Source organism: Protopterus annectens, chromosome 10.part0, assembly GCF_019279795.1.
Source record: "Protopterus annectens isolate FY-2018-M chromosome 10.part0, PAN1.0, whole genome shotgun sequence".
In the NCBI taxonomy this organism is placed as follows: domain Eukaryota; kingdom Metazoa; phylum Chordata; order Ceratodontiformes; family Protopteridae; genus Protopterus; species Protopterus annectens.
The window spans coordinates 1612595547-1612739725 of record NC_056744.1 but is presented as its reverse complement, the minus strand read 5'-3'; the positions used below and the strand labels follow the sequence as shown (position 1 = coordinate 1612739725).

At 39.8% G+C, this 144179-nt stretch overlaps 1 protein-coding gene across 2 annotated transcripts; it reads right to left on the bottom strand.

Moving 5' to 3' along the window:
* Positions 1-54215: 54215 nt before the first annotated feature.
* Positions 54216-135092, bottom strand: LOC122812866. 2 transcript variants are annotated; one of them, XM_044084909.1, is made up of 2 exons: positions 133922-135092; positions 54216-54745 (listed from the first exon to the last, which is right to left on the bottom strand). In XM_044084909.1, the coding sequence occupies exons 1-2, from the start codon at positions 134844-134846 to the stop codon at positions 54654-54656; spliced, it is 1017 nt and encodes a 338-aa protein (XP_043940844.1). In that variant the 5' UTR covers positions 134847-135092; the 3' UTR covers positions 54216-54653. The 2 variants fall into 2 exon arrangements, with proteins under 2 accessions (XP_043940844.1, XP_043940845.1); XM_044084910.1 differs by lacking the exon at positions 54216-54745 and adding an exon at positions 127954-128233.
* Positions 135093-144179: the final 9087 nt, after the last annotated feature.

Sequence of the window (144179 nt, the reverse complement as noted above, 5' to 3'; positions counted from 1 at the left end):
CGTTGTTTGCTAGTAGCAACCTCTTTTCTTAGTTACCAATCTCTTTAAGGTAGAATTATCTGGATGACTTTTACTTCTGAAAAGATTGTGCTTTTTGAGTACTATTGGTGGATTATAATGATAGAAGTTTGAGTGGCATTTTATGGTCAAAATTTTCTGAAATGGGTAGTTTTATCATTTCATACATTTTGTTTCATTGCTTTCTAGAAGAATGTTCATAACTACAAATTTAAAGCACCATTCTAACAAATTGTGATGTATTATATAAGGAATATAATTTATCATGAGGGTGAATCAAAGAACACATACATGTGTGCATGGCCCTATAAATGTGTGCAAGGAGCCTATGATTTGAAAACAGCTCATAGGTAAACTTAATCCTCCACTGTCAGATGAATTTTCTTTTAATGTGGGTTTTCATGCCATTTCAATAAATGTGAGTTTCAAGGGCAAAGAAGTTTACTGCTTATGCTCAGTCTGTTTTCATTGTGAGAATGTATTTAGCAAATGGCTGTCAGTGCTTGTGCTATTTTATTTTGATATCTGTAATAATTGTAGAAGTAAATAAGAAAATGGTTTCCCTGCATCTTTATTTAAAATATCTGTGATAATTCTTTCCATGCATTTACATACAAGACCAGTCAGACTTATGGTCTGTGGTTATCCAAGTCAGTAGATGGCCAAACCTTGTGCTAAGGTTTAACTACTGCAGTCCTTCATTCACAAAGCATTAAGCTAGTTAGTAGGCTAATGTTGAACAGTGATTTTAGAGTGTTTGATACCTCATGTTGCATCCTAGGATGTTATCAGGGCCTATTGAGGTAGTATTCTTTGACTTGGAGAGTGCATTGAAGACTTGTTTGCTAGTGATAGCCAGAGGATTTATGGTCGAGGGTGTCTTCTGAGAGGTATTGAAGGGAAGAAGGGATGAAACTGGAATTAGATTTATCAGCCAGCAGGTTTGCTATATCCTCTGATTCCTTTTAAGTGGTTCCATTTACAATTTTTTCAGCACACTGTCATGTTACCTTTGAGGTTGTGAACAAAGCTGATGAAGGCCTTGTCATTATCTTTTGTCTTTGAGGATATTTCTGCCTCATATCTGGCTTTTGTGGGCTTGATAAGATTTCTGAGTTGCTTATTTAGTTTGAGGGGTTTCATACCCTTCTGGGTATTGTAGTGCCTAGTATTGGCCATGGTTTTCCTCCTTTTGTTATACAAGTTGTTGATACTGGGATTTCACCAGGGTGGCTTGTTATCTGTGTTGGTTCTCTGCTTATTCCTTGTGGGTACAGCTACCTCAGTGCAGCTGTTTACATGATGGTATAGGGTTTCTGTAAACAATTTGCATAGTGGTAGCAAAGTTCACATTGTTTTGGGGGATGGAAATTTTAGCATGGTATAAGTCATTAATACAAGGTTTGCTTTGGAATAATTCCTAAATGTGTGAGGGTTAGATGGCATCCATTTCTGAGAAGTGTTTGGCCAGGTACATACCAAAAGGTGCATTATACTCACTCAGTGATTGGCCTAATGAGTGCCAAGTAGAGGGGAACAATTGTATGCCTGGATCTGGATGATATACCTTTAGATATAAGATGTACAATGAAAAAGGATTTCCTTACAATAGTTAGTATGTTGGGCCCATTGAAGTCCCGCCTTCATGAAAGTCTGTTGCATTCTTTCATTCATCCAGCACAAAACCTGTTTTGAGATTAGAACTGAATAGCCTATTTAGGGGGTTCAACATATCAGGTTTCAGACTAACCAGTAGGCAGTCTACTATGTTAGCCAGTCACAATAGACATTATGTTCTTGGCCTTGGGTACTAACTTCAGAAATTGTTGAGAGATTTGAGGGGGGTTTAGATGCAGGTATTTTATGTGAGAATACTGGAAGATTGGTGGGATGAAGTTCAATCTGAATTAGTTGGCCAGTGAATTGGATATATTGTCTTGTCCAAGTATGTGATATAATTTATCAGCTCAGTGTAGTGCCAGTAATTATTTGAGATTTCTAGCACAGTTAAAAAAATACTTTGTGTTTATCTTTCACCTGGGTTTATACTTTTACCTCATATCAGGCTTTGGTTGATTTAATCACATTCCCAACTTCATTGTTTTAGTTTACCGAGAGCGTTTTTAGCTTTCTGAGAGTTACATTTATTTTTGCATGCAATGAGTATTTTTTCTTTTATTATACTGCCCATAGGGCTTTATTTTTGAATTTGATATGTTTATTTCTGAGGGTGGAAGATGTGTCTATGGAACTATTTAAATATGCATAGAGCTTGGCAGTAAATTATTCTGTACAGTGGAAGTTTGAGACAGGCTTAGTAGAGGGACCCCATTCCCAACTAATGCGCGGTACCCAGCACAGTCAGAAACCAGCACTACTCAGATATGTGCACACAAGATCACTTACACTAGCTTACAAGGGGGTTGAAAATGGTGTGGTAATTTTCTTTGACATTTTCCACAATCAAACCTGAGTGTCTTCATTTGTTCTTTCAGCATGTAACAGCATAGGGCTATACATAAAGTGACTGCTTTCATTTTGTGTTCTTTCAGCATGTAACAGCATAGGGCTATACATAAAGTGACTGCTTTCATGTTGTGTTCTTTCAGCATGTAACAGCATAGGGCTATACATAAAGTGACTGCTTTCATTTTGTGGGAGGGTTGAGAGGCAGCCTGCATTTGCAGATAAGCTTTTTATCTTTTCAAGCTGTTGCCTTCTCAGCATATTGGGTGGTATCGTGTCAGCTTTGAACATTAAACTTTGAGCAAAACTTATTTCTTCCTTGAATTTCTTTTCTTTTCTTTCCAATAATTTTGTTCAGACTATCACTGGATCATAAGACTAGAAAAAACTCCAAACAAGCGCCTAGAGCATGTGACAGTAAACAGTCCCACCAGTTCTGGTGCCTAGGGTAATTTTCTTGCTTTAACCAATTTCCTTTCAGCAAAGGCTTGAGATTCACAATATGTAAGCAGGGCTGTAGGGGATGTAACTTTCAACTGCTTTACTTTTTGCTTGATTTACTCCCATGGGTACACATCTTCATTAATTGTCAATGGCAGTATGACTTAACCCAGCTAAAATGTATTTGCTGTTGGGAATGTAAGGTTTACCATTCCAAAAGGCTTAGTGTGACTGTAGGCCATAGGAGTGATTATGCATTGTCAGGTGACCCATGCTTGTGAAATGGAGGTAGTTGTGGCTCATAGCTTGGGTGTAACCTAGGGAGAGCACTATATGCTGTACTTACAGATCACAACACTGTGGAGCATGTGATGCCTAGACCCTGACAGTCCTTTAGTCAGCAACATCACTGGAGGTGTAAAGAGCCACTACAGGGGTTAGGGGCTGCAAGGGGAAGAAGAGTAATCTTGGGGGGGGTAAACTGATCTGTCCTAGTGTAAATGGAAAGGTATTTTGTTTTTTGACTTACGGAAGATGTACCTTTGGAATGAAAATGTTCATGCATCGTGTAATTACTACCCTGGCATATACTTCCAAGTGATCTGTTCAGAGATCAGCAATATAAAGGGGGTGTGGCTTGGTCAGCAGTGTTAATGTGGGTGTGGCTTGTTGAGGGGGCAGCAGTCTGGGAGTTGTGAGTACAAATTTGAAAATCCTGGCTACACCCCTGGAAGAGAGTCCTTAAAAGCCTGCAACCCTAACAGAACCATACTCACTTCCAAGATGTTTATGTGAAAATTGGTCTTTGTCTGAGTCCACATATCTTGGACCATCTTCCCTAAGAAATGCCATACCAACCTAGGTGAGAAGCTTCCATGGTCATTGTGGCTCAGGGCAACGGGAGTATGAACAGGCACCCTGACAAGTATGCATTGACCCCAGCCACCACTGCATGTGCGACCTGCAAATTTTTGTTAAAGACATCTGAAAGAACCTGGGATGCTGTCTGATGGACCACTGAATAGCTAAAGTCCATTGCAGTACTCACATGTGGTGTCTGGCTTGAGGAACTAGAGTAATGGAGGCTACCATGGAACACAAGCGGTGAAGGCCTGAAAATGAACAGATGGAATTCTGGTCTGAGGAAACTTTGCAATTTGAAGCTTTATGATCAAAATGTCTCTGATGAAGTCTAAGGATTGTACTGGTTGCAGCTTGGACTTTGTCAAGTTTAACATAACCCCCAGGTCTGAGCAGAGACAGGACAAGGATTCCCTGGCTTAAAACATTTGATACTTGGTGTGGGTGGTTATGATCCCATCATTCAAATAAGACAACACACAGAACACCTGCAGTCAGAGGAGGGCTGCTACCACTGCCATGCACTTAGTGAGCACCTGGAAGGACTGTGGTGAGACCAACGAGCAGGGCTCTGAAATGAACATGACTGGCTCACAGCCTGAAGCAAAGGTACCTCTTGGAACATGTGTCAATTTTATGTGGCAGTAACCATCCTGGAGGTCGATCAAGCCCATTCAGTCATCTTCTCTTAGCAGAGGAAGGATAGACTTTACCATGAGCATCCAGAATGTATTTTGTTTCAAAAAGTTGTTTATTTGCCTCAGATCCAGAAATGGCTTTAGGTCCTTGTTCTTCTCGGGCATAAAAAATCATCTTGAGTAAATTCTGAATCCTTTCTGGTCTGATGGAACCTCTTGGATGACTTGATTGTTTAGAAGCTTTCAGATTTTGAAGACATTGCTTCCCTTTGAAAGGGCGGCATGTTGGAAATTCTTCTGGGAAGTATACAGGTAGAAAGAAAGGGAATGAGATGACCTCTGGTAATGATTCCCTGCACCCATTTGTTTTGAGTGATGGAAGTCCAGGTTGCTAGGTGGAGAGATAAGCACCCCCTGACTGCCTCCAGAGAGCAGCAGTTGGGCAAATGTTCAGAAGCACTGAAAATACCTCTGAGAGAAAGGACCCCAGTATCCTTGGTTCTGCGGACCACTTCTGCACCAAGGGTGATGTCCATTATTGGAGTTTCCCCTCCTTCTGTGGGGGACTCTATAACTGAAAGTGTCAGGTGTGAACACTTGTGGCATAGAAAAGCAAAGTCTCTTACCTTCTTTTTGATTCCTTGAGAAGGTTCTTTGAGAATTTAATTCCTACAACAGAAATGGTCTTGCCATCTTGTTCATTCATAGAGATTGTTTGTTTGACTTTAGACCTGAAGAGAGTCAACCCCTCAAAAGGGTTGTTAACTAAAGTCATGTTAAAGTGTTCCACAAAAATCCCACAGCCACTTCCAGGCATGAATTATAATGGTTATGCCACTGCTGGCTGTTCTAGAAGTGCCTTCCATGGCATTGTAAATAAGGTGCATAGAGGCATTATATAAGGACCAGAGGGTAGCCAACCGTTAATCAATAGGCTTCTTTTGATCTATAGACAAGGTCTTGGGGAGAGATTTGGAGATTTCCATGATCAAATCTCTCAATCTCTCTCTCTCTGAAAATGGGTAATTTGTGCTAGATAATTCAGAGTTCTCACTGAGAATGTAGATGAGACATAGACTCACTTCCAGAACCTGTCCAATGCATGAGGCTCCCTGTTCAGTAGATGGATGGTGGAATTCTCTTCTGCTAGTTCCTTCATGGTTGCTGCTACCACCAACATGGAATCTATGGCAGGACCATTGCTCCAATGGGTATGAGCCTGAGGGGCAACACGGAACTTATAAGGCCTCTTAGAAATAGGCTTGGAGGTGTCCAGTTCCTTCCATACCCACTTAGAGATAAGCTCTACCATTTTATTAGTGGGAGAAACCACCCAAGACGTACATAGGCTAAAACCAAAAGCCTTGATGGAAACCAACTCTTCCTAAAAAGGTGCTTGAGAGGACTACCTCCTTTCTGTTTAAGCAGTTCAAGGATTTCTCTGAACATAACATCTTCAAGGGGGATCTGTGGGGGACTACTCCTTCATCAAAATCAATATCTGTTGGTCGGAGATTCCTGAGAAGAATCAATGTGTCCACTTTTCTTATGTAAGTCCTTGGTTGTATGCTCCATGGAGGACTCAGAAGCTGAGGTGGGCTTTTCAACTACAGTTGACTCAAGACTTCTTGCAGCTGGCTGTCCCAAAGGGACAAGAAGAGTAGGATCCAGACCCTGAGAAATCTTGAAAGGGAAGTCTTTTCAGTTGGTTGGGAGAGTACTCTTGAAAATATCGAAAGCCGAACTCAAAACAGATCTGGGGAGCCTAGCCACAGGAGTCAGAACCCCAAGAGGAGACTCAACATGAGGAACCACTTGAGTTGGATCTGAAGCTGACATCAGAGTTGAACTATTTAATGCCTAGGCCCTGAGAGGTAGGGAAAAATCCAAAGATCTCAGGTCCATACTTATCCTGTTAGAGTCAGCACCTATTATTCAGCTTCAAAATTCTGACAGCTCCAAAATAGATGGAGTCAATTGCATCAAACAAATCTTCTGAGTTAAGGATGACCAAGTCCTCAGTTCTGAAGTAGATATGCCCTGGATAGAACTTCAGTCCACAAATTCCAATCCTGGAGGACAGCTCAGAGAAGGAACAATAATAGATGAGGGGAATAATTGATTTCTCTGTATCTGGTGGTGGTTGGATCTGGCAGGAAACCCAGCTGGATTAGGTCCAGAGGAATTTTCTCATTATTTTGGCCACATCTGCTTTGGTGAGACTCCTAGATGATATGGCTGAACTTATGGATGAGGCATTAGGAGGAAATCTGGAATGATGGAAGACCTCTCTTGTAGATCTCAATCCATGCAACACCAGCTCTGGGGAAAATCTTGGTTCCAAGGGTAACAGAGAGCCAGATGAGGTGAAAATCAGTTCTAAAGACAATGTTGGATCCGAAGTTTCAAAAGTTTTGGAGCCGGCGATGAAAAGGAAGAATGCTTTGGGGATATATTTTTGGTAGGGCTACTTTTTTCTTTTCTTTTGTCTTTCTCCTTAGTCTTGTCAACCTTCCCACGATGTGCTGGTTTCTTAGGGTAAGGAGAAGAAACCAAAGAGCCCAAGGAAGCAGAAAAAGTAACTCCCTCTGCAGGAAGGGAGTAGCCCTTTTTGCATTAATTTATTGTGGCATTCAGCTACCACCCTGTGGCAGAATGCCTCACAAATACTGCAAGAAACTCGAAGTGAGCAGCATCAAGGCAATAGATGCACTCGGTGTGTGCTTAGGAATTCAGAAGTTTGTGGCCTCATTCCAGTGTTAGCGTTTTGGGGGCCCCCAGCAGATATCAAGTTGGGGACCCCTGGGCATTTCAAGTCTACATATCTTCTTGTCACTGCCACCCTTCCTAAGCAATATTTTAGTTCATACTGCAAACTTTTAGGAGTACTGCACACAGACTGACTTGTAGCTACAATGCTCTTGCATTACAAGAGTACTAAGTACCATCTCACAAAGGGACAGTTACAGTTACTGACATTTAGTTGCAACAATGATACATTGCAGCAACTTTATGTACAGGTCTGGCCTTATGTGAAATGGCACCCTAGGCCTACTGTTTCGGCACCCCCCCCCACCCACCCCAGGCACATACACTTACCTTCCAGTCTTCCCTTGTTTTTCCCCCATCTTGGGCTCCCAAGACTATACACATTACCTTTCTCTTCCTTTTCTCTCATTTTACCTTACTCTTCAGCTATAACTCCCTATTTGCTCTGCAGTGCATTTTACATTTTTTTTTCTTTTAACCCAACATTTTCAGCCAATGGTGACTTGAAATTATGATTGAGGAAAGAAATCATGTTGCTGTTCAGCTTTAGTTTTCCTTGCATCATTTCAACACATCTTTCCTGACCAAGACAGCCCAGTAATAACCACTTAGAAAATAACTCAATTAAGCCAGGGCCAAGAAGCCATAATGTTATAGATGTTCTGGGATGTATTTTAGAGCATTTTCCCAGCCTTTTAATCCAGTGGTGACATAAAAAAACACGAGTAAGAAAATAATTTCAGCCTTATTTTTCTTCTTTCAATTAAGGCATAAGTTGTACCCAAGACTTAATGTTCAAAGATGACAAAATTGTAGCTCACAATGAACTAACAGGCTATTTGATGTCTGGATATACAAGTCCTATCTGGGAATTGCCTGCCTCCCTAACAAGCACCCCCCCCCCCAAAAAAAAAAAAAAAAAAAAAAAGATTAAGTCCCTCTGGTGTTAGACTGGGATGAAAGCAGAGGGTCAAACTGCCACAGTCATGTATTTCAAGTGACTGCAGACGTACATATACATAACATGGCGCCTCACTCATCAACCCACACTGTCAAAGGCAGCTACTTGTATGCATTCCTGAAGTGTGATTGTGAGGAAAGTGAAACAAATAATAACTGCAGTAATGTATTCTACTTTGTTGTTGCTAGACAGTATCCTGCCCCAACACAAGCCATAGTAACCTTTTTTGTACATCTCTGAAGTCTGTAAGAAAAGTAAAAGAAAATAATAACCTGAGCCAAAACACAAGCTATAATGACCTCATGTGCACACCTCTAAGGTTTGACTGTGATGAAAATTAGAGGCAATTACCACACAACTCCCCATTCCTGCACATAACCTACGGCACCTTCCTGTAACACATATCCAAGCAGGGCTGGTATTAGCATGGAGTTGAGGGCAGAGGCCATTATCAGCTTTATCCTAACAGGGTCATATCACAGCCTGTTCAGGTTAAAGAGCGTAATCAGAAACTGAATACATTTTTCTCCTCATTTTTCCCAAACCAGCAACAGCTTTTGTGGGGCCCCTACAAAGTCAGGGATGATTAAGGGAGCCCCCTGTATCAATTTATATAATTTGGGGAGTGGGGACCCCCAGATTCTTAGAAGATGTAAGTGTCTAAATGTTCTGTGACATATTTTATGCTTTATGTTCGAAACATAATTACTTGTTAACTATATTTTTGTACTGACACCCAAAAGAATAAAGTATGTGTCCTGGCATTATTGGGTGTGTGCGCAGATAAAAATGTTAAAAGTGGGATAAAGGAGCAGTGCATAAAGTTAAATGTGTTCCCCAAAGAAGAAGTGGATACAGCACCAAGTGTTTTACAGACACACACACACACACACACACACACACACACACACACACACACACACACACACACACACACACACACACACACACACACACGTGCACATCGCACACAGGCGCACACACACACACACACACACACACACACACACACACACACACACACACACACACACACACACACACACACACACACACACACACACTCACTTTTGTACCACTGGTATGGCACAGCAGATCAGTGACTGTTGTTTAGCAGTTATCAAACAGTAGCAGGTCTAAGTCACTTTTATTTACCTCAATGAGGAGTAATGCACGCCTGTCACTGTCGTTGATTTCACAGACCTGCCCTGATTTTACTCATAATTTTGCTCTGTCCTTCATAAAAATTTTGATTTCCTTGTGAATCTTTCAGGACTACAGACATTCATTAAATCCAGACATCAGAGTATTATACTTATTGAGCAAAAAAAATGCATGTCGGTGCAAAATGTCTTACTCTAATTCAATTAAAAAGTTAATAGAATAATATTTAAAATATTTCCTGATTTTGAGCCTTTATTCTGCTATTATTGGTATTGCGCTGAACTCTTCAGCAAAGAAGTTGGGAGTTACAGTATCTGCTTTTCTGCCAGTATTTATAAACCCCTTGTAAGAGAAAACCATCCCTAAAGATCGGAAGCATCAGCTGTTCTTAAACTCCAAGGTATGCATTGAGATCAGTCACGCTGGGCTGATGATCTCTCTGGTACTTACCTTGTCTATGTTCATTCTAACAGAGTCATATCTTCAGGCTAAATAGCTTAATCAGGAAATTAATAAATTTGTCTCCCTCATTTTTCCATAATCAGCCACAGCTTTTGTGGGTTCCCCATGCAGTTATGTATGATTAGGGGGGCCTCTTGCATCCATGAGTATTGCAGGTACCTAAAGCTGGATATGCTGTTAGTTTTAGTGGAGAGAATGTCCACCAGTGGGGTTTAACTGAGCCAAGGGCACTACGTCAGTGGTAAAATATTTAATGGAATTGTGAAAGCTGTTGTTTGATAAAACACTGTTACTATAACGAGTTATATCTTTGAATTTTACAGGTGATATAAATAATAATTATTACCCACCTGATTTATTAAATATGCAAGATTCCTGTATTAGCTTTTGTTGTTTGACAGACATGTTACAAAATATCACTATAAGATAACCTGCCATGGTTGGGGGCCCCCCAGGAACAGGAGGGCCCCAGCGACCGCAGAGTTTGCTGGTGCCCTAAAGCCAGCTATATTGGTAAGGTATAAATGTTTCTTGAGCTCCCCTGTTCTATCCTTCAGGAAATGTTTACATTATTTTAGTAAATTCATTACTGCTATCATCAAGTAACAGAGATACAAAGTCTTTATGGTCGGATCTCTCTTTCTGTTTTTCTGTCTCTAAAAATCTTTCGACTTTTCCCAGCTAGGGGTCACCACAGCAGAACTCCGGTCCACTAATGATTGGCAGTGAATTTTTATGGTGTCAAGTTGCCAGCCCGGCACCCAACCTTCAAAGAAGGCACACCCACACATGCACTTACCTACCTGCATGTCTTTAAATTTTGAGTCAACAACGGGGAGGACATGCAGACTCCGCACAGAAGGCGCTCCAGCCGAGAATCAAACCAGAGAACCTCTTCCCCACACAAACACACACACAGACACACACACACACACACACACACACACACACACACACACACACACACACACACACACACACACACACACACACAAGTACAGCTGAAACTGTAGTCTTTCTTGTAAACAAGACCACAGACAAATAGAGGTACTTATTTCTGTCAGCTATACTCCAATACATACATATATATATATATATATATATATATATATATATATATATATATATATATATATATATATATATTACTATTACAAGAATGAAAGTTCACTACTTCGAACTTGTAATAGGAAGCCTCAGTTCTGCGAAAGTTCACTTTCATTAAAGTGAACTTTTGCATAAGTGCACTTCACCGAAAACACCGCAGCACAGTGGAGGACATAAAAAACAAGCTATGTCCTCCACTATGCTGTGATAGTCACGGACCTTAGGGTTAGGGCATGGGTTAGGGTAAGGGGATAGTTAGTAAAGCTATCCCCTTACCCTAACCCATGCCCTAACCCTAAGGTTCGTGACTATCGCACTATAGTGATGAACATTGCTATGTCTTTCACTGTGCTGCAGTTGTCATGGACCTTAGGGTTAGGGCATGGGTCATGGTAAGGGGATAGCCCTATGCCCTAATCCTAAGGTCCGTGAGTACTGCACGGAAGTTCAGTACAACACCCGTTCATTATACTGAACTTCACGTAAGTGCACGTTCGATTAAGTGCACTTTCGCTGCAGTGAGCATTCCATGCACTATTTCGAATTAGTGAAAATTCGATCTAGTGTATGGACCGCATAAATTTAGGTCTTTGTCTGGGACTTGATCCCAGGAGGAAAACAGCTTTGTTAGGGGGGTCCTTGACAGTCTAGAGGCATTGACATCATCACAGACTGATGAAAGTCTAGATTTTGAGTCTGCCATCCAGAACAAATATGGCATACCAGAGAAGAGTAATATGTAGAAGTTACAAGACAATATTACATCTGAAAATAAAGTGTAAAGATGAACTCAGCATGGAGAAAATGTTAAATAAAGATATTACAAGTGATCAGTGAAAGGAAAATATGTCTTAATCCTAGATATGCAACTAAACCATAAAAATGTAACATTTTTGTATAGAAATGTTTGTATAAATGTTTCTGTTCTCCTATGAGACTTTAAAAATATGTTCTAACAGACAAGAAGCTTTTGTGGTAGTTCAGAAAGAGGGTCTTGGGAGCATATATTTTGGGAATGTATAGGGTTGCTTCAGTACAAAAATTACTTGAATTATATGTAAAGTCTTATACTGGGATTATAATTTACCCTCAGAATAGAAATGTTTTGTTTGAGGTAGTGTAAAATAACATGTACTAAAGACATGAATGCATCGTATTTTTAGCTATAACTTGAAAATAGAAAACAAAAGACAAACCTTCAATAAGAGATGTGAAAATGATGTTTTTCAGAGATTAAAAATATGGAACTGGAACTATTAGAAACCAAAAATGGAACTCTTTAGTAAAAAAATAGGTCACGTGGAATGATGCGATAAAAGGAGAGTTTGAAGAGGACATTGACATGGAATTAAATACCTATGATGTATATCTGTTTAATAAATCAGACTCAAATGCAAGGCATGAAGTCACTGGTCCAAGTTTTAAGATTTGTAATGTAGTGAAAATAAAGCAGTATTTAACTCCTGATCTCAAACTATGTTATAAATAGTTAATTTGTGTGTTCAATTAGCAAATCTAAATGAAACATGGGATTAATACTGGATAAAACAGTCAGTTATGATTTTGGATTTACATGTTTAAAAATGTCAAGCGATTGATAATTAACTATAGGCACTGACTGCTTGATATGATGTTGGTTTATAAGTATGTATAAATATATAATTATAAAATGGTTGTATTAGCAAATAGTGGCAGTTGTCGTGGTCACCACACACGGGGACTGCACAATATATCGATGTGAAAAATTTTTAATAAAATATTTACATTTTTACATGTCTTAAAAAAAGTGAAATAGCTGTTTGCTGCATTTGTGAGCCTGATGTGGAACACATTGCAGGAATAGGTGGACTCATAAGTGACCTATGTGGTTTTCTGTTTGTACAAGTTGGATGTACACAATGCTATACACAACACTGATTTTGTCAACATGATTTGTTTGCACGATTGTGGCCCTGTAGGTTTTCATGCCACATAGAACTGGTGGGATGAAGACTATAGGTTTCTTCATCTTTGTGGGATGGCTTAGTCCTAGGATGACCAAGATACATTTCCTCTTAAAGAGCCAAATTCCTGACAAATGCAAGCTGCTTGCTATCACAGTCAGTCAGTCATAAAATAGTGAATGACATATACTTTTAAGTTAGACTGATGTTCATTCTATTCCAGTGGCACAACAGTATTGTTGCCCTGCTGAGTTTACTACCATCTAGCTTGTGTGCTGTGGGGTTTGCATGACTGGGCCTTTACTAAGCTGCTGTATGTCACCTTCTATTGTTTTTTTTTTGTTTTGTTTTACAGTTACTGTGGCAAAGTATAGGCATCCACTCATTTTATTCGATTTTCTTGTGTGGGTTTCATTGATGGTCATTCATAACTCACCAGTCAGCTTAGCCTTATTTGGTAAGGAGTGTTGCACTGGCCAGTAGCCTAGTTCAGTTACTGGGAGACGAAAAAACTGAAGTAGATTTAGCTTTGGGAAGTGCACGTTACAGAAATCCATCATGTAGTGGCAAGTACATGGCACCACTCAGCAGCACATTTTATTTATTACTTTGGCACATTCTTTTAATTTTACCAGAAGATGACATAGGACAGTATGTTAGACAGAGAACTATATAACTTTACAAAACTGATTAAACACCAAATGATTTTTCGGTGTAAAATGATAAGTATGGTAACAATTAAAAGTATGAGGATATTGAGAAAGAGCTATAATGTCATAACAATGCATTAAATAATGCAAATCTATTACCATAATATGGCTCAGAGCTGATAATGTATGAGCAATGGCTGGCTTAGTGCTGACATGTTAGCGCACAGGCTACATTATAAATGACTGGGTTGGCCCTGCTATTTGGCAGAAGGGGGAATTCGAACCAAGCATGTTCTACATGCTATACCATGGCAGTACCAGTGAAAGGACAACTGGTCATGGGGAGAAATTGCACACAGACAGGGTGTAGGAAGTGACACATAAGAAAAGGGTACACCATGATGGGGAACTGGATGGGATGTACAGGGTTTGCCTGACTGGTTCAGACAGTAACTCACCTAGTTGTTCATCACCATCATCAGTAGTGAGTGGTGTTACTGGTGGCCTGATTGAAGGGGAATGGCTGGCTGTGCAACTATCAGCCACAAAAGGAAATGCTGCATGGTGAAATGAAGTTGTGCAGTGGCCAGCCCATCTTGGTCAGGGACAGCCACTTCATTTATTATTGGATGACCCAAGGAGGACCCCTGTGGACCACTCTAAGAGGATCAGCCTCCATTCTCACCTGAGACATCACCACAGGAACAACCAGCAGACTCTTCAGGATATCTTTCACAGGGTGACCTTTGTCTTCCTGTAGAGGGATAAGCAGAGGACTGTTGGTGACCCAGCAGTGGGCACATTAGCCACTGCAGTCCCAAGTGACTACTGCTGAATTTCAACCTGCACCACAGCTGATTATTCACAAAAAGGAAATAAAAAGAGAAAACATATATCATAGATTATTGCAGATGTGTAAAACAGACTTATTTCAATGTTACATTATAGCAATGTACAGACTACATCTGCCTCAGCACCTGGAAAGCCTTTCTTAATTCCCTAAGCATGCCTCTAGATTTAATGTAATATCCTCAGCCAATGTAAAATATAAATCAGACATTAGTCAGTGTAAAATTTCCGCTGATAATAGAAGACAATGATAGCAGCTGGTGATAGGCATAACACATGATGACAAAGTTTATACAGAATATATCCAGTAAAGAAGTGTCTCCCTCTCCCTCTTCCTACCTCTTACTGATGGAGCAGGTTGGGGTGGTCCTCCATAGCTCACAGTACCTGCATCAGCACTGGTCACAAGAGTGATATCACTGACTGCCATGGTAAGCTGTTGCCAGGAATCAATTATATACTGTAGGCCATTATAGTGCCACAGCAGGTGCTCCTTATAGTCCTTGTATGCAATGTATACCAAGTGACATGCATAACCACCATTATAATGCCACAGCAGGCGCTCCTTATAGTCCTTGTATGCAATGTATACCAAGTGACATGCGTAACCAAGCATCATGGCTGTGCAATGGGAAGTATCACTAAGGTGGATGGGTGGTGCTACACGATTTGTAGAGTCTGTGCATGAGTGTCTTGTGCACATGACTTCCCAGCCTGGGCATGGATATGAATGAACATATTAGTACTGACTGTGGCTAGTAATGGACTGAGTTATGGCACTTATTTAGAGATGATTTCACAAAAGATTTTCATTAGCATAATTACTCTGCTGTGTGGCTCATTTCTGTTTGATAAAAAGAGTGTTCACTATATGGTGAGTAATGATTTAGAAACTGGAACATAGCGGATAATAGGCATACTGCCATGTAGGCAAATTAATAGCAGACAACTGGTAATGGATGTCAGGACTGTAGGTTACCTGCAAGTTAAATGGAAGCCACTGGAAAATATGCTAGGCAGTGGAGTGTGTGGGTCAACATGGTATAGGGACAACAGGCGAGTGACTGGGGGAGTCTCAACCTGACAAGAATTAAAACAGAAGGGCATGACAGATTATGCTCCTGCTGTGGAAAGAAGTCACCCTAACAGGAAATGAACCATAAGGGCATGACAGGGTGCCATCATGCTGTGCAGGGAGCAACATTTTACAATATGCAGAGTCCACAAGACATGCTATGGTGGATATTAAGCCTCATGTAGATAGGTCATAGAATGTGCCATCAACACAGTGCTATCACACAGCAAACAGAGGTAACATGCCCATTGTAGTTGACAGTACGGCATATAGTTGGAATGGCAGAAGCATAGCTGGTTCAGCCAGCACCCTGGGTCAGTACTATGAACCAGTGTCCCACAGTTACCTCTACGCCCCTCGCCCCAGCTCTTCAATTAATGAGACAAAAAAAAAATGTGCATTCCTTCTACTGGTATACCAAGCAGGTGACCAGATGAATGATATGCCCCCCCCCTGCCCCAGCCATTCAGGTCCCATTTCTGTGCCTTGCCCCCAACCCTCCTTCAATTTATTTTATTAGAAAAGAATAATGTTTTATTTTAAAATGCACCGTTTGCTTCAAATGTTGCAAAATTCCCACAGTTTATACCCTACCTGCATAGAGCGCTACTGTGTTCATATTTTAGTTCAATAGCAATCCATGTACATTCTGTGAGAGTAGAACCCACGGCCTTCTGCATCAAAAGCACATAGGCTACCTGTTATGCTACTAACAATACTTGCTTGACTTCATAATTTGCATATATGGTAGCTGTCATTAATGAGTTGACAGCTGCATGGCATTATGCCAACATTTGCGTATGATGTATACAGTGCTATTCCTGTCAACGATTGCACTATGCATGGCTCTGAATCTCCCCCTTACTCTGTGTCACCCTTAACCATGCAGTGTCATATAATGCTGTGCGCTATGTATTTCAGAATATCCCCCTTTATGTTTTCATTATCTCTGAGTTCAATTCAGGGCAGATTTTTGAAGAAGATTTTGCTTGTATAAAAAAATGTTTGATGTAATCTACGTTGCCAGTGTTATGGACTGGCAAGTTATGATTCATCTTTACAGCTGCTGGAGTACCTTTTACAACAGGGCATCTGGCCTTAAAGGAGTGCAATAAAACCTCCTTGCTAAATGATATCAGAATATAAAACAAATAGGTTTGGGCCACATTGTTGACGAAATCTGATATATGTTGATCACACAGTAACAGACTCCAAGCTGCACTCTGTGGAACATCTGGACATAGAGGTTTAGAGTCAGTTAGATTTGACTGAGCTCTGTACATGGGACACTGTGCAAACCTGGTGAGCACTGATGGACCTTAAGGGATTTTATGGTTGAGAAGGTGGAATGCTTTGGGATGATTCAAGCACAGTCCATCTATGTGTTCTTCTCCATTAGTACTTTTAGATATATAGTGTGTAGGTTTAATTGGGATGTATGAAAAACAAATTATGTTTTACAGAGGAGTCCACAATTCCATGCTTTCCAAGAGAGGCAGTTATTTGAAAATTAACATATTTATCCTACATTTTGGCTACAGCTGGCAGTGACTTGAATCACCACCACTGCTTCTGATAGTCCAACATGCATGAGAGTACAATGCGGAAGGAAGAGTGTCTTTTAGGAAGATGTTCCTGGATGTATGTGTTGTGGACTTGAGTCATATGTTTAGCTAGACAGACAAAGAAAGAAATGACTGTATTAGCTATGATCCTATGATCTTAAATGTCTGTTTGGTGAAGCACTCTTGAGCTATATCTATTGCCAAGAAAAGATATACCAGCCCAGAAGTAGTTTAGACTACTGACATCTGATTTTGTAACTCAAGAAAGCATTGAATTTATGTTCCTTACTTCGCCTTTGTATTTACTTCTAGCAATATAGTACTAAAAGCAGTCTTATGGAGATTTGGACAACTTATACTTTGCCCAGACTTTGTCCCTTTTGTTGAGATGTTACATTGCATGAAAGCTTAGCCACTTCCAGTCACCCTGAGGGGTGTCTGATACCAGTTAGCCAGAATTTGACACTTACAAATACTAATTAGCAAAGTAAAACTTTGTAATCACTAAATAATATAATTGAAAGGAATTGCTGGAAGGTCATATAGTCAGAATGTTTTTTCCTTGCAGCTCTGTTTTTGAACATCTCTTGTGATTCTAACAAGAAATTATCCTTGAGTTACCAAACTTCCGTGAAACAAGTAAAGGCTTTCATTTTTTTGTCTATTTTATTATCATAACATCAGATGTGGGCACAGAACTCCTTTATGTTTATTGTTTTTTTTTAAATGTATGTGCTTTTTTGTTTAGCATTTGCATTGCAAAACATCAAACAGACAGCACTTTATACTGCAGACAGAGGTGCAAAACATGCATGTGTTACATGTTGCTGAAATTGATACAGTTATACTCCCTTCAGCGTTAGCCAGGCATACGTGGATTTGTGTCATGAAAATGAATCGCAAGTAAATGAAGTCAGTCGTACTGAAAAATCAAAAAATAAACATAGTACACATACAAAAATAAAACCACAAAGTGAAGCAAAATCATGCCATCACAAGAAAAAGTGATCCAGCATTATTTGAAGATGAGTTCCTCCTTGTACCCCATCATATCATGGATTTATCCCCTTCCATTTTTCCTATAGAAAGTAATTTGACAATTGCACAGCAGTGGGATATCCTGCAATATCATGGACTGTATTACACAAATAAATTCTGTAACTTTAGAATAGCACTTTGCTTTTGATATAAAGAAACCCCCACACTTTGATACTAAAACACTTTGATACATGTTTTTGTTAGTGTAACATTGGTCAGAAGGAATTCACTAAAACTGCCTTTAATATAGCTGTGTCTTCCCAACATACAACATTTAAGGCATAATATACAAATTAATTTTTAAGGTGACAGCATTTTGCTCAATACAAGGCTACTAAATGTCTTACCTTCAAACATAGTAAAATTAAAATGGTTCGGGTGACTCGGAAAAGATAACTATCCCCAAAGTAACATATGCTTGTAATCTTACTGGATATTTGCCTAAGCCTTCTAATGTAGCAATTTTAGTAGATGTGCTGCATCTTTAATTCTGTATTTAGGATATATGCAATTAAAACAGGCAAGTATTTTGGGAGAAGTAACTGCACAGGACTTTGGTGTACAAATCAGATATTTCTAGCTAATCCCAGGGGTGGATGGTAGGTGAGAGAGAACAGTCTGGAAGGTAATGTACAATTCTGAAAATGCACACTACGTGTCTGATGCTCTCAGTCTGGATGCATGTGGATATATATGCATGTGAAAGCAATGTGCTTATGCTACACTTTTGTGTTAATGTGACACCAATATGCATACATTACACTTTTCTGTTAACTTTGTTTTGCTGATTGTTGTATGCTGTCTTGCTTTCGAGAAACATTGTCTTTGAGGGTTGGAAGTGGTAAATTCTTTAGAAAAGTGTCCATATAGGTTGCACAGGTTTAGGTTTATATTACTTTAGACACAGATATGTACAAAAACAATATTTTATTTTATTTATTTTGACATTTGTTAACTGGGTATTTCCAATTGAGTATGAGTCTTATTTCAGTGGAGGCCCAGGGAGAAAAGCTTCACCGAGAAAATTTTACATGGTGAACAGAACAATTTACAAGGCAGACATATTACAAAGTCCTTAGAAGAATAGAAAAGTCCTTAGACGTCTTTAGAAGAATAAGAATGAGTCTGAACATTGCCTGGTTTAAGCTCATTATGATCATATAACTATTTATTTATAAACACAAATATGGGCACATGGAACTGAAATTTCTTGATTTTGATTTGCAGGTTTATACGATTTTTACACAAAACTTACCTCCAGTATGTGGGATGTTTGGCTACCAGGTCAACTCCTATTTTTTTTTTTAATTTGTACAATCTTGTCAGCAGATGGCCATCTCTGGGAGGGTCTTGGCTACTGAATGAGCCACCTAGGAAATGGCTTTTTAATGAATTTTACCAAATCCACATCAGTCTCTTCCATGCCATACTTGAAAGTGAATGTGACAGCGGGGGTGTCTTGATATCGACGGTGAACATCAACTGAACCTGTAAAAGATTCGATTGTGATTACTACTTTACACAAACCAAATGAAAGTGACTTACTTGTGAATGAGGTCTTCAGAATTTTAATTCAAATCTTTGTATGTAGTAATTTATGTTCATAAAAGTCCACTGGTGCGCCAGCAGCCACATTTCTAAAGTGCTTGATATTTACTACAGATTGTCAGCATTTAAGCTGAAATCACCTGACCTTTTGAATACACTTTTCTAATTATCTTAGAAGTCTTAATATTTTGCTCATTCCTCCAGCCCATGGATAAGCTCATCTGGCATTGTGGCTGTGATAATACTGTATATGACATTACTATTTATGAAATGGCTGTTGTATGTGCCTGATTCCCTTATGTTTATTAAGTATGATTTCTAATAAATACAATGCTGAATAATACAAGATCCCATATGCATGGTTGCTTGCTTTGAGTAACTTAAAACAGAAAAAAAGACCAAGTCTCAGTATGAAGACATTATCTGTCCTATTACTCACTTATGAAAAGCAATGGTTTGCTGATCTATTTTTTCAGTTTTTGTTAATATGCATGTGTATGCATGTATGTATGCATGCATGCACATATTTACTTATTTGCAGGTTAGGTAGCTACACTGATTTAAAGGAATCCTTTTCAGGCAAGACTTCAACCTTAAGCAGTAACAGTGTAGATATGAAATGCAATATATTCTACGGATAGGAGTATCACATAAAATATGAATGTGTAACAACACTGGCTATACATGGTAATGCCATATAGAGTATGTGTCGGTGACCCAGCATAGTCCATTCATATTCAGACATGTACAGACTAGGTACAGTATCAATTAGAAGTTAACCATCAAACTGGTCATATATACTATAATTAATAAAAAGATACAAGCGTATTTTAAATTCAGTGGAATGTACCAGTACAGACCAGTGCTGACTGGAAGGTTCTAGGCAGTGTGACAGCAGGCATCATAGCAGTATTTTGAAAGGGTGAGGAAGCATGGTTCGTTGCTTGCAATGAAGATACTAATGTCAGGTAATGTCCTTGTATGAGTTGCGCAAACCATTTAAAATGACTGTGGGCCTGCAGAAGAAGGACTAACCTGCTGTGTGGATGGTGGGGTTATTGGTGGAGAAGGGTTATTGGCCAAATTCATTGATCAGAATTTTATATTGTGAACATTCAGTGCAGTGATTTGACTTCTACAACTAGCCAGCCCAGGGAATTATGGAATAGGCATTAGTGTGTATGCTTATGAACAATAAGGTTAAATCAGGTTATTATGTTTTATAGTAATTGAGGGGGGGTCACCATTGTCCTTTGAAGCTCCAACCACAACAGGGACAGATGAAATGAGTCATGACTGCATCTTTCCTCATGGCATTCCTACTAGCCTCATCAGTAAGGATCTTCCTGACCTTAGTGGTAAGAAATCTTTGCAAACACACACACACACACACACACACACACACACACACACACACACACACACACACACACACACACACACACACACACACACATTTCAGGAGTACAGGGAAGTCTCTTGAAAAGATGAGTATACTTTTACAGGATACACAGGAACTCTGCTTTCCTGATGACTATACTCTTGCAGGAAGCAATGAGTTAACAAGTCAGTGAGCTTGTGGTTGACCATCTTTTCAAACAGTTTAGCTGTTACTGGAAGCAAGGAGATGGTCTGCACTTCTATAGCCAGCAAGGTTCACCGATTTTACAAACAAGGATAATCTATGTGGTTTTCATCAAGTAAAGAACAACCCCAAGAGATGGTGTCAGAGACAGAGAGAAGGTAAAGACAATTGGGGTAGCAATAGCATCCACATTTAGTTTAAGAAATTGTAGGTGAGCTACTGAAAGGTAAAGTGGGATTCCTGAGTCACAATATCATGGTCAATCAGTATAGGACAGGATAGCTTGTTCTGTTCCTGAACTAACAAGTTCTGTGCTTTTTGACATTCTCTCTGACATTCTCATAAAACTGCTGTTACATTACACAGACCAGTCTTAGCTATAAATTGGGGTCTCAAATTTAAATGACCTTGAGGGCTGTATAAGTACTACCTCACTCAGCCAAGTGTAGCAATCTCCAAAACAAAAAGAAATACAGTGCAGCTAGGAATGCAGCATAACAGCTTCTCTCACCCAAAATTATGCTGGTCTGAGGGATGCAAGCTGCAAATTTGACATCCCATTCTAATCCCATTCTAATCAAATATATATAATTTTTGCTACTTTAAGGAATTGCTAAAGAAAGCAGTCTTATGACTTTTGTTTTTTTTGTTGTTGTTTTTAGTTTTTGCATTTGTTAATTATTAGTTTTCATGTACATTGTTCTTACAGTTCAGTTTTTACACACAACTGTGTATTTTGTGGGTCTATATTACCACACTGAAAATCCAAGTCAGTGAACGCCTGTTCACCAACCAATAAACAGCAAACTGTCATTTCTGTGGATGTCCTCATCAGCAAATGTTTTCCTAGGGGTTTTGTTTTTTAATTAAAGAAATGAAATCCAGAGATTTGAAATGAATGGGAGAGATGGGAGAGAGAAAATATAAGGATAATCAGGTAGGTAGCATATATTAATGGAAAAAAGTCTGGGTGACTGGACTTTTTTCTATTGGTATATACTCAGTTTATGACAGGCATGCTGGTTGGGCTGACCAATCTGTGTGCTCGTTTTTCGAATGTTAATGGCCAGTCATTGTATAATATATCCTAAGTCATAAAGCTACTTTCAATAAATGTCAGTCCTTTTATACGTAGGAAAAGTACATTTTGTGTTCTTACTGAGTAATTACTATGCACTTTTATTTTGTGATTATTAGGAATCTAGTTAAAAATTGCTATGGTTAGTACACCTACAAGAGCAAGCAAAGAACTTAGTCATTTCTAGGCCCCTGATTACTGTAGAACCCTGAAATGTGTGTTATTTTGCTCTTGGCCAGAGTGTGCTTAACTTTGTGCTCAATATATACCACCTAACTACTCTAAATCACTATTGGTTAGTGTTATTATTAACAATATCTGTTGTACAGCTAGCTGTCTGCAGTTGCACAACAAGCCACAGTATGCACAACAGTCCTGCATTCTAGTGTCTAACAGCCCACAGCTGTTCTATTTTTGCAACATTAGGTTTGGGTTGCTCCAAGTTGCTCTTAGCTGTTAGCAGTTGTTCTACATACTTGCTATATTCAATAGTTACTTAGCACACCTATGTGCTCCATAGTAAATCTCATTTAACTGAATACAGTATTTAGTACATTCAAAGAAGTTCTCCTAATCCCTGGACTAAAATGGAGGATCAACCTCCTTGTATTTGCTCTGTTGCTAAACTCACAGCACTTGATATCCTTAGGCAGTGTAGCAACTGCCTGATGCTCACAGATAATGAAACTGTAGTTGGTATAGCACATTTTATTTGTCTGAAATGCAAATATTTAACTAACATGGAGGCCTCACTCTCACAGTAGGACACAAACTGTGAGCAGCGTAGACTTCCACAACACTCTACACCCACCTACACTAAACTGTTTTATGTTAAGCCTATAAAAAGCCTTGCCAAAGCCTCCTAGACCCACAAAGGCAGCCTCTCAGCAAAAATTTAACACCACTTCGCCTTCTGGCACACTTCCAACAAAGAGTCACCAGAATTTAAATAATCCCAGATCCGGTACATAGAAAATAAAACCATTTTAGTTACTGTTGACTGACTAATTCTGCTCTCACTTGACTGAACAAAGACAAGGTGACAATTTGTTGTTTTTCAGCAGTGATGGGATGTCTGCTATCTCAAGGGCCTATAAGAATCTGTCACCTGGGAAATATGATTACGACATGGTGGTGGTCCATGCGGATGTGAATAACTTGACACATAAAATATTGAGAGATATGCAGACAGGAGATATTTCAGAACTCTCCATACATGTCACACATGCAGGAAGGATTTTGGTGCTGAGTGGAAGCCTTCCTTCTCTAAGAATGATGCCTAGGTAGAAAGAGAAAATAATTGTTTTCAACAATTGGGTATACAGTTGGTGTCATTTCAAGAGGATCCAGTATATATCAGCATGGGACAAGATGCTTGATAGTCTTATTGATTTGCCAAGGATGGTCTGTACCTCTTGTTCCAAGGCTTCTTCATACTGGCTATCTCAAAGTGCCTTTTTTGGGGCAGAATCCAGATTACTGATAACTCATGTATCTAAAATCTTAAATATAAAACAGGATCAAATTAAAGAAGTTCTGCTCAATGCCAGAAGTCTCAGCAACAAGATGTCCCAACTTTGAAGCTCTCCTGTACTTGGCATGCATCCATGTCTGTACAACTACTGAAATTGATTTATATGTCCAGAAAGTACTATCTCCGTAACTGGGTTTTGAGCCTATCATGCTTTCAGACCTGATGGCAACTAAGTTGTCATCTCCATATCTGTTAAGGACCATATCACCCTTAGGCATTTCCCGAGGGACCCACAAACAGAGCTCATTGAGCTTCAAATCACCCTAAACAAAACAAACTATCAGTTTACAGCCTGTTTCTGGACAACCCATGTCTCCCTTGATAATCATATGACATTCCTAGATGTAATCGATAAACTCCCTATAAACAAAAAAAAGGCTTTTAACTACCCATCATATTAACTGGAACACCGATACCTCAAATGTAGGATACAACCAAAAGTTCTTAGATTTCATAAACAAAAGTTCCCTGGAGCAAATTGTTAACAAACTCACTAGAGGCATAATATTCTTGACCTGACCTTTATGATTATAGTTTCTCCATGTAATATTTCCTGGCATCTTCTTTCTGGGTTACATAGAATCATAATCTAGTGACCTTCACTATTAGGATGCTAAACCTGAAAATACCAATAGCTCAAAATGTAAGAATTTCAGACTTACAAATCTCATTAAAATCTATGATGAAGTTTTAAGATTCACTTATTCCAGCATAATCCCTGACACCACCACAGCAGGAAGTTACACAAAAATTTCCACTTAGACAAATGCTTAGAATTGACAATTAGAAAACTAAGAAATAATGTCCAGCATTTCTCAGAACATATTCAAGATGGTACCACCTACTCTGACCCAACTGACATTGCCAACATACTATCTAACAAATTCAATGCCAACTTCACCCTGGAAATGACGGTTCAAAGCCATTTATCCCTGAAGCCTTCAGACCCCACCCTTCAACAACAAAGTTCATGCTCTTGAGGTATCTTCAATGGCTAAAAATACTTCTTCCATGGGACCTGATAATATACCAGGCTGTTTAATGAGCAGTACCAAGCAAGCCCTGGTAGAGCCGCTTCTTAAACTATTTAACATGAGTTTAGCCATTGTCTTCCTCTCTGAAGTTTTGGTGTACAGAAGTGGTGATGCCACTCCACAAAGGTGGCCCAACCATTGACCCCGAGAATTACAGGCCCATCAACCTACTGAGTCTCATATGCAAAGCCATGGAGCACATTATAACTGACCTGATAAACTACAGCATTAAAAATCTCATCAGACTAGACCCACAGCAGTTTGTCTTTGTTAAGGGTAGATCCTGTCTGATAAATCTGGCTAACTTCACTGAAAGAGTAACACAAGCTTTTGAGATAGGCTGTAGGTACACACGGCATACCTTGATCTGGCTGAGGCCTTTGACACTATACTACATGCTAGCCTAGCTAATAAATTAAATGCATTACAAATTGTAATTTAAATGCATTACAGACAGATTCCTATTTAATAAGATGGATAACAAATTCGCTAAGGAACAGAACTCAGTGTGGTTAGCATGTCCCTCATCGAAGAGTACAAAGGTAATCAGTGGTGTTCCACAAGACTCCATGCTGAGATTCCTTTTATTTGTCATTTACTTTTCTGACCTCCATGCCACAAACCAAGATGTCTGCCTAACAAAGTTTGAAGACTCCCCAACATACAATATAGACAATAACCTACTCCAAAATGAAAATGCTGTTAACAGACCTTGGTACATGGGTTGATAATTCACTCTCCTTTGACTATTAAATAATAACATTAGTCAGGTAGTCCTTCTACTTAGCAACACAGATTGCCAAGGAGATGTTTTCTAGTTCCAAAGAGGTCATTGTTCTATTATATTCAGCACTGAATAGGCCAATTACTAAATACAATGCCCCCTTTAGGATATACCTCCCTAGTCATATCAAACAGCTAGAAAGGTCTCAGAAGTTCCTAAGACAATCACTGATTTGAAAATCCTAATCTACCAGAAAAGACTAGAAGCACTGTTCCTTTTTTTTGTGTCTTATGGACTCCTGAGGGGAGATCCATGGCTTGCCTTCTGAGCCATTAGAGATCCAGTAGTCCAGGATCTTTTGTATCTCCACAAATCAAATAGTATATCAAATACCAGGACAAGTTATCTAACTCTTCACCAGCAGATAAATAAAACAAGGTGGATTGGTAGATTCATTACATAGCCCTCCCCCACTGTGAGAACAAACTCCATCTGCAAATTAAGCAGGGTGATACATTATCTCCTTTCAGATGGGAACTGGACAATTGTATAAGTATTCACAACTGCCTGACCCTCCTAGAGAGGGGTGGTTCCATCTAACTGTGGGCACTTCCAAGGTGTAAATTGTGACAAAACTCAATTCCCTTGTACTTTCTATGATCCTAGGATCCTATCTCCATTACTTACAGCCTCTGATAGTCTCCCTTGGGCAAATGGCTGCAAGATTCAGAACTCTGACTTCTGCTCTAGCCTTAGTGACAGTCACCATTTGAGAATCTGTGACCCTAAGCCTGCACATCACTCTCAGCTAAAGTAATACAGAGCAACACAGAACACTGTTCCCATTTGATGACCTGTCACAGCATGCCAGAACATCTCCCACAGTTACAGTAATACAAAACAACTCTGACATATGGTAAGGGTCTGTGACACCCAGACTGCCCATTTCCATCAGCAGTTGTTGCAATTAATAGCTGAACACTTTTGTCAGTGTCTGTCCCATCTTGCCCATTCCCCCCAGTTATGGTGATACACAACTACACAGTCACTGGCAGAAGGTGAGGGCTTGCCACATCTAGCCTGCCTATCCAAACACAACTACTGTAATTAACAGTTGCACACATGCACAGACACACACACACACACACACACACACACACACACACACACACACACACACACACACACACACACACACACACACACAGACACACACTCGCACGTGCGCGCTCATACACACAGTCAAGCATAGAGTGGCCTGTGTCATAAAATGTGCCTAACCCTGTCACTGTTACTGTAATTATCAGCTATGCACTGTTACAAGATGGTGACTTGTATCATTTATTCTGATCATCTCCCGTGGATACAGCACTTAACATCTATATACACTCAGTCAGAAGATGATTGTCTACATCAGCAGGCATTTCTGTTTATTCTATCACAGCAGCAGCAATGAAAAGATACTCACTGTTTGAGGCTGGTGGCTTGTATCCACTACATCTGAAGTAATTAACGGACACACAGTGTATGGAAATAGCAGCTTATAACAACAGGCTTGGCCTTCTCCTTGCTATTTCCTACTAAGTCATACTAATCCTAACATTATTCTTGACCCTAGTGTACACCTTATCTCGAAGACACTCACTCAGATGCATACCACCCACATCAAAATATACACACAACATTAAATAATCCTCTGTCTTAGCCCTTATTCTAACCCTAACCCAGAAATACTCACACACATACCTTAACCCAGAAATACTTACACACATCCTGGCCAATCACAAACAACATCAAACTCACATTACACTAAGTCTGTGTCCTGCCCTAGCTGTTATTTTAATTCTAATATGCAAACACTTGCACATACACTTCCACCCTGAAATGTTTGGCATTACACACAAAATCACATCTACCTACTGCAGTCCAACTTCCTCCATCCCACACCAGCAACATTCAAACCAAACTCCAGTCAAGCACACTCACATTTGATCAAAGTGACACACATGACATCATGCTAAAAGATGCACCTACTAAGAACTGATCATCCTATCATTCAAAAAACTTAACTTCATTATTTCTCACTCAACAGAATTGACATTCAAACACTTATTGACTTAACATTATGTACCTAATAAGATATCTATGGTACACTGGGTTGATATATTTTATCTTCATTCTTGATGCCACATCAAACGTTTATCTATATCCTTGGGGCATCATTACACAGCAGGCAGTGATTTAACAAGTTCTAAACCTTCTGTATTGTTTGAGCCATAACATCTCTGAGAAATGCTCAGAATAGATGTACTCATTGATCATGATTGAAAAGTACGAGAACCCATGCACCTACACACCACTATCTCCAAACTCAGATGAAAAATTTCAGGATGATGGAAGGCATTCCGAGGTAAGGGGAACAAGATGCAGGAATTTATTATAACCACCCAAGAAAATATGTAAAGCATTTGTTGCCCAGAAGCAAATGTGTTGTGACAGTGTTAGAGCTTAGAGCACTGCCACAAAGAGTCAGCTGGAAATGATCTAAGTCTTCCAGATTATGCATGAGAATTTCCATTGCACAGTCTCACAGAGTAGGGAGTGCCGTGGTCACACTGATGAGCAGAATGGTGACACACCAAGCATGCTGCCATATGGGACTTACTAGACTCAAGCAGGAGTAAATCTTGGAAGGGGATGAGAATATGGTACTGTCTGAACTCAAAGGGGGAGATTACATGAGACTACAAGTGCTTCTCAAGTAAGTAATGTAATTAGTTAGGGGAAACAAGCACAACAGATTTCATACAGGTCTCATCAGCATTCATCTACACCTAGCAGAACCTCTCATTTGAGGTCCCAACTGCATTTCCTTAGCACTGCCAAATCACCAAATCAGTGTATGCAGGATCACCTGGATCGAGTAAGCCAAAGCACTGGGCTGAGACAATATCCAGCTCTCATGACAGCCTGTCTTCAAAATCACTTCCACTATCCCACAGCCCAGCCTTAGGAGATGTATATGACACATTTGAATTTGTGACATTTCTGTTCCTTACAGTATGATCTTCACAAACATAGTTCAATGTTTAGCTCAAAAGGGTGGAGAGAAATCTGTATGTCATAACTGCAGTAATTAACACCAATGCTCTATGTATTGCCATTCTTACAGCTGGCATTTACTACATCTTCAAGTTTTTATGAAAGTGTAGTAATGACAAAATTACAGATTAAAATGAGTATCTTACCATGTAAACAAACACTGCTGCCACTTCACCCTCACCACTGCAAAAATTGTGATACATTTTGTCATTGAAGACACAGATTATTGTGCATGACAAAATAAAATAATGTGATGTGCAGTACCAGAAAAGACCACATACACTTAGAAATCATTGCATAATATAAAAAAATATATATGATACGTTTTCATTCAAATGCAAGGTATGAACCCATGTTAAATACTGAATTAACAGTTTTGCCTAATTATACCACTTGAGGACATTCAGTACCTGCATACTTATGTAAAACAACTCAGTATAATGCATTGTGTAAAACCATTAATTGTGATTATTCCTTGTATGATGCCTTACAATATCACTGAACAGAAGTCAGTGAGCACTCAGACATGACTTTCACAAATAATATGACTAACTGTTCTGAAATAAACAAAAATAAATTATTTTAAGATGAAAGAGAGAATGTCAGATAAAGAGTGATGACAGACCATGTACCAGACAGCATAGCCCACAGGTATCATTACATGCATCAATTCTACGCTATGTAGTTTTATACAAGAATAGAAACACTAATCTGAATATTATGGTCCATAGTTCTAGACTAGATGCTACCTCTTTACCTGTGCAGTCAATTGCCATGCACAGCCTATTGCATGGGATCCTTTACTACTGCTGATGGCTGGTCATCATTAGTGATAGTAGGACTTGAACTGGGAGCTGCAGTGACAGCATGGGTCACTTCACCACCAGACCAGTGCATAATGATGTTGTGCAAAATGCAACATGCAGTAAACATCCTTCACACAGTATCTGGGTCACACTGAAGGATACCTCCAGACTCAGCCAGGCACCTAAAACATCTCTATCCTTCCAGCAGGTTCTATTAATGTCACATACTAGGTTAAGGCCATTAGAGCGAGTAACCCATGTATCATTTGACTTATGGATATGCAGCATTTCCAATAAAGGAGGGTCAAAGTTTGCCGTATATGCAAGGCAGAGATCACCTTTGAGTAGTGTGTATGAAACAGAATAAAGTGACAGTGATTTCAGATGATCATCCTAGGACAGATGCTGAACACCTTGAATTTTCCTTATGAGGAACCTTTTTTTGTTTATTTTTACATTGTTTAACTGGGTTAACAGGAACACCCTATCTGCAATGCACTGACGACATCATCCTACCAAAAGTTGCATACTTTCCTTTTAAAAGTAAAACTTCTGTTGTGGCATTTATGACTAATACTGTGCTGTGTAGAGTGTGTAGTTAGGTAAGCTGGAAGTTCAATTCTCCCCATGAGAAAATTGTATTTGTACTGTAGTATTAAGTATTTATAGCCTCCTGAATAGGCATACTGTTTCAACTTCCATTGAGGAGAAAAATTTAGCCTGGGTGAGTATTTTATCATCCCCTTCTCCCAGTTTTACCGTAAACATCTCTGCAACACAGTGAAGAGGTTATCCCTCAAAAGTTCACTCTCTCCCCAAAAGATTCATACATCTCCTGTGGCACTTGCAGCTAATATAGTCTTTTCTAGATTGTGTAAGTGGTTCAAATCTAACAGTGGTGAATGTGGGTGCATGTGTGGTTCTAGTTTCATGGAAGTAAACCTTCACCAACAGATATGCTGTATACACTTCCACTCAGGAAAAAAACTTTAACTTTGGACACAGGTTCGAATTTCAGCATGAACAACTTGTGTTTGGTTTCCGTGTCAGTTATGCATAATTTCACAAACAGACTTGCTGTATCAACTTCCAGTCAATTCACAATTTTAACATGGGAGAGGATGCTCCCATTACCTTATCCCACTTTTACCGCAAACATCTTCTCTCCATCCTACTGAAGAGTTCAGCTTGTCAAAACTGCACACAGTGACCTTACAGCACACACCTCTCTTGTGGTACAACTAATTCTGTGTTGTATAGATTGTATAAATAAATAAGTGAGGGTTTTAGTCCAACATTGGGTAAATACCACCAGTGTGTGTACTGTCATGTATAATTGTGTCTGTGACAATATCTCCTTATATAAAATTCCATGCAAGGTGTATTTTCCCCGACAGAGGATCACCCTATAGATTTGTATTCCCCCAAGGCAATGAACAGTTTTGGAAGCACAATGCTTACACAATGCTATCAAAAAAGAACCACATCAAAGTGGTCATATGAGTTATCCTGTGGCACTGGCTGTTGATACTTGCTCTCTACACTGCTTAAGTACAGAGGGAAGAGATTTGAATCCAGCTATGATGGACTACTGTCCATGGGTGTTTATCTGTCGGGTTCTGAGGAGAAAGTTTGTAATGCATGTAGTATCTATAGTTGTGTAGTGATACTGTTTTATTTATTTAACATTTGTATACCGGGAAAATCTGACTGAGTCAGGAACCCATTTTCAGTGCAGGCCCAGGGAAAAAAGCTCCAAAAGATGCATAAAGTTAAGACAAATGACATGATCATTGCTAACAGCAAATATAAAGCATATTAATGAGACATGAAAATCAGAAAATACACAGAGAGGTAGATACAATGATTATTACAAAATTTGTGCAGTGAAGTAGATGCAATAATACAGTGTGCACTAGACAGGTGATACTGAGTTACAACATTTTTAAGTTTTTGTTTGGTTTGCGTGTGTGTGTGTGTGTGTGTGTGTGTGTGTGTGTGTGTGTGCGTGTATGTACACATAGGATTAAGGTAAAGAGAGAGAGTCAGGCTGAGGGTCAGAATATTAGAGGCAAGAAATAGAGATATGTCCGAATATTAGAAGGAAGTAGATGCTTAGAAGAATAGTACAGTAGGATGGAAAAGAAAGGATGTAGAAATGTGTAAGATCTCTTAGCTCAAATGGTTAGTGTTAATGGGTGTAATTTATGTTTTAGGGATAGAAGGAAAGTTGCTAGGGAGTGGAGTTCACCTGTTAGAGAAAGAGCAGGGGCAAGTCTGATTACATAGAAAATGTTTTTAGGGTGTGTTTGAAGTTGTTAAAACTATTAATGGTAGTACTTTCAGTTGGCAGAGAGTTCCAGAGCTTGGCGATGGCATGCAAATATAGGCACTGTCCTGCTCTTTTGTTTGGAATGTAGACAGTAAGGAGTTCTTTGTTTTCAGAGGGAAGGGTTCTTGTAGGTGTGTAGGGTTTCAGATTTGAGGGCTGGGCAGCTACTGAGTGCATATATCATTTTATGTACAGAAGACAACTGTACTAGGGTTAGGTGTTGTCTGTTGTGTGAGTTCAAGCCAATTTAGTTCTTTCAGAGCTAGGTAGTGGTGGGAATGGAAGGGGTAACCTGTGGCAAATTTGGCAATTTTATGGTAGCAAGACTGGAGCTTGTTTTTAAGAGCAGCTTGTAAATTGGTATATAGGGGGGCTGCATATAAGAAAGAGGGAATCAAATAGGTGTTGTCGAGGGTTTTTCTGGTGGAGCTATCCAAGAAGGTTTTTTGTCTGCAGAGTGTTCATAGTTTGATGTGTGTTTTTAATGCTATTGCAGATATGGTGTTTGAAAGTTAGTTTGTCATCAATGGTTATGCCAAGTAGTTTTGCTATGGGTACTATTTCAATTCCCGTGTTATCCTCTGAGAATATTTTAAAGTCTGATGTGATTGATTTTGTTGAGAAGATCAGGGATTTAGTTTCTTTAGGGTTTAGGAGTAGCTGGCTTCTCTGAGCCATGTCTCTATTGAGATTAAGGTGGCTTGAGTGAGTTGTTGGAGATGTTGTATGTCATTACAGAAGGAAATTATGGTAGTGTTATTTGTGCATTGGATAATGGAACTTAAGGGAGAGGCAGTGTGAAGGTTGTTGGTGAAAACATTGAAGTGTAAGGGTCCAAGTAAGGATGCTTGTGGTACACCAGTTAAGTTGATTTGAGATTGTGATAACTCATTTTGCCATTTGACACATTGCTGGTGATTCGTTAGATAGTTTGCAAACTAAAGGAGGGATGGTGAGATGCAGCCTACATTGGATAGCTGATTAAGTTTGTTGTGGGAAACTATGTCAAATGCCTTTGATAAGTCTAGTAGTTAGGCAGAGGTGACATTGCCAGAGTCAATGGATTTGGACACAGTGTCCGTGAAGGAGATTAATGTAGTGGTGGTGCTGTGTGATGGGTGAAAACCGTGTTGCGTATGTGTGATTAGCTTGTTTTGAATGAAGTAGTGCAGTTGCTTATGCATACATTCTTCTAGAAGTTTGAAAAGTGGAGAGAGGATAGAGGTTGGTTGATAATTGGATAGTTTGATGGCATTGCCTCCTTTATGTAAAGGGGTAAAGATAGATTTTTTTCCACAGGCTGGGGACAGTGGACTCTTATATGGACCAATTTATAAGGATACTGATGGGATATGCTATGGCTTCTGCAGCAAATTTTAAGCTTTCACGTGGAAGGTTGTCCAAGGAGAGGGAACTTGGTTTTCATTTTTCAATGATGGATGTAGGGACAGTTTTAATAGAAAAGGGGGTAGAAAATGTAGTAGTGGCTTGCTGCAAAGGAGAAGGGTTTTTGTTGTTTGTGGAGAAGTTTTGAGATAATGGTGGAGGGGATCAGAGATGGACCTAGAGATAGTTGTGGAGGTGGGATTTCTTAATAGTTTGCTTATGCTTTTAATAAAAGGTGAGTTAAACAGGTTGGCTATCTCTGAGGGGGGTTTGTTAGGGTTAGGTGATGGAGTTTGTTTAGAGCCTGGTGTAAGCAGGTTCGAGATGTGCTTCCAAAATTGTTTTGGGTTGTTTTTGTTGTTTGCTAATTGATTGGAAAAGTGATTTTTCTTATCTAAGATGACTATTTTTTTTGTTTTATTTTGTAGCTGTTTATATTTGATTAGGTTAGCATCAGATTTGTTTTTGCACCATTCCTTCCATGTTTTATCTCTATCTTGTAGAAGTTGTTTGGTATTGTGTGTTAGCCAGGTGCATGGTTGGTTTTTATTATTTTGGTGCAAAGGGGGGGGGGGTAGACTGTCAAAGGTATTCAGGGATATATAGTTAAAGTATTCAAAGGCATCTTCTAGTGGTAGTAATCTAAGTGGGTTTCAGGTAGTGTGTTTCAGAATTTCATGAAACTTTTGCTGGTTGACGTGTCTAATATTTCTGGTAGTTTTGTATGTGTGGGTTTTTATAAGTTGCGTTGTGGATCTATAAGTGACTATGGGTAGGTGGTTACTAAGACTATTGGGTATAGTGCAGGAAGTAGAGTTTTTCTCTGGATTATAAGCAAGTATCCAGTCAAGAGTTGCACCAGGGGTATTGCTGTTATTTATACAGGTGGCAGTGGTGACAAGCTGAGTATAGCCATATAGGTTTATGGTATTAGTAGGGGAATCAATCATCAGATCCTGCCAGTTAATGTTGATATCTCCCATAATTATAGTCTCATTACTGATGTTTTCAGATATCCAAGAGAGGATAGCTTCCATTGTAAGTATGTTTTGTCTGGGGGTATATATAGACCAACAACACATATTTGCTTTGTTTTGTTAATTTGTAGGTTTCCGATTAGAATTTCAGCTTTGTTAAAAGTTGGTATTTCTTTAGGGAAAGCTGATATTGTGATTGTGTCGAGATACAGTAAGGCTGCCCTGCCACCTTTTTTTGCTGGTTCTGTCTTTTTTAAGTATATTATATCCTAGGGTTATGATTTCAGTATCTTGGATATGGGGTTTTAGCCAAATTTCAGTAATTATTATACTATCTGGGGTGTATTGACTTAGCCAAGCATGGAATTATGTGGTTTTATTACAAATACTACACATGTTTATGGTTGCTAGGAGAATATTTTTGGGGCTTAAGTTTTTGGTAGAGAAAGCTGTTAAATGGAGGACCTGGGTTGGGGTAAATGTCCCCATACAGGCATTGAGTGTGTTGCTTAGAGAGGCAATGTTTGAAGTAGTGGGTAGTTTTATTGTAGCTGACTATTAAGTAGAAGGTAGGTTTCCCTAGTGATTCCGTCTGGAAGGATTTTTTGTTTTGAGAGGCACATAAAGTGATATTGAATTAGGTTGGGTGATATGTTACTAAATTTTTTTGTGGGGTTGTCATGATGTAGAGGGAGTGCAGTGTGTGTTATTGTTATAGGGATAGGAGAGTGGTTTAGGGAAGTAAAATGGATTAGGAAACTGATATATAATGTTAGGAGCAGGTTAGGGAGATGGTGGTCCAATTTTAGTGACATTGTTACTTTGACTGTGAGAAGGTAGGGGAGGGGACTGGGAAGTAATGGTGTAGAGTATGAGGCTTTTAGGTGGGGCTATAGTAGTAGTGGGATGGGGGTTTGGTGATGATGGGAGGTATGGATGTAGGCGTGTATGCGATTGAATAACTGGCCTTAGGGAGTGGAGTAAAGAGAGATGTAAATTTAGGGAAGGCAGGGGTGGGTGGGTGGTAGGAAATGGGGGTAGGGTAGGGGAACGGAGTGAAGAGCGAGCACAGCAATGACGAATGGACAAATGAGCTGGGATTCTATTTGCACCAAAAGAAAAAAACAAAAACAATCTAAAGACTAAGCTGTGGGCTAGGATACTAACACTAAGGTGGTAAGAAGACATTCTACAGTTACTGATAGATGGTTAAAGAGTAATAATGGTGAAGGATTAAGCATTTATAAAAGCTGCTGGGTGAAGAGTTGAGGTGTGGAAATGTCTAGCTTATGGCACACTAAGTGTTGAGTTTAGGGATAATTGACTGGCAAAAACAGAAGAATAGCAGGCTGGAGAGGAAGTAGAGAGGCAAATATTGAGTGGGGAGGTTGGGGTGGGGTTGCAGGGATGTCCCGGTGATGTGCTGCTTATGTTTAGGCAATAACAGTACAAAAAAGGTTATTGGTGAGGCAAAACATACAAATTAAATGCAAGGTGCAGTAGTGGGATTACTGATGTGCCACAGAGGTAATTCAGGACAGCTGCAATGTCTGAACAAACAGGGAAGCAGGCTGCTTAAGACCTGGGTTACTTTTCTTTAGCAGATTCATACCTATGAAGAGGGAGAGAGATGTTTGTTTAGGATAGTGGTGTGAGAGCAGGATATAAAATGAAAACACTTGTGAATTATAAAGAGAACACTATGATGTACATCAATATAAAGCAACAGTGGGGGAGTTTAGAACAGAAGAGAGTGTTGGAGAGTGGAAGGTAAAGGAGAGAAGAAGGAAAAAAGTCTGACTGATATGGAGGGGAAAAGCCTGAGTTAATAAGTAAGAAGACAGAAGAGAATGTCGTATCACACTGGCATGGAATTAATTCATAGCATATAAAGAAAGTAGGTAGAGGTTTTGGACAGTTGAAAGATCAATATATTCAGTTAGAGCTTAGTTAGAAGCAGAATAAACAGGGGAAGAGAATGTTATAAAGTAAACAATGTATGTATAGGTGGGAGAAGAAGTATACTATAGTTGGTAAAAGTGTGCAACCAGCTAGTATACAGGCATGTGTTGCAACTATAAAACAATGAGCAATAACACAATGAATAGTTTTCCAGATAATCAATATAGATTTCGCTAACAAACTTTGCTACTTTATTAAGTTAAGAAGATTCCTTGATGTTCATCTTTGTGACATGTATATAAGGTATAAACAATATCCTATAGTGCTAAGAAGGCATGTATGTTATTTCAATTAACTACACTCTTGAGCAAGTTGAATTTAGCAGACATTACCAGTATTACAATCAGAATGGCTAGTAGAGCTGCCTTTGAAATCAAAACCGTTGATGATGGAAAAAATGCATAGAATTCCAAGTAAGGCCACAATGAAAAAAATATCTCAGTATAAAAAGACAAATTGCAATAACAAATATCTATGTAAACAAATGCTTGCATACCACTAGTGAGTCACACAGGTATACAATGCAGGCAAGGGGTGCTAAGATGGTGCAGAACACTAGGGTTACATTTTAAACATGCAAAGCACCATGGGCGATATGGAAATGCAAGGGAGGTTATTGGTCAATATGGGAGGGTATGACAAAGCTATCTGAGCAGGAATCTGAGCCAGGATTCTGTTTTCAGCAAGAGGAAGAACAAAAACAATCTAATGACTAAGCTGTAGACTCGGAGACTAGCACTAAGGTGGTAAGAATATAGTCTATAGTCACCGATAGACATTTAAAGAGTAATAATGGTGAAAGACTAAGCACTTATAAAGGCTGCTGGGTGAGGGGTTGAGATGTAGAAATGGCTAGCTTATGGCACACTGAGTGTCAAGTTTAGGGACTATTGACTGACCAAAACAGAAGAATAGCAGGCTGGATAGCAAGCAGAGAGGCAAATATTGAGTGGGGAGGTTGGGGGGGGTGGTTGCAGGGACATCCCGATGATGTGCTACATATGTTTAGTTAATAACAGTACAAACAAAAGTTATCAGTAAGGCAAAACATGCAAATTGAATGCAAGGTGCAGTAGTGGGATTGCCGAGTTGCCATAGAGGTAATTCAGGACAGCTGCAATGTCCGAACAAACAGGGAAGCAGTCTGCTTAAGGCTTGGGTTACTTTTCTTTAGCAGATTGATACTTATATAAACACGTGCTCACATACTACTGGTGAGTCACATGAGTATAAAATGCAGGCAAGGGGTGCTAAGATCCCTTCAGTTCAACTGCTGTTCACTTTAGTCATCTTCATACATTTTAGAAGAACATCATTATATGAAAGAATGGTGATGTAATCCATTCAAATATGTACTGTCACAATTGCAAAAGAACATCTCAAGTGGTGTATGCTGTTCAGACAGTGTTTTGTACCTTGTGATCTTAGGTAGTATGTTCAAATCCAGCCAGTACTCCTTAGACTTACTTGTGTCACTATGTCTGTGAATGTGCAGGTAATGGTGTTGTCACCCAGCTATCTGGTATGTATATGTATGACTGGGATTCATATTACAATTATTTCTGTTCTTTTTCACACAGAAATGCTTTCTTTGAGAATGATGATGCCATGAGATGATATTTGTCTTTCCCATGAGAACTACTAAGGCTTTTCCTGTGATGTGAGGACATGAGAGACTATGTTCTGTATGCTTGTGCCATAGTAAGGCATGTGTTTTCAAATCCATGATTATCCACGCATTGTGCCTGATTGCCAACCTCCCATCAGAGTGATGACTGTATCGCACACCTCATGTGTTTGAGTGTACCTAGCAGCAGGCATTGTTGTCTGAGAATCACACTGTTTTAATGACATGACAGGCATACATCTCCTTTGCAGCAATAACATTTTGTCACAGCTTCAAACAAAAAAATATCTCACACTTGCAGCATTAGTGGCACTGTAGTGTATTCATTCTTTCCAATACCATGTACATCTGTCATCACAGAGCCCCGTGTTTTCTGACTGACTGTAAGCATTGCATGTCCTACTACTGTTATGCATGAATGCCATCTACAGGTATTATAATGTGCACAATTTCAGTGGGAAAAAACTCCTACAGTTCTTTTATTTCATGCAGATTGTTACACAATCAGATGATTTAATGATTTCATTTAGGTGGAGTCTCACAGCTTTCTTTAGGCTTCCACTGTGCATGTGATTCATACATATGTTCCACTATGGTCAGCTTTCATAACTTGCTGTTCATTTCCAGTCAAGAGCATAATTTTGTGAATGCATTGACATTACACAAACAACACTAGATGAAGTTATTATTCTCAGTTTTTATTTATTTATTATTGATGCAAATAATATATGTGTTTGTGTTGTTTACATGCTGTTCTTATAGCGCTCCCAGAAATGTCTTGTGAGGATGCCCAGTATAATCCTGTATTACATGTGCTCCATTTACGAATGGAGACTTTGAAGTACAGCATTGTCATCAGACCTGTGTTGTCATTTGTCAGTTGTGTATTTTGATTGCTATTATAGTACATGTTTATAAGACATATGCTTGTTTAAGATGTGCCAGTGTAATATACCCATTTATCTATGGTTGTCCAATGACAAATGTTAAAAATGTCCCTTTTGGCTATGTATGACACAGCTGCTGTACAGCTCATGCCTTGTTTATACAGGATGGAGTGGAGGATACGGCACTACAGTCAGTTATCATGATGGTATAAATAGCTTCACTGCACCTCATCCCTCAGATGAACTGGCAGCTATACTGAGTTCTACACAAATGATTTATACAATCACCTGAACAACTGCATTGACTCTGCCATACCTGATAGGACCAAAACAAGTTACTCAAGGAAGAGCAAACCTGCCTGGTAGACAATTGCTATTAACAGGCTTTACAATAAGAGGAAGAAATTGCTAAGAATAAGAGGGAGCGAGTCCCAAACTGGAAACACTCCCTCCTCAGCTTAAACAAACAAATAAGACTCCTTGTGAAGTCCTCCAAAGCTAGCTACAAATCCAAATTGACTTCCTCAACTAAGGACAACCATAAGGCGTTCTTTAGCTACATCCATAACCTAAAAGGAAAGGCTCAGGTTTGTGCTGAACTGGTAGTTAATGATGTCACATATATAGTTTTTTATAAGGAAATTAAATTTAGCTATATACTTTAGTAATAGAGAAGAAGGTGGGGTAAACGCCGTTCATTCAAAAGAATTCATGACAAAGAAAAGCACATTTAACCACCAATTGCATCCTACTTTAAATATTTTGGAAAAAAGCAATAATAAAAGAATTATATCAATTAAAAGTGAGAAATAAAGATAGAAAAAAAATATTGTACTAATTTAAACAATAGGGAAAAGCAGTCATTTAAAAATATGATGAATGATAGGAGTGTCCAAATTTATGAAGTCGGACAAAGAAGGGGGAATAGTGCTATTTAATGTTATAGATTATAACAGAGCAATGTATGAGATAATAAATGATATAGGAATGTAGTCACCAGTCTCTTTGAATTAAGTAAATATTGCCTATTGCAGAAGAGATTCTTTTTCAGAGGAATACGTAGTAGAGCAAATAACATTTAAAACATATGTAAGGATAAAAGTGGAGAAACCTAAGGTTCTAACAATATTCGGAATGCTAAAAATACATAGGAGTATACTTAGTCCACCATTTAGACCAATTGTAGCTGCAAGGGGTTCTAAAACATATGGTTAAGGATGTTAATGAGAAGATTTCACACTTGATCAAGGACTCATGCAATTTTTTGGGGAGACTCAAAAAAGTGATATAGTCTAAAGAGTTGATTTTCTTAATTATAGATGTAGTTGACCTATTTTCAAGTATACCAAGAGATGAAGGATTGGAGCATTTGCAAAGTAGCTTGACAAGATTTAATAAGTTTTCTAATGACAAGATGAAGTTACTGGTAGAATTAATGTCCATTGTCCTGGATTAGAATTTTATATTCTTCGAAAGAGAATATTTTAAGCAAATTAAGGGGGTGGCCATGGGGGTACCTTGTGCCCCATATTATGCTAATATGGTGATGCTAGATTGGGAAACTAATACAGTTTTCAATTCAGATTACAAGGACAACATTAAGTTATATGTAAGATTCCTGGATAATATATTCATCTTATGGAAAGCATCAGAAGCTTTTATTAGTAATTTCATGGAGTATCTTAATTAATAGGGCAACTGAGTTCTTGAAATTCACATGTAGTTATGATACAGTAGGTATCAATTATTTGGACACTAAAATATCTCATACCGACCAGGGTTTCAGATCAGTGATTTATAGCAAACCAACATTTAGTAACTCTTATTTGGATTTTAAAAGTTGTCATCCTTTGAAAGAAAAGAAAAGCATGATCTAAGGCCAAGTTATCAGGATAGCAAGAATGACTTCTCATCAGGAAGATTTATATAAGGAAATGGATAAAGTGGCTGAAATGTTTTTAGCAAGGGGCTACCCACTGAGAATCATAAATGATGTGAAAAATTATGTTTTGAATAAATGGTGAATAGATATAAACCATTTCTAAGGTTAGAGATGGAAAAGGAGAAATATGATGACAATGGAGGTGTTAAAAATTATGAGAGGGCCCTGGTATTAGAGTATATTCCGCAAATGGAAGAGATAAAGATATAGTTAAAAAAATTGGAGCATTTTGAAAACTAATCAAGCTATTTTGGAAACATGGGGTCAGAACAAGATTTCATATATGAAATGAGGAGGAATTTGAAAGAAAGCTTTGAAGCTACAGTAGAGTATTCATTATCCAAGAAAGAAAAAGGCACTGTGAAATGTGGTGCATGCCCACAATGCAGTTTTATTATTGATATTACATGTCAACACACTTTTATTTTTAAAACCCTTGGGGAACACCAGCAGAGATCGGTTGAAATGCTGAAAGGTTTTGTTGCCGTTTAGTTCCCTGTTGACAATTGCATAAGTAACTATGAAACTAGAAGAAGGAGGGGTATGGGAGACATAGCATTGCAAGTTCAGAAAGGAGCCTTTGGTGGGACATCCTAAGGGGTGGTGAAAGCCACACACACTCTGGCTAGGCCTATAAATGCCCTAGGGCAGATAGCCTAGTATGAACCTATGAACCTATGAACTATGTCAAATGCTTTGGAAAGGCCATGGAAAAGTGAATAAACAAGGTTTCCCTCATTTCTGTATTGGTTTACTATCTTGGCGAAGTTCAGGAGGGCAGTAGTAGTACTGTGGTTGGGCCTGACACCATGCTGGGTGTTGGACAGGAGGTTGTGTTTGATTATATATTCCATAACCTGAGAGTGACTATATTTCTTGAGAATCTTAGAGAGGGGTGATAAGATATCAAAAGGTCTATACTTTATTAACTCTGTTGAAGTGCCTCATTTGTGAAGGGGTAAAATAATGTTTTTTTCCCGGATGGATGGGCCATGGTTCTTAGTTATTGACTGGTTGATTAGAATGGATACAGGGAAGGCTAGTGCTTCTGCACCTATTTTGTGGAATTCAGTGGGAAGGTTATCAGCAGGTGAGGTTGTGCTTTTAACTTGGGTAGTATTTTTTATGGTTGATGTTGGGATGGGCTGAAAACTAGAAGACAGTGTGTTGCCTTCGAGAACAGATGGAAGTTGGAGGGATGAAGTGGGTGGTTATTGGTCAGTGATAGAACTGACTGGATAAAAAGAATGATGAACTGAGTGGCAATGGACTCTGTTGTTTGAAGTAGAAGGTCAGGGTGTAGTGGTATGGGTGGGGTGTAATGGTTAATTTAGAGAGGATCAAATAGGCTTGAAGGTTGTTTTGGTGCTTTTTTTTGGAGATTACTGTAGTATGATTTCTTGTCTGATTTAACAAGGATCTTTTTACAGTTTCTTAGATATCTAAAATTTTGGTAGACGTGTTGTGTTTTATTTTTAAATCATTCTTTCTATGCTTTATCTCTTTTTTTGCTGTGTTAGATTTTACCCTTCTTGTCCTAACTAGTGCTAAATCATTTAGTATTTTTAGGATGGTGCAATTGAAGTGAATAACTGCTTCTTCTAGGGGCATTAGACTTAATACATTCCAGTTGTAGTGAGACAGGGCTGAAATAAATGTCTTTGTCAAATTTGGTTAAAATGCATACTCGTTTACCGTCTTTTTGAACAAATACCATTAGCTAGGCGTTATAGATTAATATGCAGCAAAACAGTCAGATATAAGAACATTTCTTTTTCCACAGGCCATCAAATTCATAAACAGTTTACTCAACTTATTAGGCTGGGGTATTATTTTTCCCAAGCCTCCAAGGATTCTGCAGTATTGTTTACATATTGTTAATACCTGTTTCTTTCAGAGTTTATTTCTGTATTTTTTGCACTGAGTTGCACTTTTCACCTTCCATGTATATGTATATCTACTCTTTTGTCTTGTTCTTAATAGTTGCGTTTATGTCATTTGTCTTGTTGTTAATAGTTGTATGTATGTTGTTTATCTGATTCATACTTGGAGAGTCACTGAACTGGAGTCAAATTCATTGTATGCGTGCATACTTGGCCAATAAATGTGATTCTGATTCTGTTTATAGATAATTTGTTTGGGTGAACCATGTTGCTGTCCAATTACATAGGTCGGGAGGTAGTCACTTACAGTATCTGGTAAGTAACCAGAAGATTTTATATTATGGGGTTTGTTCGTCATTATCCAGTCCAGTATGGACTGCCTGTTAGTGCTTTTGTTGGTTCCAGTGGTGGAGCTTATTAGTTGGGTGAAGTCAATTAGGTGAACAGAATCCTTGGCGTTGCTGCTGTTTATAGACTGCCAGTCTAAATTTAGGTCACTTAAGATGAAGGTTTCCTGGGGAATGTTATCATATATGATAAAACGTCAGATATCCAGTTAGGATATTTTCAAGTGAGGTAATGTTGTTGCCTGGTGGGGTGTATACTGCTCTGATACATATAGATTTATTTTGGTTGAATTTGAGGTATGCAATCAGAAGTTCAGCATTATTAAATTTTGTGATATTTAGATGGGCTGGAGTAATTTCTAAGTTGTTTTTAAAAGAATAATTGCAATACTGCCTGCTCTTTTAAGATTTCTGTCCTATCGGAGTATGATAAAACCTGGGGGAAAAATTTCAATGTCAGCTATTTCTTGTTTTAGCCAAGTTTCAGTGGTGATTAGAATGTCTAGGATGTAAAAATCTAGACATGCATAGATATCATGAATTTTGTTGCAGATGCTTCTGAGGTTAATGTTGAAAAGAATGAGGTTAGATTCATTACCTGATGGGAAAATTGTGCTGGGAAAACTGGAAAGTAATGGGTTGGCCATGGTGGGTAGATTATGTGTGGGACTGGGGTTAGGGTGAATAACTCCAGTCAGTTTCAGGATGGAGGTGGGGTGAGTAGAGGTATGGGGCCATTTGTATTTGTATCTGACTTTTAGTGCTGTTGATAAAATGCTATTCTTAACTTTAATATATCTATAAGAGAACAGATCTGAGCATGTAGACTGGTACAGAGAAGGAGAGATACATAGGGAAAGAAAGAGGCTTTTGTGATGTAATGAATGTGTGTGTTTGTGATGGAGTTGGGATATGATGTGGGAATATTATGGCAATGGGTGAAGTGAGTTAGTGTTGTGAGTATACAAAGCCGTAGCAATTGCCTTACTGTCACCGTGAGTTGAGATGGTGAGAGTTTAGATGGTGGGTAGAAGAAGGTGGAGGTTTGGTAAGATGATGGCCGTGTGATATATTGATGAAAAGAGTGTTATGAGAACCGGATAGAAAACAGGTGCAATAAAGGGTGGGGAGATGTTTGCAGAGTGGTATACAGATAAGTTAGTGGAAAGTGGTTAGGTTGTGTGCAGAAAGTTGTATGGTATGAGTCTGTAGGCAGGGGAGGTGAAGGAGTGAGTAGTGTATACATGAAGGAGGAGACTAAAATGTGTACTGATGAGAAGGATAGCAGGCCAAAGTAGTAGCTATAAATAATAATATGATTTTATATATATATATATATATATATATATATATATATATATATATATATATATATTATAATGTACAAGTGTGTGCTTGTGAATGGATATATAAAGGTGTTGGTAAGCAGGAGTGTATATGTAAAAAAGTGGGTTAAGAATGTCTGTAACAAAGTTTTAAGTCTGTAGAATGGTCTGCAGCAGAAACTGACAGAGGTTAGAAATTGGAAGAGGGTTTTTAATGTATATGTCTTTAAGGGGTGGGTACTCTGTACTAAATTGAAGGAGGTAAGACAAATAAATGTAAAGGTCTGGGGTGGCTGGGGATTTGAGGGTGGGAGGAGAGCGAAGCATGCAGAGATAAACAATCAGTCTATGCAGGCAATTTTTCTGTAAGTAATGGTAAAGAGACTCATTTAAAATCATGTACATTGCTAATTATGGGATAAAATTGATTAGTTATTAGTTGGGGACATGCAAACTTTTTTTTAGCCCAAATTAAATTAGCTAACAATAGATAAACTGTTAATGTATTAAATAATTATTGCCTCTAAATATTAAAGTAGTAAATAATTATTGCCTCACAATATGTATTCTACCCTAATAGTAGCATACTTTGTGTTATCCTCCCCAATTCTCACTTGAGAATATAACCATTACATCACAGGTCATAACAAAAATTTCTTCATTGTATTGCTGCTGGGATAACTGTTACAAAGTCAGTCACCTCTATACAAGCCACAGCTAAATTCACAACCATAATTAGTAATTACTTTAACGTATTACTACTGGGTCAGCATCGGTATCAATCCCCCTACTTCCCATTTTGTACATGGGATCAGGGTGTCAAATCAACAGTGACCATCATCTACAGCCAATGTCAACACCACTGACATTACCTGATGCAGTTATTCTTCCATGCCCCCCACCCCACACACACACATATTTACTCAGAAATTAGTACACACACTCACATCAGTAATTGGTTTAGAGTGTCCTTTCCATACTGCATGTTTTTGGAATGGCCACAAAACCAGGGCACCCAGATAGGCAAGACATGCAGACTCCACACAGTATGTGCCCTAGCCAAATCTGAGAACGTTTTGATGTGAATTGCATACCCATTTGCTCACAATGCCACTGGGACACTATGCCTAAAAATATATATGGAGTAAAAGCCACACCCTTTCTTTCCAGACTTCTTGGATAGCTCTTTTTCACTTGTTATCTGAAACTAATTTAGTCATCACTAAATATGATAGTAACAACTGGTTCAAATTAATGACTTGGCTTTTATTATGTTATACTACATCATTTTTCAGCTACTATGCTAACTGTATGAATCACGCTTATCCATCTTCAGTTGTTACACTGCTTGCTTACATGGATACCATTTTGATATCAGTCGTATCCTTTTGCATTAATGTTAATTATTTCCAAATGCATCTATACATTATTACTTCATTGGCATAGTACTTTAATGTTTGATTCTCTATATGTCCTGGAGCATTTCTCCTTCTGCCTCTGCTGAAAAGAGGCACAGTCCAGTCCGACTATTGTGGTAAAGAAAAGCAAATAAATAAAAACAAACAATTGAATAATATTGGAACTGTATAAATAACTGCTAACAGCAAGGGGAAAAAAGCACAACTTAATACTTTGACAAATGATATGTTTCAAATCTGCACACAGGATAAATTCTCATTTTATATAAATTGCAGTAACTATTAATAATTTGTTATTCAATAAAGATCTACAAATAATCTGAACTGTAGCTGAACTGTGGAAAAAAAAACACCAGCACTGTAGACAGCTTAAGTTTAATGCTTTTGTTTTTATTATTTTGACTTCATCAGAAGTAAAGACATTGTGAAAATAATATGTCCAGAATAAAACAATCAACAATATTAATTAGTGCTATGTGCTTTTGGAATGCATTTAATATTTGTGCAGCCACTCAGGTCTAAAGGTTTATTAGTGTTCATTATACCATGACCCCCCCCAAAACGTGCACGCTGATTGGCCAGCGTGCCCGTTGTAAATCGAGTTATACTAATGGAAAAAGGTCCGCCGCCGGACTTTTCCTTAGTATAACTTCGTTTTAAACACTGTCTCGCTATGTTAAATGGGTTTAACATAGCGGAACAGCTTAAAAATAAGCAACGGAGATCTCCGTTGCTTATTTTAAGCTGTCTCATGTTAAACCCATTTAACATAGCGAGACAATGTTTAAAAAACGGAGAAAGCAAGATCTCCGTTGCTTTTGTGTTTTGCTATGTTAAATGAGTTTAACATAGCGAGACAGTTTAAAATAAGCAACGGACATCTCCGTTGCTTATTTTAAACTGTCTCGCTATGTTAAACTCATTTAACATAGCGAACATTGAAAAAACGGAGATCTTGGCGTTCTCCGCTTTTTGCCCACTCTGGTGTACCGCGCAGGCCAGTACATCAGAACTGCCGCGGATGCCAGACATCTGCGGAAGGGCAGTAAACAGGCATTATACTATGCCATTATTTAAGAAAAGTAATAGTTTCTTTTCTTAAATAATGTCATATATAATAGCAATAACCACTTCTGGGTGTGGGTAATGCTAATACCCACGGTTGGCTGTTGGTCCCTCGGGACCAAACCACGCCAACCGTGGGTAAATTTAGCATTACCCACACCCAGGCGTGGGTTATTGCTATAATATTACTGACCATGTAAGCTCTAAAGCTTCAGTTCTCCAGCAAATCACCGGTACTTAACCTTATCAAGTACTATAAAAGCTATTAATGAGCTGCTGCTTCTGGTCCAGGGTTTGATTCCTTCCCCGTTTGCCTAGTTTGTTATTCAGAGCAAGTCATTAACACTGACAGTATTTTTTCACAGAACCTAAAAAGGTCTGTTCTGGAAAAGAAACCAAACCAACAAGAAACTTTGCAGTGTGTAGGGTGTGATGTTCACTTCCTAAATTATGTTATGCACTTAGTTCACTTAATAAAAATAGAACTGTAAAATATAACTATACAATATGTGCTGCAAAATCAAACAGAAAATAGTAGGTAGTCCACAGATGAGTTAAAAATGGAATATCCTTTATAGAAGCACACAAAGTGTTACTCTATTATGAAAAAGAACTCCACTGTGGTTAATTCAGCAGGAGGATAATTAATCCTCTGTCTTCCTGAGGTTTTCTATGCTAGGAAATAATTTACTTCCTGAGAGCTTTCCTCCAAAATACCTTGCTACACACTGATGTTAGTTTCAAAGATATATATATATATATATATATATATATATATATATATATATATGTGTTGATGGTTTTATATTGCAGATTTATAAAATAAATTCCTAGTGTTGACATGGTAAGGCCTTGCTGTGTCTAATTATGGTGGCTGCCAAAAATGTATTTACTAGAAAACAGAACTCAAAATCTAAACCAGCTATATTAGAAGTAGTGAATATAGTAACAGAGATAAAACAACTGGAATTGACATGTTTAGAAAAGGGTAGGAACAAACTACATTGGAAAACATGGGCATTGTGGGAACAATGCATACAGGGGAGGAATGAGGTATAAAATAAAGCAGGACCTAAATGAGCTATGTAATGTTTGAATGAAAGCCATCAAGTAGATTATAAGTGCTGTATAATGTTTGCAACTGGGAGTGTGTCAATATGGTTTGTGATGTAAAATGCTTGCAGCTAGGATTGTGTCAGTGTGGTTTGTTTTCACTTATATAAATGTATGATTGCTTATGTCATAAGTGATGGTTTAATAAACATGTTTCTTGTTTCAAAAAAGGGGCAGGAATTCAATAATTTATGTAGTACTGCTTAGTTTATATGATATATAGCAATATATGTGAAGTATAGTGTTTGTTAATGTTAAGTTGTTGATGCAGTTTGATTACTTTTATATAAATGTACATTTGTCTATTTCACAAGTGATAATTCACTGAGGGTGTTTAAAAAAACATTCCTAGTGTTATGTAAGCCACGGTGGTGCAGCGGTATCGTTGTTGCCTCACAGCAAGAGGTTCTCCTGTTCGATTCTCGGTGGGAGCACCTTCTGTGTGGAATCTGCATGTCCTCCCCACAGTCGAGTGGTGTTCGAAAGACATGTGTAGAATGAGTGTGCCTTTGCTGAAGGTTGGGTGTTGAGCTAGCACCTTGGCACCTGTAATAAAATCTACTGCCAATCATTAGCATCTGCTGTGGTGACCCCTAACTGGGAAAAGCTGGAAGAAATGTCATGTTCAAACATAAGGTTACAGTTCTGTAAGTCTGGAAGATAAATCAAAGTTGTCAGTGGGAGAACTGTTCACCATTTTGGAAGCTTTCCAATGATGTATAACAAGTGGGGGTAGCAAATATTGTCTTGTGATATTGTAGAATCTATTCAAGATATACATACAAAATACTGAAAAACAGTATCAGTCTGCAAAATCATACATTTGATGACACGTGTGATGCCCCTGCACTGGCCCAGGAACCAAGAAGCCTCAATCATCACCACTAGCACCAGTGGGGGATGTACACTTGGGAGGATGACAAGTACATACACAGTAAAGTACAATTTCCCTTAAGAGCACACAGAGACCACAGTCAGTCTGGGGCAGGTTTCTCCCTCTTTCTCCAGATCCCCAGTAAGACTCCCCACTGGCACAGCTATAGGGTTGAGATCTCAGCTGAGTGGCCAAGCCAAAACCTCCAGCACCCTCTGTGTCCAACCAGTGCTTCATGTCCCTATCCAAGTAGCTGACACACACACACACACACACACACACACACACACACACACACACACACACACACACACACACACACACTCACACACACTTTGAGGTTTGATTTATATACAGACACACACACACACTCCTAGGAAAAGCTGGCACATGTTTAATAAATATGCCCCCTTCTGCCCAGACTATAAGGTAGTTTCCACTACCACCAACCACTCTTATCATTTACTTTTAAGGCCCTTAACAAAGGTTGTTCAATCCTATTGTGTAATGTTACTATTAATCCAAATGGTAGTCTGACCAAGAGCAAATCTATTTAGGAGTGGCCTGTATAGATAGATATGCAAGCTCTTTAAGAGCTTAAATATGTCTCACAAATATCAACCACAAAGATAGGTTTAAATATATTTAATAATAAGTAATAAAAGAACAAGACAATACTCAGTAAATCAACACAGTAACTTCAGAGTTCAAAATCACAGGAAATATTTAAAACAACATTGCAGGACAGTCTCAAATAAACACAGAAAACATCTAAGGTATACTTCACTATATTCCTAACTGTATCTAAGAGAAATTACTGTACCCTAGTTACTTACTCACAGCAACACAAGTGCAGAAGGTGGTGATGAGTGGATTTTTCCAAGCCAAAGACAAAATACAAAATGCACAGTCTCTCTCCAAGAGATTTCTTAAATTAATATCAAATATTACTGCTGGGTTAGCTTGGATGACCACATTTTGTTACCTGAATTAAGTTCCCAAGGTAAACCTCCAGTGTCCAACATTTAACATCTCTGTGTGAAAAATGCATATCCTTCAGATATTTGCTCAGAGCTGTGCAGCTGCTAGGAAGTCATAAAGCAATAAAACACTTCTGCATCTCAAACCTAGTAATGACTTCTCTTCCAAGACAATACAAAAATGTATAGCTCTAGATATTTTGTCTGCTACACTGAAACTGAGAAATAACTTTTATAGCAAAATCGTAAAGCAATTTAATTTCAACTTATTTTCTTGAAATTTTGAAAGTTAACCTCTTATGTCCCCGTTTCTACTGTTAAAACATATACAGTTACACAACTACAATAGTTTATATACATTTCTATTCTAAGCCAGCAGGGCATGCTATGGTTACATGTTATGTTGTAGCTCAGTACATAACATATAGTTCTGTATAAATCATATCAATATTTACAAATAACAGAATTATTTACAAAATTCCAGATAGCTGGGCTGGCAGTGTGACAAGTATAAATGACAACATTTTATACTTTAATGTCTTGCACAAAATGGCATAATTTGCTCACCTGTAGGTCACACAACTTTTATGAAATTAATGGAGTCACAAAAATATAGTTAACTGTCATAACTACTTTACCAAAAAAGCATTTACATCTCCAAGTATCTTCACAGTACCCAACATATTTAATGTCATTTTTCTAACTCCCACTGCTTGTATATGCCTCTCTCAACATGACAGTATTGTACTCTAGTTTTGCATTATTAATGTAGACATGGATTATAGCGCTCATTCTTCATAACTGTTTTAACAAATGCTCCTTGATATCTGTAGGTCTATAAAGCCCATGCAGACCATTTCACTATATACGCATAGCAAATCACATCAGCCTGAAGATACCAACTTGCTGCCTTAGTTTTGGGTGTGCGTCTACCAGAACTTTAAAAATTAGACTTGAAAAGCACCAATGGGCATACTCATTCCAGGAGTACCAGAGAGTTTCCTGTTAAGATGAGCATACTCTTACAGGATGCACAGGAAGTCTGCTTTCATGACTACTATACTCTGGTAAGAAACAATGAGTTAACAAGTACAAATAGAGGTGTTGCTCAGGCTGAACTGGCTTGTGTTGCATGCCAACAAATTGCTGGCACTTTAGCTAGAGTAAGGACTTTTGATACAAGCATTCTTTGTCCTACGCATTAATTTGCATTGGCCAAACACAGTTTGCAGTATAGAAAATACTCTATCCAATGCCACAAGAAAATCAGATGTAATTTTATAGAAAGAAAAAAAAAAACAAAGGCTGCAGCATCTAATACTTACAGAAAATTACGAGAATAGTTTGAAAATGTTTTCCTTCTCTGTGATACTCTTAAAGTTTGTTTAAAGAGATGGTAACTAATTTGTGATAAGATAAGTTCTTATTTATTTATTTATTATTTATTTATTTACCAGGAAATTCCAACTGGGCACAGGTCCCTTTTCAGTGGAGGTCCAGGGAGAAAAGCTCCACAGAACAATAAATGAGCAGCAGAGTACATGAAGAACAACTGAATGTACATACAATAGCAAGTAATACATACTGCAGCAAACATTAGCGATACATACAATATGAAACATAGTAATGAACAGATCTACCAATATCTAGCTAGAGGCTAGGAATAAAGGTAGGATGTATATACAGATAGTACTATGCTCAAATGGATACTGTTCTAAACTCATATACCTAAATCTTATATAGAAATATTGCACTAAACTCAAACAGATATAAAGTAGAAGCTCCACACAAAGGTGAAACAAGCTAGAAGGGCTAATGGGATGGAAGGGGAAGATACAGGAATAAGATAGGAGACTGATTAGTAGGGGCTATATTAGAACATCGAAGTTTCAAAACTTTGAATGTCCTAATATTGACCCCTATTCAGTGAAAGCCGAAAACATCGAACATACAGAACAGTGAATTTTTTCCTAGAGAAAAGAATTGCTGTTCCAAAACACATACACACAACACAAGCACACCAAACAAACTGCAATCCACACACGTACACCTAAAATCTTACACCTAACCCTACACTAAACTATACATACACCACTAACTATCCACTTACCTTAACCCAAACCCTAACCCTAAGGTCCCTCACCATCGCACACTCACCTCACCCACATTCTAAACCTAACTCACCTACCCCACCCTAACCCTCACGTCCACACAATCGCGCACTTACCTGACCCACCCCCTAACCCTAACTCACCTAACCCGCCCTAACCCTCACGTCCACACAATCACGCACATACCTAACTCGCATCCTAACTCACTTAACCCATGCTCAATCGCACACTTTCCTGAACCTGACCCATAACTTTCCACTACAGCACTGAAAATACCAAGGCAACAGAAACGAACAACCAAACTTTCCCTAGGAAAAAATTTGGTTTTCTGTAGCTTCGATATTTTCAGCTTTCACTGAATAGGGGTTGATATTAAAACATTCGAAGTTTTGAAACTTAGATGTTCTAATATAGACCCGAGTAGTATATGTGGTAGTGAGAGAAAGCTAGGTGTAAGTCAGTTGGATATGTATTTGGAGTTGAGATGAAGTGAGGTAGTTAAGCATGTTATAACAGGTCAGTGAGGAGGGAAGGGGAGGGTAAAACGTGGACTAAAGACTGCAGAGGAAGGAATGCAATGATCAGACAGTGTGAGGCATGGCGGCTAGGGGAGGGGAGAGGAAGGGGAGGTAAAAGGAGGGTTAATAATTGGGATTGGTGCATGGGCATAACCAGAGATTTTTTAAGTGAGTTTTTAGTGCAGTCTTGAAGTGATTGCAAGAATGTAGTGTGGTTATAGGGGGGTTGTTCCATAATCTGGATATGATGCAGGAGAATAGTGCTTCTCCTTTGGAGTTCTTGGGTTTGGTCACTAGAAGTAGATTTTTGCTGCTGGAGTGTAGAGGTCTAGTGGATCAGTAGGGCTGGAGAAGGTTTTGAAGGGATGGGACTTTAAGAGGATGGTTTACTAACTTGTGGGTAAGGGAGAGTTGATTCAGGTGAAGAAGTTGAGGGAGTTTAAGCCAGTCAAGTTCTCTAAGTGAGACACAGTGGTGGCTGTGATAAGATGCACCAGTGGCAAACTTAGCAATTTTATTGTAGCAAGCCTTGAGCTAGTTTAGGTCTGTTTGTCTAAGGTAGGTAAGTATAGGAAAGGCATAGAGTAAAGAGGAAATTAGGTGGGAACTGGCAGCAGAAATTCTGGCTGTCATGGTGAGGAATTGTTTGTTTCTGTACAATGCACCTGTTTTTTTGTGAACCTTTTTTATGGTAAAAGAAATGTGAGTGTCAAATCTGAGATTGTAATCAAGCTGAACACCAAATAGTTTGGTGTGTTCTATTGGGGAGATGACGGTATTGTCTTTGGTTAGAATATTAAAGTGGGGATAATTGGGTTACATTTAGTGGGTTGTAAGATAAGGTGTTTAGTATTGATGTGTTGGTGAAGTTTTCTTTTACATCTGAAGACTAAGCTTGAAACATTTACTTTTATTCAGGTTCAGAAATGTAGCTGCTGGCCATGCTCTTCATCTGAGGTGTAATAGGCATACTTAAATAAACAGGTTTAAGTGTTTCTATTGATTCTGTATCTAGAACCAGTGGCATGACCTAATCGTTCTGCCTCGTCATGGTAGTACTTACTAGATATGTTGCAAGGTCAATCGGTACCCTCAACAATTCCAAAGAGTTTCCTCTCCATCAACTGCAATTTGATAAAAAGTTCTCCTGTACTAAAAACAGATAAAGCTAATACTTTGTCTACAGTGTATAGACAGGTTATGGACACATTCCCAGAATCAAGTGATATTACATGCAAAGATGGACAATGCACATCACAATTGCATCTATACATTATATCCACAGTATTCGCCAGCATACCTCTCTTTATATAGGGATAGTTCTTAGGCTTCTGAAACCAACTCTTCCTCCTTACCATTCATCCAGAACTCGTTTTCACTATTTTTGCACATGGTTTTGGGGTGTCATTTCAACAGTGACAATCATCAAGAGCCAAAGTTTAGAACAGAGGACAGAGCCACTGTCTCAGTCTAACTTACAGCATGGTCTATCACCAATGAGATGTACTTCTCTCCTGTGGTACTTGGGTAATTATCAGACCCAAGAATATCCACGGTACTTGGGTTACTATCAGACCCAAGAATATCCATGGTACTTGGGTTACTATCAGACCCAAGAATATCCATGACTATCTTCCAAAATGCTTTCTGAGTTACAGACAATGACACCAACGTAGCCTAATTTTGTCTTTTACCTTGCCAAATTTTTGATATTACTCACATGTGTTGTAGTACCCACTTCATCTGAAACTTGACTTGCAAGCATCAGGGAATATGATTCCTGTATGTACATTCAGAGAAATATATGCATTCAAAGAAATATATGGCTCTTTTGCACATATCCTGAGGCATTTACAGCTAGTGAGACAAGCTAGCATCATACAGTGATGATGATGATGAAATTCCTTGCCTTGAGACCATAGTTGCATCATGCTAGTGAAAACCTCTAAAGGATATATGCTACGTTTCATGTTGTGACTATATCAAGGCCAGCCATAGCTGTTGTCTGGATAGGTAATGCTGCTGCAATCATATCTGCATAAAAGTGAAATAACGGGAAACACAGTAATATTTATTTCTTAAAGACATATCTGATTTAAAAGAGGCATGTCCAAACAATTTTGACAATATTGCTAGCTTTAGTGCAACAGCTAAACTCATTGTAAAGCAAGACAAAAAACTGTTTGTGGACCCACAAAGAAAGTCCAACATACACATCAAGGACAAACTGCAGTCGGAGCTGAATAGGATTGTTAAGCATTCCAGACCTGCATTTGGCACTGAAAGGATCGTTCTGTAGGTATATGTCCTGATCTCCAGAAATGAAGTACTGGTTTATAGAAATGTTCAGACAAAATCCAAAGTGTTGCAGGGCTCAACCATAAGTTTGCAAATACAAAAGGGATCAGCAAGCTTGATGAAAACACTGGTTGACACTTCTTGATGAAAAATCTCAATTTCTAAACATATTCAGGAGTCCGTTTGGTCATTAGTGTTGGAATACTTGCCATTTGGAATGAGTGCATCTCAAGATTTTTCCAGGCCAAGAGGTGCAGTAAGCGAAGCTGCTGATGCAGTTGTCTATGAAGAAAATCATGACACAAACCTGTTCAGTATGTTAAACAGAGCTGCCAAGTAAGGGTTATTGTTTTATAGTGACAAATGCAACAGAGAGCAAAAGAAAAGCATTTTGTTCTTTGGAATTCTACATACAGGCAATGGTGGTCCAGATAATAACAAAATAAAAATAAAACGAAGCCAGAGAGATATATAGAAAATGCCAGACCCTGTAAAACAAAGCTGACCTGTGCAGATTCATGGGAATGTCAAACTGCCTCTCTGTAGCAAAGGTTGTGGAGAAACTAGATATTCTGTGACATCATTTAAACAAAAAGAGAGAGTACCCTGGACACGAGTCACTAAAGACTCAATGAGATGAAGTCATTGATTACTCTGGATGCTGGTCTAAACTATTATGATACAACATGTCATACATTTCAGAAATAGATGCAACATGGAATCCTTAAGTGTTTCCTTTGTGTAGAACAACAAGCTGATTGTTTTGTTTCTAAAACACTAATTTAAGGTGTTATTCCTGATCTGGTAATATCAAGTGAAATGTGCTCACAGCTTCTTATGGAATACAATATCACTAGCATACTTACCTCATGAAAAGTCAGTCATTGTAACAAAAGATCACAAGTCACTAGTTATGTTTGTGTGAAATCAATGCATGTTGTATCAGCTAAGTCACAATGCAAGCTTCTCATAACACAAGGCTGTATCTACAGAGTAATTTACACATCTGGTGGCCCTTAACAGACATGGTTCCTAAACTGCATAATCCAGAAACAAAACCTGAGATATTGAACTAGAGGACATTGATAAAATGTGCAAATTCCATACTATATGTTCAGAATGACAAAATGCTAATACAAGAGAACTGTTGGAGCTGTATGGGAAACCATGCAAACCATGACAATATATGTATTGCATTTGATATTTTTGAAATAAATAATTGCCAATTTCTGCTGTCAATAGATATTCTAAACACCAGTTTTTATTTATATGTCTGTACCTGTATCAAGCCAGGTAGTTGCAGATAATAATGTAGATGTGCACATCTTTCTTTGCAAGACTAGACGAAATAATGATTGACAGTGGAGCCCAAAGCACAGGTCAAGCAATTAAAGGTTCTCACAATGGGATGTGGCATCAGATGTGACAAGTTTCCCCATTACTGAGAAAAGTAACAGAGTTATCAAAAGTCGCTTACAGCACATCAACAAAACCTTGAAATGTCAGACCAACCCCGCTGACAACAAACCACCATCATACACGGTTTGTTGTTTAGTAGGGCTGTTACTAGGCTTATTAGTATATTCTGCAGTAATATTAGTTCAGGCAGAAAGAACATTGACATCATTGAGAATGGAACACTGCAGCCATAAAAATATACCATGGCAGTACTAGTCACAGAGAGCTTCCATTAGTTTATCCTAGTCAATATGTAAAAGTTATAGACCACAAACTGTTGTACAAAAGTGTGAAGAACCATGGCTGTATAGCATAAATGGCTATGGAAACAAGCTGTTGATCAGCTTTACCCTAGCACCTTCTGCACTGAATCTGTCCGTCTCTAGTTGCATAATGGGTAATTCTGACCAACTCACTTTACAAGACAGTGCTCTCAGACTACACTGAACAGGGGGTTTGCGGATACTTTTTCTAACCTGGTTAGCATATGCTGTTTCTGTCTGCCTTCTGTAATACTGACAACATCAAAGTCAAGATAGAAGAAAATATGAGCAATGTATATGGGGTGCAGTGAGTGAGGAAGTAGTTTCAGTGTTAATGAGCTGCGTTGTTAAATAAATGTACATTATCAAACTCAGTTTAAATTATATAAGTCCTCGTCTCTTTCTAAACTCATCCCAGATCTCTGTCTTCTGTTTAGCATCTTACTAACATTGAGAGCCAGGCCACTATGTGATATCCCTGCATGTTAGGAAATCCCACACTCCTTCACATTTTCCTCTAGGGAGACTGTCCTGTCCTGTTCTTTGATGCTCCCTGGTGCTTTTTTTTTAAATTCTCCCATAAAGATATATGTAAGAAATGTTTAAACATTTTCAAGAAAGCACTACAGACAAAAATGGACAAAGACTAGTGTGTTGGTGTTTGCCTGGTTTATCTGAGTTGGGAAGCACACAGAAGGGTTGTAAGTGTAGTCATTTTATTGGCCAGAGGGTTCAGTGATCACTTTTCTGTATTTCCAGTGCCAGTATAAATTCAGCACATTTGCACAGAACTGCTCGCTTTGAGAGTGGCCTGTACAGATGCAAACATCTAGAAACATTGTTTATTTTAATTATGCTGTGAAAGTTTACTGCGTTATTTATTGGCTTTTTTTTGCACTTCTTTAAAGTTGCATTTTCAAACTCCTGTAAGGGCTGCTGTTCTGCTCTGAAAGACATTGAATCTAGTGTTTCTTAGTTAGTATTAGACATCTGTTTGTGGTTCCTTAATACTTGGGCTCCAAACCAGTCATTTTACATTAAGAAGGTGACTCTTGTGGCAGGAGAGGGCTGATTTCACTTTAGGACTTGCAACCATGGATGGGCATTTGACTGCTATCTCTGCATGTAGCTTGGTGGAGATGGGCATCCTGAGGCATTGCAGCAATTGCCTTATGTACACAGCCATTTAATTCTCAAACAAACAACTATAATATGTGGGAGATGTAGTTACACATTGTCACTGGAGGCTAGACTGTCACATGCAGACAAAAAGCAACAAACAGGTTGCCAAAGACTCAAACACATCATTCACTGCACCCACAAAGGACCACACACAGACCTACATATGTGGAGGAGCTGACATGTAACTTACCCAAGCCTCAAAGTTGTTTCAGATACAGTCCTTAGAAACTCCACATGCACACAAACAAGACAATTCCCATTATAACACATAAGACCACATCTCATTGTGTCTCAGCTTCCAAGCCCATGAGGCAAAACATTCTAAAACCCAATATTTTGGTCATAGGAGACCCTCATTCTCATAAGGAGAAGGTTGCAGTTAGTTGCCTGTCAAGGGCCTGGATTCTGCTGATCACACAAGCACTCAGGTCAGTTACCTCTAAGTACCAGTATGAGTCAGTCATAGTCTATGTAGGCATGAATGACCTGAGACATACTTCCTTGGACTATATGAAGACAGACATGATCGAGTTCTCAGAAAATGTGACACAGGCAGGTGTGAGTCTATAACTGAGCAGCATTCTACCATCTCCAAGGATGATGTCACAATACTGGCAGAAAATGATCGACTTTAACAATTGGCCTAGCTACTAGTATCATTCCAAAAGGGTCCAATACTTGTCAGCCTTGGAGGACATGATTGACAGAACACTCTGCTTTGCCACGGTTGGTCTTTACCTGTCACCTCTAGGCTTTTGGATATTGGACAAAACATTATCTACCCTTATAGCACCTTTTTAGGTTTTGCCAAATAGACAAACCTTCCAACATAAAAAAATGCTACTCAATGAAAAAGTTAAAGGTCTATTGCTCAATGCTAGGAGTCTCAACAAGAAACTGCACTCCCTAGTAGCTCGCTTCATCCTGGAGAATGCTGGTGTCTGTGCAGTTACTGAAACATGGTTCAAAGCCAAGGAAAGCACTCTTACAGTGCATAGTTATAATGCCTTTCATACATTTCAACCACCCACTGAACAAGAAAGAGCAAAAACTGGAGATGTATCTACCTACATAAAGCATACACAAACTTAACATGGCATGCTGGAGCTACTCCATGTCCAACTAACCATGGGAAAAATCCATTACTATATTCTTGTTAGCTGCAGGTCCCCCACCATGAGCCAGGAAACCTATACATCATCCCTGAAGTTACTAGAATCACTCACCATCCAGCCCAGTATCATACTCATGGGTGATTTTAACTACCCCTCCATTAACTCATAAAAATAGCCTCCAAAGATAAGGATACCCATAAGACATTTTTCAGTTATGTCCACAATTTTAAGGGCAACACCCAACAATGTGTACAATTAGTTAGAGATGGTATTACCTATACTCTGCCAGAAGACATTGCAAATCTGCTGGCTGACAAATTCAGCTCAAATTTCACCTCTTCATCACCCCCAGTTCTTCTCTAAGAAATACCCTCCACCACTCCACTGCCAGTTATCACCAAAGAACAGGTTACCACTGTGAACTGTAAAGCTAAAAACATGGCTTCAGTAGCACCTGACCAGTTTATGATGTTGCCTCTTAAGTAACTTAAGTCAGGACTTATCAGGTCCGTCAGGACCTGTATTTAACCATATCCTTCAGCCTGGCTATGTCTCGATAGACTGGAAGACAGCAACAGTCAACCCTCTGCATAAAGGGGGACCATTTACTGACCTGGGAAATTACAGACCCATAAATATAACTAGTCTTATATATCAGGCTATGGAAAGAAAAATCATGGACCTGAAAAAATAATGACATAGGACCCTCCAAACACTGGACTCGACCCAATTCAGCATTGTCAAAGGTACGTCATGCCTACTGAGTCTGATGGATTTCAATGAAAAAGTCACTAAGGCCATGGATGAGGGTAAAGCAGTACATACTGTCTACCTTGACCTGGCCATGGTATTTGACACAATTTCCCACTTGGGTATTATAATTCACAAAACTGGGCATAAATCCCCATGTCACCAGATGGATAGCCAATTGACTCATGGACAGAACACATGTGGTTAAAGTGGGTGAATCCAGATCGAGCAAGAGGCCACTTACTAATGTTGTGCCACAGGGTTCAGTGCTGGGACCACTCCTGTTCAGAATATACTTCTCTGATGTCAAGGCAAATGTGGTAGGCCTCTGGATGACAAAGTTTGCTGATGACTGCAAGCTGGGTGCAATCACTGAATCCACTAATGATGTAGTTATCCCTCAGGAGGGCCTAGACCAGACAAATGATTGGTGTTAAAACCATGCCTAAGACTAAATCTGAAAAAATGCATTATCATACCCTTTGGCAATTCAACTACCCCTGCAAATTACAACATCAATAAGACAACCCTAACAGTAGACTCAGAGGTGCGAGATTTAGGTACACAGATAGATAGTAGCCTGAAGTTTGACAGTCATGTGTACATAGTGGAAGTATTTCTACGTGGCACAACTTATAAACAAAGGTATGACACCCAGATCCAAGGTAATTATAGTTCCACTGTACTCAGCCCTCGTTAGATCAATAATCGAGTGAATGCACCATTTGGCATGTATTTGACTAGGCACTTACAGCAGCTGGAGTGACCTCAGAAGTTCCTCACAAAGAAAATACAGGGTGTAAACAACATGACCTATGCAAATAGACTAAAAGCTATATCCCTTTACTCTGTCTCCTAACAACTATTGAGGGTTGACCTATGCCTGACCTACAAGGCACTCACAAATCTAGCCCTGATTGAGTGGCTACACATCCACAAGTCAAACAGTATGAGGGGCACCGGACCTAGGGACCTAAACTTTGTCAGTGACTCAAACAAAACATATTAGAGAGACAGATATGTGTCTCAGATATTGCCCCTTCTTTGGAACAGGCTTCCTATTCACATTAAACAAATTCACACCTAGGGTAGCACCTATCTCCCTTACGGACAGGGTCAGTCTGTGAGATACTGAAGAACTCAAGACATAGGCACAAACCCATGCCATCCTCTTGCTCCTAGGGTCCATATACTGGGTAAAACTGGGATATATTGGCTAGGCTTGAAAGGGCTCTTAAGATGTTAGCCTAATACTCTCCTATGAACCTATGAACACTGAGCTCAAAAGTTTTGGAGTCAGGGCAGACTTGCCCTGAGATCCACTCTTTTGGAATCTGGCCCATAATTTACTTTAATTTTTTCTTCTGTGTTTCACAGAAACTGATTTCACAAGTTCCTCATTAGTCCTTTAGACTATTTAAACCCTACAGCTGTTCCCTTCCCTTTCAAGCTTTAGATTTCTGGGAGTTCAGCTTAAACTCATATAGTGTTTTAAATCTTAATAGACCAGTCTTCCTATTTTGAAATAACTTCTAAGTGGAGTATAAAGAGCACTGAATAGCTATACAGCTGTGTGTGTTTGTGCATATATATCTATATCTATGTATAGATCTCCTAATACTCAAACAGCCATATCATCGAATTTCATTTTTGTGAAATGAAAAATCGCGAAAATAAAATACCAAAACAAGGAATTTTTCCCAGGGCAATTAAACACTTGTCCAATATGTCATTTTTTACACTGTAGTGTGAGCCCAGAGTTGGTATATATAGCTAGGGGGTATGGGGGGCATAGACTCCCACCTAGGAGGGTTTTATTTACCCTGATGTGTGTTTCTTTGAAGTATTTACTTGCCCTGGGAAAAAAATCGCCATTTGGATATTTTGTTTTGCAGTTTTCATCTTGTGAAAATGAGATTCGATGACATGGCTGTTTGAGTATTAGAAGTAGTTACCTATATATGTATATTAAAATATATATATATATATATATATATATATATATATATATATATATATATATGTGTGTGTATCAAACAACTTATTCTCATTTTTCTCATATTCTTTTAACAACTCTTCAACTCTGATTCTGTTTCATAACTTTACTAAAGCTTTACTAAAGTTTTAGTTGAAGGTAAAACGGCAGTGCTGGCTTCTTGAGAATATCTATATAGTTGTAAAATATGCTATTTATGATTACCCCCACCTAAAACTCATTATGTAACTTCTTTAACCAACTTAACTATTTTTCTGCAGTTCCAAATATCTTAGGGTTTGCCACAGATAAGGCCACTTCATCTTAAAGCTTTAGCTGCATTTACTGCTAACTGAGGTATAAAATTTTCTGTTGTAAACCATTTTATATGACAAGTTTCATACATTGTAGAAAAGCTCAAAGACAGGGGGATTATTAAATCTGTAGGATGGTGCAAAAAGAACTGTAAACAACTAATATAAAAACATCTCCTTTTGTAAATCTCCCTTTAAATACTTCTGGACCGAAATTTAAACAAAGCAAAGATATACAAACTTAGGTTTGATTGTAGATATGGAGAGAGAGCTCATTTTGTCTGCCTATTTTTTTTTCTGGGTAACAGCTGTTCCCCTTCTGCATTTCCAGTCCTCATTAGGATGGCTTTATGTATGCCCCATGCATTTCTGAACTTATTCACTACTTTTACCCTACTATGCCTTCAGAAATTCTGCTTTGATTATTTACCACCTTTTGTGTAAAAAAATGCTTCACTGTGTCCTTGGAATACAGCCTCTCTTTTCCAGACATCTTTTTTTTTTAGTTTTGTACTTCCTTATGCTCTTGTGATTTTTTTTTAGTCACTTGAAAGTTTCTTACACATCTCCTTCTCCTTTTCTTAAGGCTACATGTTACAATGTTTTAGTCTGCCTTTATATGGCAATATACTGATGAGGTATTCAGAAACACCTATTGTATTGTAGATAACGGCTTACCAATTGTGTCTTCTGTCCCTCCCTTGTTACTTTCTCATATTGCTTTTGTTACCTTGGGGTCATCTAATATGAGTACCTCAAGCACCCTTTCTCTGTTGTTGCTGCTACCTCCCCAAGTTGTTTACTCTTTTTCTTGACTGACGCTTTGCCTGTGCACTGTTTTGCACTTTCCCTCCACTAAATAAGTTGGACATTTTCTGTATCATTCATCTAATCTTGTTTATGTATGTGATTATATATTCATTTTAATAGCCACCCAGTGGTATAAGCATTGACTCTAGCTGATTATCACTTTTGAAGTGACACCCCACTCCCATGTGCAAAAATGGGAAAAGGGCACGTGGATGGATGGATGTGATTATTGGAGGGGGAAGAGCCATGATCCCACATAACTATTCACAGACATTACCTGGGAGTTTGTAGTCAAGAAATACATGTTACAAGAAAAAATTGTTACAGGCTAATTTATTTGTGAAAGCAATAATAAAATGTGAGAATAATGAATAAATGCCAAAGTTAAAATCAATCAATAAATAAACATACATTTAAGTACATTGAAACTGGAAAAAGTTGAGAGAGCACAATTTTACTTTGTACTTCAAGCATCTAAATGTCAGATGCAAAAGTAAATTTTCCTACTTCAGCAGAATTTTCTTGAAAATCGCAGTGCCCATGTGTGTTTCCCTTTTGCAGATTATAAAACTATAGTTTGCATTGGCGCTGTTTTTTCAAGTTCCAAATGTTAGGGGAAGAAATAGAGAATGTGTTACTATGGAGAGGGAGGGCTCAAAGAATATACAGCATATAGGGTTAGGGAAAATGATTTTTTAAATTATTTATCCTCTTCTCGACGAGGTTACCACCACCACTAGGCTAATGGCCTGTTTTCAGCAGAGACCCAAGGCGGTAGTTATACTACTGGATGAAATTTGGTCAGAACAAAGAGGAACTTCCCCTACTGTTTTTGATAGGTGCCAGGGGATCTTTTACTTCTACCAGAGCTATCACCAACTCAAGCAGATGGGGCCTTGGTTTAACATCTTATCTTAAGGGTGGCATAGTCAGAAATGAAACACCCCTCTAATGCTGCGCTGCAGGGAAAGCAATCAAATCACCTGGAGTGTAATCTTTGAAGCACTTAAATTTGGCAATTTTGTTAGATTTTGCTTTAGCTCTACAAATGGAGAGATAAGATCATCTGTTTCTTGTGTCTGAGAGAAGGGTTTTCCAGATTTGGGGGCCCTAAAATATTGAAACTGTCATCATTGTATGCAGGTTTATCGTGGAGCAAAATCGAGCAATAAAGGGGCGGATCAAAGCCTATAGTAGGACTGCGTAGTAGTCTGTTGGCAAAGAAGGGAAATTAGTTTATTTTCAGTAGTTTGAAATGAAGGAAGGCTTGTAAGTAGGACACCTTTCTGCTGGATTCAGACCCAAGTGGCTTTGGATAGAATTACTCATTGGGGCTCATGGTGAGGAGAAAGAGTATTGTAAGTGGCAAATCTTGTTAGCAGTCATTCGTAAAGCAGTCTGGTTCCTCTTAGAGGCTGTGGCAACAACTCTAAAATCATATTCCAGTTCAGCCAATAGTATTAGCAAACTGGAGTCAGAAAATGTGAACTTGTCCATGTCCAGAGCACAGGTTTATTTATTTTTTGAAATAGTTTCCAGAATGTGATGTCAGATGTTAAGATTAAGATCAAGACATATTTCAAAGTATTTGTCTGATCAAGTGGTTTATATCCAAAATGAGGTTGATGATTCGAATTCAGCATTTTTTTGGGCAGTAAATTAATTTTTGCTGAGTCCAAATGGCATGTGCTTATTTGTTTATACCCAAGAATGAAATGCATTTTCTTTATCCAAGCAGATATAAGAACATGAAGCTTTTCAAGAAGAACTTTGATTACCCAAGGACAGGGGAGGTCTGATCTACCTAGTCCCAAGTATACAATTATTGTATGTTTCCAAAGTGGGGAGGACATTCATTTATAAATATGAAGAAGTGATTCATGTGGAACTCCTTTTTAAAGGGGTGAGGTCTGAGGGGAAGGGTGATTCATGTGGAACTCCTTTTTAAAGGGGTGAGGTCTGAGGGGAAGGAGCTGTCTTTTACTTTTTTAGCTCCTCGTTGAAAGAGAGTACTTGTGCTACTTTGTTACCTTGCTAGTAGAACCACTGCAAAAAAGGCATTGCCTAGCAGAATGTGGTTGACCAAGTCAAATATCTTGGTAAGGTCTATGATGACAGCCCAAATTAGATTACCTCCTTCCATGTTAGTGATGATGACATCAGGTAAAGACAGGACGGCTCAAAGAAGTGCTTTTCCCTTTCCATAACTGTGTTGGTTTTGGAAAAGGAGAATGAACTCTTGGTTATAATTTGAGAGTTGTGTGCAAACTAATTTTTTCAAGTAATATAACTATAGCAGCAAACGAAGCAGTGAACGAACCATGCAGTCCACAAAATAACTGACTCATAAAACGAGTTTATTAATGGTAAGCGCTTTCTCATAGGAGCTTCATCAGACCATAAAAAACAACTTACAGTCAAAGAGCACTTAAATCCTACCCAACATCCAATCAGCACTCACTCAGGTAATCAGCCTAAATTAAAGCAACAGGCAACATTTATCATAGTAAAAAAACCTACAAAACATAAAAAGTAATAACGAATAATAAAAACGAAAACAAAAATCATAAGAAATAATATATATAATACATTAAAACCATAAAATTCATGTATTTCTGATGCTTGAATGTAGTCTGTCTAACTGTGAGTTTCCTAGACTTTAACACAGGCTTAATAGAGGCACTCTCATTGAGCCCCTTGCCTCTGTCCACCCTCAATCTCAGAAGGGGATATCAGGAATCATACTGAGAATAAGGAGGTAAAGTGGATTCTGAGGTTGAGGGTGGACAGAGGCAAGGGGCTCAATGAGAGAGCCTCTATTAAGCCTGTGTTAAAGTCTAGGAAACTCACAGTTAGACTACATTTCAAGCATCAGAAATACATGGATTTTGTGGTTTTAATGAATTATATATATTATTTGTTATGATTTTTGTTTTAGTTTTTATTATTCATTATTATTTTTTATGTTTTGCAGTTTTTTACTATGACAAATGTTGCCTATTGCTTTAATTTAGGCTGATTATCTGAGTGAGTGCTGATTGGATGTTGGGTAGGATTTAAGTGCTTTTTGACTGTATATTGTTTTTTATCAAAATTCCGCGGTGGTACAGCAGTAGCGTTGTTACCTCACAGCAAGAGGTTCTCCTGTTTGATTCTCGGCATGGCTTGGGAGTGCCTCCTGTGTGGAGTCTGCATGTCCTCCCTGTGGTTGGGTAGCGTTCGAAAGACATGCGTGCGTAAATGGGCGCGCCTTTGTTGAAGGTTGGGCGTCGAGCTGGCACCTCAGCATTTCATAAAAATCTACTGCCAATCATTAACGGACCAGAGTTCCGGGAAAATGCCGAAAGACAAACATCGTCTGACGAAGCTCCTATGTGAAAGCGCTTACTGTTAATGAACTCGTTTTATGAGTCAGTCATTTTGTGGACTGTGTGGTTCAATCACTGCTTCATTTGCTGCTATAGTTATATTATTTATTTTTTGGAGTAGTGCTATGTTTGCCCTCAGTTGTGACTTTTTTCTTTGTTTTTAATATTTTGAAATATCTTGCCTACAGATGACAGACATTAGGTATGCCTCAAAACAAAAGTAGCAGAAAGTTTTGGTAATTTTTGCAGTGGCTTTGTTACTGCAGACTTTCCTGTAAAAGAAATATCACTAATTTATAGGAACTGCTCCAATGTGTAATGGAAAGTGATAATGAGGTGTTCTGTACATGACTGGATAAACCATGGTTGTAGGAAATCAGCAGACCCATAGTTAGGTTGGGGGTGGGGCAAAAGTGGCAGCTGTCCAATGTACAAGCTGATAGGGTATATGACTGACAATGCAGACAAGGTGGAAGAGGAACACCAGCAATGATTGGCCAGCATTTGTTCAGTATCAGCAATTTGGCAATGCCTTCTTTCAGTCTGTGTGGGTACCAGTCTGATTGTTTGGCCATGGCAACAATTTATGTAACTACTGGTCTTCATACTAGATCCATTGGGAAAATTATGAATTTTTCATAAAGGTCTTTGGCTTCTTATTTTTCTTTATATATATATATATATATATATATATATATATATATATATATATATATATATATATATATATATATATATATCTAGGGGAATAATCAAGCAGTAGATGGCGGGTTAGGTCACTGTTGCTGATTAGGTAATTCTTTTGAGAAATCATGGCAGGAGAGGATGTGATTTAATGTTATGAAAAAATCTTATGGGATATTGCTGGATTTGACATGTCTATTTCAAACAAGGTTTTTGATAGCGCAGGAAGTTTGATTCTTGCTGAAGGCAATTGATTTCTTAGGTAAGTTTGTTTCATTTTCATTGAGGACTTATTTTGCTTGCCTCTTTGTTTAGGTAGTGCTTGGCATTTGTTAATATGTTATTCTAGTGATAAGACAGAAATGTTTTTTTTGTAAATCAAGCAGCATGGATGTTAAGGTGTTGGCGTCTGTTTCACAATATTGTAGAACAGGGTCCCAGTTTAATGACTTATGATTATATTTTATTTTATTTTTCAGTTTAGTGATGTTATTCTGTGATTTTTTTACTGGCTATTTTTGAGGATTATAACAGTAAATGTGAATAATACTGGGTGATAGTCATTAAAGCTTGGACGAGTGCTAAATGTGAAGAGAAGGAGTTAGGATTATTTCTTCTTTTCCTGATTATAAGGATGTGCTGGCACTTTAACCATTTGAAGAAGATTTATGTCCGCTAGAAATCCATTATTTATGGGTCAGGAATGTTAATACTGAAGTCTCTCAATATTATTACTAAGGAAGATTGTGGAGAGGATTTAATTATATGTTTATACGATTTGGAATTTGTTTTTATCAGTGGAGAGAAGTAAGCTACAGATAGAGAAAAAAGCTTGTTATGCTTTTTTTTTAAAGAAACGGAATGAAACAGTACATTCAAGACAGCTGCATTGGCAGCAAATGGGGGAAATCAGAAGAAGTTGAGAACTGAAGTAAAAGGGAAAATAGTGGAATAGGTAAACAGCTTCAAGAACCTGGGAGAAGTATTGATGAGAAGGGAAGTCTGAATGAGGAGGTCAAAGCTAGAATCAGACGGGCTGCGGTCAACTGGTACAGAGTGTCTGGTGTAGCATATGACAAAAGAATGCCAAAGAAACTGAAACGTGAGGTGAGAAAAACAGTGGTGCGACCTGTTTCACTGTATGATACATAAACCTAGGTAGTGAAGGTATAGCGGTTGAGCAAGTAGATGTGATGAAGATGAAGGGCCTGAGATAGCTGATAGGATGTACACTGTAGGCTAGATGAAGAAATGATGATATTTGACCAGAAGTCAACGTAGCTCCAAGTTGTAGGGAAGGTCATGGAGAATAGATTACAGTGGTTCGGGCAGATGTGCAAGAAAGCAGCAGATGATTTTGTGAAGAAAGGATTTGGGAGAGACAGAAAGTCCAACAAAGAGAAGGACAGATTGCATAAGAGAACTGAAACAGTCAGGCATGACCTGTAGAAGGGAGAAGAGTGATACTGAATCGAGAGAGGAGATGACATTTGCACAATGCTCTGACCACATGTTGAAAATAGGAAAAAGGGGTTGTTGATGATGATGATGATGATGTTTAGACTTATCTAGTTAGGATAATGGTCATTAGAGCTATTGGATATGCTGCTGAGTTTTAATTCTATGATTCCCAGCCCTGGCCTGAGTAAAGTGATATATTTTTGGGCATTCTTCTTAAGCCATGACTTGGTCATTGCTGCAGTATAAGGCCTGTATATGCTGACGAAGGTGTCAAGCTCTATTTAATTTTTGACACAACCAGCATTTAGCAGAGATATTCTAAGGGTGGAGAGAAATCTGAGATGGTAAGTCAGGGTTTGGTTCTAGATAAATTGTATAATGGGAGGATTATGAGGAAAGTAACATATAAGAGTCCGTCTTGAAAAGTGTTTGTGAAGCATTGGTAATTATAAGGGTACAAGTAATTTTTAACAAATTGGCTGAAATTTGCATATGGGACACGAGAGGTGGGCTTGGAATTTACTCAGGAGTAAAAGAAATTAACTGGAGTCACTTAGAATAGGGGTTGGGGAGACGATCATAATGAAGCTATAAGTAGTGAGATAGACTGAAGTAGGGAATACTATGAAAAAAAATCTAGCTAAAACAGTCAGAATAGTAGAGATAAGTTAGACTGAAACAAAAAACTATAAACTGCACTGCAGGCTAGACAGACTGAAACTGAAACTTTCAAGTTGGCAACAAGTACATGCCAATGTCACTATAGTTTGTTTTTGAAAGGAGCAGTTCCCAAACGGTGCCATAAACCTAATTAAATACACATTTAATAACAACCTAGAAGGGTAAAGTAAGATTATTTTACTTGCACAGCTTTGCATTTTGGATGATACAAAATTGTTACATGCAAGTTGTGCTGGTGGCATGCAGGGATAATACCATGACTACATTCTAGGCAACATGAGTTTAGTTAACAACTTTGGCATTTCGTAGCAGAGGCTGGAAGGATCAGTGTGCCCATCTGAGGGGCCCAAAGTAGCCTAGGCCACTACCTCTAACACGATCAGATGGAGACATCGGGGGGGGGCTGTTTTTTTGAGGCTATGATAGTGACCAATGACCATCCAAACCAGTAATGGTCATCCCTACTGTCTGTGCAAATGAATCTTACTAAAAGAAGATATTTTCTCTGTTATAGAAGTGACGCCTCTCCCTAATTCTAGGCGTTACTGTAAAATCTGTACACATTGTTTCTGCATCTATTATATACATAATTTTCTATGCTTCTGTTTGTATTAATTGATGACTTATGTTTCTTACTGTGTTTATTGTAATTATTGTTTTTACTGTATTTATTGCAATTTCTACTCTAAATTGTTATGTCTGTGTCAGTAGAATTTGTCATTAGAGCTTTTCTTCCTGGGTCTCTGCTGAAAATGGGCTACTAGCCCAGTCGGATCATCCTAGTAAGCAAATGCAAAATAAAATAAATAAATAAAAAGTGGTGCTTTTGGTGATGTAGGTAACAATGTCACCACCTAAAGGAGGGAGGTGGGGGTAAGCCATTTAGGAAAAAATATACTCTCATTGCCAGGATTTTGGTGAAAGCACCAAACAAATTGCTGTCTGCCTTAAAGACATCCCTTTTAGAAGGACCTCACCTTAAGAGTATCTGGGGGTAAACTGCTTATCCCTAGGGGATCCTATAGGATTTAGTCTGATAGGGATGTCTTAATGAATGGCAGGATGAACATAATACTGTTACAGGAAGATCAACTTTGATTAAGACCAAGGCAGCTGCAGAAATGGTATTCTAACTTAATGGTTCAACATAATACTGTTGCAGCAAGTTGCAGTTAAAGTACATTTGTCTTTTGCCTAACCAATTTGCCTGATCAACAAATAGTGCCTAAGCTGACAATTTGGCTAAATTAAGGCATGGCAAATGATTATATGATTTTATGTCTTATAAATTGGGCATTCATAGAACAAGAAGCTACGGGATTACCACAATAAACTGAACATGCTGGAGGGACAGGTTCCTAACTCAGAGACTTCACATACTCTGGAACAAACTTCCCATTCATGTCAAGCAGAGCACTTCACTGGCCCTCTTTAAGAGAAATATTGATGAGTGGGTGGGCAATAGGAAGTTCACCCTGGGGATCTCTTCAGTGGCCTTGCTTGACAGGGGCACTGGGAACTAACTTTGGATGGCATGATACCAGGGAATCTTCTTGTGCTAGGCTTATATAGGCTCCAGGCCATTAGCCTAGTACACACCTATGAACCTACGAACCTATATGTAGACTAACATAACTGACAGTTGAGTTCCATGACTCAGGTGTGATGATAATTGAAGTTAAATGCCTGCATAGAAAACTATATAAAAAAGAAAGAAAGACAAAAATAATACAGAGATGCTGTACCAGATATCACCAATTCAGGTACCTTGCTTTAAGGAAGAAAAAAGCTGAATAGTTTCTTTCACAAAGCAAGCTGTAAGCCCCGTGACAGACAATGTCATAATTGTGATTCTGACCACCCACTGCATTTACACTGCTGACCATTTCAGCCCAGGCAACGTCACAGAATGGCTGGTTGAATGCATGGACAGCTAAGATCCATCAACAGTCATGGAAATGGAGGGCTTGTAAGGCACACAACAGTAAAATGGTGATGGGTGTGAAGATATGTGGAAGGCCACCAACCTAGCTAGATAGAATTTTGTAGATAATTCTGTCATTTGTAAATATTAAAATAAGCCACAGGCTTGTTCTCTTAAATGTGAATGTAGCCTTGCTTGACAGGGGCACTGGGAACTAACTTTGGATGGCATGATGTCAGGGAATCTTCTTGGGCTAGGCTTATATAGGCTCCAGGCCACTAGCCTAATACACACCTGTGAATCTACGAACCTATATATAAACTAATATAACTGACAGTTGAGTTCCATGACTCAGGTGTGATGATAATTGAAGTTAAATGCCTGCATACAAAACTATATAAAAAAGAAAGAAAGACAAAAATAGTACAGAGATGCTGTACCAGATGTCACCAATTCAGGTACCTTGCTTTAAGGAAGAAAAAAGCTGAATAGTTTCTTTCACAAAGCAAGCTGTAAGCCTCATGACAGACAATGTCATAATTGTGATTCTGACCATCCATTGCATTTATACTGCTGACCATTTCAGCCCAGGCAACATCACAGAATGGCTGGTTGATAGCATAGACAGTTAAGATCCATCAACAGCCATGGAAATGGGGGGCCTGTAAGGCACAAAACAGTAAAATGGTGATGGGTGTGAAGATATGTGAAGGCCACCAACCTAGCTAGATAGAATTTTGTAGATAATTCTGTCATTTGTTGTTGTATCTTTTGGCTTATCCCGGTTAGGGGTCGCCACAGCGGAACTCCGGTCCGTTAATGTTTGATAGTGGATTTTTACATGCCGAGTTACCAGCCCTGATGCACAACCTTCAACAAAGGCACGCCCATTCACGCATGCCTCCACATAGAAGACGCTCTAGCTGAGAATCGAACACGACAACGTCTTGCTGGGAGGTGACAATGCTACCGCAGCACCACTACCGCGGGTAATATAATAATTCTGTCATTTGTAAATATTAAAATAAGCCACAGGCTTGTTCTCTTAAATGTGAAAAGACTGCTGTTAGATGTGGAACTTCAAAAACGTAGCAACAGTGCACTCTGCTGTAACAAAGCTGATAAGTCGAGCATGGTGAAATTCTTTGATCTTTAAAGTCGGCTCTAAAATGTCTAGATGAATGAATTCTGGCTATTGTTTTAAGGCCAGAGTTGATGGCCAGAATTTGCACGCATAAATGTCTTTTACTGCTCTGCTTCCTGACCAGGTGTAAGCTTATTAAAGAATGTAGACTGTTAGACTGGGAACCCAGGGAAGTGTGAATAATGATGTAATGTGAATCAGCACTGTGTTATCAATTTAGAGAGAGAATCAGAGAGCTCAGAGCATTTGTCTTGAGAATATCCAACTCACCACTCTGCCTTTGTTCTGGATATAAGTAGGATTTTAGAATTGTGTTTTCTCTTAGGTATAGCTAGGAAATAGGAAGATTAGACTAGTTTGTTTTCTGTGATGTCAGAACTTTTGCTACTGTATTATTTTAAGTATTTCCCTGTGATATCTGTACTCTTGACTAGCACTGTGTAGTAAGAAGTAGTGTCTTGTCTTTTTATTATTTATTATCAAATATTTTTAAACCTTTCAACTGTGGCTGTTTTGTGTAGAGATAATTTAAGCTCTAGAGTACATTGCATATACTGTATATAGTGATAATGTACCAAGTCACTCCAAATAAGCTTTGCTGTTCAGTCACACGTACCATTTGGATAATAATATTGCATAGTAATAATTGGATACCCTTTAGTAAGGGCATTATTAGTAGCCGACATTAGTGGTTGGTGGCAGTGATTTCTACCTTATAGCCTGGCAGAGAAGGGGGCATAGCTGGAGAATCTTTGCAGCCTTCCCCAGGAGTGTCTGTGTGTTTGTTTATAACTCATATCTCAAAGTGTGTATGTGTCAGCTACTTGGGCAGGGACATGAAGAACTGGTTGGACAGAGAGGGTGCTGGAGGTTTTAGCTTAACCACTAGGCTGGGATCTGGACCATATAGCTGCGCCAGTGGGGAGTCTTATTGGGGACCTGGAGAGAAAGGGAGAAACCAGCCCAGAGTGACTGTGATTTCTCTGTGCTCTTAAGGGAAACTGTACTTTACTGTGTGTGTATTTATTCTCCTTTCCCTATATGGATGCCCCTCACTGGTGCTAGTGGTGAGGATTGAGGCTCCTTGATTGCTGGGCCAGTGCATGGGTGTCACATATTAATGGTTTGGCAGTGGTGGGATCTCCCCACCAAATAGTAATTGGTTGGCAAATACTAATTGGCTTTTAGGGGTGTGGGTGGAGGGAATTCCTGTAGCTTGTGTACAGTGATTACTGAAGATGTTTTGCACTCCAAATCAGCAACACAGTGAATACTCAGAGTTCAGATCACAGTTGTTTTATTTCTTTTCTTAGCTTAATTAGTCAGGGAGAGCAGGCAGCATGTTAGCAGAGGATTACAGAAAGCTGAACATGGAACAAGCTGGCTGAGATGTGCCAGGCTAGGGGACTGGTGCATGAAAACCTGACTAAGGCAGACATGATTGCAGCCTTGGTTACAGCTGCATCAGAAAACGGCAATCTGAAGAATGATCAGACTGGCAGTGGAGATGCACAGCACTCAGAGAATGGACAGCTCAACCTTTCTGCAGAGGACTTAAAAATCCATCTGGATCAATGGAGACTTGAGTTGGAGGCCAGGTGTTTGGAAACAGAAGCAGCAGAGAGACTGAATCTTCTACAGGCTAAGGAGAATGAAAGACTGCTATGCCTGGAAGCTGAGGAAAAGGAGAGGCAGGGACAGCATGAGACGGAGATGCTGACTTTTTGCCAGAGCCAGAGTCATGGAGGCAATTGGGAAGGGAGTAACTGGACTACAGAAGCACAAAAGGCCAGTACATTTCTTCTGCAGTTTAAAGAGGGGGATAATTCTGATAGTTTCATTCATCTGTTTGATAGGGTATGTAAACAGTAGGATGTTGACCAATGGCTCTGAGTATGGTTCCTGACCCCCTTACTCCATGGTAAAGCTGTAACTGTTTTGTCAAAAATGTCTGATGTTGAATATTTTGATTATATTGCTGTTAAGAATTGTCTGTTAGAGTTTTTTAAGCTAACACCTGAAACTTATAGGAAAAAGTTTCATGAGCATAGACACAAGGCAGATGAAAGTGTGTGTGAATATGTTGCTGAACTGAGCACTTATTTTCATAGGTGGGTTAGTGGATGTCAGGTTGCCACTTTTGAAGGGCTGACAGATCTTTTGGTGAGGGAACAAGCCCTTAGCACTTTGCCTGAGGACATTAGGATCTGGTTAGCTGATAGACAATGTGCTACTTTAGATGAGTTGGGGAAGAAGGGAGACCTATACCTAGCAAGCAGGGCAATCCTGAACAGGAAAGGGACCCCTGGTACTTCTCATAGGTCTAAAGGAACTCATGGTGGGCAGCACAGACTGCCCCAACATAATCTACCAGTAGCAGGGGAAGCCACTAGTCCAGGTATGTGTCCAGGACCTAGGGTTAAATGTTTTGAATGCAACCAGTGGGGCCATGTAGCATACAGATGTCCATGCAGGAAAGGTAGGGAACAAAAGGTGAGAGAACCAGTAAGTGGGAAAGACAAAATGCCAACAGTAAGTTGTCTTGAGACAACAGGGGTACTAAACTGACATCCAGCAGATGTCCTGAGAGGGAAAGATTTTGATGAGGCAGTACCATGTGTTAATGCAGTTAGTTACATGCAGTCAGGCTTCTAGACAAGCCGTGGGTCAGGTATCCTGAGGGAGACCCAGACAGACTGCATACTTGCAGCCAGGACTGGTGAGGTGGTTACTTCAGGGAGGGAGCTACCCTCTAGCAGTGAGACTGAAGGTAAGCCACAGCTGTTTGTGGCTACTGATGTTCCCTTGGATAGAGGGACTGCAATGGTAGAGGTGAGTAGTAGTACCCAGACTGACAGTGAGGCACCACTGTCAGAGGATTCCAGACTTCCTGTGGAAGGGAAGCTGGAAAGGGTTACAAAGAGAGAGTTGAGACAGGGTCAGCTCTCAGACCCTACATTGCAAGGCCTGAGGCAGGTAGCTAGTGAGGTACTTGATTCTCAGTGGAAGAGGGAATCTGTATACTGGGACAAAGGGTTACTGTATAGAGTGTGGACCCCCTGAGGGAGGGTTAGAAGGTGAGAGGGTACAACAGTTGGCAGTGCCTAGAGCTTTCCATCTGGCGCTTCTAGCCATAGCCCATGATATTCATTTTGCAGGTCATATGGGCATAAAACATACAAAGAGATGTACTATGCAGAACTTCTATTGGCCTGGAATTTCCAGAGATGTGACAGGGTACTGCAGGACCTGTAAGCAGCGCCAAAAGGTAGGCAAGGCATTAGGCAAGGTGAGAGCTCCTTTGATGCCTTTGGCTGTGATTGAGAAGCTATTTCAGAGGGTCAACAACCCACACAGCTACAACTGTCAACAACTGTATTTTGCTACTGACCAGCAATACAACGAAACTGTCAATAATGGAAGCTTGGTTAGGTTGAAAAGAAAGAGCACCTTTATTCCTCCATACAACCCAGAGATAGTTGTTCTGGAGAAGTTAATGGAGAATGACCTCAGGAGGATTTGTTTGAATAAAAGTGCCATTCCTGACAATTTATCTGTTGATGAAAGGTTGGTTCTTAAGGAACTAAAAACCTCTAGGCACATTAGATGTATGAAACCTGATAAAGGTGGGGGCATGGTTCTTATGAATACCATTGATTACATTTCAAGTATGATGGAGCTTCTAGAAGATGATAGTACTTACACCAGGGTTTCTGTCAATGAAATCAATAGGGCATACCAGAAGATTGATTTATTTCTACTGGATGCACTATATCAGGGTGTCATTTGTGAAACCGAATACGACTACCTGACTGTAAAGTTTCCTACTATGCCCAATATCTTTGGTATCCCCAAGGTTCACAAAGGGACAGACAAATTACAATTTAGACCAATTGTGGCCGCTGGGGGGTCCAAAACAGAGCCACTTGCAGCATACGTTGATGAATATTCTAAACCAGCATTGGGAGAAGTCTCTCACATTTTGAGAGACTCGTGGCATTGTTTGGAAAGACTAAGGGGATGCAAAAATGATGTCAACTCTTTTGGTTTTTTGACTATTGATGTAGTCAACCTTTTTTCGGTCATTCCACAGGAACTAGGTTTGGAAATGTTTTTTGATAGTCTTAATGCTATCAAATCTGTTGACAAGGAGAAGATTAATTTGCTTTATGACCTTATGGAAATAGTTCTTAAAAACAATTTTATGAAATTTGAGGGTGAGGTTTATCAGCAACGATCTGGGGTTGCTATGGGGGTGAAATGTGCCCCTGTGTTTGCTAACTTAGTTTTGTTAGCATGGGAGAGAGCTCATGTTTTTCCCTCAAAATTCAAGCAAAAAATTGTGATGTACAACAGGTTTCTTGACGATTTACTGATTTTATGGGACGGTGATGAATCTAGTGCTGGTGAATTTGTTGAGTATCTTGGTTCCACCACGGAATTTTTAAAGTTTACGTATGTGTGGAACATGGGTTGTATCAATTATTTAAATATTACCTTAGTCAAAGAATCATCTGGCTTAACGAGTACCATCTTTAGGAAAGACAGTTACTCTAACTCACTGTTTCACTTTGGGAGTTGTCACCCCTTCCACCAGAGAAAAGGGGTGGCTAAGGGCCAAATGGTGCGTATTTCCAGACTTGTCAGTGATGACGAGGTATTTAGGAAAGAAATCTACAAACTGATTGGTCTGTTATTGGACCGAGGTTACCCTTTGGAGTTATTGTTGAGAATCAAAAGGGAAGTGTATAAAAAGAGAAGGTCTATTTATTCACCAATTCTTAGAACAATTGTTGATTCTGACTTGATGGTTGCAAAGGGGACCAAAGGGGACAATAGGATGGATGGTTCAGCCTTTATTTTGAAATTTAATGACAAATCAGACGAAATTGGTGCTTGTTTGAGGAGTGCGTGGATTAACACACTGAGTATTGACACAAAAAGGGTGATTGGTGACAAGCCACTGATTGTTTTCAGTAAAGGAAAAAATGTTAAAACAATTTTGGAGAAGGATGTTAGGTATGTCAAATCTAGAATGACCAAATGTGGATCTTGTAAATGTTGTAGATTTATTGCGGAAGGGGCCTACATTTGTGTACTTGGTTTTGGAAGAACTATAGCTTGTCCAGGAATTTGTAGTTGCAACACCAAGAATTTAGTTTATGTGGCTTCTTGCATGTCCTGTGATGCTTTCTATGTAGGAATGACCACACGAAAGCTCAAGGACAGGATTATGGAACACACTAGGTCAATTAAGAAAAAAGATGTACACAATGCTTTGTTTTTGCACACTAGTCATTGTCCCAATTTTAGTAAGTTTTTGTTCTTTGTAGTTGACAGAGTGCACCATGAGGCAGGGGGTGACATAAAAAAACAGGGTAGCCTTTTTAGAAACTGAATGGCAATTGCGATTAAATGCTATGAGGTACCCTGGTCTTAATGACAACATTTCCCTCAAACCTATTTTGAAACACAAGTCAGCTATTATTTAAGTGTATTACTATACTACATTCAACAGGAACTGTTAGCACATTCAAGCAAATTGTCAAATGTTGAATGTTTCACTATACAGTTTTAACAATAATATATGTTTAATTTATGAATATGTGTGGGTGTGTGTGTGTGTGGGGGGGTTCAATAGTTATTTCCACAAGCATATTGTTTACAAGCATTTTTAGTTGTCAAAAACAAGCTTTTTGAGTTTCATTTTAACCAATTTTAATTAACTAATTATGATGTCATGACTAATCAGAGGGGTGTGTGGATATATAATGTGCAAGTTTTCAGTGTTTCAAATGACTCTGAGGATGCCATTTTAATGGTGAAAGCGCTAAGTCTGTTTTTTGTAACAATAAATTGGTTTTCATAAGTGAACTTCGTTGCTTTGGTGAATAGTGGTGCAGTGGTTGTGGAACTTCGTATTTTCTAACTATTTTAGAGGGTAGCTATGGATATTGTGGGGCCTCTGAGTACCCCAAGTTCCACAGGGAAAAAGAATATCCTAGTGGTAGTGGACTATGCTACACGATACCCTGAGGCAGTGGCTCTGTCCTCAATTAAGACAGAAAAGGTGTCAAATGCTTTGTTAGAGATTTCCAATAGAGTAGGTTTCCTGAAAGAAATGCTGACTGACAGAGGTGCCAATTTCATGTCAGACCTGCTGGCTTGTCTGTGGAAGTCCTGTGGGGTGAAGCACCTGAAGACCACCCCCTGCCATCCCCAGACTAATGATCTTGTTGAGAGGTTGAACTCTCCAATCAAGTCAATGCTATGGGCATTTGCAGACCAGTTTAAGAGGGAGTGGGGAGGCAAATATTTGCCCCATCTGTTGCTTACAGAGAGGTTCCCTGGGAATCCACAGGTTTTTCACCCTTTGAGTTGCTGCATGGGCATAGGGTGAGGGGCCCTCTAGATTTAATTCATGATGAGTGGAAAGGTGAGTGTGAACCTCACAAGGAGTCTGTTATGGCATATGTCCTAAACCTCAGGACAAGGCTCAGGGAACTCATGGGCTTGGCCCAGGAGAACCTGGCAGAAGCCCAACTGCAGTAAAATGTCTGGTATTACAGGTATGTTTGAGCTGTAGAGTATGCTGTAGAGCAGCAGATACTGGTTCTCATTCCTGTCAGAACAACAAGCTGCAGGCAGCCAAGGATAGCCCTACAAGGTAACAAGGAAGATCAGTGATGTTAACTACATGGCGGAACTGCTAGGCAGGAAGCAGGGGCACAGATTGTACCATGTTAACATGATGAAACCTTACCATGATAGTGAGGCCCTTATGTTGAGTATCTGCAGTGGATGGCAGGAGGAGTCTGAGGGGGATCTGGTGACTGATCTCCTCAGTGAGGCTCAGACTGACACCTCAGTGGAAGGGGTAGCTATGTCCCAGCAGCTATCTACTACCCAGGTTTGAGAAATCCGAGCAGTGTTACAGGAGTTTGGGGACATGTTCACCAGGAAATCAGGGTGCACCCACCTGGTGCAGCACCAGGTGGATACAGGACCCAGAAGGCCTATTAGGCAGGCCCCTTATAGGGTGCCTGAGAGAGTCAAACAGACTATGAAGGAGGAAATGCATGAAATGTTGGATCTAGGGGTAATTCAAGAGTCCCACACTCCCTGGGCCTCCCCAGTGGTGCTGGTGCCAAAGAAAGATGGCAACACCAGGTTCTGTGTGGACTACAGGAAATTAAATAGTCACACAGAGTCAGATGTTTACCCCATGCCTAGGACAGATGTGACCCTAGAACAGCTGGGTAGGGCTAAGTATCTTACAGCCATTGATCTTTCCAAGGGTTACTGGCAGGTAGCCTTGACTCCACATGCTAGAGAGAGGTCAGCCTTTGTGACTCATTTTGGCTTGTATGAGTTCACAAAGATGCCCTTTGGGATGATAAAAACCCCAGCAGCTTTCCAGTGGCTTGTAGATCATATCCTAGCAAGAGCAGGAGGGTCAGCCATTCCTGACGAGAGTACCTTCAACATGTCAGGGAGGTGCTGGGCAGACTAGAGGGCAGGGTTGAACATTAAGCCGAGCAAATGTCAGGTGGGTATGGCAGAGGTCTCCTACCTGGGACATAGAGTGGACAGTGGTAAGATCAGGCTACAACCTATCAAAGTAGAAGCCATTTGGGCATGGCCTGCACCTGTTACCAAAAAGCAGGTGAGGGCATTCTTAGGGACAGCAGGGTACTACAGAAATTTCATCCTAAGTTATAGTGCCATAGCTGCTCCCCTCAGACCTGACAAGGAAAAACAGGCCAGATAAGGTAGTGTGGACCACAGCATGTAAGCAGGCATTCCAGGAGCTTAAGGAAGCTTTTGGAGGATCCTCTGTGTTAGCTAGTCCAGATTACAGCCAAGAATTTGCTGTGCAGGTGGATGCTTCAAACCATGGGATGGGAACTCTACTTAGTCAGATTTCTTCAGAGGGAGAAGGACACCCAGTGGTTTATCTCAGTCATAGGCTCCAACCCAGGGAGGAATGCTATGCAGCTGTAGAAAAGGAATGTCTAGCCATAGTGTGGGCACTGCAGAAACTTCAGTCTTATCTATATGGAAGAAAATTCACTGTAGTGACAGATCACAATTTCCTAACTTAGTTAAACAGAGCCAGTCAGCAAAATGCCAAGTTGGTAAGATGGAGCCTAGGGTTGCAAGCATATGATATGTCAGTGCAGCACCGCAGTGGTATTAGCAATGCCAATGCAGATGGGTTCTCAAGAAAGGGAATGGGGTAAGGTATACTCAGATAGACCTAACCCTCTCAAGCAACGTTTCTCAAGGGTCACCTGAAAAACTAGCTTGAGTTCTCCAGGGGGGAGAAATGTGAAGATATGTGAAGGCCGCCAGCCTAGCTAGATAGAATTTTGTAGATAATTCTGTCATTTGTAAATATTAATATAAGCCACAGGCTGTTAGAGGTGGACCTGCAAAAATGTAACAACAGTGCACTCTGCTGTAACAAGGCTGACAAGTCAAGCATGGAGAAATTTTTTGATCTTTAAAGTCAGCTCCGAAATGTCTAGATGAAGGAATTCTGGCTATTGTTTTAAGGACAGAGTTAATAGCCAGAATTTGCATGCATAAATGTCCTACATTGCTCTGCTTCCTGACCACGTGTAAGCTTACTAAAGAATGTAGCCTGTTAGCCTGTGAACCCAGGAAAGTGTGAAGAATTATGTAATGTGAATCAGCACTGTGTTATTAACTTAATGAGAGAGAATCAGAGAGCTCAGAGCATTTGTCTTGTGAATATCCAACTCACCACTCTAACTTTGCTCTAGATATAAGTAGGTTCTAGAATTGTGTTTTCTATTAGATATAGCTAGGAAATAGGAAAATTAGACTAGTTTGCTTTCTGTGATGTCAGAACGTTTGCTGCTGTATTATTTTTAGTATTTCTCTGTGATCTCTGAACTCTTGACTCGCACTGTGTAGTAAGAAGTATTGTCTTGCCTTTTTATTATTTATTATTATTAAATATTTTTAAACCTTTCAACTGTGGCTGTTTTGTGTAGAGATAATTTAAGCTCTAGAGTACATTGCATATACTGCATATAGTGATACTGTACCAAGTCATGCCAAATAAGCTTTGCTGTTTAGTCACACTTACCATTTGGATGATAATATTGCATAGCAATAATTGGATATCCTTTAGTAAGTGCCTCCTTATTAGTAGCTAATATTAGTGGTTGGTGGCAGTGATTTCTACCTTATAACCAGGCAGAGAAGGGGGCATAGCTGGAGAACCTGTGCCAGCCTTCCCAAGGAGTGTCTGTGTGTTTGTATATAACTCATATCTCAAATTGTGTGTGTGTGTGTGTGCGTGTGTGTGTGTGTGTGTGTGTGTGTGTGTGTGTGTGTGTGTGTGTGTGTGTGTGTGTGTGTGTGTGTGTGTGTGTGTGTGTGTGTGTGTGTGTGTAACAGCTACTTGGGCAGGGACACGAAGCACTGGTTGGACAGAGAGGGTGCTGGAGGTTTTATCTTGACCACTAGGCAGAGATCTGGACCCTATAGCTGTGCCAGTGGGGAGTCTTATTGGGGACCTGGAAAGAAAGGGAGAAACCAGTCCCAGACTGACTGTGATCTCTGTGTGCTCTTAAGGGAAATTGTACTTTACTGTGTGTGCATTTATTATCCTTTCCCTATATGGACGCCCCTCACTGGTGTTAGTTGTGAGGATTGAGGATCCTTGATTGCTGGGCCAGTGCACGGGTGTCGTTGCTCAAAATATAAGCCAGAGGAGTGTCACCCATCCACCTTAACTATCTTGCAGACCACTGCTTGCACTACACTTGCAAAGTATTCTTTAAGACAGTTTTGGCAACATATCTTAAGATTACTGACATCTGTTACAGGCATTAAGATATACGAACAGTCAAAGCCAATATTTTGCAGATGAATAAATGAATGTGTAAACCATATCACTTACCTTATATAAGAAGAGTCTTAGAAGGAAATCTGTCAGCAAAAGTAGGTCGTAGAATTGAAACACCTTTCATATTTGTTTTCTGCTGTAGCTCTCTGAGACTCTAAGCTTCTTGTCCTGCATATGTCGTGTAGATTCATCCCTCTGAACACGATGATTATGTTAATTGGAACTTATTTTATTTACAGAATTTGCATGATGAGCAAACCTTTTTGTTGACTGATTGTACCCAGCATGATGAGTATCTCCCACTGGGTCTAACCTGGCAGGGACTACATCTGCAGTCACCTAGTCCTATCACCCAACCTGGTATTTCTTTCCTTCTTTTAGTTTTATTTTTGTGTCTATGCCCACCCCTGTATGTTATACTATCCTCCCCTCACTATTGTGTACCCTGTGTTTGTCTGATGTCTCCTTTACCATTGTGTTCTCTCCCCTTGTGTTATCCCACAAGCTATTAGTCATGTCTGTTGTTCTCTGGTAACTAAGCTACTCCTCTTACCAACCTCTTACTTTCCCAACGTTTTCTTCTCTAAAAATAAAGGGTGCACTTCCTATAAAAAACAATAAAAGAGTCCAACTCATACCTTTCAACTTTCAAGCTATTTGAAGAATGTCTACATGATTTGCTCATAATTTTTTGGTGTGTCTTTCCTAAACAGTGTACATATTCTGACAAATCATTGGGGATTGACATTATTAAATCCTTATAACCATCTATGGCTCAGGCATCATATCCAGCACAGAATGCATGATAATGCTGAACCAGTTATTCTAACAGATGCTTGCATTAAAATCAGTAATATGGAAGCATTTGTCCTGATTTTGGGCCTTCTAACAACAATTAGTTTTGGATTTGTCCAGAATTATTACACTAAAAAATTGAGAGGTATCCTCCTGTCCCACTGCATCCTACTCATTCCTTCGTTGCTTGCCTTCTGTTCTACCCTCTGCTTGAGTCCCCTTTTCATCTCTGTCTGATGCTCTCATTTTCAACCTTTCATCTGGTCAGAAAATAGATAAACACACCACACACAAGCCAAAAAAGGACTCCTAAATCGCTCATCTTTTTGTGGTCATACTGTGCATGATGGGTCACAGAGAGCACCTTTGATACCCATGTACAACTGACAGGAGGTGTCACTATGCATCAGTTAGGAATACTGAAGCCTTACTGATGTCATAACCTACATAACACGGCATTAACTGACATCACTCACATAACTGAACTGAGTGCTATTGTACTGCAGCAGGCATTAGACAAACTTCAAATAGGATGAAGTTTATACCTTTAATTTAACTGCTTTCATGACTCATTTTCCTTTTGAAATCATCTGCAGCATGTCAGTTTACTGAGTGGAGGATTCTAATTGCCCAAGGGTTTTATTTCTTGTATTACAATTTTCAGATTTTACTCTTCAAATGTATAACACTCTCCATATATGTGCTTTATTGGCAACCTTAGTATGAGTGCATCTGTAGCTTGCTTTGCTAATTCATTGTTTGGGAGAATATAACTGAGCGAAGACAGAGGTTCAAATCCCCTTGCTATCAGTCTGTAAATGCATAATATTTCACTGATATTATATATATATATATATATATATATATATATATATATATATATATATATATATTTACTGACACCTACAAGTCTGAATTCTTCTGCAGATTACCTTGCTAATTCACTGTTTAGGCAAATATCACTAAATAAAGGCATATTTCAAATCCCTCTTGAGACCTATCAGTCTGCATATGTGCAACATCCTCCTGACCCCTTTACTGTGACTTCTGCTATGGCTCACCTTGTTAAAGAACTTACACTGCAATGTAAATGCTTGTAGTATAATGCAAGTGTACAGACTTGATGGGTCAAATCTCCTCAGAGCTGAATATTTTTTTTTCATGAGATTCACATTATAGTACAGGTACACTGATCAGACTCTGATGTTGTCAGGATTGATGTAGGTTCGTACACCATGTTATTTTCCTTTGTCCCACTTCTCCTGTCTGAGTTGTACATAATTCTCTATTTAAGTGTTGTCATACCCCCTTCTTCATTTTATTTTAAATCCCTGTTTTGGCCAGCAGCTCCATTTGGAGTCATCTGTCTATTTATGACATTTCATTTGCTTTATTAACACCTGTACACTCCAGCCTTAGCCATCTTTCACATTGTCCCTTTCAGAGAACATCTGCGTGTGTGTGTACACACACACACACACACACACTCATATATATATATATATATATATATATATATATATATATATATATATTACCATGCTTGGGTACAATCTGTGCTTACTGCTGCTGCTTGTACTTTAATTTGGCTGTGAGGATGTCTAACACAATCTAACAGCACAGCTATGCAATGACAGTGGCAAGAAACTCCTCATTGAATATACAGGCCTGGGCACATGAAAATATAATAAGCTTTGCGGCTCATTGTAAACACGATGTAAACAGTATTGGCTTGGTCATGGTCACGGACATGGAGCTTCTGAATTCCCAAGACAGACCAGTGTTTGCAATGTATCAATATACCAGGCATTAACCTTTGTTTGTGTTATTTTGCCTTCCATTGAAAATACATCAATACATTGAATGTTTTCATAGTTTTTACTGTATATGTTACATTGGTTAATTTCATTATATGCTATATGTGTTCATTTTAATTTATATTTATTTATTTATTGACATTTGTTGACTGGGAAAGTCCACTGGGTAGGAACCCATTTTCAGTGGAGGCCCGGGGAGAAAGCTCCACAAATAATAGAGTCAAATAAGAATATAGACAATTTTTTTAAAGTGGAAATATGCAAAAATAAAAAAATATACACAAAAGTAGAATACGTAAACAATATAATATTTTTCAGTATGTATCAGACCTTATATAAACCTACATAACAATTGGTAGTATATACCATGTAGTATTCAAGTTGTACAGTAATATTTATGATGTTGCTTAAACCTATGTTCTTCTGGTCTCACAGTTATTGTATGTTTTTTTACATATCCAAAAAGCAGCTGTGCCACCCATTAAATAAATAAATCAGCTGTAAATGTTACACTCCTGCACTGTACTAATATATCCACAAGACGTCAGTATTTGCCCAGATATTTGATTTATATGTGCCTCTCAAATTAGGTCTCAGTAGTCTAGGCAGCAGGCTTGTCACTTAAAAGGAAGGAATGCACATTCCTGTGCCAGCAACCCTGAATCTACCACTTCCTGTGATAGTCGACCTTTTGCCTTTTTATTTTTTCTGACATTCATTGGACCGAAACAGCCATATCAAACCTGCAGTGGGTGTTTCTTTTCCTATTAACTTTAAAAGGAACAGACATTAAACATTTTATACAAACAATTTGCTATTAACTGGACTTTAGTTAAAGAATGCGACCTGTATATAAGAGTTTCAGGGCATATGGTTTAGTGAACTAAACATACACAATAATAGGCTGGGGTTAGGGCTAATTTGTGATACAAAACTTTAATTTTAAACTTGTGTGTAGAGTTCAGTTCCAAATCAAATCATATTATATAAATGATTTTTTATGTTAAAAGTGACTAAAAATCCAGATTCTAATGTCTTGTGTATACATGGTTGGGTGTTTATTGTATAACATTGCAAACACAATTCTCATATGAGTTTTCAAATGGGGGTGATACAAGTATGTCTCTGGGTAAGATTTTGAAATGATTACTAAAAATAACATTAAATAAGTTAATATTATATATGTTAAGAGAGTGAAATGAATAATGCATATATTTAATGGTGTTTTTTGTTCTGCTTTTCGTTAATTCATTTGCAAAATGATATACAACTGACATATAATGGGAGTTTTGTATCTCACAAAAGAAGAAAGTAAAAGAAAAGAAATAAAATGAATAAGAATATAAACTGATATACACATACACACACACACACACACACACACACACACACACGCACTATATATATATATATATATATATATATATATATATATATATATATATAGAGAGAGAGAGAGAGCAACTAACAATTTGTACCCTATGTCGGCAACAGGGATTCTAGTAAGAAAGTAAAGTGGGAACTAACTAGCTAGCTAAGTCTCTAATCCCTAATAAAGATGCACTATGCAACAGATACTAGCTAGTAAACAACCAGATGATGTGAGTGAGGACTGCAAATGGTCAAGGAGAAAATGATGGCAAATGTAAGGGGTAATAAAACAGTCTATCTTCACCTTAGCCTGGTTGCACCATCCTTTAACATAGCTCTCAACTATCCAAATTTTCTCAGAAAGTCCAGATTTTTACCTCATATTGTTGGTCTGTTGCTCATAAAATTTTTGTTTTTCTGGCAAATCATTGAATATTGATATCACTAAATAATGACAAACATTTGAGTTTCAGACTTCATACCCTTAAGAAAAATACATGCTAACACAAAACCTTTTATTCTAGCAACTTTCAAAGTTTATAACACCAATATTTAAAATGTGTCCCTATCTTTTGGGCCTTTGTCCCCCCCCCATTATTTTTGGCTATGTCCAGATTTCTTGTGTTAAGAAGTTGAGATGTATGTCCTTTGAGAAAGACTATTTTGGTAGAAAAATACTTTAATTCTTAGTAATTAAAATGCTCTTGAATATTTATCCATCTTCAAATCATTGTTCCCAATCTTCTTAGCAGCACTATGCTTGAATGGATATGAGATCTCAAAGCCTTGAAGAAACTGAACTCTGCATACTCATGTGACACCCCTGCACTGGCCAAGTAATCAAGGAGCCTCAGTCCTCACCACTGGCAACAGTGAGGGATGTACACAATGGAGGATGACAAGTACACACACAGTAAAGTACAATTTCCCTTAAGAGCACAGAGAGATCACAGTCAGTCTGGGGCTGGTTTCTCCCTCTTTCTCCAAATCCCCAATAAGACTCCCCACTGGGACAGCTACAGGGTTGTGATATCAGCCAAGTGGCCGAGCTAAGAACTCTAGCACCCCTTCTGTCTAACCAGTACTTTGTATCCCTGCCCAAGTAGCTGACACACACACACACACACACACACACACACACACACACACACACACACACACACACACACACACACACACACACACACTTTGAGATCTGATTTATATATAAACACACACATATGCCTGGGAAAGGCTGGCACAGGCTTACTAGCTATCCTCCCTTTTGCCCAGACGATAAAGTAGTTATCACTGCCACCAACCACTCATCAGCTACTTTAAGGCCCTTACCAAAGGGTGTCCAATCCTACTGTGAAATGTTGCTCTTATCCAAATGGTAGTTTTGACCAAGACTTGCAAGGCTATTTAGAAGTGGCCTGTACAGTGTCACCAAATGCATATGAAAGTACTCTAAGAGCTTAAATATGCCTCACATATATCAGCCACAAAGATAGGTTTAAATATATTTAATAATAAATAATAAAAGAAGAAGACAATACTCACAAAACAAACACAGTTACTTCGGATTTCAAAATCATAGGAAATATTTTAAAACAGCATTGCAGGACAGTTTCAAATAAATACAGAAGTCATCTAAACTAATCTTTATTATATTCCTGTTTATATTTAAAGGAGATACTATGCCCTGAATCTCACTTGTAGACAGGTAAATGCAGATAATAATGATGAGTGGATGTTTCCAGGTCCAAGACAAAATACAAAATGCACAATCTCTCTCTGAGAAAGTTCTTAAATCAATATCAAATATTACTGCTGGGTTAGCTTGGATGACATCACTCTGTCACCTGATGTCAGTTCCCAGGCTAAACAGAAACTTAACATCTCTGTGTTAAAATACATATCTCTCAGATGTGCAGCTGCTAGGAAGTCATAAAGCAATAAAACACTGTTTACATTTTAAACCTAGTAGCTACTTCTCTCCAAGACAATAGAAAAACTTCTAGCTGTAGACATCCTGGCTCCTTGCTGTAGTGAAACTCACATTTATAGCACATTGTAAAACATTTAATTTCAACTTATTTTCTGGAAATTTTGTAAGTTAATCTTCTATGTTCTAGCAGGGTATGCTGTGGTTACATTCTTGAAGCTCAGTACATAACATACAGTTTTGTATAAATCATATCAATATTCACAAATGACAGAATTATTTACAAAATTCCAGATAGCTTGGCTAGCAGTGTCACAATTCTCCCACCCCATGCCTGAAAACTCAAGCTAGTTTTTCAAGTGACCCTTGACAAATGTTGTTTGAGAGGGTTGAGCCTATCTGGGAATACCTTACTCCATTCCCTGTCTTGACAGCCCATCTGCATTGATATTGCTAACCCCACTGTGGTGCTGTACTGTCATATCATATGCTTGCAACCCTACGCTCCATGTTAGTAATGTGGCATTTTGCTGGCTGGCTCAATTATAGCCATGTTAGGGGATTGTGGTCTGTAACTACAGTGCATTTCCTTCTGTACAGATAAGGCTGAAGCTTCTGCAGTGCCTACACTATGGCTAGGCATTCCTTTTCTACAGCTGCATAGCATTCCTCGCTGGGTTGGAGCCTACAACTGAGATATATCACTGGATGCTCTTCTCCCTCTGAGGAAACCTGGCTAAGTACAGCCTCCACCCCATGGTTTAAAGCATCCACCTGCACAACATATTCTTTGGTGTAATCTGGACTGGTTAACAGAGGGGGTCCTCCAAAATCTCATTTAAGCTTCTAGAATGATTGCTCACCTGATGGAGTCCACACTACCTTATCTGGCCTGTTTTTCCTTGTCAAGACTGTGAGGAGAGCAGGTATGGTACTATAACTGGCGACAAACTTTCTGTAGTACCCTGCTGTCCCTAAAAATGTCCTCACCTGATTTTGTGGTAACAGGGGCATGCTATGCCTGAATGGCTTCACTTTGGCAGGTTTTGGCCTGATCTTACCACTCCCCACTCTATGTCTCAGGTAGGAGACCTCTGCCATACCCACCTGACATTTGCTGGGCTTAATGGTCAACCCTGCCCTGTGTAGTCTGCTCATCACCTCCCTGACATGCTGAAGGTGCTCTTACCAGGAATGGCTGTAGATGGCAATATCATCTAGGAAGGCAAGGGCAAAATCTCCTGCTCCTTCTAGGATATGATCTACCAGCCTCTGGGAAGTTGCTGGGGCATTTTTCATACCAAAGGGCATCTTTGTGAACTCATACAAGCCAAACTGAGTCACAAAGACTGATCTCTCTGTAGCAATGAGATTCAAGGGCAACTGCCAGTAACCCTTGCTAAGATCAATAGTGGTAAGATACTTAGCCCCACCCAGCTGCTCTAGGGCTTCATCTGTCCTAGGCATGGGGTAAGCATCTGACTCTGTGCGACTATTTAATTTCATGTAGTCCACACAGAACCTGGTGCTGCCATCCTTGTTTGGTACCAGCACCACTGGCGAAGCCCAGGGACTGCTGGACTCCTGAATTACCCCTAGTTTCAACATTTTCTATATCTCCTCCCTCAGAGTCTGATTGACCATATAAGGGGCCTGCTTCATAGGCCTTTGGGGTCCTGTATCCACATGGTGCTGCACCAGGTGGGTGCACCCTGGTTTTCCAGTGAACCTGTCCCCAAACTCCTGTAACACTGCTCAGATTTCTCGAACCTGGGTATGAGATAGCTGCTGGGACATTGCTGTCCCTTCTACTGAGGTGTCAGTATGAGCCTCACTGAGGAGAGCAGTCACCAGATCCCCCTCAGACTCCTCCTGCCATCCACTGCAGATACTCAACGCAAGGGCCTCACTATCATGGTAAGGTTTCATCATGTTAACATGGTACAATCTGTGCCCCTGCCTCCTGCCTAGCAGTTCTACCATGTAGTTAACATCACTGACCTTCCTTGTTACCTTGTAGGGGCCGTCCTTGGCTGCCTGCAGCTTGTTGTACTAACAGGAGTGAGAACCATTACCTGCTGCTCTACAGCATACTGTATATCTCAAACATTCCTGTCATACCAGACCTTTTACTGCAGTTTGGCTTCTGCCAGGTTCTCCTGGGCCAAGCCCATGAGTTCCCTGAGCCTTGTCCTGAGGTTTAGGACATGTGCCACAGCAGACTCCTTGTGGGATTCACACTCACCCTCCCACTCATTTTGAATCAAATCTAGAGGTCCCCTCACCCTATGCCCATACAGCAACTCAAAGGGTGAAAAACCTGTGGATTCCTGGGGCACCTCTCTGTAAGCAAACAATAAATGAGGCAAATATTTGTCCCACTCCCTCTTAAACTGGTCTGTAAATGCCTGTAGCATTGTCTTCAGTTTAGAGTTTAACCTCTCAACAAGACCATTAGTCTGGGGATGGTGGGGGTGTTCTTTAAGTGCTTCACCCCATAGTACTTCTACAGACAAGCCAGCAGGTCTGACATGAAATTGGCACCTCTGTCAGTCAGTATTTTTTTTGGGAAACCTATCCTGCTGAAAATCTCTAATGAAGCATTTGCGACCTTTTCTGCCTCAATGGAGGGCAGAGCCACCACTTCAGGGTATCTGGTAGCATAATCTATTACCACTAGGATATACTTTTTCCCTGTGATACGTGGAGTACTCAGAGGCCCCACAATATCAATAACTACCCTCTGAAATGGCTCCTCAATCACAGGCAAAGGCATCAAAGGAGCTTTTACCTTGTCTGCTGCCTTGCCTACATTTTGGCACTGCTCACAGGTCCTGCAGTACCCTGGTGTATCTCTGGAAATCCCAGGCCAATAAAAGTTCTGCATAGTATGTCTCTTTGTATGTTTTATGCCCATATGATCTGCAAAGGGAATATCATGGGCTAGGGCTTGGAGTCCCAGACAGTAGGCTCAGGGCTTTACCAAATTCTGTAATCTCTCACCCACTAGCCCTCCCTCAGGGTCCACTCTCTATACAGTAACCCTTTGTCCCAGTATACAGATTCCCCTTCCCTTGAGAAACAGGTACCTCACTAGCTACCTCCCTCAGGTCTTATAATGTAAGGTCTGAGAGCAGAGCCTGTCTGAGCTCTCCCTTAGTAACCCTTCCCAGTTCCCCTTCCACAGGAAGTCTGGTATTCTGTGACAGCAGTGCCTCACTGTCAGACTGGGTACTACTACTCACCTCTGTCCTTGCAGTCACTCTGTCCAAGAGATCATCAGTACCCACAAACAGCTGTGGCTCACCTTCAGTTTCATTGCTACAGGGTAGCTCCCTCCCTGAAGTAACCACCTCACCAGTCCTGGCTGCAATTGTGCGGTCTGTCTGGGTCACCCCAGGCTACCAGACTCACATGCTTGTCTCCAAGCCTGACTGCATGTAACTGCATGCACACATGGTACTGCATTATCAAAGTCATTCTCTATCAGGACAACTGCAGGGATATCCTCAAACACACCCACTTACTTGCTTCCTTTTCCACCCTCCCAGTCAAGGTGAACCCTAGCCAAAGGTATTTGGAATGGGGTCCCTGCTGAAGCTCTGACTGGAGTAGACTGCCCAAGTAAGCAGTGCTCCTCTGTAACCATTGCAGGCTTCAAAATGGTTAGGTCAGAAGCTGTGTCTCTATAAGCAGTGGTCTCTTTCCCCTCCACTATGATAGGATATAACCTCTTGTGGTAGTCTGGTATCCTTGTTGTCTGGAGACAACTTACTGCTAGTATTTTGTCATTCACACTTACTGGCTCTCCTATCTTTTGTTCCCCACCTTGCCTCCGTGGACATCTATATATACTACATGGCTCCACTGATTGCATTTGAAATATTTAACCTTTTGGTTCTGGACATTTACCTAGACTAGTGGCTTCCCCTGCTACTGGAGGACTCTGTTGGGGCAGTCTGGGCTGCCCACCATGGGTTCCCTTAGACCCATAAGCAGCACTTGGTGTCCCTTTCCTGTGCAGTGATGCCCTGCTTGCTAGGTATAGGTCTCCCTTATTCCCCAACTCATCTGCAGTAGTGCATTGTCTATCAGCTAACCAGATTCTCATGTCCTCAGGCAAAGTGCTAAGGGCTTGTTCCCTCAACAAAAGGTCTGCCAGTCCTTCAAAAGTGGTGACCTGACATCCACTCACCCACCTATGAAAATAAGTGCTTAGTTCAGCAACTTATTTACACACACTTTCATCTGCCTTATATCTTCTTCTTCCAGTTAGGGATCAGCACAGCAATTCACCTTTTCACTCATGATTGGCAGTGGAGTTTTACGGTGTCGAGTTGCCAGTCCGGTGCCCAACCTTCCACAGAAGGCACACACACGCATGCACTCACACCTAGGGCCAATTTGGAGTGTCCAATCCACCTACAGCATGTCTTTGGGAGGAAACCGGAGCACCCAGAGGAAACCCACACAACCACAGGGAGGACATGCAGACTCTGCACAGAAGGCACCCCAGCCAAGGATCAAACCAGAGAACCTGTTGCTGTGAGGCAGCAACACTAACCGCTGCACCACCACAGCTGCCAATGCTCACAAAACGTTTTCCTGTAAGCTTCTGGTGTTAACTTAAAACATTCTAAAAGGCAGTTCTTTACAACATTATAATGTGAGCAATCAGTATCAGACAGTTTAAAAATTGCAGTTACAGCTTTACCATTGAGTAAGGGGGTCAGGACCTGTACCCAGAGCTCTTGGTCAACACTATATTGTTTACATACCCTTTCAAACATACAAATGAAAGTATCAAAATTATTGCCCTCTGTAAATTGTGAAATAAATTTACGACTTTTGTTGCTTCTGGGGTTAGGTTACTCCCTTCCCCATTACATCCAATACTCTGGCAGAGAGTCAGCATCTCCTTTTCATGTTACCTCTGCATCTCCTTCTCCTCAGCATCCAGGTATCACAGTTTTTCATTTTCCTCAGCCTTCAGACGCTGTAGTTTCTCATTTTCCTTAGTCTCTAGATGTCTCAGTCTCTCTGCTGCTTCTATTTTCAAATACCTGGCCTCCAGCTCAAGTCTCTTTAACTCCAGATGGATTTTTAAGTCCTGTGTGGAAAGATTGAGCTCTCCATTTTATGAGAGTTGTACATGTCCAAGGCCACTCTGATTGTCCTCCTGGTTGCTATTCTCCAATGCAGCTGTGACTAAAGCTGGAATCATGTCTGCTTTTGTCAGGTTTTCATGCACCAGTCATTCAGCCTAGCACATCTCAGCCAAATGTCTCCTTGTCAGCTTGCCATACTCCTCTGCTAACATGCTTGCCTGCTCTCCCTGACCAACTAAGCTAACAATAAAAATAAAACACTTCTGATGTGAACTCTGAATGTTCACTGCATGGCTGATTGAGAGTACAAACACCTTTGGTGACCAATGTACACAGGCTCAATATCCAAACCACTACAAGTCAATTAATATGTAATGTGGCTGTCTCACCACTGTCAACCAATTAATATGTGATGTGGATATCCCACCACTGCCTACCAAGTAATATGTGATGCCCCTGCAGTGGCCCGGTAATCAAGGAACCTCAATCCTCACCATTGGCAAAAGTGAGGGATGTACACAGTGGGAGGATGACAAGCACCCATACAGTAAAGTGCAATTTCCCTTAAGGGCACACAGAGATCACAGTAAGTCTGGGGCTGATTTCCCTCTCTTTCTCTAGATCCCCAGTAAAACTCCCCACTGGCACAGCTATAAAGTTGAGATCTCAGCTGAGTGGACAAGCCAAGACCTCCAGCACCCTCTGTGTCCAACCAGTGCTTCATGTCCCTGCCCAAGTAGCTGACATACACACACACTTCTTGAGTTTTGATTTATGTACAAACCCACACACACACCAGAAAAAAGGCTAGCAGAGGTTTACTAGCTATGCCTACTGTTACCCAGACTATAACATAGTTATCACTGCTACCAGACACATCCTTATCAGCTACTTTATGGCCCTTAACTAAGGGTGTCTAATCTTACTGTGTAATGCTGATATTAATCGAAATGGTAGTTTGACCAAGAGGAAGGCTATTAGGAGTGGATCACAGTGTCACAAAATAAATATGCAAGTACTCTCAGAACTTAAATATGTTTCACAAATATCAGCCACAATGAAAGGATGAAATATATTTAATAATAAATAATAAAAGAGCAAGAAAATACTCAGTAAATAATCACAGTTACATCAGAGTTCAAAATCACCGGAAATATTTAAAAGAATATTGCAGGACAGTCTGAAATAAATAATGAAAACACCTTCACTATATTCTCACTATATCTAAAGGAAATTACTGTGCCCTAGTTAACTTACTTACAGAGCAAGCAGGCAGATGTGGTGAAAGGATGTTCTTATCAGGTCAAAGACAAAGTAAAAATGCTCAGTCTCTCTCTCAGAAAGTTCTTAAATTAATATTTCAAATATCACTACTGGAATAGCTTGCAGCTGGTAGCATTTAGCAAATACCTGCAAAACCACATAAACAAGGGCCCTTCTTAGATCTATGACAAATACTGGAAGTCATAAAACAATAAACATTTCCAATACAATACTAAAAGCTTTTAGTTCTAGACATTAGACATTGTGTCTGTTGCTGCACTGAAACTGAGAGATAACATCTTTTGTTTATGCTCAGCCATAAAGTAACTTAAATGTCAACTATTCTTCTGACATTTTGCAAGTTAATCTCTTGTGTCCCAGTCTACCCTGTTAAAGTATATACATCTAAACAGTTACAATAGTGCATATACATTTCTGCTCAGTACTTTACAAAATACCTCTTTAGCACACGTCTGTACAATATGACAAACAGTTCTAATACATCTGTAACACAAGCATCTTACATGAAGCATGTTGATATTCACAAATGACACAACCATTTACAAAATTCCAGATAGCTGTATGGCAGTATTTCCTTTCATGACAACAGGATCATAGGATCATGGGATAAACAAGGCAGCTGTGCATTGTGATTATTTATGCTTTACTATTACCCAGCCTTGTACAGTATCCTCTCTATCAAAGACAGCTAGGCAGGATAAACCAGAGGTAAAGCTGTGACTGCCCATTCAATCATCCTGTTGTTGACTGAAGGAAGGTAATGTATCACACTGCTTAATTTGCTAGGGGAGTCTGTTCCATAGGTGAGGGTGACACTGAGTGATGAACCTGTCTCCTAACTGGTCTTATTCATCTGATGATGAAGATTTAGATCTGGCATTAACAGGGCAATTTGATCTGTAGGGATACAACAAATGCAGGACCATTGGGTCACTAATGGTATGAAAGAAATGGCAGAAGTCACTCCTCAGGAGTCTAGAAGATGCTGCATAAAGGGACAGTGCTTCCAGTCTTTCCCAGCAGGTAAGAGATTTTAGACCCACAATCTTCTTAGTTAGGAAACTCTTGTGTCATTCTAATTCTTTGCTATGACTACAGAGGTACCTCCTGAAGGGGCATTGTAATAATAGGTCTAATCAATGCTGAATATAAGGGGACATGACATCTTTAGAGCTGAGCCAAATTCCCTTTGACAATTAGTTACACGGAGTAGCGGGATTTCCTGATTAATGTAATCACATTATAATCAAAGTATTAGGAATTATCAACCCATGTTGCAAGGTCCCTAAAAATATTCCAGTTGAAGTGGGTTATTGTTTATGCTGAATGCCTGAGATAGAGGTAGTGTACCAAATCAGACAATGATAAACGCTTACATTTAATATGAGCCCATTTATTGAAGGTATAAGTTCTTGCTGAAGTGTTTCAATGTCAGATAGGGGACTTGACAATGACTTTCAGTTTGCAGTTTTCTGCAAATTTTGCTAGCCAGAGGTCTTGGTTCATGGTCCAAGGATCTGAAAAGTAAATTATGAACAGGAGGGGTGCCATTATTGAGCCCTGTTGGGCAGTACTAGTCACCATCATAATCATGTGTGCTCTGTCTCTTTAACAATTAGTTCTCCATCTTACTATGCATGCGTTTATCTTTAAAGTGCTAAGCTTACTAATTATGGAGGATGGTGCCAAATGCCTTGACTAGACCAAGGCATGCCAAGCAGATAGCATGACTACAGCCTATAGCCTATGTTACCTTCTAAAAGAAGTTAATCAGCTTAATTAGGCAAAATCTACCCTTACCAAAACCAGACTGTGGCAGGTCTAGTCTGTTGAGCTTTTCAGTATAATAATTCATCAGGTCCATTATTATATGTTCCACAGCTTTGCAAATGAGACTTATCAGGTTGACGGACCTATAATTCCCAGGGTCAGTGGCAGGGCTACCCTTAAGGAAGGGCATCACTACTGCCAAATACCAGGTCTCAGGAATGAAGCTTGTGGCTAAGCTCAGGTTAAACAGTCTACAGAGTAGCTTTGCTAGGACTTTTTTCATACTGTTTATTAAGTATCCCATTATATTAACAGGTCCTGTAGAGGAAGCATTTGGTCTTGGAAAACACCTTCAAGATAATCTTTATTGATAATGGGAGCTTTGATAGATTCAGGGATACGAAAACTTTGAATGGTTGTCACTAAGGTAATGTTTGCTCTGAATGTGGCTACTAATATGCTAACAATATCTATTGGGTCAGACCAGATGGTGCCATTTTTGATAAAGTTCAGAGTTTTATACCTAAGTTTGCTAATATAACTAAAGAATGATTTGTAATTGTTCTTAGCTTCAGATGTTAATCTAAGATCATAGGTTGCTGTAGTAGACCTAATAGTAATTTTTATTTTTTTTAGCATTATATCTGATATTATCCCTGCTTCATCTGTATTGCTTTCCGCATGGTTTGCATTGGTTTGGACATGTGCTGAGGAGGGATGCTGGGTATATTGGAAAAAGGATGCTAAGGATGAAGCTGCCCAGTAAGAGGAAAAGAGGAAGGCCTAAGATAAGGTTTATGGATATGGTGAGAGAGGACTTGCAGGTGGTTGGGGTGACAGAGCAAGATGCAGAGGACAGGAAGAAATGGAAACAGATGATCCATTGTGGTGACCCCTAATGGGAACAGACGAAAGAAAAAGAAGACAAAGAATGCACTCACTCGAGGCACTCCTTAAAATGGAGAACATCGGCATCTGTGCAGTGACAGAGACCTGGGTCAAGGCTCCAGAGAGCACCCCTGCATTACCAGGCTATAATTCATACCACACCTTTTGGCCACCTAATCTGGACCAAAACACTAAAGGCAGAGGCGTGTCCATATTCATTAAGGATATCAACACCTCCAGGCTAGTTGCTCAGTGTAATGCATCTGAGATTATCCAAGTGCAACTAACTCTGGGCAAGACCGCAATCCAAATTGTAGCTTGCTACAGATCCCCCACCATGCCACAGGATTCCCACTTCTCATTTCTTGATACACTGGAAAATATTAGGATACAACTTAACACCCTAATAATGGGCAATTTCAACTATTCCACCATTAACTGGGAAAACTTCTCATGTACTAACTCTTGTGCTCAACATTTTCTGGAATTCATAAATTCAAACACCTTGGATCAACTTATCCACACCCCAACCAGGGGCAGCAATATCCTAGACCTTGTCATTACCAACATGGGCAACTGGTGTTCCACACCAGAGGTCAATTCCTCATTGGTCAGATCTGACCACAAGCTAATCACCCTAGACATCCACATCCCGCCCCCACCACCCATTAGGGAAACCACCGTAAATAATTTCTCCAAAGCCAACTTCATGCATCTTAAGACAGAAGTGGCAAACTTCACGATACCCATGCTGATGGACAATAGAGGTACGACTGCTGAATCCTACACAGATGCACTTTATAAGCACTTACACGAGTGCATGGATCATGCAATCTCTAACAGAACAAAGATGCTATCCTCCAAAAAAGGAAGCCAATCTGGTGGTCCCCTGCCATAAACAAACTCTACAACAGAAGAAAGAAACTGTTGCAAAAAATAGTAAAATCCCATGATTGGAGAAACTCCTTGGTCACCTCAGTAAGAAGCTGAGATGCCTCATAAACTCCTCCAAAGCTAGTTACAAAAACAAAATTGCCATTGATTCTAAAGATAACCACAAAGCATTCTATAGCTATGTCAAGAATCTCAATGGCAACACTCAGATCTGCTCTGAGTTACAGCACAATGGCACTAAATATACAGAACCAACTGATATTGCCAACATCCTGGCAGATAGGTTCAGTGCTAACTTTAACCCCCTCTCATCCCCTAAAGGGCCCATCTCCATACCAGAAGAATACAAAGTTCCAGTAACCACAGCTGTACAGGTAAACAGCACACTCTCCAAAGCCAAGAACCCAGCATCCATGGGATCTGACAACATCCCAGGCTGCATTCTACATGAACTACAGAATGAACTGGCACCCCACTTAAGTACCATGTTCAGTCATAGCCTCACCCAAGGCTTTGTGCCCAGTGAATGGCACACTGCAAAGGTTATCCCACTCCACAAAGAGAGAGCCACCATGGACCCTGGGAACTACTGCCCCATTAGCCTGACGAGCCTGGTCTGCAAGGCTATGGAATGTATCATCATGGAACTTATAAACAATGACATTGGTAATCTCCAAACTCTGGAACCCTCCCAGTTTGGGTTTGAAAAAGGCAGATCATGTCTCCTAAACCTGATAGACTTCTTTGAAGTGGTCACCAAAGCCGTAGATGAGGGTAAGGTGGTTCACACAGCCTATCTGGATCTCACCAAGGCTTTCAAAACCATCCCCCATGCTGGAATTATAGATAAACTCACTAAACTAGGTATAAATCCCTATGTCACAAGATGGGTAGCCAACTGGCTCACTGACAGAACCCACACTGACCAGTGACAAGTGGAGTACCACAGGGTTCAGTCCTGGGTCCTCTCCTGTTTGGTATCTACGTCTCTGAAGTACAGGCAACACAGAAGGTCTTTGGCTAATGAAGTTCGCAGATGACTGCAAGCTAGGAGCCATAATCAAAACTACTAATGATGTGGACATCCTACAAAAGAGCCTCACTGAGACAGATGCCTGATGTCAAAGCCATGGCCTCAAGCTCAATGCCAAAAAGTGCATTGTCATCCCTTTTGGCAAAAACTCTGTACCCATGAACTACCACAAAGGCAGTAGTCTACTTAACACCGAAAGTGTGATAAGAGACCTTGGAACACAGGTGGACAGTAGTCTCTACTTTGATAATCACATTGCCACAGTAGTCAGGAAATTCTTCTACGTGGCACACCTCATCACAAAAGGTTTCTCATCCAGGAAAAAAAGAGTTCATTGTTCCCCTCTACTCATCACTCATTAGACCAATTATAGAGTACAACTCCCCTTTTGGTATGTACCTCTCAAGACATCAACAACTGGAAAGGCTGCAGAAATACCTCACAAAGAGGATTACTGGCTACAAACAGATGCCCTATGCAGACTGTCTCAAAAAACTCCAGCTTTACTCCGTCGCATATCGCCTACTCAAAAACGATCTCTGCCTAACATACAAAGCTATGTCAAACTCAGAGCTGTTGGATATGCTCCACTTAAAAAAATCCCAATCCCTCTGAGCTACATGCTCTGGGGACCTAAATCTTGTCACCACAATAAACAGAACATGCTGGAGGGATAGATTCCTGTCCCAGAGACTTCCCATACTCTGGAACAAACTACCTATCTATATCAAACAAAGCTCCTCGTTAGCACTCTTCAAGAAAAATCTTGATGATTGGATGGGAGATAGGAAATTCACCCCGGGGATCACTTCTGTGGCTCTGCTCAACAGGGGCACAGGAAAATAATTTTCTTGGGTGGCAAAAGCCAGGGTACCTTTTGACTAAGCTTATATAGGCCCTAGGGCCAATAGCCTAGTACATACCTATGAACCTATAAGATCCCTGCTTCATCTGCTGAACACTTTACAATAAAAGATAACAATTCCTTAGAATTTATTATGCTAGTGGACCACCAAGGTGTTTTGCTTTTGAATTTCCCCTTATATTTAGAGCTGGTTGTAACTGTTCACATTTATCTAGATGGGCATACAGCTTTTTGGTGAAACTACCTGCTGTGGCAATGTTAGGGCTGCTGAGCCTATAAATTAATGGGGAAACTTCACCGTAGAATTTGATGTGAATAGTATGTTTGAAATCATTGAAATCACAATATTGGATACATGATTTCTGAGATATTTTGAAGGCACAAGTGACTAACTTAACAGGAGATGGAGGTCCCAGAGTTATAATGCAGGAAGCTTGTATATTAGCAATGACCAGGTCTAGGTTACTGTGTCCTCTGGTAGGTTTATTTGCAATTTGGTTCACTGAATTTTTGTTTATAAATTTAGGAACTTTTGGGCATATCACATGTTGGATATACAGGTATTCCACTTTATTGAGGGGTAGTTAAAGTCTCCCAGAATAACAGAGGTTTTGTTAATGGGGATTTCATGAAATACTTTTAAGAACATGATATGATTTTCTGGGGACAGACTGGGCATTCTGTAACAGGCTATAAGTTGGCAATTTGTTGTGTTTACTCTATTTTGGAGTTTGACAAATTCCATTTGAGAGTCTCTTGGACTCTGAAGGTGATGTGATCTCTAACAAATATGGAAATGCACAATTACCATTTGGTCTGAATGCATGTATTGTTGAAATGAATAATTGTTAAAAGAAAGAAAACATCTAAGTAATATATAATGCATAAAAATGGTGAATGTTAATATTGTTTGCTTTTTTTTCTATTAATGTATGTGTACCTATGTTTTTAGCAAAAATTTAATAAAGGTATTCAAAAATTAACCAAGAATGTAGGGACTGCTTTCTATGCAACAATTTAACAATCAGACATGTATGGACATGTTCCATATTAAAGAGAGCCTCCGGATCAGCCAGTTTTCTTTTCTGTGACTTCTGGCACTGAGGAAAGAAACATCAATGTGATCTTGTTATAAAAGAAGATTAGTGAGTTAGTATTTATAAAATTCAGTAACAAATTGTTCAACAACTGTAAGAAAAGTTCAGCTCCCCCAGTTTGGTATGTTTATATTTGCTCTTAAGGTTCCTCATATCATATTTGCGATGTATAAGGAACATTGTATGAATTCTGCTTACAGAGTACATTCTTTTGACTGGCTAAAAATACAGTAAAGGTACAGTAAATGGGTGATACAAGATGCAAATAAGTTAAAAACTTGCAAGTGTAGGTTTGATTACTACAGCTTCTGTCTCCATGCATACAGCTTTAAGGATATCATTTAATTTGGTTAAGGTATACAGGCTTGTATTAAATAGTACTTTGCATAACAGCTACATGTTTCTGAACACCCCAAACTATTTCACCATATGTCTTTGGTGAGTCTGCTAATGCTATGAGTCCACTTTAATTTTTGTATCATATACTGGGTGTTGTCCTGTTCGATTCTCAGCTAGAGCGTCTTCTGTGTGGAGACATGCGTGAATGGGCGTACCTTCGTTGAAGGTTGTGAGTCAGGGCTGGCAACTCGGCATGTAAACATCTATTACCAATTATTAACGGATAGGAGTTCCGCTGTGGTGACCCCTAACTGGGAAAAGCCGAAAGACACAACAATACTGGGTGTCCAACTCCATTTTGATTTGTCATGTACTCCTATGTCACATGTTTCAATAGGGACTCACTTATAGCATCAAACGTTAAGCTGTGACTGTACTGTGCTTCAGTAGATATTATAATACTATTTCTATAATGATTTGGGACATTGACATCTTACCTCTGTTGCATTTGTGCACAAGTTAAACCCTTAACTGTATGTTCATTAGCCTGCCCTTGTTGCCTGCTTGTTCTCTAGCCTATCCTTGTTTGTGCATCACATTTATGTATTGATTTATGTTTGTTGGCCAGTTAGGTAGGTTGGTCAGCAGACCCTTTTCAGCTGCAATCTAGCTGAAATAAGCACAAAAAGTGAGATACATATAAATAAATAATTAACCACCCAGGAATTGTAAGTGACAAAGCAGAAGATAAAGTATATAACAACTCAATTCCACAAACTGAGGAGAAGTCCAGATTATGGAAAGACGCCCAAAATTTGTTCTCAAACTTGTGCTCCAGTTTAACAATTTAAAAATTAAAAAAAAAAAAAGCTGCAGTCTTCCTAAAACAGGAAATGATTTTGAAAAGTCCTATGTTAATAGAACCAGCACATAAAAAGAGTCCCTAATTAGGAGCCTTTTCTGTAGTTATTTTTTATCTTTGAGTCTGACGATTAATACAAACATTCCAGCAAGAAATACAGTTTATTACGACCTTATCAGCATCATCTGCAGTTCACGCAAACATGTTATTCTTTGGACTTCTTCCACTTTGAATTTCAAAGAAAGGTTATCCGAGGACTTTGTATTATGTATGATTCATAGTCTATCAGCCATGTTTACATAGCAATGATGGCAGTAAACAGTTTATGCTGCTGTTAACCATATTTCCTGATAGCGGTTACAAGTATTGTTTCAATAATTCTCAAAGTAGTGAAAGACTGTGAAGACAGAATCTAAAAAAAAAAAAAAAAAACACAAATGCAGCAGTGAAACCTCTGCTTGTGTTCACTCAATGAAGTATGTCTGTACTCCTTCATTTACCAACTCCATTTCGTACTAATTTTTATTTTCCTCCTCCCTTCTTGCTTTGCTTGCTTCTAGCTACAGAAACAGTCCAGGAACAGCAGGTTCCTCTGGGATGTACTTCTAAGCCTGTAGACTGTGAATCCCCATTTTCTCTCTCTGAACTGGTGACTTTCTCTGTGCATTGAGTTTTTCAGCAGGTCCTTGTTAAATAAAGTGACTGGTTAGGTTGTACCGCTGTACTGCAATAGTTTGCCACCATGTAGTGTGTGTGTTTGTCTTCACAGCAAGAGGTTCTCTGGTTTGATTCTCGGCTGGGGTGCCTTCTGTGTGGAGTCTGCATGTCCTCCCTGTGGTTGCATGGTGCATGGGTTTCCTCCGGGTGCTCCGGTTTCCTCCCAAATCCCAAAGACATGCTGTAGGTGGATTGGACACTCTAAACTGGCTCTAGGTATGAATGCATGTGTGTGTGTGCCTTCTGTGGAAGGTTGGGCACTGGGCTGGCAACTCGACACCGTAAAACTCCACTGCCAATCATGAGCAGACAGGTGATCCACTGTGGCGACCCCTAACCGGGAAAAATCTGAAAGAAGAAGTGTGTGTTTGTCTTCATAAGCTCACATACATATTGCAGTGGTATACTAGTTACAAAATACTTTTTCTATTGTATCTAGTCTTAGTAATATCAGTTATCTCCCATCAAATGTTATTTGACCATTTTATAATCATTTATTTCTGGATTTTGAATGCTTTGAAATAAATTTCCATTTGGTTATAGCTGCAATATATACTCAGGTTGGCTGCTTTTTTCAGCTGCTATAGGCATTATTTGCTTTATTTGTATCCATGTCCTCCCTGTGATCGAGTGACGTTAAAGGCATGCAGGTAGGTGCGTGCGTGAATGGGTGTGTCTTTTCTGAAGCTGGGCATCGGGCTGGCAACTCGGCACTGTAAAAATCCACTGCCAATCATTAGCAGACTGGAGTTCCGCTGTGGCGACCCCTAACCGCGAAAATCCGAAATAAATTAGTTTTTTTGTACCCATCTTGTTGTTTTTTTCTGCTAAATTGACATGATAACCACCTATTTGTAATGCTATTGCCTATTTAGTGTCCTGCTTCAGTGTATAGGTGTACACTGATTAGCTACTACTCCATCAGTGTATAGATGTACACTGATTAGCTACTCAGTGGGCCCCATTTGCTCCGCTCACACCCCTATTCCCAGCAGCCCCTAAAAGTCCCACTCTTATACTTCATGCATCCCACCTACAACTGATGCACTTACTTCCACTAACTTACCTTGTTTAAGTTTGCCTATATAGTACCGTGACTTAAAAAACAAACAAAAAAGTTAAAAACTCTCTCACTCTATAAACAGTAGACCATCTCTATATCACAATTTTAAATCTTTTACCTATATTTACATAAAACTACACCCTTTGGACATTTGTTTTCAGTAAATACAGGACTAGCTTCATATTTCTAAATCTAAATGCGTTACCTAGATCAATATTAATTAACATTATAAGAACAACACAAAATGTTACCTTAACATGCTATACGACAGTTCTCCCTGCTGACATACTTCACAAACTACTAATACATACCATAAGCCAAACACATACTTTACAAACAAATAGACAAACAGAAGCTGCTCTGAGGACAAACCGCGCACAGGATAACAAATGTCCAAAATGCAGAAGAGATTCCTGGCACAGAACCACAGCTTAGTAACACAATAAGCATAAAAAATTAAACTCAAGGAAGCTGTAGAAAAGGGCTTTAATAACCAATGGTAAGCACTTTTGCAATCCCAACACATCGCTTTTTCAGGCCATGTTTCAAAAGCAATCTGCAACACATTCAAATTAATTAAGATCATATGAAAAAAGTCAATCAGCTGCTTAATAGCTTTAAAAAAACAGTCACACAATGGGCTAAGTAGACCAAATTTCTAGACTCACAGTCAGCCACCATTTTAAACTTACAACACTTACTTGTTTCCAGATGAATTAAGATGTTACTAGTGTCAATAAACTTACAAAAAGCAAAGATGTTACATTGTGTAGTACCATACCTGTCGGGGGGGGGGGGGCACATCTATTAACTTGTTACAAGGGCAGCATAAAGTTTGTTTAAGAGATTTCTTATTTTTATAGATAAATCTGTGTGTAGTCCCTAACAAATTAACTAGATGCACATCAGTTCTAAGAATATGCCAATTTTTCTTAACAAGCTCTCTAATATCGACACAGTCAGTGGTATAGGTCATACAAAAAGAAACAGACCCACTAGTATTATACTTGTTACCTTCGAATTTAGAAATAAGGCTTGCCGCACCCCTTCTTGCATGCCCTAGCATTATTGCAGGCATCATTAACTTCAGTTCTCCTATATCCTCTTTCTATAAATTCAGTGCTAATAGAGACAAGATTACTTTCAAAATCTTGCTCTTAAGCATGCATTCTGGAACCCCTAAGTGTCTGGCTTTTCACTATATTGTAAAAAACATGAGGGGGGGGGGTGCATGCTGGCATGATGCAAATAGATGCTTCAATAACAGTCCGATCTTTGGGATTGCGAAAGTGCTTACAGCTGGTTATTAAAGCCGTTTTCTACAGTTTCCTTGAGTTTAAATTTTTTTATGCTGATTGTTTCTCTCTGTGGTTCTGTGCCAGGAATCTCTTCTGCATTTTGGACATTTTCTTCTCCTGTGCATGGTTTGTCCTCAGGGTAGCTTCTGTTTGTCTTATCGTTTTTGCTATTTGTTGTAGCCGTACCTGGGAACATGGCTGAAGGAAACATTCTGCTTGTAGAATTGGACTATGTTCCAGGACACTCAAAAAAAATGAAGTAACCTTGAGCATCTATCTAACTTTCTAAGAGTTAAAGTGAATCCACTTCTAATAGATGATTTAAATTTGCCTGTTTCATTATCTGAATGGAAAGAGAATGATAAACAGCAACTGAGATAGATGATGAGGCAATTAGAAAATGATTTGTATTGGCTGAAGAGGCTACAGTGTCAAAGACTGCATTTAGAGGCATGTTGCAAGCTAAGAGTTATTCCAAGAGAGCTCCCCATTTTAAACATGCCTACATACGGAATCCTATATCTTGAGTTGCTTGCTAAGTGGCAACAAATTACTGCTGAAATTAACTTTTCCCATATGAAATTGCTCTAAGAATTTTTTCTACCAATTGAAATGAAACTCTGTGTGAAGATACAAAGGTCACAGGATGAGCTATATAAGGATAGTAACTGTGATTATATAGATATACGTATATCTGAACTGACAAATCAAGTGCATCAATTCTTCTTTAGGCTTTTCCCAGTTTGGGGTCACCACAGCGGATCACCTGTCTGCTCATGACTGGCAGTGTAGTTTTATGGTGTCAAGTTGCCAGCCCGGCGCCCAACCTTCCACAGAAGGCACACACACTCACACCTAGGGCCAATTTAGAGTGTCCAATCCACCTACAGCATGTCTTTGGGAGGAAAGCAGAGCACCTGGAGGAAACCCACGCAACCACAGGGAGGACATGCAGACTCCATACAGAAGGCACCCCAACTGAGGATTGAACCAGAGCACCTCTTGCTGTGAGGTGGCAACACTAACCACTGCACCACCTTGGCCACCCATATCAAGTGCATCAATATGAGAAGAAATTGATGGTACTAAAAAAGAAAAAGTTGCAGAGGGACACGTTAGATTTTAAGAATCAACATGTTTTCACTTGACTCAAAGAGAGTGGCAATGAATTTGTTGCGGTTACTGCTGAATTAAAAACTTCCACTGTTGTGAATAGCTCAGTGAATAGCATGCAACAAAGTGGAGCTGTATCTCTCTCTACGAGTAATAGTTCTGTTTATGTTACACCTAAGGGAGATACATTAACTAACTTGCAATTGTCCACTCAAAGTGTAACTTTGGAATCTGAGCCTGTAGTTTGGAGAAAGACACTTTCAGCTAATAATGAACAGACTTTGCCGCTGATACCATTCCCTTTTTGCATACGTCAGAAGGAGAACAAGGAGCAGATAGCAGAAGGGAGGAAAGCCAAACACAAGCAGTCTTTTCATAACAGTCAAACTTTGAAAGAAATGTGGAAATCAGTGGAGAGCAACTAGCTTGGAATATTTCTCATAGAACTTTAATGGAAAGTGAGCTGAATCTTCTTAATAAAGGTCTGTTGTTTATTCCCGCTTGTCAGGCTGATTTAGCAGACATGATTTTAGAGCTCAGATTGTACGTAATGTTGCATTGAAATCACTGTTTCAGATAACAGATACAAATAATGTATTAAATGAGTTTGATTTGTTTAGAAAGCCTAGTACCTACACTCCATAGCTGTCTCCAGCTTTAGAATTCTTTACTAAAGCCTGTGAAAATCAAATATATGAGTCGTTGAATCTAGAAAATAGAAAAGGTATATTTTTTAATCTCAACTTATGTGAGAGACATGTTTTAGTTAAATTGCAGAACTGTAATGATATTGTTATCAGACCTGCAGACAAGGGACAGTCCATAGTTGTTATGGACAAGTCCTTTTATTTTGAATCAGTGACTAATATGCTAAAAGATGTTGTCACATACAGAATGATTGCTGTATCTATTGCTGAATGTATGAAATAAAGTTATTTAAGGTCTATTAGGAACTGTTTACAGGACGATCCTATTACTAAAGATTTGTTTCAGTATTTTGTTGTCGAACATCCTATTATACCGAGTTTACACAGCTTACCTAAAATGCATAAGAACCTCAAACTACCTCTCTTTAGACCTGTTGTGGTAGGAGGGGTTGGCTTACAGAGCCAATTTCTATCTATATAGAGAAACAGTTAAGACCTATATTGGATAGTTATATAGGTCTACAGGATACAGAACACTTCCTAAGGGATCTGTATAAATTTCAGTCCGATACTTTCTTAGTAGAAATGAATATTTGGTAACGTTGGATGTTAGATCCTTATTCACTGTGATTCTCAATGAAACAGGAATAGAGTATGTATATATGTAACTTTCTCATTAGAACCAACTCATATTCTTTAGTTAAAATAGATTTACTCTGTTTTTTAATAGAATTAGTATTAGAGTTTAATGTTTTTGTTTTTGATGATAAATATTTATTTGCAGACCTCTGGCGTAGCTATGGGTTCTTGTGCCAATGGCTATGCCCAATTTGGTCATGGCTGAATGGGAATATATGCATATAGTAGGGAATACTTGTTTTAATGACAGTTTATGCTTTTATCGCCATTTTATCGCCAACCTATTCATTCTCTGGAGAGGTGACAGCATAAGTCTTTGCCAATTTGTTGTATATCTAAATAATAGCAGCAACTTCTTAAAATTTACTATGAAAAGTTCACAGGTGAATATAGACTTTTTAGATGCTAACATTTTGAGGGATGAGAATAAGAGTTTATACCCTCGTAGATATAGGAAGGACTGTTATCGAAACAGCTATTTGCATCATACCAGCATGCATCCCCCTCATGTTTTTTACAATATAGTGAAAAGCCAGACACTTAGGGGTTCCAGAATGCATGCTAAAGAGCAAGATTTTGAAAGTAATCTTGTCTCTATTAGCACTGAATTCATAGAAAGAGGATATAGGAGAACTGAGGTTAATGATGCCTGCAATAATGCTAGGGCATGCAAGAAGGGGTGCGGCAAGCCTTATTTCTAAATTCGAAGGTAACAAGTATAATACTAGTGGGTCTGTTCCTTTTTGTATGACCTATACCACTGACTGTGTCGATATTAGAGAGCTTGTTAAGAAAAACTGGCATATTCTTAGAACTGATGTGCATTTAGTTAATTTGTTAGGGACTACACCCAGATTTATCTATAAAAATAAAAAATCTCTTAAACAAACTTTATGCTGCCCTTGTAACAAGTTAATAGATGTGCCCCCCCCCCCCCGACAGATATGGTACTACACAATGTAACATCTTTGCTTTTTGTAAGTTTATTGACACTAGTAACATCTTCATTCATCCAGAAACAAGTAAGTGTTTTAAGTTTAAAATGGTGGCTGACTGTGAGTCTAGAAATTTGGTCTACTTAGCCCATGTGTGACATGCTCAGCGTTCTATATAGGAAAAACTAATAGACGTCTTAGAGAACACATTAGAGATCACTATTATTGTGCCCAAAAAGGATTGCAATATACTGCAATTGCTAAACATATGTTTTTGCAGGGAGACAGTCATTGGTTTAAGTTCCTGACTATAGATGAGGCAAAGGAGGGAGTTAAGAAAGGTGACCTGGTTAATAAAACTGAACGTAAAGTACTTACATGGATCTTGTTATTATCAGCACATAAAAGGTCAGGTCTAAATGAATATGTTTCCCTTAAACCTGCATTAAAGGAAAGGAAACTTACGAAATGACTATGCAGAAGGCTTTAATTTTATTTTTGTATATTGAGTTTATTATATATTATGTTTATTGTGTGTATGTGTGTGTGTGTGTGTGTGTGTGTGTGTACATCTATCTATCTACATATATATATATTTATATATATATATATATATATATATATATATATATATATATATATATATATATATATACACACACACACACACATATATATATATATATATATATATATATATATATATATATACATACATATATGTATTTTTAGTATAGTTGCATAGGTTTTAGTAGATCAGTGTTTATGTAATGGGTTTAATATTATTAGCAGTTGATTTTTTTATAGCTATTAAGCAGCTGACTGTTTTTTTTTATATGCTCTTTAAGTATTTAAATGTGTTGCAGAATGCTTTTGAAAATGTTTTCAATAAGCGATCTGTTGGGATTGTGACAGCTCTTACCATTGGTTATTAAAGCTGTTTTCTGTGCTTTCCTTGAATTAAATTTTTTATGCTGATTGTGTTCCTCTGCTGTGGTTCTGTGCCAGGAATCTCTTCTGCACTAAACAAACAAAATCAAGTACTATTTCATTAAAAAAATTGGTCCTACCTTACCCCAACTTTAATTATACCACAATTAAATATTTCTCTTGAACCAATACTTAAACCCAAACAAACACAGTGCTGCTTGTGCAAAAAGTGAGGCAAACTCTGCTACACCATTTTCTATTACTAACGGCTTTGCTACTGTATGATGATATTGAATCAAACCCTGATCCCGCTATTAATAATCCAAACTATAAATCTATACCATTCTCTAAAATGATTTCCTACTACAACATATTAATGCAGGTAGCTTCTGTTTTAAACTGACTAACTTAACTTTCATTGATTACTTACTATAGATAAGATTTATTTATTCATACTGTCAATTGCATTTGTTTACTGGGATAGTCTGACTGGGCAGAAAGCTACCCCTTTTCAAAGAAGGCCAGAGGAGAAAAACTCCAGAAAACTTCCAACATTACATAAAAAAAGAAGTTATGTCTTACCATAATGTTCCATCTGTGCTGCTGATCTTCACTAATCCTTGACTGTGGGGGCTTGGTTCTGAGCCTCGGAACTGACTTGGCCGTTATTCCAGCTCGCACCTTCCAAAAACTCTCGAGCTAGGCACTACCCATAATGCTTCTCACCAAATTACCTCAGATCAAGTTTACATTCAAAAGTGACAGATAAGAAGTACTAGATAAGAGACCATATCTGTATCCCTATAATGAAGTCAGTCTTTTAGGAATATTCGATCCACCAAGAGTTCTACGGCATGGGGAAGGAGGGAGGGAGGGAATATCAAGGATTAGTGAAGATCAACAACACAGATGGAATGTGATGGTAAGACATAACTTCTTTATCTGATATTGTCAATCTTCATGTAATTCTTGACTGTGGGACAGAGTCCCCAGCTACCTAAATCTTGGGAAGTCTCATGGACGAATATTCCTGACCACCATCGAGCCGAATGATGTACGTCCCCTAGAGAGCTGGTCCAGTTTGTAATGAGTGATGAAGGTATGAGGAGGTGCCCATGTAGCTGCTGCACAAATATCATCTAAGGAAGCTCTCGCATGAAAAACTGCAGAACCTGCTACTGCTCTCATTGAATGTGCTTTCACAGGTCGTGGTGGGTGGAGTCCCCTTTTATTGTAAACAAAGGTGATACAGTCCCTAAGCCATTTTGCTAAGGTAACCTTAGATACAGCATTGCCTAAAGAGGCTGAAGAAAAGGCAACAAACAGTTGGTCAGGTTTTCTGATGTCCATTGTTCTATGAAGGTAAAAATGTAATTGTCTGTGTACATCTAGTAAGTGTAGACAATACCCCCCTTTATTTGAAAATTTAGGAAAAAAAGACTGGGAGATGTAAGGTTTGATTATTATTTGACTCTGAAACCACCTTTAGTAGAAAGGAAGGATTCATCCTGAGGGAGACCCTGTCTTTGTGAAATATCAGATAGAGGGGTTTGCAGGACAAGACTTGAATTTCCAGTATTAGTGATAGCTATTAAAAATAAGGTTTATCAGGAAAAGAATTTTAAAGTCACAAGTTGCTGAAGGTTCAAAGGGAGAAGAAATAAGTGGCTGCAGTACCAAATGCAAATCCCGTGGAGCAGAGAGTACTTTAAATGGAGGCCTGAGCATTAAGGATCCTTTCAAAAAGGCTTTACAAAGTTTATGTCACCTAAATGATGAACCATTGAAACCAGTATGGAAGTTCGATATCACAGCAAGATGAATCCGAAAGGTAGAAGCTGATGAGCCAGACTCAGAGTAAGGCTAAGAAGTCTAAGACTTTGTCTACAGGTGCTGCATACAGGTCAATATTACAGTCAAGTGACCATTTAGCAAATTTTATCCATTCGTTATGGTACAATTTTCTAGTTGATGGTTTGTGGTAGGCCAGAATGATGCACTGGACTGAGGAGGTGAGGGAGGAATGCCTGGCAATCATGGGAACTGGAGAAGCCACATAGTGAGCTTGAGATGCTGATGATTCAGATGAACCATTCCCTGTGTGTGGGACAAAAGATCTGGAGCTAGGTCCAGTATCCAGGGTTTCCTGAAGTAGATGAGGCCAAAGGAAGGGAAACCAGACCTGTCGAGGCCAGAACAGGGCAATGAGGATTATTGTGTTCTTCGACCTGTTGACTTTCTTTAGAAACCGACAAATTAGTGGAGTCAGGGGGAAAAACATACAGAAGATGGGGGGCAATCGTGAAGGAGAGTGTCTCTGGGTAACTCCCCTGGAGGGGGGATTAGGGAAAAGTAACTGCTGCACTTGTTCAGAAGGAAGAAAAACAGATCTCAGCAAGGTTGGCCCCAGCAATGCAATATCTTCCCTGCCACTACTGGATTGAGAGACCACTGATGAGGCATGAGGATGGTTTTGCTCAACTTGTATGCAAATCATGTTGGAGCTCCCTGGAATGTGTGTTGCCAATAGAAAGTGGTTGGAAGAAATTGCCCATTGCCAGAATATGAGAGCTTCTCAACAAAGAGGGTACAACATGGTTCCCCCTTGTTTGTTGATATAACAGACTACTAACACATTGTCTGTTTGAATTGCAATCATTCTGAAAGGCTGGGTATCTTGAAATGCTTGCAGTGCTAGGAGCACTGACCTCATCTCTAGAACATTGATATGCAACTTGGCCTCCAGCTGGGACCAACTACCTTGGACTTCCTTTCCCAGATAATGTTCCCCCACTCTATCTGGGATACATCTGTGGTCACTATGATCTTGGGCTGAGATGGACAAAGGGACGGCACAACAAGATTTTGTTGGAATGAAGCCACCAACTTAGGTCTTCTTTGCAATGACTGGTGATCATAATTAGATGGGACATAGGCTGGTTCATTAGGGACCATTGGGAGGCCAGAAGCCATTGAAGAATTCCCATGTGATATCTGGCCAGGGGAACTAGAGTGAGGGAGGCTGCATCAGCCCTAGAGTTTGAAGAATGAGTCTCATTGTTACTTTCTTGCTGAAATGATTTGGCTCACTCGTGATCTGATCCTCTTGAGTCTTTCCAGAGGAAGTGATGCAAGGCCAGTGACTGTGTCTAGCATTGCTCCAATGAATTCCAGTTTTTGCAATGGTTCCAGATGTGATTTTTCATAGTTTATTGTTATTCCTAAGCTGGAGCAAAGATGAAGAGTGTAATCTCATGCTTTTACTAGTTGACGCCTGGTAGGAGTGGTAAGGAGTCAGTCATCTAGATATGGAAACACCGGGAATCCTAGCAGCCTGAGATGTGCTGCTACTGCTTCCATGCATTTGGTAAACACCCTGGGGGCTGTGGTGAGACCAAAGGGCAGTGGTCTGAACTAATAGTGACTGTCTCCCAGCTGGAACAGCAGAAATTGTCTGGAGCGCTTCTCCATTTTAATGTGGTAATATGCATCCTGGATATCTATTGAGCACATCCAATCATCTTTTCCCAAGAATGGAAGTATTGACTGAACCAAAACTATCTGGAATTTAGTTTGTTGGACTGATTTGTTCATCTGACTAAGATCCAAGATCAGTCTTCAGTCTCCTGTTTTCTTTGGTACTAAAAAGAACCTTGAGTAAATTCCGGATCCTCTCTGGTCTGGTGGGACTGCCTGGATATCTCTTTTGTGGAGCAGTTTTTGAATTTCTAAAACTGCTGCCTCCCTGTGACTGGGTGGAATGTCTGGGATTCTTATTGGTCTTTCTGGTGTCTTTGAAAGGAGGATGTTGTAACGTCTGGAAATGATCCCTTGCACCCATTTGTCTGTCGTCAATTCTAGCCAAGCAGATTGGTGTAGGGATAATCGTCCCCCAACTGCCTCCAGAGGAAGGCAATCAGGCCTCCTTTCAGGAGCGCTGGTAGGAATCACCAGAGAAAGATTCTCTGGAACCCTGGTTCTGCGGGTCATTTCTGCCTCTTGGACAACATCTTCCATTATTACTTCCCCCTCTTCCTCGGGTAAGTCATTGCCACTTGAGGCTTGGAAATGTTCTTGGATCTTTTTGAACCATAGCCTCCCACTTCTCTGGTTCCTGGAATAGGACCATTGAGGAGTGGAACATATGCCCATGGCAGAAAGGGTCTTTCGATCTTTCTCACATCTGGCTAGGGTCTCTTTAATCTTGGGGCCAAACAGGGACGATCTGTCAAATGGAGTGTTGATGAAAAAATACTTAAATGGCTCTGCAAAGTCCATATGCGCATCCAGGTGCATCTCCTAATGGCTACTCCTGAACCAGCTGATCTTGTCGTCCCTTTGGCAGCATGAGCAATCAGCCTCATGGATGAACTGGAAATCGATTCAAGGGTGATGAGCTGAGAAGTAAACTTATCTTGAACCCCTTTAGCTACTGCTCCTGTAAGAGTATCTGAAAGCTGTTTAATCAGATCTCTTTGGAGTCTAGTAAAATGTGCCAAGTAATTGAAGGACCTGAGAGTGAAGGTTGATGAAGCGTATACACAGTTCCCAAATCTATCCATAATCCTAGACTCTTTGTTAGGAGGATGGATAGTAGGACTTTCTTCACCAAGCTAATTTTTAGTGGCTGCCACTATCACTATGGTTTCTACAGGAATACACTTGGCCCAGTATTGCTCATCTTTTGGGACAAAGAGGATCCAGTCAGGTCTTATAGAGTCAGGAATTTTCCAGGCCTGCTGGGCGATCGGTTTAATAAGGTCATCAGCGGGTGGAGAGATCCAAGAGGTAGAGGGCAGGGTATGAAACACCTCTAGGTATACTGATTCATTTGAGGAAGGTTGGATGGTAGTCCAGCCACCCCTCAGTTTCAGAATTTTGAGGATGTCCCCAAAGGTGGAGTAACTTGGGGGAACCTTCCCCTTCATCAAAATTGGTATCTTCTGTGAAGGACTTTTCAGAGGAGTCCAAGTGCTTCCTCTTGCACTTTTCCTAAAAGATACCTCTTTGGTGGGATGCTCCGAAGAGGTATCCAAAGATGATATAACCAAGGTGGTTTGCTCCTGAGGCTTTTTTGGCCTCTGTCCCAGGGAAGAGGCTGGAGTAAGGTGTGATCGAGGGGATGGACAAGTTGTTTAGCCTGACAATGAAGGCATAGACTGTTTGTCCAGAATGGACAAGGCCCTCTCCATATCCTGAAAGGCAGGACCCCCTGTAGAGGGATGGGAGCCCAGAACCGAAACAGACTCTTTCGAAACCGTGGTCCCACCCCACACTGAGGAAGCCATCTGCAAAGCAGAAGCCAGGGTTGAACTTACATATGCTGAAGCCCTAAGGGGTGTGAAAGGCTCCAAAATAATAGAAGTCAAACCCTGCCCCTCAGAACCAGCAACAAAGCTCTGACCCCAGGAGGTCTCTGGTTCTGACAAACTGGAAGAGTTCAGGGCAACTATCGGTGCTGGTGAAGGAGCTCTGACCAGCGCTGAAACAGTCGAAGCCAGGACAATCAGTACCAGGGGCTCCAAAGTCTTTGCTGGAGTTGAAGGAGCAATCTGCATGGGTGTAGAAGATGGCAAGGTTCCAGAGCTAGCTAGGCTAGGAACCAAAGATGGAGGTAATCCCTTCGCCATCAGCAGCTGGTCCACCAGTCTCATAATGTCTGACTCCAACAGGCTGTTGGTGGGTCAAATAGAGAAGGATGATGTAGACCTTCGTGGCCGTCTCTCTGCAAATGAACTTAGGGGACAGTCCATGAATGGATCAATCGAGGGTGAATATGATGTCTGAGGTAAAACTATCATCTGAGGCTCACTTGGTACCAAATTATCTGTCGGTACTGAGGGAAGAGCTGATTGCACCAATACTGATGTTGAAGAAGTTGGTGTCGAGGGAGTAGAATCTTTTCCCACCAGTGTCGAGGAGACAGCTGGCACTGGGTAAGGCTTAGCTAATTTGGAAGAAGGTTCCGAGGAAGCTGTCAGAACCAAATGACATTGCTTTTTTGATTTTGAAGAAGAAGATGATGAGAAAGAAGAAATGGCTTCAATCTTGGAACCAGAGATAGCATCTTCAAACTCAGTTTTTAGAAGTCCTTTCAGTATGAGCTTATTTTTGTGCTCTATCAGGGTTATAGCAGAAAACCTGTGACAGATGGCACAATCTTCCTGAAGATAGACAGCACCAAGACAATATACACAAAAGGTGTGTCCATCTGAATTTGACATTTTTCATTCACATTTTTGACACCTCTTGAAGCCAGAGGTCCTTTAGAGGGTTTGTTGGCCATGGAAAAAAAAGAAAACAAAAGGCCACCTGACACACAGAAACACACAAACTCTCTCACAAACAGGCTTAAGAAAGATCCTCTTATTTTTAGAAATGAATGAAAGGAAGTGAAAGGGAAAAGATTACCAACAATGGTAACAGAGTATAACCAGAGGTAAAGGGGTAAGTAACAACAATGGTACCTTAGAATACCTAATGGTAAAAGGAGAGGAGAAACACACTCACTCACTTGCCTATAAGAAAGTAGAGGAGTAGGGAGAAAAACAAATAGAACGGGAAACAGAATTAGAAAAAAATAAGAGAAAAACTAACAAACAACAAGAAAATAAGCCAAAACTCGAGAGATTGAATGAAAGTGTCTGGCATTATGAAGCAGCAAATGAGATCTGAGGTAATTTGGTGAGTAGAATTATGGGTAGTGCCTAGCTCGAGAGTTTTTGGAAGGCGCGAGCTGGAATAGTGGCCAAGTTGGTTCCGAGGCTCGAAACTGAGCCCCCACAGTCAAGGATTACATGACGATTGACAAAATCAGATTATAAATGATCTATTACTAGTTACTAGATTTTCAATTAGTCTAAATATTACTAAAACATGGCTCAAGCAGAAAAAGGTATTGATGAAGAAATCCTTCCTCCAGTATATCATATCCTAAGATTAAACAAGATTTCTGAAAGAGCTGCAGGGGTTGCTATTATGTTATCAAACCATTTACAATTTTCAACTCACAAATTACACCACCAGACTTTATGCTTGCCCAATTACACCTAACTACTATTGCCCCAGATCCACTCAAAACATTGCACACGTACGTTTGTCTTCCCTTCAGCTGAATATAAAACTGCTCAAGCTTCAGTAGCACATTGAATAAAAGAAAAAGAACGGCATAACAGCCAATGGTGTTCCCCTTAGGCAGTCATTGCCTGCTCAGTTTCTAAGTGTACACTGGTAATGGGTCATTTTTTAGGAGATTTTTCCATTCTTCAAGTTAATACAACTTTGGAATTAATATATAAGTTTGGGAGGTGTGGGGGGCTTGCCTCCACATCAGAGGTATATGGGGGGTTGACACTGCAAAATAAAAATGAATAAATAAACAGTTAAAATTATTTTTTCACCCTTCTGAATTTTGGGTATTTTTTTCATCTATTCTCATCAGCTTTAAGAAAATTGCCATTTCATAGTAGAACTGTTACATTTTATAAACCACAAAAAAAAAGAATGTAACATTAACTACTTGATTACTTGAAGAAATTCTCACTTGATTAACAGCTACCATTAAACATGAGATTATATTAAATGATGTTAACACTGGCTTGTCTACAATCCAAGGTAAATTACAACCACCTTCCTCCAATTAGCCTATTTGTCATGGAATAATTTATAACAACCAACTATAATTTGCAAATCTACAGGAAAGCAAACTATCTTGGACTAGATACTGAACAATTTCAGAGAGTTTAATGATCATAATTTTACATTTGTACTCTGAAGGAACCATAAAACCCAACAGATTTAAATTATGAAGTATTTACGTTCAAAAATACACTTTAAAGGACAGGAACATGCCTTTTAATAGTCTTCTTTAGCAATGTAACGGGTCACATCTAAAATATCTATTGATCTCATTCTTTAATCAAGCTTTCCTATCCATGATAAATACACTGGCTCTGGAACACAGAAAAAAATAAACACTTACCAGTATCATAACTTACAATAACTACTAACCAAAAACTGGCCCTCAGGGACTTGGCATGGGAAAAAATATAAAACCAATAACCTCCACATAATGTTACAGCAATTTAAAACCTTGAGGATCCAAGTCAAAAGTATTGTAAGATGATAACAAAGAAAATTTCTATTTAATACAAAACTTACTAAAAACAAATCCTAAACTGTCAACAAAACGTCAACTTCAAACACAGCACAGTAAAATGGTTTACAACCTACCTAACCCCAAAAACACAATGTGTGACATGGGGAGATACCTTCTCTCACTCCCTGCTTATAACTGTACGAGTACCTCAAAGTTCCATATTAGGATCGCTATTATTTAACATCATCATTAATGACTTGCATCTAGTCATGAAGTCAGCAGCCATAGTCCAATATGCCAACGACTGCACATTAATCTTACGTTACAGCAACAAAGTGCTCTTAACTGCAGCCTATAACTCAATAATCTTTAGCTTATGTGACTCAGTGGACTAGGGAAGGTAGAATGGATGATGTTGTTGATGGTTCAAATCTGCATCAGTCAAGCAATTGTTTGAATCATCACACCTTCATCTCAGTCCAATCGAAACAAAATGATGCAATTCAGTCCAGTTTTAAAGCAATACATAGCAAAGAACATATATGTTTTATTAGCAAATAAAGCTAAAATAGAACTAGTATCCCAAATTAAATTGTTAGGAGTTCCAATAGAAAATAACCTGAAGATCTGTTTATTTGAAGAAGATAACTGGTAAGACACATTCAAATAACCAGTTTTGAGAGTTTTTATTGAGTCTGTATTAAGAATCAGTGGCAGGATGTAATTCTGCTTTGCCTTTAGAGCTGTAGCTGTAAGATCTTGTCTACCAAAAATAGCTATATCTATATTAGTTACTTGCTGCAATTACTAACACACACACACACACACACACACACACACACACACACACACACACACACACACACACACACACACACACACACACACACTAGCCTTAGTACTGTGTAACAGCTTCCATTGCCTAAATGTATGACTCTCAGCAAGTCAGCAAGTCACTTAACCAGACACCACTCCCAGGCTTGAGTGTGAAAAAGGTCCATGGAAAAAAGTGCTCTACCCCTAGAAAACAAATATAAATAAATAATTAAATAAATAAACATTGCAAATAAAATGGCTTGAATTACTCTAATTATATACTGTCATTCAATAACTGCTCAGAAAATACTCACTTTCCAGATAATAAATCATCTATTGCTAATTTACTCCAATGGTACAAACCTACTCAAAAGGGATGATACATCAATCAAAAACTTGTTCACACAGAAAAATCTAACAACTGTTATATGGAAATTCTGTTTACTCTAGCCACATGGCTATACACAGGAGTAATCTTCCAAAATCTTTATGACAATTTTCCTCACTAAGGGAGTTTAAACATTCTTTATTCACACACCTTTGTAGCAAATGGCTGTGCTCCTTCTACACAACTGCTGGTTAACCTCAACAATATCACCTTCCTAGATAGCTTTCAAGCTAGTTCTCAATACGAACAAATACTCACACAGCTAAGAAACTTAAACATACTAGTTTTGTAAATATCTATCACTTGTAAATATTTATTCATTCTGACTTAACAATAGCAGCAGTCATATTTTACTTACCTGCCCCTGACATCTCAATACAAGCTTATAACCATTATTCCACAAGTCATAAAATAAATTACTTCAGTGTATTACTGCTCAACAACCACAATTCCCAACTCAGCCTCATTATGAGGAATATCCCCCATTTTGAGAAAAACTCTCCATGTTTCTCGCCATTCTATATTCAAATGGTCTGTTACACACTCATTGTTAGGAATATCTGTAACTAATAAGCGTAGTAAATATTACTAAAGCATATTACTTCTTCAAAATAACTTTCTGCAAATATAAAATAACAAATTTTACCCTTGCTGTGGGCCTCCTATTTGAAGATGTTATTAAACTATTAGTAAGTGTTATAGGTTTTGCTCATTAATGTTTCAAAGTGCAACAAGAAATGTTTTATATTTTGGAGATGGAATGTTCAGAGCTATAGTGGTAACTGCTAATTCAATCATCTCTGTATGTGCTAGACCTAAATTTGCAACTACAACCAGTAATTATTTTAATGTACTGCTGCTGAGTCAACTGCTGCTAATTCAGTCATCACTTATATGATAGTAATAACTAGTTCAGGTTAATGGCACACCCTTAATTATGCTATACCCTGCTATTTTTCAGGCACCGCTATAATTGTGTGAATCACACTTGCCTGTCTTCCACTGTTACTGTACTTGCTGTATTGATTTTAAATCTGTCTTTACTGACAAATGCTTCTACAAATTATTTCTTCAGTGTGTAATACTTTAATGTTGTATGTTTTTTATGCTGTTGAAATTTTCTCTCCAGGCCTCTGCTGGAAAGGGGTATTATGCAGCCAGACTAATGTGATAAAAGCAAGCAAGCAAACAAAAGTAGGAAGTATGTAAATAACCTGCTAAACTGGGCAAAAAAATTCAGCGTAACCCTTTTCCAAAATGCTATGTTTCAGTAATGCATGTAGGATAAATTCCCATTGTTTTAAAATCTGCAAAAACTATTATTAATCTACTAATCAGTACAAATCTACAAATAATCTCAACTGTGTAAACTTACATATAGGTCCTTCCATATAGAGAAAGTTTCTATTGACTGCATCAAAAAGCTCCTAAAAAAATAAAACTTGCTTCAGCTACTCCAGACAATCTTTTGTGTTAAATATCAGAAAAACATTCTTTAAATCCATCCAGGATACAAGAAATAAAACAAAACAATATCAACATTAGTAGTAGGAAGATCTTCAGTTTTGTGTTTTTGTTTTATTACTTTGCTTCTTCAGAAGTTAACCAAAGGCAACTCTGTTGTATTAAATGGAATAGGTTAAAAAGTCACATGACTCAAAACAACTAACAAAATATAACATATTTAACAATACACTAAAAAACAAGCAAAATGCAGCAGCATAAAACATACTAATACAAAAACATAAAAAGCTAAAACATTATTTAAGGCTATGTCCTTTTAAAATGCATTTATCTGTGTAGTCATTTGTGCCATGTGATTGATTAGCATTCATTTTTTTTCCAAGTAAGCTTTAAAACATTTATTTTCTGAATCTTCAGCAAAACACCTGTGCACAAACTTATCAAGTACAACTTATCAAATACAAAGAAAATATGCTAATAAACAGTTTTCAGTGGTCTGAGGTTTGATTCCTTCAGCCTCCACTTTCTTAGTGTGTCATTCTCAGAAAGTCACATATGCTGACGGTGCTCTTTGGGGGAGTCTGAAAAGGGTATATATGGATCAGAGCTCCACCGTGGTTAATGAAATAAATGACAGGTGTTAATCCAGGTGTTAATAAGGCTGAGCTGAACAGTGTTACACTTTAACTGGCTCTTAATGATTTAGCTAGAATAACTAACTACCTTTAATGTAACTATTCCCTCGCACTCCTTAACTTGGATAAGCTAAACACCACATGGAAAATGTAAAAGAAATGGTAAGACAAATACCACAAGAAAATCAGATGCAATTTTATAGAAAATATAGTATGAAAGACTGCAATATCAGCTATCGAGAGAAAAGCATAACAGTAGTTAGAAAATATTTTCTTTCTGTGTTTTGGGTTTTTTGGGGGATTTGTATTGGGTTTTAATTAAAGAGAAGGACAACTAATTTGTGATAAGAAAAGTTCTTGATGTGTTGGTGAACTTTTCATCTGGAGTAGGGACTTCATTTGTCAGCAACCTGTGGGTCTTGGATCCGATATTGGATCCGAGCCGGCAACTATTTATACAGCTATGGATCCGAGCTCCTAGCTCCTCCCCTCACCCATAATCCCCTGCCAACCCCAATTGACCTCAGATCTAGTTTGTCACTCTTAGAAGAGACAGCTGGATTGCAGAGCTCCTGGCGACTTTCAGATAAGTTTTAAGAAAAACTTGTTAAAATAGAAAATCTTTTTTTTTCTTAAATAGTGTGTGTGTTTAGGATCCCCTTTTGTTAATTTTATTCTTTTTTTAGTGTATTTCCTCCACTCGCTGGTCGTAGTGTGTGTGTGTTATTTGTGTTTTTGGGGCCTGGTGTGCTTGTGTAGTTTTTTCTTTTCTTGAAAAATGTCGGAGGTCCCAAAGCCCATTTTTTCTAAGTGCACCGAGTGTGGCCATAAGCTTTCACTGGCGGATGGCCACACTCGGTGTGTTCGGTGCCTTGAGATTGAACACCTGTCCTCAGGATGCACGATTTGTGCAGGGTTCAACCCCAGGGCACTGAAAGAGTGGAGGTCGAAGCTGGTCCTGGTGGGACTTTTGCCCCCGGAGTCGGCTTCGGCCTCCGCTACTCCCGTGGCACCTCCCTAGCTTGTGGTGGTGGCCACTCCTGCCCCCCTTCCTTTGGCCAGGATTCAAGCTCCCAATAAAGCGCCGGAGGATAGGGAGGCCAGAAGGGAGAAATGGAGGGAGAAGCATCACAAGCGGCGGGCCGAGGCCTCCGCTTCGGCCCCCCCAGCTAAGCGGGCTTCTCCCTCCACGGCTTCCAGGTCTCCTCCTCCTCGGCTCCGATCACCTTGCTTCTCCCCAGGATCAGAGGAGGAGGAGGAGACCCGATCTCCGTCGAGGTCATCGAGGCGGCACTCCAGGCCTGCCTCTGTGGCCTCGTCGAGATCCACCTACAGCCTGTCTGATGCAGACTTGGACCAGATGATAAGGTTCATCCAGGCCCAGCTACAGATGGGAGTGCTCCTACCTCCCCCCCTTTGGGGGGGAGCTCGACACCCTTTTTTGCTTCGATAGCTCCTTCTCCGACCCACTTTCCGGGTTCAGAGCGCTTGGAGCCGGGCAGCGTTGGAGACGGGGGTGGGTCGGCGCCGACAGTACTGGGTGCTTCAGATCCGACCCTACCCTCGAGTCTGTCGGTTCCATCATTGGATCCGACCTCTTGGAGCTGTGGCCCGAGCTTCAGATCCGAGGGATTCAGTGTGCCTTCGGCTCCGTCCAGGTCGGAGCACACTGGTCCCTCGGATCCGACGGTCTAGGCACCGGTTCCGATCCCTTCATCGGATCCGAGTGGGAGTCGGCTCTTGGAGCCCAGGGAGAGCAGCTCCCCCTCAGCCTTTGATGTAGTGGAGAGGGCTCTGTCGAGAACATCCAGACTTCCAGCCCTTGTCTCGGCTCCGCCCTGCACTCCCTCTCTGCTGGGTCAGGCTTCCATCACCCGGCCACAGGGACAGCCTGCTTCGATATCCCAGTTTGTTCCTTTGGAACAGGACATTGCTGGCGAGACCTCCTCGGACAGCCCCCCCGAGGAAGTGCTTCGCAAGCATAAGTGTAAGACGAGGCACGTGGACTCCCCCGAGTCCTTAACAGAGGACATGGACTTGGATGAAGGGGAAGGCTCCCTGAGGATGTCTCCTTTGAAGACATCATGGAAATGCTTAGGCTCAGGGGGGGTGGTCTGCCCCCAAGGCTTCCTCCGATGAGTCCATGTTCCTGGAGGCATTCGAAGCAGGCCCATCTACCTCTTGGGTGTCCCCTCCGGCTGACCCCCTGGTGGACCTTGTGACCACCTGGGTGTGGAAGGAGCTGGACACTGTGGAGCCTATTCCCAAGCACCCATATAGGATTTTGAGCCCCCCCGCAGACCGGCCCCACTGGAGCAAGGGTCCCCCTGTAGATGCCATGTTGATGGCGGCAGCCACTAAGAGGGAACTAGCTCAGGAGAGCCCCTTGTTCCATCCTCCGAGTAAAGAGTCTCGCTTGATGTATCGCCTTGGGAAGTGGGCATTCAGTTCAGCGACCTTCTCAGTAAGGTCTCTGAACTACATGGCACATGCCATTAGAATGCAGTGCGATCTTATTAAAGAATACGCTGCTTCCCCCCCGGAGTCCATGTCGGCAGAGGACAAGCAACTGTACTCCACTTGTATGGCCACTCTGAGATCTGTTTCTAATACCTCTATGCGGCTGTTGTCTCATGCAACTGAGGGAGCCGCTAGAGCTAGCGGAGCGGGCTTAGTTATAAGACGCCAGGCCTGGCTCCGACATTGTGACTTTGCGGAGCCTTTTAAGGCGTCCTTTGCGAATGCCCTCTTTGATGGTTCTGCTTTGTTTGGCAAGACCATTTGCTAGACACTTGTCCAGAGCAAGAAGGACGGGAAGACGTTGTCTGCCATCGGAGTCCGCTTCTCTGCTCCCCAGAGGTCCTTTTCCAAAAACCAAAAGGGACAGAAGAAGATGTGGTTCAGGAAATCGCAACATTCCCAACCTGCTCCGGACAACCAGTCCTTCCGTGGCAGTGGAGGACAGGAAGGATGCCGACCTAGAGGCAAAGGGGCACTGAGAAATTTTGGGTCCAGAGAATCCTTCTCTGATCGGCCCACGCAACAGCCCTGAGGGGTTGCCCGACTGCTCCACTCTGGAGGCAGTCGGGGGGTGCTTCTCGAGGCATCTGGCGGCATGGGAGTCCATTACGTCAGACCACAGGGTGCTTTGGATTATATCCAGAGGTTACAAAATCCCTATGCTTCATGTTCCCAGACTCAAGAACCTCCCCGATGTACCACCCGATCAGAGGGAGGCTGCAGCCGTGGAAATCCAGCAGCTGCTAGAAAAAAGGGCCATCCAACCCATCCCCCCAGACCAGCTTGGATTAGGGTTTTACTCCAGGTTCTTTCTGGTGCCAAAAAAGACGGGGGACCTGAGACCAATTCTAGATCTCTCCCTCTTGAACCTGTTGGTAACCAAGGAGAAATTCCAAATGGTCACTCTTCAATCCATTCTCCCCCTGTTGCAGGAGAATGACTGGATGTGCTCAATAGACCTCAAGGATGTGTACTACCACATCTTAATGGACAGACGATCCAGGAGGTTTCTCCGCTTCCGGCTGGGAGCCAGCCACTATCAGTTCAGGGTCCTTCCCTTTGGCCTCACCACAGCCCCCAGGGTGTTCACCAAAGTTTTAGCAGTGATAGAGGCCCACCTGAGACTTCAGGGAATGGAGGTCTTCCCGTACCTGGACGACTGGCTCCTGACCACCCCAACAAGGCATCTACTCTGCTCAGCCAGAGATTTTTTTCTTCATCTAGCCCCCCAGTTAGGCATCACGATCAATATGGACAAATCCTCCCTTGCTCTGACACAAGTGATAGACTTCATAGGGGCCAGGATAGATACGAGAAGTCTACGAGCCTACCTCACTTCGGAACGACTACAGAATCTCAGTTTACATGTGCGGGCCATCCTCCAATCAGAAGCTCCACCCACGGAATTGGTCCTGAGGGCACTGGGCTCCATGGCAGCGGCAATTACACTCCTTCCGTGCGCTCGCCTAAACATGAGGGTACTACAGTGGACCCTTCAAGTACAATGGTCCTTCCAGCTTCTTCCTCTCAATCACCCTGTCTCTGTCAGCAAGGCTTGCAGGAAGGCCCTGTTATGGTGACTTCATTCCCCAGACCTCCATACAGGTCGCCCCTTCTGCGATCCACCTCCCCTCATCACGGTGACCACGGATGCTTCTTGCCACGGGTGGGGGGCATTGCTCAGGCAGAACAGTCCAAGGCACATGGAACGACTCAGAGACCTCCCTGCATATCAATGTTCTGGAGATGAGGGCAGTGCTGTTGGCGTTGCAAGCACTTCACAACCTTCTTCCCATCGGAACTATTGCGATACAGACGGACAACATGTCAGTTGTCTGGTATATCAACAAACAGGGGGGGAACCAGGTCTTATCCTCTCTGCCGAGAGGCCATGAGAGTGTGGGAATGGGTGATCTTCACCAACTGCTTTCTGATTGCAATGCACATTCTGGGACGGTCCAACATTCTGGCGGACAAACTCACCCACACTATTCTTTCCCCTTACGAGTGGTCTCTCAACTCCCGAGTAGCGAAGCAGATTTTTGCAAAATGGGGGCAACCCTGCTGCGATCCTTTTGCCTCTCCCTCAAATACAAAATGCAACAACTTCTTTGCCCTGATTCCCCCACCAGGGGAAGCCCTGAGAGATGCTCTAGTGCATGCTTGGCTGCCCGGTCTACTTTATGCCTATCCTCCTCTACCCCTGATGCTAAAGATGTTACAGAAAGCCTCTCGGTTGGGGAGCAAGATGATCCTCATTGCCTCATTCTGGCCTCGACAAACTTGGTTCCCTTACCTGTGGTCTCACTTGGTGAATCCTCCCTGGATTCTGGATCCCAGCCCGGATCTGATCTCCCACCCATCAGGCTTACCGACCCCGAATCTGGACAACCTGAAGCTGACAGCTTGGCTGCTCCAGTTCCACTCTTAATTAGGACTCCCGGTATCTCCTCACCAGTCAAAGCCATCTTGGTGGCAGTGCATAAACCTTCCACCAGGAAGATTTACCGCAGTAAATGGAAGCGCTTCTCCATCTGGGCGGAACATCATAATTTGGACCCCTTCATTTTGGACTTCTTTACTGGGCTTTTTCAGCAAGGGGCTAGCTGTTCGACAGTCAAGGTACAATTGGCAGCCATCTCCCATTACCATGTAGGACACGACACAGGTCCTTTGATGTCAGTTAAACTATGTAAAACCTTCCTCAAGGGTACTTTTCTGCTCAGGCCCCCTATCAAAGAAGCCATACCCCCTTGGGACCTATCGCTAGTTCTTCAGGCCTTGACTGCTTCCCCCTTTGAACCAGCTGCCTCGGCTGATCTTAAATACCTGTCTTGGAAAACAGCATTCCTGGTAGCCATCACTTCTGCGAAAAGAGTTTCGGAACTTCAAGCTCTTTCCGTAAAACCCCCTTACTTGGTTTTCCATCAGTATATAGTGTACCTCAGGACCAATCCATCCTTTCTACCTCAGGTAGCCTCAGAAACCAATATCAATCAGTCCATCAATCTTCCTGTTTTCTTCCCTAATTATCAAAATAAAGGAGAATACAAGCTGCACTCATTAGATGTGCACAGGCAGCTGCGTTTCTATATTCATAGGACTGCTGGTCACAGACAATCTGATCAGCTGTTCGTTTCCTTTTCTAAATTCAATTTAGGTAAAGCCGTTTCGAAGGTCACCTTATCATACTGGATTTCCCAATGTATTCTTCTAGCTTATGAGGCTTCTGGGAGGCCCGCACCTCAAAGGGTCCGTGCTCACTCCACTCGCTCCATATCTACTTCTACTGCATTCAGATCTAGAGTCCCCTTGGATGATATTTGCTCGGCAGCCACTTGGGCCTCATCTCATACCTTTATTAACCACTACAAACTGGACGTCACTTCCAGAGGGAGAGCATCCTTTGGCTCCGCAGTGCTCCGGAACATCCTTCCATGATGGCCGCCCAAGATTCAGGTAGCTGGGGACTCTGTCCCACAGGTTGCTGACAAATGAAGTCCCTACTCCAGATTAAGAAGTTATGTACTCACCATAACGTTCCATCTGAGTAGGTGGCTTCATTGGTCTGCAACCATCCCCCCCTCCTTCCCCCTGGCCTTCAGAAGAGTTAGATGGTGGTATTATTCCTGCCTTTTCCTGTTGGGATACTTTTTCAGGTATATAGGAGGGCAAACTTGATCTGAGGTCAATTGGGGTTGGCAGGGGATTATGGGTGAGGGGAGGAGCTAGGAGCTCGGATCCCTAGCTGTATAAATAGTTGCCGGCTCGGATTCGATATCGGATCCAAGAACCACAGGTTGCAGACAAATGAAGCCACCTACTCAGATGGAACGTTATGGTGAGTACATAACTTTTTATTTTACATTTACATCTGAAGACTAAGCTTGAAACATTTACTTTTATTCAGGTTCAGAATTGTATCTCCAGGCTACACTATTTATCTGAGGTGTGATGCTTGTTATCTGTCCCTAATAACGCACATTTAAATAACCAGTTTTTAAGAATTTATATGGCTGCAGTTGTGCAGAGGATAGTACTGTCACTTCACAGCAAGAGGTTCTCCGGTTCGACTCTCGGCTGTGGTGCCCTCTGTGTGGAGTCTGCATGTCCTCCTTGTGGTCATGTGGGTTTCCTCTGGGTACTCCGGTTTCCTCCCATGTTCCAAAGATATGTAGTAGGTGGATTGGACACACTAAATTGGCTGTAGGTGAGAGTGTGTGTGTGTGTGTGTGTGTGTGTGTGTGTGTGTGTGTGTGTGTGTGTGTGTGTGGTATGAATGAATTATTACTGCAGAGCTAGCCACCCAACAGTGTACTTGGCTCGAGAAGATTGTCACTGCTGAAGTGACACCCTGACCCCATGTGCAAAATTGGAAAAGGAGTTGAGGATGGATGGATTTACTCTGTATCTGGAATCCATGGCCTAACCTAATTACTTTGATTTGTCATGGTAGCACTTGTCAGAGCAGCAGCTAGGTCAGTTTGCAGCTTGGGCAATCCCCAGACTTTCATCCTCAGTTACCACAAATTAACAAACACAAAAAAAAATAGTTCTCCCATTCCAGAAAGAGCTATAGTTATATTAGCACCTTGCTACACTTGCTAATACACACGCACACACACACACACACACACACACACACACACACACACACACACACACACACACACACACACACACTATTAGGCAGTTATCAAGGCAGGACTGTTAAATGACTACCAAGTGCTACACTTGTGCAGGATTGCCAGCTCTTATGCCTGAGGTAGCTGCTGCCTTTGCCCCACACTCTTATAGAACTGTTACTTACTTGTGATGTATATACTCCTCACTGTCTACTTGCTGTAACATAGGATGGGACAAAAATGGGAAATAAAATGCTAAACAAAAAAAAAAAAAACAAGATAAGACATAGAAGTGAATTGTTATTGTGACTCTTTTGGTGTTAGATTAAAGGGAAGGAAAAAGAAAACTGTTCATTTGGGTAGAATTGTACTTCTAGAGAGTATGTTCATTTTACAGCTTGTAGTGATTGTAAAGCACTATTTTTTAATACTTTGAACAGCTCCTGTGAAAGCAATGTATTTTTTCATCTAGCTTAAAATGCTGTGTGTTACATCCTATGATCATAAGTTACAAGGCGAGAATGTTTCATCTTAGCTCAAATACATTTCTTTTTGTTTGCTTCAACATCTAACAATCTAGAATAGGATTCAGCAACAGTGTTATTAACAAAAAAAAATGCCCTTCAGAAAATTAGCAAAAAAGAGGATTTCTGCCATATGATTTAGAAGATAAAGGTGGATAAAAGTTGCCACTTAGAATGGACAAATCCATGTGTTTTGATAAACAATCCGATGATGTATCTGTCTCTTTTCTAGAGCTTCTTTCTTCTGCGTTGTCGTATTTCATAGAAGATTCTTCATCCAGTGCTTTCGGTGACAACTTCTCAAAAAGCAAAGGGTCAAGGCCACGAGGGAAAATAAAGAATAAGGTAAGCAATGTGGTGCAGTAGCTTCATAACCCACTTATGTTCAGCTGAGACTGTTATATCATATTCTGGGAGAACAATCTCCTTTACTTAAGGAATAACAGTAAAGATATACACAACAGACATGTTAACCATGATGAAACAGGTAAAAGAAATGTATACAGTACTGGTTAAGTTCATTTCCTTTCCAGAATGTTCTTTACCACAATAAAGATCCTCATGTTAAGCAGGTCTCTGCACGTCAAAGTTTATATTGTTCCCAGCCCTTTGCAAGATAGTAATTCATCCTTTTTCCCTTTTTTTTTAAATTTTTTGTGATAAACAGGAAAAATGTGAGGGTCTACACTGCAGGATAATCATGCCCTTTAACAAATAGAGCTGGTCTAGTCCACTCTTTATAAGGTAAAAGGGCTAGGAGGTGGCCTAGGCTTCATTTGTTGTAGGCACAGGCTCACTTTTATGATTCTTGTGACTCCTATATGGATGTTCAAGGTGTCAAGTCATTTAGTCTTGGACATAAACAGCTACTCCTTATCCTTACAAACTGCCTGCCAGACAGAAAGCATTATTTGTGGACCTTCTCTTTCTGTAATTCTGTAATTCATGACATAGAAAATAGTTTTTCCTTTAGTGTTATCCTTTCCTTATTTACTACAAGATAGAATTTATATATATATATATATATATATATATATATATATATGAGAGAGAGAGATAGATATATAGATATAGATATACACACATACATACAAACACAAACACACACACACACACACACACACACACACACACACACACACACACACACACACACACACACAACCTTGGTGCACTCCTACAGTGCAGTCCTATTTTTTAGATCTATGATAGCTGGTGTAGCTATCCGTTATATTTTCAATTTTATTATAAACATTTTCCTTTCAAGAAGCCAGGTTTTAGGAACAGACAATACACTGGGTCGACTAATGGTGTCTTTCAGTTTCCAAAAAGGCTGCTCACAAGCAAAAGTCCAGAATACCTTATCTGGCTTGTTTTTGCATATTAGGTCTGTGACAGGCATTGCTTCTGCTCATTAATGAAAGACATACATCCTTTGGGACCTGCACTTCTCAGAAATGCCATACCTGCTGTTTACTTGTCGGTATACCATGCCTATATGGCCTCCATCCAGGTAGGATCTGCTGCAATGCTGTCCCTACCCACAATGTGCCCGGACTAAAATCTACCTGCCACCCAAGAAATAACAGTCTCCTGACCTTCCCAGCATGTTATCAGCTAGTCTCATAAAGGTTAATGTAACATTTTTCATCCCAAATGGTGTTTTAGAGAACTTACAAAATACAAACAATGCAATAAATTGTGATCACTTTTTTGCTTTTGTGGTCAAGGGTATCTGCTTGTTATCTTTGGCTGGATCATTAGTTATCAGATGCTGTCCCTTTCCTGACTACTTAGAAGATTCGTCTGTTTCAGGTTTAGGATAGGCATCTAATTTTGTGACCATTGCTTTTTCAGTAGCTTAGGCCAACCCTGACACTACCATCCCTTCTAGGAACTGACTCCATTTGTAAGGAGCAGGGACTATAGGATTTCTGATTAATTTACTTATTCAGCATCTCATATCACTTCCCTTATAGGCTACCTTAGTTTTCCATGATCACTGCAGGCAGGCCAATTCTTATGTCTTGGAACTCCTCTGTTTACATGTTGTTAGCCAGCATGGTGTACCTTGCTTATCTGTGAACACACTTCTGATCTCAAGGTGTACCTTGGCTTATCTGTGAGCATGCTTCTGAACTCAGGGTGTACCCAGGCTTATCTGCGAGCATGATTCTGAGCTCAAGGTGTACTCTGGCTTATCTGCAAACATGCTTCTGAACTCAATGTGTACCCTGGCTTATCTGTGAGCATGCTTCTGAACTCAAGGTTACCATGGCTTATGAGCATGCTTCTGAACTCAAGGTGTACCTTGGCGAACTCAAGGTGTACCCTGGCTTATCTATAAGCATGCTTCTGAACTCAAGGTGCAACCTGGCTTATCTTTGAACATGCATCTGAACTCAAGGTGAACCTGGCTTATCTGTGAACATGCTTCTGAACTCAGTGTATACCCTGGTTTATCTGTGAGCATGCTTCTGAACTCAAGGTGTACGCTGGCTTATCTGTGATCATGCTTCTGAACTTATGGTGTACCCTGGATTATCTGTGAACATGCTTCTGAACTCAAGGTGCACCCTGGCTTATCTGTGAACATGCTTCTGAACTCAAGGTGCACCCTGGCTTATCTGTGAACATGCTTCTGAACTCAAGGTGCATCCTGGCTTATCTGTGAACATGCTTCTGAACTCAAGGTGTACCTGGCTTATCTATGAGCATGCTTCTGAACTCAAGGTGTACCTGGCTTATCTGTGAACATGCTTCAGAACTCAATGTATACCCTGGCTTATCTGTGAGCATGCTTTTCAACTTAAAGTGTTCATCAGCCACCTTTATCATAATGATTAAATCCCTCTCATGCTGTTTAAAGCTTGATCTGTCAGATAAGGATATGTGCCACCACTTTTTTTTCAAATGTTTATTACTACGATCACATCATGATGCCATGCTAGGCATTCTGCTGCTGTTGGGATTGTATATTATGTTTATTCGTCAGTTTCATGACCTCCCTGAGCTTTGTCCTGAAGTTTAGGACTTACTTCACAACAGTATTCCCATCAGAATCAACTCTGATCACCCCACTAGTCATGGATTGTATCAGATGCATTACTGACCATTGTGCCTTCAGCAGACAGACAAACATTTCCTTCCTTTATCACTATCATTCCACTTAAAGCAAACCTCCACTGTGACCTTGCAGTATAGTTACCTTATCCCATAATTATGTTTTCTTCCTATTATATCACCTAGATATAGTTTTTTTCCCAGAAACCCTGCAGTTCCCTTTAAGTTCTCCATTTCTTCTTCCTCTTCATCTTTTTTTTTTTTTCAGCCACACGTCATTTTTCCTGTTAAATTCTCATCCTGTTTTGGAAAGGAATTTGTCTCAGCCTGCATGACATATGCTAGGAATACCCTTTTTTAGATTTTAACTGTTATTCACTACCCATTGTTTTATATCCTAAAAAAATGTGTCTTATGTGGTCAATAAAACACAGTATGGAACGTGTTAACAATTAAAATGAGACTTTCTTTCAGAGAGTTAGAAAAATCTTTATGTGAAAAAGAAATATGCCTTGTGCCGAAACATTACATTAACAGATTTGTAAATGCTCTCATTTTCTGTCCACCAAAATGTTGATTTTATGTAAGTAACATTAATAAATTCAGGTCAGTATGATAGACTTAGATTTCATTTTTCTTACTAGCATTCAAACGCGACAGTGATGATACATCAGTCGCAGATGAATCTATGGGATAATTAGACTTGTTGGCATGTTTAAACACATAAACAACAGTACTGAAAATGGAACTGCAAAATATATCTTTGGGAATACCTTACAAAATCATTTTGTGTACTTGCTTGATCATAGCTCTCAACCTTCCATCTCCAAAATGAGGTACACTAGCCTTCATAATGTGGGACAAATGGGCAAAATGTGGAACACATACTAATGGCTTACTAACAACTTCAACTAGGAAGGCTATGGGATGGTTAAAATATGCTAGTTTCACTTATAAATAAGATCTTTTAATGAATTCATATGATTCATTTCTATTTACCATGGATTTCACTGAAAAAAGTTCCAAACATTGAATGTGTGACAGAGTCTTTCAATGTGGAACTTTGAGGAACTTTGAGGAACATGAACTTTTTAAGACCTCAAATGAGGTATGTTCCTCATAATGAGGTACACTTGAGAGGTATGTGCTTGATACTGCCAGGAAAATAACATGTAACATGAAAAGCTTTTCAGTAGCTGGTGTTAGCACAAAGCATAGAAATTCATTGAATGTAAAACACTGTACTTACAGTGTCATTTTACAAAGCTAGTGACTCGCAGCAACCAGTACATGTAGAGAGAGAGAGAGAGAGAGACATAAACCTTCATTTATTGTCTCTAGGATGGATGAGTCAGCTGAACACTGGGAACCAAATGGAACTAAAACAAAAATCACATCAGCATGGCAGTCTACATGACAGCTGTTTTGGAGTACAAGAAATTAAAACAATAACAGGAAACAGGATGTTTATGATAGCTACATTAATACAGCACATAATATTAGGACAAATCAGGGTAGAGATTTACTTCTAAAAAACACTGAACATGCCTAATCCTAGTATCAGCCCTTGTACTGCTGCATGAGTAACCCCACCCTTTGTTCTATTGTGGAATCAATTTTTTTTTTTTTTAATACTTAAAATCCCACTTTGGGTTCCACACTAAGCCTTCTAAATTGCACTTTTGTTGTGCATTTATTTGTTTAGCTTAATTCCTTGTAAGCCACACCTGCTGGTTTTCTCTTCTCTACTAATCTGGTTACATAAACAATCTGAACCTTCCTGAAATTAATCCGTTTTGCCTTGTGTGCTCCACCCAAAAGAATTTTAGAAGTGACTGCATGAAATGTGTTTACCACACACAATAAAATGGCAGATTAGTAATAACCAGTCACCAACTAGCTGTTACTCCTGTGGGAAGGAAAATATGCTCTTCCCTGCCCTCCTCTAAACTTTTAGAAAACAATTCCCCCATCATGATTTCCTAAATAAAGTTCTCATACATCACCAGCTATCTTTAGTTGTTTCAGAACCGAGGTATGAATCCTATCTTGGTCTTGAAAAAAAAAGCAGTAAATGCATGTTCTAGATCAGAGACTACATCAGCAATAATTCTCTGCATAGTAATTAATTGTAAGCTCTGGTCAAGTTAACAGTAACTTGTTATTCTGTACTCAAAAAATATGGTTTGTGTTAGGGTCCCCATTGTCTGACACAGTAAATGATATGCAGAAGAGTCCTTATAATATTGTACATTTTTCATGCCATTCATTTGTGACCCCATGCAGTTCTGACATTTTTTCTGTCTGGGTGTTCTGCCTCAGAGACTGTCATACAAACTTGTGTGGTTCTAACCAGGTAAAAGGGAGCAGATCTCTTCCCCTGTCCATAAAGACTTCAGGATTTTCCCAGCTAGGGGTCGCCACAGCGGAACTCCAGTCTGCTCATGATTGGCAGTGGATATTTATGGTGCCAAGTTGCAAGCCCGATGCCCAACCTTCAACGAAGGCACACTCATTCACACTCGCACCTACCTGCATGTCTTTAACATTACTCGACCACAGGGAGAACATGCAGACTCCACACAGAAGGTGCTCTAGCCAAGAATTGAACGGGAGAAACTCTTGCTGTGAGGAAACAAGAGAAAAACACTTTTAACATGCAATGTATGTGTTCATGTTGTTTTAGAGGTCACGTAAAGTTCCACCCACCACAAATTTAATGTGGTGGGTGGAACTTTACGTGACCTCTAAAACAACATGAACACATACATCATATGTTAAAATTGTTTTTCTCTGGTATAGGCTTTTAAGAAATTACTTCTACGCAAGAAAAAAACTACTGACATTGAACATTCTCACCCTAAAATGTGCATTCTTTAAGTTATCTCCCAACATCCATATCCATGTCCCACCTGCCTTACCTGTTAGTTCCAAATGCTTCACAGCTTTCCGTATGTACTTCTTAAAAAGGGACATAACCTTAACAGGGTTTACCAAGTACGTATTTATATCCATGTGGTCAGATACATCTTTTGAGTTCCATGAAAATAGACTGGCTGCTCCATCTTCCAGTAGGAAAGCATAATTCTGTTTTACAACTACTGGCACCCTGTCTCTGTCTGCAGCATATTCTGGTATATCATTTGTATCCGTTGGAAAGATTTTTGGAAAATCTTCCAGTGGTACCAGAAAATCAAATTCATCTGGGTCCCCCACCTGCAGCTTGTCATTGTAACTTCCAGAGCTGACTAACTCAGAGCTGAATCTGGGATCCTGTTTATTCACTACTTGAAGTACGGCTTGCATTTTGGGGATTACGTTATGCAATGCCTTTTTAGTACTGTTCTTTGGAATGCGCACCTCTGTATCCAGGAACTTAGAAAGGATTTTACTGTCTAGATAACCCCAGCTGTCTTCTTGTGAGATGTCATAAAGCAGTTGAGTCTGAGGTTTTGAAAAGTTAGTGAAATAATGCTGTGTTTCTGGAGATGTGGTTTTAATCGGTGTCTCATCATCTGTTTCTGAAAGAAGCCATTTCAAAAAATTTGGAATGGGATTTGGCTCGACTTTCATTGGTACAATCTTTCGACAGACTTTCACTCCTGGCAATAGCCTGTCAGTATAATTTCCATATCTGATAGCACTGGAGGTGAAGCTGGGATACTGTGACACACTGTTTGTGCTTGAAAGATGCACTTTCCAACCATATGGATGAAAATATTTCACTGGTACAACTCTTGGATAGGCTCTCCCTGGTGTCACCAGCCTGTCAGTGTAACTTCCATATCTAACAAAATAAGAGGCAAAGTTAGGATCCATTTCATTCACTCCTTGAAGCAGAGACATCGCCTTTGGGAGAATGTTGATTCTGGCTTATTATCCACAAACTCGAGAAAGATTTCACAGTCTTGATATCCCCAACTGCACAACTGCAAGATGTAAAATACTTTCTAATTTGTAGTTTAAAAAGCCCGCCAAAGAATGGTGACTTCATACTAATTTGGCAGGAAATACAGTTTTAGTTCACATAATTGCGTCATCTGTTTGGTGCAGCTGTACTTAAAGGGGAATGTGTTCCATTTAAATATCTTGACATTACCAGAAAATAAAATATTTTGATTTACTGCAGCATCCATTTTAGGTGTGTTTTATTCTGTTGTGTCATGCTTTAAGTTTCAGAGTTAAGTTTCACTCAACCAAGATGAAAAAAAATGGTAAGCACTTCTGATTTTTTTGAAGTGTGTCTTCTTGCTACATTTTGAAAGTTAATCTTAGACATGACATCAAATACAGATTTAATGTTTAAAGTTACATTATTTACTTCTCGTAAGTAGGCTGGTTCACTGAAATCAGTAATCACTTTACAATGATGACTTGGGAACATGAGGAAGAAAAATATTTGCATGCAAAGGAAAAGAGATGGGACTCAAATCTAGGTTCTCAGTTCTGCAGTTTGATGTCTTAAACATTGTACTGTATCATCTGCTAGTTGAATCATTGTTTCTGATGTTTGTCTAAAGCTATGAAACTGTGTAATTTATTTAAAATGAAGCTAGTGTTTCCATTTGTTTTTGCATTAACACTGGGAATCCAGTATTCTTCAACAAGCAGTAATCAAATCAAAGTTTATCCATATGTTTGACTGCTAAAACTTTGTATGTTGAATAATGCTACTGCACTGTTTATCCCAAACTTTAAGAGAGGCAAACTGTGGACAGTGCTAGTGTGTGTGGGCGGGGGTGAAAACAAAATGTTAACTTTCCATGGGGCTTCTGTATCACACTCTTTTAATTGCATGTATTTGTTAACTGGGTAGGACCACTAGATACACACATTCCCTTCAATATCAGGTTAAATGACTTGGTCAGAGTGATACAGGAGGAAAATGGAAGCTGTAGGAATCAAACTCAGCACAGCTATATATCAGTATTTTGTGTTAAACCCATGGGATAAACTGTCAGGTAAGCATGTTTGATGAAGATTTTTTTTAATTTACATTTGATAAAAAAAATCCATACAGCAGCTTAACAAAAATGAACTCAAAATAAAAGTGCAAGCTCTGTACCTCAGCATGTCTTCATACTTGTTGACATTACAATAAAAAGGCAGTGCTTTTATTTAAATAATTTGCATTTCTTTGTGGATGGTTCCCAAACATAATTACTAAGTATTTGCATGTCTAAAGTTATTCAGTCTAATGCATGTCTTACCTTCTCAGACACATGGGGATCTATTTATTATTTATTTATTTGTTTCAACTTATTCATGTAGCAGGTGAACTGAACTATGTACCCTTTTTAGTAATGACCAAGGTAATAAAGCATAAAATAATTATGACAAAAATGTTCACTTTCTTTTGGGTTCAGAAAAATTATTACAGTCAGTGCTTATCCGGTGATATAGAACTACCTATTAACATGATAACCATATCTCTCAACCTCTTAGCACAAGAAATCTGGATGAAACCGAAAATAAGAGTGGGACAAAGTCCCAAAAATAGGGACTGATTTTAAAATATTGCTCAAATAAACTTAGAAAGTTACTAGAATAAAAGTATTTGTGTTAGCCAGCATTTTCGGAAAGGTATGAACTCTGAAACTGAAATATATGTCATTTAGTGACATCGATTCTCAGTGCTGTGCCAGAAAAACACAAATTTTATGAGGACTAGACAAAAATATGTGGTAGAAATTGTGACATTCTATAAGAATCTGGAAAGTTCTGATGTATGGTAATGACAATAATCTGCAATTCACTGAGAACACTTCATTAGCGACTCATTGACATGTCTCTAAATTAAATACGGTGCTGTAAGACCTGAACTCACCTTTCAATGCAAACAACACACACACACACACACACACACACACACACACACACACACACACACACACCTTTCTGAATCACTCTTTTCTGCTAATCCAGTGCCAGTGCAATTTCCTGAGATAAGCACATGGCTAATTTCTATTAGCCATGCCTGTAGACTGTTGCATCTGCATGCATTTGCATGCATCTCTATCAGTGAGGCTTATTTCCATACAATGGCCAGTGCCTGTGTACAACTGTAGCAAAAGAATGGTCTCAGAATCTCTTGTACTTAAAACACTGTACAAACCTGCTAATTAATGGCTTCTGCAGTATTGTAAGCCTTTTTCAGGCAATATAGCATTATTGTTAACATTGTGAAAACAGACTGTAAAGTTTAGACAACATGAGATATAGATTTTCTACATAGGGTGCTTGGCCCTCTATGTTCAATCCCCATTACACTTGGGCTTCACTCCTCTCCCCTAGCATCATTTCCTACCCACCCCCATTACAACTAAACTTTATAGTCAGTCACTGTATGCCTTTGCTGCAATCATCTAATCAACATAACCAATACAATACACACCTGTTTATCTTAACCATATTTTACATCTGATTATTGTAAGATTCTCTTCTTTGTTCCTATCTTCTAATCTAACTGCAGCCCCGATTCTTCCCATCTTTTATGCTTACTCCTTGTCCACTTCCAGACCCTACAGCCCTCATAAAACATCTACAGCCCGCCTAAACTGAACTCCTCTATTAAAATCATCCAACTGATATTTAAACCCACACTTTACAGCAAATGATAGCATTTTCTGCTCCTCAACCCAATACAAAATGTCACTCAACTGCAGTCACCCATTATTTCTTCTCCACTTCACATACTTGGCAAACTACCACAACTACACTGCAACATACTACTCACCAACAAACTCACACTCCTGTGCATACAAAAGTCTACCCCTTTAACCTACCATTGCACCAGAGCTTTACCAAACTACAGTAATAAGCCTACATATGTATATACATATATATATATATCCCACACCTCCAGGTTGGTGGCAACGCACGAAGCATCGGAAACCATCCAGGTGCAATTAACCATAGGCAAAACTGCTCTACAATTTGTAGCATGCTACAGGCCACCCTCTCAAACTCAGGAACCCCACACAGTCTTCCTGAAGACACTGGAGGGTATAAATGTATCTCCAAACACCATTATATTGGGTGACTTCAACTACCCGAATATAGACTGGCAACATTACTCAAGCCCCAACTTTCTAGCCCAAAGGTTCCTGGAGTTCATAAATTCAAATGCCATGGAACAACTAGTCACCATTCCCACAAGAGGGGAAAATATACTAGATCTCATCATCACAAACATGGGGACAAAATGCTCCACACCGGAAGTATATTCCTCATTGGTGAGATCAGATCACAAACTTATCTCACTGGAAATCCACATCCCGCCCCCACCCCAAACAAAAAAGACCACAGCGAAGAACTTCTCTAAAGCAAACTTCACACTACTCAAGACTGATGTGGTATCCTTCAAGGCCCCCGAGTCAGTGGAAACCACAACCCAAGCTGCGGAAGCCCTTACAAATGCCTTCTACGAACACCTCCAGGACTGCATGGATCAGGCAATCCCTAATAAAACCAAGACTCTTTCCACCAAGGGCAAACGTCCAGTCTAGTGGACCCCAGCCATAAACAAACTTTACAATAAGAGGAGAAAGCTGTTACATGATAGAGCAAAATCCATAAAAGAGAAGACACCCTTGATCATTATTAGTAAAAAAATACGAGCACTCATAAAATCATCCAAGGCCAAATTTGAGAGAAAAATTGCAATAGATTCAAAAGACAATCATAAGGCCTTCTTCAGCTATGTTAGAAACCTGGGTGGAAACTCCCAGATATGCGCAGAATTTGTCCAAAATGATACAAAAATCACTGAACCCACAGACATTGCCAACATACTGGCAGACAGGTTCAGTGCAAACCCCTCTCCCCAAAAGGAGAGATAACTATCCCAGCGGAGTGTAGCCTCCCAGACATCTCAAATGCGCAGGTGAAAGCTGCTCTCTCTAAAGCTAAAAACACAGCATCAATGGAACCGGATGGTGTCCCCGGCTGTGTGCTACATGAACTCAACGAGGAACTAAACCTGCATATAAGGCAGCTGTTTAATCTTAGCCTTACCACAGGATACATGCCCAAGGAGTGGCGTATGGCAACTGTGGTCCCACTCCACAAAGGCGGTACCTCTACGGACCCTGGAATTTACCACCCCATAAGCTTAACAAGCCTGGTCTGCAAAGCTATGGAGAGGATCATAATGGAACTCATAAACAAAGACATAGGGGACTTGCAGACATTGGACACGACCCAGTTTGGCTTTGTCAAGGGCAGATCATGCCTTTTGAACTTGGTCGACTTCTTCGAAACAGTCACCAAGCCAATTGATGAGGGAAAGGCAGTCCATACAGCCTACCTTGACCTTGCAAAAGCTTTCGACACAATACCCCACTCGGGTATTATACAGAAACTTACCAGCTTAAATGTAAACCCATATGTCACAAGATGGGTTGCAAACTGGCTAAAAGACAGAACCCACAGGGTTAGAGTTGCTGGCACCATGTCAGACTCCAAGCCGGTCACAAGTGGTGTCCCACAGGGCTCAGTCCTTGGCCCCCTGTTGTTCGGCATCTACTTCTCAGAAGTACCAGCAAACATAGGAGGACTATGGCTGACAAAGTTTGCAGATGACTGCAAACTGGGCGCCATAGTGGAAAGTACATCGGACACAGATATCCTTCAGAGGGGTCTCACGGAAACTGTAAACTGGTGCCAGAGCCATGGCCTGAAGTTAAATGCCAAAAAATATATAGTCATACCCTTCGGGAAAAACAAGGTAACCCCAAGCTACCATATAGGTGGCAATCCATTAAGCACAGAAGAGGTTATCAGGGGCCTGGGGACCCAGGTTGACAGTGGCCTTTCTTTTGACACTCACATTGCTAAAGTGGTTAGAAAGACCTTCTACATTGCCCACCTGATCATGAAGGGATTCACATCCAGATCAAGTGAGGTCATTGTTCCCCTGTACTCTTCACTTATCAGACCAATGATCGAGTACAATGCCCCATTCGGGATGTATCTCACCCGACACCTGCAGCAACTGGAGAGACCCCGAAAAGTTCCTCACCAAAAGGATAAAGGGACTCCAAAATCTGTCATATGCTGCCAGACTGAGGAAACTCCAGCTCTATTCAGTCACATACCGCCTGCTCAGAGGTGACCTGTGCCTGACATACAAGGCCATGTCCAACCCGGAATTAATGGACATGCTCCACCTCAAAAAATCCAAATCTACCAGATCCACTAGAGCAAGCGACTTAAACCTTAGCACGGATATAAATAGGACATGCTGGAGGGATGGATTTGTCACCCAGAGACTCCCTATGCTGTGGAATAAAATCCCAGTCCATGTGAGGCAGAGCACCTCGCTGGCTCTGTTCAAGAGAAATCTTGACTGGTGGATGGGAGATCGTAGGTTTACCCCGGGAATCATCTCTGTGTCATTGCTGGACAGAGGCACAACAAACTAATGGGCACAGTATTTTTTAACATAAGGGGTTGCGTAAGCCACAAAACTTTGGGCTAGGCTTATAAATGCCTTAGGGCAGATAGCCTAGTATAAACCTATGAACCTATGAACCTATATATATATATATATATATATATATATATATATATATATGTAAAAACCTATAACAGAATTGTAATACTCATTGTAAGAATAAAAACTAAACCTAAATACCACTGCCCTCTTCAAAATACTACAAGACAACTCAAACTTAGTGGCTACATACATCCTAACCCAGGACCCATCTCTATATCTGCCACACCCACCCCACACTCATTGCTTCCCTCACAAGTAAATGATTCCAGCTTACTACTGCTAAACATCAACTAGACAGGGGGACCATGCCTAGAAACTATTGTGTATCTGCAATAAAATTTAAAACTTCCATGCATGCATTGCACACTACTCCCCAGAAGTTGTGGCACCTTGTTAAAACCCAAAATAAAAGACAGTGAAAAACACCTACCAAGTTTTAATATATTTCGAATAGTAAAAAAATGTGGAGGCGGAATAGCCATTATATTTAAAAACTCCCTTAACCTAACTCTTCATCCACACCTTCCGCCAAAATTTCAAAATACGGAAATCCTAATCACATATCTAAAAATGAATAATGCAAAAACATTTGTATTAGCATATACATTCCCTCAGGCAAGAACTCAGCCACTGTTGAGGAAATACTGATATGGCTAAGCAATAACATTTCCCAAGAGAACAAAAGCAGCTTAAGCCATCTCCTTTCCAGTTTTCCTACTAATTAACCATTCCATATCTGAACAATGTATCCCCACTATCTGGAAAATTGCTCACATCATACATACCCTTACACAAAGGAGGTCCCTCCACCGACTTCTCTAACTATCGGCCCATAGCAATTCTATCCCCTGTGTCAAAAACCCTTGAAAGGTGTGTTCACACCCAAATACTTAACCATCTCCTAGACAATAAATTACTTACAAATACTCAGCATGGATTTTGCCCCTACCATAGTACTAGCACAGTCCTTATTAGCTTCACTAACACCATCAGTCAACTTAGAAATAAAGGTGAACTACTATCAGCAATCTTTTTAGACTTATCAAAAGCCTTCAATGCAGTGTCTCATAAGAAACTGCTGACTGCCTTGTCCAAACTAAACCTAAGCTACTCCACTCTAGCCTTGTTTCAGAACTACCTCATAGATCGGCAAAAAGCGGTACGGTAGAACAAAGCTCTTTCTCCCTCACTACCAATGACTATGGGCATGCTTCAGTGGTCTATTCTCGGCCCCCTCCTTTTTAACCTGTTTATAATCTCCATAATGTTACAACTCCAACCACCCTTATACAGTATGCAGATGACTCCACTGTCAAATGTTCTGCTTCAACTCTATCTGAACTACAGAACTTAACCCAAACATCTTTCAATGCTATTGAATCATGGTTGGCAGATACCCAATTAATCCTGAACCCAAATAAAACTAAACTCATGCTTTTCCACTCCACTAAATTCAAAACACAATCCACTTACTTCAACATCACATCCCGTAATAAGATTTTGATTGAACCAATACCATCCACCCAACTTCTCGGTGTTGTTATTGATCAAAATACGTTCGATTTACACATTGCCTAGATTGTAAAAAAAAGTACACAAGAAAATAGGTACGTTATACAGATGCAAAAAATACCTAACCACAAACTCCAGAATAACCACAGCCACAACTCATCTTCTGTCAACTTTACTATAGGCCTCACCCATCCTTACCAACCTCTCCAAATCAGACCTAAGCAAGCTAGATGCCTGCTATAATAAGATAGCTAAATCTGCCACTAGCTGTCCTCCTAGAACCCATCATTGCAAGGCCCTAAGACAACTATCTTGGTTAGAACTACCCCACCAACTCATTGTCATGCAACTCTCTACCACCCACCAAATGTACTATAAACCCAATAAAATACCAGCTCTACAAGGCCTCCTCAATCCCCATATAAGTACCCGTCCACTAAGATCCACTAATAAAGCTCTAATTGAAAAAAACAGGAGTAAAAATAGCTCAGGTGACTCTCTATACTCCTACTACATTGCTAAACTGTGGAATGCCTTACAACTTGAAATTAGAACTATAACTAGCTTAAAAAACCTCAAGCACCATATTAAAGCCCACCTCACCAGTTCCTAGACTTGTACATGTACTGGGCATGGGTAGCACAAACCATGGAACTAGCTGATGTTAAAATGTTTATTGCATATGTAATGAGCATTGAATTTAAGCCATATGACTACCTCATGTTGTTTTTTTTCCCTTCTCACTGTTAATATCTATCATATTTTAAGTCTTCAGTTTGCTATGCTAGCTGTATGTAAGACTAAGTATCGTAATTGCACTCTTATTGTATACAATGGCACTACCTGCTACTACTGTAAGAACTGTCTTCTAGAAGCATTGTTGTACAAGATTATTGGTCTTGTCTCCCACTTGACCAGTTTATTCTGTTCTAGTCTTTTTACCGTTATGAATGTCTGTTACTATTTTTTTCTTTATTGTATTATACAATTCTCTTTCTACTAACAAAATAGTTTATTAACTTTTCTTCCCCGGCCTCCGCTGAAAAAGTGTTTATGCCCAGTTGGACTCTCCTGGAAAACAAATTTAAAATAAATAAAATTATTCTAGGTGAAGTAAACATGGACTGGAAACTAGCTAACTTAAATGTATATGGTTTCGCCCAACTAATAGATGTCACCACAAAAATAAACTATAAATCAAATAAGGAATCCACACTAGACTGGATACATATAAACAAACCCACAGTCATGTCCTCAACAGGGACCTAACCTGACAGAATCAATTATCACCTGCTAACTTATGCAATATGACAGTAAAAGAACACCTCCAAATAAATAACCTATAAGCAAGTTCAGAACCTAAATAGATTTAATCAGGACAACTTCAAACTAACCCTTAACCAATACAACTAGAATATTTGTAAAACAATACCATTAACTGAAGCCTTTCAACCATGTTTTCTCCATTATAATAAATGAATATACACCCATTAGAACAAACACAGCATGCTGGTTAACTCAGTCAGCCAGACAAATCCTTAGACCAGAGGGATCATGCTTAGAAACTATGGTGCAGAAATAGAAACTAAGTCAATCACCAAACCTTTAGACACCTGAGAAACCTTGCAAATCAGCATGTTAATACTGACAAAAAAAATATGTACGTCTCGAACCTCCAGATCACCAGCTAAAACAACACTAAACATTTCTGGTCTACAGCTCGAAAGAATACTCCAACTAGGTCAAACCACTACCCCCCAACACCAAACACACTGTAAATATCGCCACACAATTCAGCTCTCACTTTGTAAATGCTATCCTAGCTCACATCAAACAATACATTTTATCCCGCTCCATCTCAATATCAAAATAACAATGCAACAAAATTCAGTCTTAAGCCTGTATCCACTGCACTAATCAAAAAAATCAAATAAACCTTAAACCAACAATAATCGCTACTTACAACAACTCTACTAAAAACCTTGAAATAATAGTGGCATCCATGGATTATTATGTATCTATTCTTATTAATAGATCCATAAGAGAAAACTGTCCCAGAAATCTGGCAGAAATATTTTGTAATACCCACACACAAAGGTGGCAACTCTACTGTCCTAACAAACCACAGGAATATTGCCATACTATCAACTTTGTCAAAAATACAAGAA

What these genes read in the sequence shown, in the direction of transcription:
- LOC122812866 (XM_044084909.1), bottom strand. Translation starts at nt 134,846, where the DNA reads ATGTCTCTGCTTCAAGGAGTGAATGAAATGGATCCTAACTTTGCCTCT. An exon ending in GAAGCATTTGGAACTAACAG is followed by an intron (nt 54,746 to 133,921) that starts GTAAGGCAGGTG and finishes TTTTCTTCATAG; the next exon opens with ACAACTGCATCAGCAGCTTC.